General features: G+C 39.1%; 1 protein-coding gene and 1 long non-coding RNA gene across 8 annotated transcripts; one reads left to right on the forward strand and one right to left on the reverse strand.

The window, feature by feature from the left end:
• Window positions 1–11,280: 11,280 nt before the first annotated feature.
• LOC148043549 (uncharacterized) lies at window positions 11,281–79,232 on the reverse strand. 2 transcript variants are annotated; one of them, XR_015697994.1, is made up of 4 exons: window positions 79,114–79,232; window positions 55,132–55,193; window positions 26,507–26,559; window positions 24,294–24,760 (listed from the first exon to the last, which is right to left on the reverse strand). It is a non-coding gene; the product is annotated as an uncharacterized LOC148043549 (long non-coding RNA). The 2 variants fall into 2 exon arrangements; XR_015697993.1 differs by lacking the exons at window positions 24,294–24,760; window positions 26,507–26,559 and adding an exon at window positions 11,281–12,142.
• Window positions 79,233–79,695: 463 nt separating this feature from the next.
• On the forward strand, window positions 79,696–106,061 carry SLITRK3 (SLIT and NTRK like family member 3). Of its 6 annotated transcripts, none has more exons than XM_087725301.1 (3): window positions 79,696–80,132; window positions 84,676–87,468; window positions 104,731–106,061. In XM_087725301.1, the coding sequence occupies exons 2-3, from the start codon at window positions 84,696–84,698 to the stop codon at window positions 104,817–104,819; spliced, it is 2,862 nt and encodes a 953-aa protein (XP_087581427.1). In that variant the 5' UTR covers window positions 79,696–80,132; window positions 84,676–84,695; the 3' UTR covers window positions 104,820–106,061. The 6 variants fall into 6 exon arrangements, with proteins under 6 accessions (XP_087581427.1, XP_013927727.2, XP_013927728.2 ...); XM_014072252.2 differs by having other exon boundaries at window positions 79,697–80,132; window positions 104,726–106,061; XM_014072253.2 differs by lacking the exon at window positions 104,731–106,061 and adding an exon at window positions 89,699–90,136 and having other exon boundaries at window positions 79,697–80,132.
• The last annotated feature ends 38,118 nt before the right edge of the window (window positions 106,062–144,179 follow it).

Consider the following 144,179-nt stretch of genomic DNA (forward strand, 5'->3'; position numbering starts at 1 on the left):
TGTCCCGCGAAAATCGGGACGTCTGGTCACCTTACCCTAATGTCAATCCTGAGCTACAAATATTCTCCTTTATCAGGCCTTTATTCATTTGCTATATTTACTAATGAATTCACAGTGTTTAGTTCCTTGCCATATATATTAAGTTTCGCATTGGCACAGTGTTGCTAAGGCAGATTTCCACAAATAACAGTATTTATTGTTGATTTTTTTTTAGAGCTAAAACTAATTTTAAGGCAGGCATACTGATTTAGAAATGTGTTTAGATAACAAGCTGGGATTCCTCCAGTTTTTTTCCAGGCTGGAATCTGAAACTGGGGAGGGGGGATTGTTAAAGGTTTGGCAGTACACAAAATAAATCTGACACATATTTTCAGAGAACCCTCCGGCTGTATAAAAAGTTGATGACAGTGACAGTGGGGAAAAATGCTTATATCTACAATTCTCCATTATTTTCTCATTAACTTGAATTTTAAAGGGAATCCCTTTAGGGCCTCCAGAGAATGAACAGTATAAATAAAAACTACAGATTTAGTCTTGCATTAAAAGAAATGCTATGGTAACAGGTTTGGTTGTCTCTGCTGCAGTTTAAAGTCTTAAAAGATGAATTATCTGGGGTTTCTCACCCTTATAACCTTTTCTATATTGCATTTCACATCTCTAATTCCGTAAGGCTATGCTAATCTAATAATAATTCTTCCATTGTTCCTAGTTACCATGCCACAGCTAAAATCATCTCAGTGCATTTTAACTAAAAAAAGAGAGTTTATTTTATTTGATTGCCAAGAATGCAATGTGCTACTGCATAAGATTTACATCAGCAAAAATGATGGAGATTAATCTGCATTGTTTAAATGTTTTTTCTCAACAACTCATTTAGTCAGAATTATTCTTCCAATCAGTGCTGCAGCATAACAGGTTTTCACTATGAAAAATTATAATGTATTGGTGATCAGTTATCTTCATGACACACACACACACACACACACACACACACACACACACAGAGAGAGAGAGAGAGAGAGAGAGAGAGAGAGAGAGAGAGAGAGAGAGAGAGAGAGAGAGAGAGAGAGAGAGAGATCAGTCTATTGAAGCTATAACCAATGGAATAAATTCTGAAGCAATGATACTAAAGATTTTTAGGTGTTAAGAATTGGTAAAGGCAAACTACACATAAGGACTAAATTATTTAAACCCCTTCCATTATAATTATTGCCACTGTGTCAGAGAATACAGAAGCGAGGCATTTGTGATTTGAAAGTTAATGTGTGTCATTTTACAGTGATTATCGCCAAGTATTACAAAGCATTTCCTGCAATTATGAATGCCCCTACCTGGGAATCAGCTCCACTGAACACAATGGGATTTACAACTGCTCAATAGACATGAGTTTGCTGTCACAGTGTCAGTGCAGTCCTATTAAATCTTATTGAGCTCAGTTGGCTTAACTCCCAGATCTGTAGCTGCAAGAATGTATTTTTGACCACTAATCAGGATGGGTGGTTTTTTTTTTTTAATTCCTAGGCATATGAAAGTAACCTATATATGTACTGACACAGAGAAGGGAGAAGACACAAAAAACAATTCCTCTCCCTCCTCCCTTCTTCCTCCCATTCCCTCTTTTTTCTTTTCTGTTACACTTATGTACCTGAAAAGGCAAGGAAAAGTGATTTTACTGTTTTAAAATATATGAACAAGAATCAAGTTTTGGTTTTGAGCAGTTGCAGGATCACAAAATGAGGTGGTATGGTAGAATAGAAATATATTTTCTTCTTTGCCATTCACTTGTGTTGGGAGAAATGTCCATCTGGGTTCAGTTCCAAGAGGCGAGAAAGACACTGGAAACATGGAGGCTGTTTAGAAAAATGATTTAATGTAGGACAGAGCCACATGGGTATTTTTTGGGTGCTGGGCAAATGAGCACATGGAAGAGAGAGATTTATATTTATGCCCTCTCTGTGGCCCTGCCTTTGAGCTTCCTCTTCCTGTCTAAGGTTTAGGTATCCCATTGGTTGCTGTAGGGGTCATGTGCAAATCCTAAGAGTTTGTTTGAGAGAAGTCTGGTTGGGCTGATGTAATGTCCCTAAGTGATTTTGTAATGCAGCAAGCCCTGTGTCAGGCCTGCTTTTATATTCCTTTTAGAATTTTGGCCTGCCACACTTTCTCTTATTTCATTATGCTGTTTCTTTAGTATAATTAATGGGAGGGGGGAATAGATAGGAGTGAGATTGTGGAATGTATTGTTTTCATTCTTTACTAGAAGCCAAGGTCATCCTTTGTCTCTGCACCAGTATACCTGACTGGAAGAAGCTGGGTATGAATGCCAGCATGGAAGAAGATTGGACCATGTGATGGATTGTGGGTGTGGGGACAAGATCATGAACTTTTAACCGGGTGGAATTCTGATGTCATTTCCAGTATTCCATCCACAGCATGATGCCAACATGTCTGTCTTATTAAATTGGAACTTTAAGGATAGTTTTGCCTTGGTCTCTGATTTAATTCTGCATGATATTTGGAACACTGACACCCTGCTGTAGAGGGCTAATCCTGTCATGTCCTGAGGGCCATGTCTTAATTCCATCATCCTGGAGCTGAAGTGTGGGGCAGAGAGCTGCTTTGTCTTTAAAAACATGTTTCTCCTTTTCTCATCCAGGGAAATATAATATTCTGACTTTTTAATATTTCCTAGAATATTTCATTCTTCTAAGAGGGGTGGGTGCTAACTTTCTTCAACTATGTAGAGCATACTTTCAAATGTGTTATAGCTCCTACCACAATTATAAATAGGGAAATATTTATAAACAGGAAGCAGTTCTTTTTCCACAAAGTTTCTTTAGTCAAAAAGGAATAAAGCAGGATAAAAACCAAATGATCAATTAAATACACACATGCATGCATATCAGAGGTGGTATTCATCAGGTTTTGACCAGTTCTGGAGAACCGGTAGCGGAAATTTTGAGTAGTTTAGAAAACCAGTAAATATTACCTCTGACTGGCTCTGCCCCCATCTATTCCCATGTCCCAGCTGATTGAGAAAGAATGGGGATTTTGCAGTAACCTTCCCCTGGAGTGAGTGCGAATGGAGATTTTATAGTATTCTTCCCCTGCCCACAGAACTGGTAGTAAAAAAAATTGAATCCTGCTTCTAATTCACATCCTCTAAAATCTTCTCTCTCTTCCTATTAGGAATCAGGCCTATTATGTTCAATCACAAAAACTCTCATTTAGCATGTGTCAAATTTCTCATTTTACCCTCCTCCAAACACTGTTCAACATCAGTTTATCAATTCAGTTTGCATTAATATTTATATACATTTTGTATTCATTTTCCATTGCTGACATGTATGTAGAGTGTAGAATTTTTCCCCAGCATGCATACTTTCAGAAAATAATTCTTCTATGGTAAAACATATTTTGTGCATATATTTAATATATTTTACATGAACTTTTCAAAATTGGAAATCATGTAATAGAGTTGTGAAAGATGTATCAGTTAGTATGCATATATATATTTCAGCTTCTCATATATAATTCAACAATCCAAACTTAATGTTTCTTTTAAAATATTCACACCTCAAAATTTCTGTTGGAGACAAAGATCCCATCAAAAACCAAGGTTTCAATATAACGTGGCAGTATAATTATTATAATATTCTTTCCTATATGCTTTTTAATGTAATGCTATTGATATTAGAAAAAAACCACAAGGAATTGGAACAAATAAAGAGTTAAGATGCAGTAAAGCTTTCAACCATCTATAGGGAATAGTTTTAAATTTTATTTTAAAATATTTTGAAGAAGGATGCCAAATTTAAATATTGCCTGCATAAGAATGCATATCAATCAGTGGTGGATTTCAAAAATTTTTAGAACCTATTCTGTAGGTGTGGCCTGCTTTGTGGGAGTGGCTTGCTGGCCATGTGACCATGTAGGAGTGGCTTGGTGGTCATGTGATGGGTGGGCGTGATCAACTTGTAAAATGTGGTGAAACTCACTTAACAACGCTCTTGCTTAGCAACCAAAATGTTGCCTCAGAAACTCTGGCATTTGAAGCACAGAAGTCTTAAAGCTGTGAAGTTACAAGACCCTTGCACCCCTAAACCTTTAGAAAAAAAACCCAGGGTGTTCAAACTTGCCAGCTTTAAGGCTTGTGGACTTCAACTCCCAGAATTCATCCACCAGTCATGTTGGCTCAGGAACTCTGGCATTGAAGCGTGCAAGTCTCAAAGCTGTCAAGTTACAAGACCCTTGCACCCTTACCCTTTAAAAAAAACCAGGGGTGTTCAAACTTGACAGGTTTAAAACTTGTGGACTTCAACTCCAAGAATTCTTCCTCTCGGTCTTCATCTTGATGATGTGCAGATGGGCGGAGGGAGGGAGATGGAACCGGTTCTAAAAAGCACTGTAGATTTGTGGAATCTCTTTTTAGAAGAGGTTAGAACTGGCAGGAACCCACCCCTGATGTCAACTGACATTTAAAAAGATATTTCTTTTTCAGACGTTTGAGACCCAAGAATCATTTGATGGGATGAGTTCTTAGCCGAGCTGCTACCAACACAGAAGTTTGAAAGCATATGCAAATGTAACTAGATAAAAGGTATCATTTTGATGGGAAGGTAACAGCATTCTGTATAAAGCCATACTAGCCACATGACTATGGAAGTGTCTTCAGACAATGTTGGCTCAATTAAGAAACAAGAGGAGCACTACCTCCTAGAACACGTGTCAAACTTGTCATATCACATTGCTATCACATGACATATTGTGATGTCTTTCCCTTTCACAGAGCTGGGGTGGGTATGACCTGTGCATGATGCATTCAGTTCACAGGCTGCCAGTTTGACACCCTGCCTAGAGTGAGACACTGGGTCAGGGAAAACCTTTACCCTTTTTTTTAAAGTAAGATCTAGCACTATGGATCTACCAGTGTGACTGGTGGGGGTGGGGGAAGCTGCAACATGGCTTCTTTTGTTCAGTATTTAAAGCATTTCCATATCTTTCTTTTCCATTTCTGGCACCATTTGCCTGAATCTGTAATTGAAGATGGTTACTTTTTTCCCCACCACAAAAAAACAAAACAAAAAAAGTCTTTCTGAAGTCAATTCCCAGATCACTTCTTCTCTTTTGGAATAGAAACAACAACAACAACAACAACAATCAAACAAATCATTTGATTTGAGATTGGCCTCTCTACTCGTTCCAGTGGAAGGGATATGCTGCAGAGCCCATCTGTCAAGGAATTTTAGCTGATGGGGTCTAGGCAGCAGTGAAATCTGAAATCTGCTACCGGTTCAGTGAGTCTGCTACCAAGTGCATGCTTTACATCTGCATGTACACTTTGCGTGCATGTGCGCCTGAGGCATGCCCAAGCAGTGTTGAAAAGGAACATTTTGAAGCCTTTTGAGTCTGCAAAGGTAAATAGAAGAGCAAGGAGGGTGGAATATGTTGTGTCACCCAATTTAGGTTAGTTAGAAAGTAGGAAATGTGATCATTCTAGCTAATATAAATCGTGCACCACAGTTGATTGTCGGAAATACCAGTTCATCTGAACCGGTAGCATTTTTTACTACCGGTTTGAGTGAACTGGTCCGAACCGGTAGCATTTCACCCCTGGGCCTAAGAGAAGAATCTTTTCTGCCGTAACACCTGCCCTATGGAACAGATTGGTGCTCCACCCTTTTGGATTTCTGGAAGGACCTTAAAACTTAGAGCCGAGGTGGCACAGTGGTTAGGGTGCAGTACTGCAGGCCACTTCAGCTGACTGTTATCTGCAGTTCAGCGGTTCTAATCTCACTGGCTCAAGGTTGACTCAGCCTTCCATCCTTCCGAGGTGGGTGAAATGAGGACCCAGACTGTGGGGGCGATATGCTGACTCTGTAAACCGCTTAGAGAGGGCTGAAAGCCCTATGAAGCAGTATATAAGTCTAACTGCTATTGTTATTGCTAACTTGGCCTTGGAGGTTGGAACTCCAATGATAGTGCTCCATGCTGGGTATGGTTGGTGGTGTGCTACAGAAAATTCCATCGTCATCCATTCATGTTCTCAGTTCGTCGTTTTTTAAAAATCCAATTGTACTTTTTAAACTGATGCTTATTAATTGCAATGTTTTATCTTTATGCTTTTTGTTATAGACTCTCAGGCTACAGTAAAGGGAAGTTGCCCAGGTTGGAATCATTCCATGGGATGAAGTGACGAAGACAAGACTCTTGAAGCTTTTATCTGCCTATTCCCAAGAGAATGTAGTTAATTTTGCAAGATTCTTGAAAATAAAGGAATAACAATCATGAAACTACTTTGGCCTATGCACAGAGTTGTTTTGGTTCCCTGCCCATGACAATTTTATTGTGTTGTAAACCACCCAGAGTCCTTTGGGATAGTAATATTGGATACATATAAATTTAATAAATAATAAATAGGTAAATAAATTTATTTTACCCATAAAATCAAATAGTGTCAAATATCTAATAGTAAAGCTGTTACAGAAACACACATCAGCACAAACACACTCACATGGGTGTATCGTTAAACTCTGATTAGAAGGGAAAAATACCCCTTATTGTGTTTTAAACATCATGAACATGTCCATAGTTTTCTTGGCAACAATATAGAACTGATATCTATTTATCTAAGATTTTCCAGTCTAGTTTACACTCCTGGCTTTTCTGGTAGTCTCCCTTTCAAATAGTAACCTGATCCAATCCTACTTACCTTTTCAAAATGAGCATAGATTACTAGAGTTGGAAGGGATCTAACCCCAAGCATCTAGCACCAAGCACCAAGGTCAATAGATGCTGCCAACAATGATTTCTGAATTCTGTAGGTAGGCTCAGCGCCAGGAAGTTATTCTGGTATTAACATTCGGATGGTAAAAAGAAATCTTATTTATTTGCTCTAATAATGGGCAAGTTGGTAAGATTCTCTAAATCCCTTCTTACTGATATGCCTGTACGTAAGTCCCACAACTCCCATTGTATATTTCTCTACATTAAAGTTCTAAAGAAACTCCTGCCCGGGTTTATTTTTTGCCTTGAGTTGAATATTTCCAGGACATTTATTGACACAAGCAGATATAACTATCCTTATTTCTTTTGGATCTCACTTACTTGATTTGCATGATATTATCCACTCTGTGTCATTGGTTTTAAGTAAAAACTGTATAAAAATTAATTTTTCTTATATAAAGCATTTTCTTAAGCATTTGCAATATGGAGAAAGCTAAAAACACCATCATATTTGTTAATTTTTTTGAGTGGACAGACTTTCTATGTTTCCTGGCTATAAAAAAATGCAGTGTAGATATAAAAGGCTATCCAAGTAGGTAGTAAACAGAGACACAATGCCTTATTACAGGAATACAGCTTTTGCATCATTAAAACAAGTTTCTAAGGAGAAATACTCTGAAAAAGCCTAACTCATTCTGCAGTTTATTTTTATCTGCTTCTTTAGGTCTAAATTGGCTCCACGAACAACTTACCTGTCAGGAACAGCAGCTATTTCCAGGTGACACAAATCCTACCTCTTGAGGCCAATTCCTAGAAGAATCTCTATAATTATCTCCCCAACAGCACAGAATATAGCCATTGTTACTTATGAACTGCAAGGAGCTCAACTGTGGTAGAAATTGGGATTTCCAACTGGTGTAAGCATACAAATGACCATTTTCATATGGAAATGGTAAGTTTTATATGCGTAGAAACATTTGGGACTATTGTAGGGGCATTAATAGGAAGCAGGTAAAACTAAATTTCTCAGGACGTCAGCAAAAGCAACAAAAACATGACTGTTGCCCAGATTTTATTGAGATAGTACTTCAGGGCTACAACATTTGGAATGCAAAAGTCTGGATTATTACTAAGTGTCAACAAAGGGAGGCGTGTGAATTTCTCTTCTGCTATCTAGTGCTGCTAGAAATTTACAGCAGATATAAGAGAAGAAGATATCAAACACAAGAAAAGAATTATGTTACAAATGAAGAGTTATGCTAGTGGAAAGCACAAAAAAGAGGGAACATTGAAATCATAACGCTGAATGAGAAAAAATGAGACCTTGCTGTAAAAAGAATGACAGAAAAATAATGATAATGCATATATAGACAAAAATAATTTCAAAAGTGCAGTCAGAACAAAGAACAGTTAAGATTAAAAAAATGACAGGAAATGTTGGGTGATTTTGAGAGAATTTTGTTTTAATGTTTTGGATATGGATGAGCAAGGTTAAAAAAAGAACCTTGCACAGAGTGTTTGGAATAAAAGTAAATAAATAAATAAATGATGAAATCACTTTGATTAAACTGAAGTAAAGGAATGCACTGAGCAGGGATTAAGACAAATTTGTCTGATGTCACCTCAGATGTTGAATGAATTTATGAATAAAATGTATGAGGAACATTTATGACAGCAGGATGTTGCTTAGGAATGCGAATATATGTATATTCTGTAGGATGATGTCGTTAAAATCATGAGGGTGTAAATCCAAATGATTTGCATCAAATGATTAAATGATAAAATGAGACTACATATCTGAAAAATAATATCAAAGAAGAAAGTTGTGCTTCATGGGGAAATGGAATGGTCTGTAGTGAGTAATGAATCTTTCCCGAAAGAAATAAGTACATATAAGAGGTCCTTCTGACCATTGGAAGAATGAGATGTATTTCAGCTACTGTGCAGATACAATTTTTGTTTGGAACTCAAATGAGACTTTTGAAGATGGTGAAGTCTAAATTTTCAAAGTGCATACTTTCCTCCCATTATGATTTTTTTAAACATGGACTTACAGCAGTGGTGGGATTCAAATAATTTAACAGCTGGTTCTCTGCCCTAATGACTAGCTGGGTAGGTGGGGCTCACTGGTCATGTGACTGGATGGGCGTGGCCGACAATGTCCCTCACATTGATGGGCACTTCGCCTTAGCAGTTACAATGTAATAAGGATTAACTGAAGAGACAGTTTCTTTAAGCAAGGCTATAAAGTTTAGGCTAGAAACAGCACCAGAATGTTTCCTTCCTGCCTTCCTTACAGGATTAGCCCTGTAAAGTGGGGAAAAAACAAAAGGAGATTTCTTCCAACAACTGGTTCTCTGACCTGCTTAGAAAGTTAACAACCGGTTCTCCTGATTAGGTGCGAACTGGCTGAATCCCACCACTGACTTATACTATGATCAAAATTGAAACACATATTTGGATATGCATCTTCCGTTACTGATTAAATGTACACTTTCCACCATGGGTTTGACACAGACAGCTGATTTTTTTTTCTCTAAACACACTAGATATCTAAGCCAAGTAGCAGGTCACAAATTCAAAAGAACCCTCACCTTGGCAATATTTAATGCCCCCATAACAGTTGAGAGAACAAAATATCATTGAACAAAGACTCTGTCTCTGTGGTAAAGGAGTTGAAAGATTAGCCCATGTTTTGTTATGCTGTTTTCATTAAGATGTCCAGCTGCAGCTAATCATACTTCATGTTGTCATATTTCAGGTCACCTACATACATTTTATTTGTAGTTGTTATCCAACCAGTGTGATTTTATTTCTCTAAAATGGCTCACTTTCTTTTACTGTTTGCAAAACACTCTCTACTTTGACCACTCCAATTATAATTATTTGATTTTTCTGTGGTTTTTATGTACTTTCACAATTTTTTTGTCTTCTGTTTCTTGAGCTGGTCACTGACTATAATAAAGTACTACTACTTCTTTCTGGTTTGATTGACTGACACACTCAGTGTTTTCCTAGACTTTTTTACAATATGTTTATCGAGCGATTTCCTCCCCAAGCCTCTTCTATCTTTAGGTTAATAGCATTTCAGAGTAATGTGCCAGCTTATGTGCTAGATCATCTTGGAGAAAAGTCTCTACATGGTTACAAAGACTTGACACCAACTTGATGGCACATAATCAATCAATCCATCAATTGAGTATCAGCTTATCCCTTCTGTAATGTGAATGGTTGGTCGTCCTTGCATTTTGCCTGCTTATGTGCAAAACATAATTGCTTCAATCGTTCAAGCACTAATGCTTTTCCAAGCTAATTTTTCTCCATTGACTGGAAGTGCAAGGGTATTTTCGAGTTTATAATTCTCCATCTCTGGCTATTTTGAATGATGATTACAACTCATAATGAAGCGATAACAATGCATAAATTTTCTGTGTGTGCTTCATTTCTCCGTGAGAATATCCTTTGGAATAAAAAGCATATTCATGTGCATAAAGATACTTAGCATTTTGATGATCTATACTGATTCCCATGGATTATATGCAGCTGAACCTGGAATTTAAAAGCAGAACAACATAATATATATATATATATATATATATATATATATATATATATATATATATATATATATATATATATATATATATATATATATATATATATATATATATATATATATATATATATATATATATATATATATAAACTTTTTGTATACTTGTAAAAAGTATGAAACAGTTCAATAATAAGAATCTCCTTGTCTAAAGCTTCTCTTTTTTAATATGTCACATTAATGTTTGTTCTGATAGTGTGATGCTGTGCTTTCATACTTCATAGTTGATTGCCATGAAGTAGTGCAATAAAATGCTAAAATAATGTGATATGGGGAATTTGTAAAATATTACACAGGAGAAATTGACATAGGATCATTATTTTCCACAGCAGGAGTACAAGAAATCATCTCAAATCAAGTCTGATCCATTAGTAAATCTAGTTTAATATTGCCTACATTAATTGATAGTGGCAGAATTTCAGAGTAGAGTGTTCACCAACCCACACAGGAGACTAAACTTGCATCCTTTAGTGTATAAAACTGTCCTGTTGCCTTGCCTCTGAGAAGATGACAGCACCATCTTCTTGCTAACATGCAATTTCATCATAATAGCGTTCTTAGATCATATTTCTCAATTGGTAGGTCTCTCAATGTGACTGCAAGAAGGACTGGCGCCTTTAGAGGCTTGCTATGACAAATCTGGAAGGCATTCTGTAAATAAAATTGCCTGCCCTAGTTCTGATCTCACTTATGAGGACGGTTCCTGTAGAATTGCCCAGGGAACTGTCTGATCATTTTGTGTGGAATCTTTTCAGATTATGTCATATGAAGGTATAAATAAAATGGTCAGAAGAATTTATCCGATAAGCAAAAAAAAAAAAAAATTTAAAAAAATCATATTCCTAATCTTTTGCTATCTCATCACGTTATGCCCTCTGTGTGTGTGTGTGTGTGTGTGTGTGTGTGTGTGTGTGTGTTTGCATATAAGCAGTAGGTACAATATATTGCTAGGTTAATTTAGGTACTTAACTGCCAGAAGGGCCTTAGTGTAAAAGTTAGTTATGGGGCTTCAAACTGCATTTTGTACACCACCAAAGATTTTACTGTTTGTTATCAGATTGCAATATCTCCGTTTGTGTGAAGACACTCAAGAATGTAATGAACCAGCTTCAGACACTTTGGGATGAAATTGATGATTTTAGACTTGATTTTAGCAAGTGCAGGCCCTTTGTATCTCAGCACTGGATTCATTATTGGTTGTGCATGAATCTTATAACATGATGATAGTAATAGATTTAAGCTCAATTTTCATTATTCAGAGGCCATATTGAAAGTTTTCCGGCATGGAAAAATGATTTTTAAACTGTTGTTGATGCCACTGCATTTCTGAAAAAGTAGAATCAAACATTTAATCTGAAAGAATTATTCATTTATAGCTCCAGTTCAAGGTGACATGTTAAAATTTATCTGTTTTCTTGTAAACATAGTTGGTACAACTTAACAGTCCACCTATGCTGTTTGTTTTTGTTGTCATTTGCTATTATAATGATGGGTTTTAGAGTTATTACAGGTACAATCCAATGCACTTCAGCCAAGGTTGTTCTACACTATGAGGTCTAGAAAGCAAGCATGATGACACTTATGCTCATTAATTTTTATGAGCATATACAAATGATATGAGCCAAGGCTAATACCTAGGAAATGATGTAACTGGGGTCGGAAGAAGAGTTGCATATCAGATACGGTATTTCCAATCCACCATTCAAAAGATTTTTTCCATAGAATCTGCAGTTTGTGTGCATATTTCAATTATTCTTCCTTTTCCCAAGAGGGAAAAATGTATCAGGGTTTCATTCTCCAATTTCACTGTCAAAAAATAATACAAAATATGCTGTTTATCAAATTTATGGAACACCTTTTATTATTTTAGTATTATTATTTTGTACAGCTAACTGTATATGTTCTTCTGCTATTTACATACCTGATTTGCACTACATAAATGTGTTTTACCTTAATTAGAGGCTTCACAAGAAATCAATGACACTTTGTTCAAAACAAGCTGCTTGTATTCTTATCTTATCATTATTGTTTCCGGGAATTATAATATGAATCTTTAATGCAGTAAGATACTGATACATCTTCAAACATGTTGGAGATGTATATCCATTACGATACCTCCTCCCCCCACCACCCCCACCCCCACTGAAATCAATTTGCCTATCTTTCATGAATTAAACAGGAAGGAGGCTTTCCCTAGTGATATTGGAGACACAATTAAATCACTCATAAGGATTGTTTCACAGTTGTTTCTCTGGAGCAAACCAAAAATATGCTTTAAATAATGATGTTCAACTACCAGAACCATAACATAAGGAAAAGCAGGAGGGGGAAAATATGACCCTTAGGATCTTCACAGAACTCCTTGTCATTGCAATGTTATCAAATAATAGATCTGCCCATTGCAGTTCCTGGGAGAAGAGAGGAGAAAGTAGGAGAAGAAGGAGAGGATTCTTGACTTTCAAAAAGTTGTCTAGTTTTGCTATCAGCTGTAGTCTCAGCATGCCTCTGCTTATGAAGTTCATGTTTGGCTGCGTGCTGACATATTGCATGTAAATACCAGCACCAGTTCTGCTCAGTCTGCATGGTTTGTATAGGTATAACAATCCTTAGCACCACATAACGGAATGAGCTCCCATTACTTGTCCCAGCTTCTGCTAACCTAGCAGCTCGAAAGCATGTAAAAATGCAAGTAGAAAAATAGGAAACATCTTTGGTGGGAAGGTAACAGCGTTCCGTGCATCTTTGGCGTTTAGTCATGCCAGCCACATGACCATAGAGACATCTTCAGACAGCACTGTCTCTTCAGCGTTGAAATGGAGATGAGCAACACCCACAAGAGTTGGGAATGACTAGCACATAAGGGGAACCGTTACTCTTTACCTTTAACAATGTAAAAATGTAAAAAGAAAATAGATCTGTAGTATAGTAAAAACAAACACATTTGCTTACACAGGACTTTTTACATTAATGGATTACTTGCCAAAAATTATTCTTGGTTAGTTTGAGAATGGTGACTGCAAACACCATCTCTACCTGTTGGATAGCCAACACTGTCCCTTCTGAAGTGATTTTTTTGAAATCAGAACTCAACCTCTGGATTTTATCAACTTGTGTCTAGTACCAAACACTAGGCTGCACTCTGACAGCAGAACACAAATTTGAATCCCCCCATTTTTTTGGTCATTGGAGTTAATAGGAGAGGTTTATGCTTCTTTTACAGTTGTGTTAGATTCCTTTCAGAGGCATATGCACAACACAGAGTATAAGGTTTCACACACAGTGCTTTCAATGCTTCTGTATCATACCTGGAGACCCACCTCTTCCCTACTGGGCCTAAGAGCCTGCCAGCTGAGGGAATTGGTCTGTTCTATTTTTGCTGAGAAGACAAAGAAAACCTTGCAGGGAAAGAGATTAAAATCATTCCTGTTTCAGCCAGCAATTGACAGTTTAAGTAGGATACCTATCTTTATCTCTTCAAGGAGGGCAAGAGCTGAAGACTTCACAAAGATGGCCCTGTTGCCCTTAGAATTTGCAGCCTGAGGCAATCACCTCATTCTGCGTAATGGAAGCCTGGCTCTCTATGTAAAACAACAACCTCATTCTTTTTCTTTCTTTCTTTCTCTCTCCCACTCTCCCTATTTAATATTTATTCATCTTTGGATTTTTCTTCTTCCTCTCCTCATGACTAGAATTTGTGCCCCCGCCCCATATTCTCTGCCTTATTAGTTTCTCCATGTTGCTCTCAGTCTCTTATTGCACATACGTGGACATAAAAATGACTTCATTTGTATTCTAGCAATTGACAACCCAATTTATTCTGACTTGCCAATTCATGTCAAATCCTTCAATATGAAAGCGTATCAGACAGCCAGTTCTTTTAAAAGAACGCATTTAAATGCAGGCAGGCAAACATTCCATCATATCAGCAGCATTTACAAGTTTCTCAATGATCTTTCAACAAAATCCCCATATTTGCTTTTAGAAATAAAATCCTTGCTTCCCACCCAACTGTCTTAATTAAAGAAAACAATTACAGTTATTTCACTTGGGGAGTGGGGGAAAGAGCAAAATATGACTTTCCATTGTCTGACTATGAGGGTAAAGTAGGGAACATGACCTTGACAGAAATTTGCAAGCACCATTAACTAAGCAAAAGGGGCCGAAACATTTTTTTCCAAGTCCAGAGCAATGAGATAATGTTTGAGAGTGACTCAGGAAGATGACTCCTTAATTCAATGGAGCATAAAAAGCGGGAGTTGATGCACTACAATCAGACTCATATAAGTTTTGTTGTTGTAGCCAATCTTTCTAGTCTCTTTCCTGTGGATTTGACTTCTTAGTGGGGATGTTGTTGTTAGCTTAAAGGTTTGGTTTGGTTTGATTTATTGGATTTATATGCTGCCCTTCTCCCAAGGACTCAGGGCAGCATACAACTTAAAAAAAACCCACATATTACAAAAGTTAAAAAAAAATTAAATAGAATATCCCAAACAAACCCAATTAGGATTAACAATAACATTTTTAAAAAATCGATTAAAATTAACAATGATCAATAATTTGTTTTGTTTTGTTCAGGCCAGGCTGGCTTGCTGGAAAAGTCAACTTTTTAGGGCACGTCGGAAGGACCAGAGGTCGGGGATTATATGAAGCTCTGGGGACAGCTCATTCCAGAGGGAAGGCGCTTCCACAGAGAAGGCTCTCCCCCTGGGGGTTGCTAGCCGACACCGTCTGGCCGACGGCACCCTGAGGAGGCCAACTCTGTGGGATTGCACTGGACGATGGGAGGCTACCAGTGGCAGTAGGTGGTCTTGCAGGTATCCTGGGCCTAAGCCATGGAGCGCTTTAAAGGTCATAATTAGTATCTTAAAGGTGCTTTTTCGAAGGGCAACTGGACTTTTGTTTTTTTCCTTGAGGAAAACATTTCACTTTTTTAACGAAGAAGCTTCATTGGTCCTGGCAGGATGGTGGGGGTGATGGAAGGATTAGTTCTGACAGGATAGTGGGGGCGAGGTTGGAAGAATCATATTTCTTTCCAGTCATCTGATCATTAGCATTCTCCCTGAGAGCTCTTGAGGCCACTTGGGGATTGCTATTGTTACCCTTCGAGACAGTTCAGACGAGAGGCACAACCATGAGTACCAACTGCATGTTTATTGTAAAGATACATTAATGGAATTTTGCAAGATTGTAAATATTTCTCCCTTCCATCCCTTTTGTTCTCTGGAAAATGAGGGAGGGTTTTCTGAAATGCTTCCCATACCTGTTCTCCTTCTGTAGGCTGAAAAATTGTTTACATGCCATTGTCCAGTCTACAGCTTTTCTTCCTATCTCCCATGGTCATTACCACAAGGGCATGTCAAATTTTTCAACTTTCAATTTCCGTATATTAGAGGGTGCTCAAAAATTGTGACATGCCTTGGGGATTGTAAAGCTATTTTGGTTACTTTAATATAATTTAGATGTACTTAGTAAGTAACTGCATAAATATCAGAACTTTTTAACACTTTGTTTCATTATAGTTAGATATAATAGTGTAATTTTAATTGTCCAGGCTTTTTACCCATCTGTGCACCATAATATAGCATATTTGGGACTATTATTCATGAAAATATTGAACCACAGTTCTGTGCTTTTTCTATCCACCACTTAAATCCTTTTCGCTCCAAATAAAAGTCTAAATTGATAAGTGATGCAGATGCATTATATTGCCAGAAACCAAGTAGGACTGAAAGGTGGAAAATTTATGAGAAAGAGCAAGAGTCAATATTATTAGAAAAGCTGCACTTCCCACCATCACATTAATATGATGCAGTAACACTTAGAAAATTTAAGTTAGAAATAAATTGCGCCCATCAAATTTTACTAATGGAAGACATATTGCTTTTGACTTAAATATTTTTTATGCTAATCCTGATGAAGTAGATGAAATGAAGACCACTGGCTATGAGCCCCTGACCTTCCTCCTTGTTCTAAAAAGTTTGAAACATGACACCTAGTTCATTTACATTTATTCCATAGATGCTCCTTTTCAACTTACCTTCCCTCAGCTTTGCAGTGAGTTTCTGGAGCCCTTTTACATGCTGAATTTCCCATGGTGTCATATTATTCAATTATTGATTAATAAATCCTCACTCCACAAAAAGTTTTCCACAGAATGTAAGAGTTTGTGCTTTAGTCTCCTGCTGAAAATGCTCATGAATGTAATATGGCTGCTACAATCAGTTCATTCCAGTTCTGTGTTTAACGTGAGGAAGCCAGCAAGGGACTAAGATTTAGCTATAGTTCTGAGTTGTTATACATGAAATATCTATTATTTTTTTAACCTTCCAAAACTGCCTGGTCTTTGAGCAGGAAGAAAAAAAAATGCTGAAAACAAAGACAACAGACCGTTGAGGAAACAAAAGTTCCTGGGCAACATCTGAAAAGTGTGAAGGGCTAACAGATTTCAATACACACATCACTCATGCTTCTTGAAAAGTGTGGAACTCTATTACTGGGGGGTTTTAGCAGATAAGGGAGGTCAGCTTAGTAACCTGCTGTCAAAAGTAATGAGGAGCAAATTGTTCACATGCAGTCAATGGCCAAAGCTACTGCAAATGTGAACCTCTGCAAAAGAGATAAATGGGATGCTTCTAATATCAATAGACTCTCTCTGACATCTCTGTTCTTATCCATCTGATGGATTTTTCTCTTGTCAAGAAAGAATATCAACAAGATCTACAATGACTTTTTATAAGTCTATATTTTTTGTGTCATTTCTACACAAAACTTCTATTTGCACATTCCAGGAGAATTCTTGGTTTGGGAATAGAGTAGCTACAATCCATTATTGTTACTCAATGAACCTAAAAGGGGATACCAAACATAAATGCCAGTGCAATTCTCAACCAAGTCAGGTTCTGGAAACAGATTCTGGAAATAAAGTATACTTTGGTTTTCAGAAAAAGATATCCCTATGCATACATAGGATCAGAGGTGGGTTTTTGCCTGTTCGGCCCGGACCAGTAGAACTGGTAGATGCAGGTTCCGCCCACTCACCCAGACACTTCTACGTATGCACAGAAGCATTGCGCATGTGCGCACACAAACAAGCGAACTGGTAGTAAATAAATTGAAACCCACCACTGAATAGGATGCAACATTGTTGATCCCTTCCCCACTCATGAATATTCAACAGTGTTGCTTTTGTTCACAATAATATTTTTACTAACTGAGCTTAGTTATTTTCTTGCACACTTTTCATTAACCAATTAGGTACCATGCTAGTAAAACATGATAAACAGAGATTAACACCAGGACTAATAACAGACCAACCAATAAATGATATCCCAATCAGGGAATTAGCAACTCAGACAATCGAACAGTAAATAACAGCCTAACCAAGAACACTTCCACTCCCTCCCTTATAAACAGAAAGCAAATCCTGCTCCCTCCTAGCACTAATAATGTTGTCTAGTTGGGAGTCCATGAAAACAACCAAGCTCAAAGAGCACTAAGAATTCCAGAGTTCAACCCTGAGCTACAAATATTCACTTTTGTTGGTATCCTTACTAAATATTATATGGTAAATTACAACTGCAAGAACATGCATAGTGACTAATGTATTTCAGAGGAAATTGTAGGTGTTTGATGCAGTTGGAATATTCCTATTTTTTTCAAAGCAATATCTGTATCTATGTCATTTGTCCATCCGTCCGTCCATCCATCCATCCATCCATCCATCCATCTGTTGTGGCCCAGCACGTTGGAGCTGCCACCAGACTCTGACAGCGAGGGGCCCTCTGAGTCGGCTCTGGAGGATGTGGAGGACCCTGGACAGGGTTCCGACTCCAAGCAGGGCGCAGAGAGGCTGGTTTGTCACCAGGAGGCACCTGAGCCTGGGACAGTGGGAAGGAAACAAGGGAAAGTGAGCCGAGGCCAGTAGTGAGTTGTTCCTGGATGCACGCCATCGAAGAGCTACAAGGTGTCAGGAAAAATTACGCAATTACAGGAGGTGATTGTACTCAGCTGGTGGTCATTAGGCTCCTCTCCAGACTATAAAAAGCTACTTGTGCACACGGCCCTCTTTGCAGAAGTCAACACAGGATGGAATGTTGGATGACAGTACTGAGAGCTTGGCAGGCTGGATTGCTGCCAAGCCTTATTTGTGTTTCTTGCTGCCTGAGTTTGTCTGAGTTGCTGCCAAGGTCCTTATCTGTTTGTTCTGCTTGGCTTTCAGCCACTGAGGTTTTGGCGTCGTGCTATTAAAGGACATTCCAGTTAAGCTTGTCTCAGCATTTGTTACTGGACGGAGGAGGGGGTCAGAACACCATTCATCCATCCATCCTATCTATCATCCATCCATCCATCCATCCATCCATCCATCCATCCATCCATCTATCCATCCATCTATCTATCTATCTATCTATCATCTATCATCAGAATAAATTCAGAATGATTTCTCCCTATATACCATACAATATATTCCTGTCTAGAATAACCAAAGGAAGAAAACATTGAAAATGATTTGAACCTCACCTGCTTTACACTAAGTGCAGATGCTGTCTTGGAATGCAAGGCCGGCATAGATACATCTGTGGAATTTCAAAAGAAATAAGTTGTGTGAAATCTATCAAAAGCATCTGAAGGGACTTCCAATCATTCTTAATTAGTCTGATTTCTTCTAGGTTTGGAACTGCTTTGGTTTTTTCCTCCAGTAAGGAAGATAAAAACAGCTGTGAAGAATCTGTAATAAGATTTCCAATTTTTAAACAGAAAATTTCTTCTAGATGTCACATCGTAACAAACCAGACTAAAGGCATGAATAATTTAAGCAAGTTTCTTGCATAAAATCAGTAATTGTTCATCAAGTTCTGTTCCCTGATTGTTTATCAATACTATATAAAAACTAAAATCCAGACAAATAATTCACTTATCTATTGTTTTTGTACCTTCTTGTTTCTACTGCCTATTTTATTACAACATAGTTCTGTCCCACTAATTCTGTCATAAATGGATACATTTCTTAATGAGCATTAATGTTTCCCTTTATCTTTATAATTCAAGCTTTGCTCCATTCAGTTGCTTTCCCCACACAAACAAAATAACAATGCAGCTTTTAAAATTTAATCCCTATATTACACTGGTGAGTCTTTATTAATATGTAGCAAATTTCCAGCAGCAGTAATTTCAGTTTTGAATTGATTTCTTCCTATTCATTTGCTTAGTGGACCTTAGTGGTAAGCTAGGAGCAGTGGTGGATTACAACTGTACCAGTGCCTGCTGGGAGCACCAGGTATTCTTCTGGTACGGTGCTCTGGAGGGCCTGCCCGCCCGCTCTTTTTGCCTCTATTTGAGGCAACCGGGCTATTTGCGCACGCTCATGTTCTGCTGAACAGTTGGAGCATCGCGGGTGGTAGGTACACATGCGCGCACTACACGCATGCACGTGGCGGATACCCGGCTCTGTTGCAGCAAACAGAAGCTGGGACCCATCACTGGCTAGGAGATAGATAGAGCAGATATGATCACTTGGTTCTTCTCCTTGTTCCAGGTGTAGGTCAAAAACTGTGTTGTAGATTGGAGAGTCCTTTCCACAGTTCCAGAAAGGCTCCATACGAAGGCTCAATTTGCACCAGTCAGGATAAACCTCCAGGTGACCTTAATAACATGGTAAAAGAATGCAGATGACCAGCTGTCTGCAAAGAGTATACATCCTTATATTCCCCACCATCCAGTCAGAGCTGAAGAAGCTTCTTGGATAAGAACCAAAACATCTTCAACGGAAAACCAGAAAGTCCAGGTGCTTCTTGAAAAAAAAAGCACCTTTGATACAACCATGACCTGGATGACTGAGAATCTCCATAGCCTTACAGGAGCATTTTTGAGGTATTTTACAAGGTATAGGTCATTAGCTATACAGGTAAACATCTAATTCCCACAGCACCATCTTATACCTAAGGATGTTTACCCATGTAGTAGGACTGTATATGCTGATATCCTTCATTTCGTTCCCATTACTTTCTCCTGTTGGTATCTTATGATTTATCACTGTGTTGTTTGTATCTTGTGATTTATGATTGTAACTTATGATTTATTACTTTGTTGTGTGTGTGCAGACTATATGTTTATATGTACACTGAGAGCTTATGCACCAGAGGCAAATTCCCTGTGTGTCCAATCACACTTGGCCAATAAAGAATTCTATTCTATTCTATTCTATTCTATTCTATTCTATTCTATTCTACTCTACTCTACTCTACTGCACTCCACTGCACTCCATTCCATTCCATTCATGAGCCGTAGTGGTGCAGTGTTAGAGTGCAGTACTGCAGGTTACTTCTGCTGATTGCTGGTTGCCTGCAATTTGGCAGTTCAAATCTCACCAAGCTTAAAGTTGACTCACAGCCTTCCACCCTTCTGAGGTTGGTAAAATGAGGACCCAGATTGTTGGGGGCAATAGGCTGACTCTGTAAACCACTTAGAGAGGGATGTAAAGCACTGTGAAGAGGTATATAAGTCTAAGTGCTATTACTGCTATTGCTATTCCATCCCATCCCATCCTCAATTGAAAGGCAAGTGTCCTGTTTAATGCTCAGTAATAATTTGTTACCCCATTTATGATAGGTTAACAGTAATTACTCATTAATCATCATTAATAAGATAGTTGTTTGCCATCTTCAAACCAAGAGACAAAATATTAACTTTATTATATGTCTATTTGGGAGATAGGAAGAGAAACAACACTATAGACAGTCATTTAGTGATGGCCTCATTCAGTGACCATTCACAGTAGAAAGATGAAAAAGTAACCAGTTTGTAAAGCAAAGAAAAACTGAAGTAAGATGGTAAACACAGCCAGCTACATTTAGTGACTCATTTGCTTATGACTGAATTGCCATTTCTAATTGTGGACGCTACATGAGGATTGCCTGCATCCATATTCAGTTTAATTAACATTTCAAATAAGTCAAATTTTATTTTATTTATAAATATTCCATGTATTCCAAAATTGCTACTCCATCATAATTTTGCAACTTTCTTCTTCCTACAATTGAGTTCATTCAAGTGCTAACAATAATTGATATATCAGGGGGTAGTCTAGACTCTAGACCATGTCTGCAGATTGCACTGCTGAAATTAGGTGGCAAAATGACCACTTTGGGGTGATATAATTTCAAAGGAATCCAACATTACCTTTGTGTGCACTCTACATATTTTTCGTTAGGAAGGAGGGAACAGTATAAAGGAATGAATTCTTTATGCTTCTTTGCTAATCACCTAATTAATTTCCTGCTTTAGGTAATCCCTTTTTTAACAGCTTTACTCTTTAAACACAACTGTAAGGATCATTTTCTTATCAGTTTGCAAATATTATAATTGTTTAATAGGTGCCTTGTGAGCTTTGTCTCTCTCTGTGTAATAAACTCTGAGATGCCACTACATAAATTAACATAGATCATATTAAATTAACTCTAAAGTTGTTGTTACCTCATTGTTGTTACCACAACTTTGGAAACTGCTCTGAAATTTATTCTTGTGGAGAATACCTTTCCAGTTTTGACAGATTTTTTAAACATTGTCTTTTCAATACAATTGTGGTCGTGTTGATCATAAAAACAAAACAGAGGCAAAACAGAAAGATAGATAAATACTGGAGGATAGGTAGAAAATCCTTAAAAGAATGAGTTCCACTATCAAGTTCCACAGTAATTATATTTATTGGAAAGTTTGCTTGTTTAAATGAAAAACAGCTTGACTAAAAGGGGAGGGGGAAATAAAACAAGAAAAAACAAAATCTATACTAAAACGTTATTTTCATTGAGCCAACTTATGATAGCTAGTATGTGATCCCTTAAAATCTCTTCACCACAAAACAACTGTGAACAAATGGCTAAAAGTCCAGCCAATTCCATATTTAGTTATACACTATTCCAGAAACCTTCAATTTTGCAATTTTTTAATCACCATATAAAATGCTGGAAAACTATATTCGTTAGATAAAGTAAGTTCTGTGTGGTTCTGGTGCAAAAATTAGCTAGTTTTCTTCTGTTTTTCCTTTCCCAGCTCCTTTTTAAACACGATAGGCCATATTATTGTTCAGATTTAACAGATTAACAGAGTTGGAGGGACCTTATAGGTCATCTAGACCAACTCCCCCCTGCTCAAACAGGAGACCCTACACCATTTCTGACAAATAGCAGTCCAATCTCAACTCTCAAATGATGAAGCTCCCACAACGTCTGAAAGGCAAACTTTCCCATTGGTTGATTGTTCTCATTGTCAGAAAGTTCCTGCTTATTTCTAGGTTAAATCTCTCCTTGGTCAATTTCCATCCATTATTCCTTGTCTGGCCTTCAGGTGCCTTGGAAAATAGCTTGACCCCTTCCTCTCTGTGGCAGCCCCTCAAATATTGGAAGACTGCTATCATGTCTCCCCTGGTCCTTCTCTTCTCCAAACTAGCCATGTCTAGTTCCTGTAACCCTTTTTCATATGTTTTAGTCTCCAGTTATCCCTAATCATTCATAGGAAGGAAGGGACATCTTGGGCAGCCAATTTTGCATATCATAAAACAGACAGCAAATTATTCATTTAATTTATGGTCTTTGCATAGTTCTTTTTTCCCTGAGATGCCTCCAAAATTTCCCCAGCTAGGTATCAACCATATGGAATCTTGCATCTAGAAAAATCTATACAAATCTGTAACTCTTAAAGGAATAGGTTATGGGATGAGAACACTATAATTTTTTGTGCAGAAATTTTTTGTTTCCTTTCTTTTTCAGCATTTACCTGCTAAATTTCCTTCCCCCTATTGTTCACTATTGGAAAGGGCAAGGATACTTGGATGTTGACATTGACACTATGAAAGAGATTAACAGACTTTATTCATATAGAGAGATTAGTGGCTTAAAGAATAAAGGAGCTACACATCTAAGCAGATTGACACATATCCATAGAAGGAATAAAGTTATTCTGTTTTGTAGCATATCTGTAACAGCACAGTGAGGACTGGATTTGAATATTTATCTGAGTGTGCTGTCACTCAGATAGAGGTCAAATATGGAAGTGATGAAATATACAGCATAATTTCACAACACTTCTGTGCTTGCATCAAGCTGTGAATACATTGCGAGTCTGCATGATGACATCATCATCTGGATGTTGTCATTTTGAAACTCACTTGATTGGCTGCAGATGGCTATATTTTCTACAAGGCTTTCTTTCCTATGAAGAAAAAAAAACACTGTACACATTTCTCAGAAGCAACCATAATTAGTTGTGTATTATTAAACGCCTTGGAAAAGAAAATGAAGATTTCAATTTCATATTTTGGTCATTAATGTAATTGCTAATTTTAATAGTTACAGCATTTAATATGCATCTGGTCTGAGATCACTTTGAAGTAATAGATACTTATAGCAATGAAAAGCAAATTGAAGATAAAATGGAGGATGTAAATAATGGAGGAAAGCACAGAAACTTTCTGAATGGCAAAGATTTCTGCAGACACCAAACTCTGAAACTGATGATTTCCAGAGGTTTCACTTTATTGCTTTTCTGTACACGGCTTTATGCAGTTTAACTTTCAACCTGAACATAGTAATTATAGCTTAAAAATTAGTTTTCATTAACACTTGATTTGTGATACAATGTCACTCATGACAACAACGTTTCTGTATTTCCAAAACTCATGTTTTCCCCTCAAACTGGAGTCTGGATCACAAGATATTTGAGATCTTATCAGATATATGAGCTGTTCAACCAGATACAGCAAACATTATATAAAGATATGGAATTGACTAGATACACACAATTATGAAAAAAAAACCTATGCATTTTCAAAGATAGAGGCGCAGTCTTCCTATAGATTAACTGAACCCCATTTAGGCATTAAGAAACTCTCAGGATCAAGGCATCACTACCAGTTAACATACATCAACAGGATGGATGGATGGATGGATGGATGGATGGACGGAGACAGATGGACAGACAGACAGACAGATGATAGAATGTTATGGTGGTTCTTCTTCCTTTCTTTGAAGCTGATTCCAGTTGGTGTTGAGCAGGAACATCATTCCTTAGGCCCCTCCAATGTGGGGTGCATCAAATTTTATTCCCTTCCAAACTCCTTTTCAATGTCTACATAAAATTCTTGGTGAGGGCATCTGCTGGTTTGAGATTCAGTAATCTCAGTATGCTGATGATACCCAATTATATCTTTAGACCCCCTAGCTAGCCAAGTGAGAACACCAAGGGTCTATCCCAATAGCAGGAAGCTGAGTGGATTTGGATGAGAAGTAACCAACTCTGAGTCAATTCTACAAGACCAAGTAGCTGTGGATGTGGATATTCTGTCTTTGATCTTGGATGGGGCGGGGGACACTCCTCTCTTCAAGGTTGGATGACAGGGAATTCAAAATGCACACTATCGATCACTCATAAAGGCTAGCCAAAACATAGAAGATATGTCAAGTCCCACATAAATATTTATATTTTAAAGAAATGCCAACCTGAATGAAAGCATATTGCATCTATTTTCTTCTATTATGCTTTTAAGGATTTCCTGCAATACATTTATTAAAAGGAAGTATGTAAGGTTGAGTATGTGTCAGCAAGTCAGAAAGGCAATGAGCATGACCAACAAAATAGCATTATAAGTAGTTGACATATGAATCTTGCACTGTTTTGTATTTGAACAAATTACAAATATTGTAATCCAGGCTTGAGAAAAGGCTAGAAAAAGTAGTGAATCATTCAAAACGTATTAAGGAAGATCAACAATGAAAAAAGAAATAAGGCAGTAATCTTATGGTAGACAACACACATACACATACACACACATTGTCCTGAAGTTTTGTGCATCCTGCTGGACTGTTTATCCATATTTATTTCTATCTATCTACACTATCTCTATTTCTCTCTCCCCCCCCTCTCTCTCCCTCCCTCCCTCTCTCTCTCTCATCCATCCATTTATCCATCCGTCCCTCCCAGCAGGATTCAGACAGATGTGGAAAACTTCAGGGGGATATAGGGAAGGTTTGCAAATGCCCCTTCATGTTTTAACTCTCATGTTTAGGCTAAATAGCTGCCAATTTGCCAAGTACTAACAAGTGATTTGCAGATAATTCTTTAGACACTAAAAGATTATTCCACAATGTCCCGATTAGATTGCTAGGGAGCCAGAATTTCCAAAAGTTAGAATTCATGGGCAGGCTATTGTTTGCTTTAATACTTTAGGAGTCACTACATAGTCCTGGAATTGAATGAAATAATGACATGAGCCAATGGTTTATGCCTGGAAGTTATTTCATATCAATAAGTATTGTGTTTATATTGGATATGCATATCTACTTAACAGGAGGAAATATGAGTTCTGTTTGACCTTCATATTCACTTAAAGCCTGAAATATTAATTGAAACACACTCTATCAGATATTAACAGTAGGTGGGAGCCCAAAGAGGCAATGGACATTTTAAGATTGATACATCAGATTAGCATAGGATTATCTACTAACATATTATACCACCAAAGAAATTGACCACGCTGGTTGGAAGATGACAGGAACTCCTGTCAACCACTCTTTAGACAGCAGGGTAAAAAAAGAAGGGGCAATTTAAAATCTCTTCCATTCTGCAAAGTTAAGAAAATTCCAAGTTTGCTCTTATTAGCTTCTTGCTTTTTTCCTCTTTTACACTGTATCTTCCATCCACATGACTAACAGCTAATCTTCTAGAAGTGGAAAGCATTATTATTTGCTTGATGGTGACACAGCAGTTAGAATGCAGTATTACAGGCTGATTTTGCTCACTACCAGGAGTTCAATCCTGAATGGCTCAGGGTTGACTTATCCGTCCATCATTCAGAGGTCTGTAAAATAAGGACCCTAATTTGTTGGGAGCAATATGCTGACTCTGTAAACTGCTGAGAGAGGACTGTAAAGAACTATGAAGCAGTAAGTCTAAATGCTATTGCTATTGCTATTTAAATCCAGGAAAGAGTAGGGAAGAAGTAGGGAAAACAAATAACCAAGTAAAGTTTTTTATCTTCAAATTATTGCTTTGGCTGTCTACCCCCCCCCCCCTTTTTTAAAGGAATATTATGCAACTAACTCTGAGAATCCATTAATTCAGTGCCACCTCTTCGATCTGAAACCTCTGTTGTCTATAGATTTATTCTGGTTTCCCACTCACCTCTATACTGGGAGAATAGCACCTGCAAGTCCATCTGGGGCTACTGAAGGCATCTGTAAAACAGCAAAGCAAACTACTGCCAGATATAAGAACCGGATGTGAGCATTCATCAGCATTTTCAGTGGGTGGCGAATCTGACTTGTCAGTTTAAATTACAATCAGCTATGCAAAATATATGCATCCACAACCAATATACGTGCTTTTATACATTCTGTCCATTTTTTTTCTGAAGGTCCCAGGAAAGATTTTGAATTGAATAAAGATTGGGAAATAAAAAGATTTATGGAGCTTCCCCACCCCCCACCCCGCCGGTATGCATTTCTATCAGTGCTGCAGTGAATATTTCTTCTTCATTGTTTCCAATTATTCTGATTCTCCTTGACAGAAAACAAATTGCTTTCAAATGGCTAGCTAGGCTATAGTTAAATGCCTCCTATGAAATATGTATATACATGTTCCAGGCATTAGAAGAGCATCTGGAAAAAAAAACACCAATTGAATTCAGCGGATTAAGAATCAGAAAACAGATTGATTCTAAAATGAAAAAGCTCAATAGCAGTTGCATCTATGTGTGGGTATATGTGTGTGTGTGTAGACACACACAGGCACATGCACAAAACATTCAGACAGCCCAATAGAGCAAAAGGTGACATGCTGGGGTAGCTTTGAGAAGAACACATGGTATGTACAACCCATTATACCAGACTAACATGCTTTACCCTTCCTCATCTCTGCTTAGTTGCTAAGCAATGTGAATAAAAGCAGACAGGTTTAATTAGGTCTATATCCTGAATGACCTAGCTATTATAAATGTATAACACACACAAAAATTAACACTTAATTTGTATTTTCTTCCAGAGTTTCAGCTACATTTTAAAGCATAGTTACATAATCAATATCCCTGGGGCTGCCTGAAGCTCACCAATATGGCTCAATTGTTCTCCAAATTCTTAGAAAGCTCCCTTGTATACATATACCCCATACATACTCTTTCTTGCCTTCTCCATGTCTGCTGTACATATAGGTAGTCCTCAACCTAAGACTGTAATGGAGCCTGCCATTATGGTCACATGTTTTGAGAGCCATTAAACGAGACAGCCTCACTTAATGGCCCCGACTTCCTGTTCCTGCTGACCTGGTGGCTAAATATTGCACAGACTGCTTTGGGAAAGCAGAGTAGACTGTTTTATTGCTGGGCTGCTTGGTGCAATACATTTTCATTTTCTGAGCAACCACAATTCAATGCAGCTGCTTGGACCAGGACCAGCAAAAAGTAATCCATCTCTAACCCAAGTGCTGTAGATCTTTGAAAGGTAATTGAGGAAGGTGAGGGACCTGGAGTGGGAAGCAGGTCTGCATGGATCTGGTGTGGAGGAATTGGGGGAGATTGGCTGGGTGTACTGCTACAATCAGCTGGAAGGTTGAACAGCCAGGGAGATGCTGCAGCAGCCATAACTTTAAGACCAGGTCCTAAGTAGCTTTGATGTGGAAGAGAATTCCACCATAATTTTGAATGGCTGCTACCAGTCATAAGTTGAAGACTACCTGTATGCCACTGATGGATCAGAGAAGGTGGGACTGCACGAGGTTTTGCAGAAACTTGCTGCTTTCTATAGGGATAGATTTTGCATCACAATATGACAAAGCCACTCTCATTATTCTGTCTTCCTTTGCACCCTCACCCTAAACCAGGAAACATGTGACAGAGAACAATTCTGGAGAAAGGATCAGATAAACACCTACAGTTTATGGATCAAGCAAGCTAAGATAAGCAGGAACTTTACAGAGTTTCCAGAAGCTACTTGGCATTCTGCTGGGGCACACCAAGATTATGACCTTGGTGTTGGGTGGCTAATGATAGGCAGGCAGGCAGGCAGGCAGGCAGGCAGGCAGGCAGGCAGACAGACAGACAGACAGACAGACAGACAGACAGACAGATAGAGAGTAGTGATAGCTAACCTTTTCAGGACCAAGTACTCAAAGCACACATGTGCCCAAACCCCCAAAATGCAAAGTGTGTGCAGCCACCACCCTTGTGCCCTGCCCATTCGCATGTAGCTCCCCATGTACCCCGCTCCGAGCACACAGGCCACACATGCCCTGCTCCTCACATGCGCTCCTTGTACACACACACACAGACCTGTAGATGTGGCAGAGACCTGAAGACCAGATGGCCGGTGGGAGGCACGTGCGCATGCAAGGCGGCGCTGAACTGGGCTGATGACTCGCGTGCCCGCAGAGAGGGCGGTGCATGCCACCTCTGGCATGCGTGCCATAGGTTTGTCATCACAGCTATAGAGGCTGCAGGACACAAGGCACAGCAAATGCATGAGAATTTTTTTTGTTGTTGCAGGATTATGTTCCTGCAAAGTCTCAGGCAAGTAGCAAGTCTTGGGAACAGAAACATCTCTTACTGCTTTATCGAATACGGTTCTGTAGCACATTGGATTTAAAAGTATAAAAGATGTAGTAGGAAAGGGAGGCATATGTGAGATTTAAAGCAGCTGCATCTTTTTCTGGGTACAAGCAGCTCTTCTTTCATGTTTGGTTGGAGAAGCTGCAGAGGGGTCCTATGTTGTGCTGATAGGATCTACATTTTTGCTCTGAGGTGCTCTAAAGAGGATTTTGCCTTAAAGCCTAAAACGCTGCAGAATCCTAGCATTTGTGCTTGAGCCTGGCAGTCTTTGCCAGCAGCTGTCAGCTAATCCTATGCAGCTCATAAGCATTCCAGGCCACGACTTTGTGAGCCTCTGCCTGGCTCCTGTAGTTCTGGATTACCCCGTGGGTTTTTTCAGTGCCAATTCAGCAAAATGGATGTAGATACTTTTCTGCCTACTGATTCTATTGTAGTTGTATATTTGTTATCTCTTTTCTCCATCCTGGTGTTGCCAAACTAAGACATTAATATGAAAGGTTTTAATGTCTATATACTTTGGATGTGTGTTTGTGTGTGTGTGTGTTCATAAACAAATATTTATGGAAGATATGTTTGTTCTTTTGATTCACAGAGATCTTGCAAATGTCTGGAAGATTTTTTTTTCTTTTGATTCATAGAGATCTGTGTGTATCTCCCTGTGCATTAAAACTGAGCGGCTATATCCTGTTTCCTTGAAAATAAGACCTCTCTGGATAATAAGCCCAATCAGGCTTTTGAGCACATGCACTAAAATAAGCCCTTTCCCAAAAATAAGTCCTTCCTGAAAATATTGCAACACAGCAGCAGCCATGAAGTGACTATGGTCGCCGCCTCCTGCACTTCAAAAATAATAAGACCTCCCCAAAAGGCAAGTGCTTATTTTGGGGGTCAAAAGAAAATAAGACCCTGTCTTATTTTGGAGAAAACATGGTATCATTATATTGAATACAAAGATTAATATTAATACAGAGAAGGCTGTGAGAGCGAAACAATGCTTAGGAAAAATGAGGCTGCTCACATAAGCCGTCTAGAACTCTTTAAAGCAGCTACATCTTGGACCACATGGTTGGTTTAAGGAACTGTCGATAGTGTCTCTAAAGTATGTTTTTGCCTCTGGTTACAACATGTAATAGGACATTTAATTAATTTAATTAATACAGCAAAAATTGTGCATTTTCATCCTCTCGCATTTTAAAGCACTTTGAATTGTTTCTCTTTTGCCATGCAGTCCTAACGTAGTTGAAAAACTGGCTTGACTTTCAACTTGATAAATTTTGTGCATCCTTCACCTAAGGCAGTTTGGTTTAATCAAGGCAACCAGGATAAAAGATCCAGAATAAAAGGTGAGAGAGGATATCCTTTGCATATCTTTTTGATGTCCAAAGAAAATTCTTAATGTTTGTTTTTCTTCCAATTGCCCTGGGCATTATCTTAATCCTGAGTTTAATATGAATTTTAGACATTCTATTCATCCGAATGAACCTTTGGCAAAACTGGAAGGCAGCTGCTGCTTTTAGTGCAATATTTTTTGGTTGTTATTTATTTATTTATTTATTTAGTTAGTTACTCTGTCATTCATGTACAAGATAACAGGAATAACAATAAACATGAATAAGAACACAGAAAATGGGTACAAATAAATGGGGACAGTAGGACAGGGATGTTAGGCACGCTGATGCACTTATGCATGCCTCTACTAACCTGTTAGGAATGGGGTGAGATCAATGTTAGACAGTTTAAGATTAAAGTTATGGGGGTTTGAGGATGCAACAACAGAGTCAGGTTGTGCATTCCAGGCATTGATCACTCTGTTGTTGAAATCATATTTTCTGAAATCGAGTTTGGTGTGGTTTACCATGAGTTTGTACCTATTGTGTGTATTGTTGTGTATTGTTGTGGTTGAAGCGGAAGTAGTCATTGATAGGTAGGATGTTGTAGCAGATAATTTTGTGTACTACACTTAGGTCAGACCGTAGGCGGCACAGTTCCAGATTGTTCAAACCTAGATTTCAAGCCTGGTGACATAAGGTATTCTGTTGCTAACAGAAAAGTGGAGTACCCTTCTTGTGAAATACCTCTGGACTCGCTCAATCGGAATCTTGGAACTCCTTAGCTTTTAGATGGAATTGGGGAACAAAACGTTTTATCAAGACCTTAACCTTTACATGACTGCAGTTCCATCATTCCCAATCAACTTAGCATGTTCAAGATGCTTGAAATCTGAGCAAGTCTGTTTCAATTAAGTTTGCTATGATATGATTGGTGCTTTCTCTATTTCAATGAAAAATCCCATGGATTAATGTGCCCTCAAATCTCTGTAAGCTGCTTTTCCTAAAACATGCTTTATAGGGATAATTCATAAAATTGCATGAGATACAACATTAATAATTGCTGAAAAGATGAACTGCATTGTACTGATGCAGATCTTTATGCAAGCAATCTGTGTAAAACTAAAAAAAAAATCAAAATATTGTAGGCCCGTTTTAAACTACAAATGAAAGTCATGGGGCGGGGGATCATTTGCTGCTTTTATCAAGGATATTCCAGAAAGGTTTCATCCTGCACTGCTTTCCATCTTGCTTAAACATGTAAAAAATGGAGATTTCAGTTTGAATCAACATTTTCAATATTATTTACCAAAAAAAGGTACTACAGATTTCAAAATGGTTTGTTAGTCTATTACAGAGGACTATTTCTGCATGTTGTAATGTAATTGCATTAAACATGAAAGTCTGGACTTTGCCCTCATTTTTATATGATAATGTATACATACTAATACAAAATGCATATATGAATTTGTCAAATTAGGAGTACTTTTCCTATTTGCTATACAGGATGAATCTCTACATTGTTGTCATCATTAATTTATACACATATAAAACTTTCTGATTAGTTGCTCAAAGATAATGCCATACCTCTCACCATGGGCAAGTGTGAGTTTAAACTGTAGGGATGCGGTGGCTCAGTGGCTAGGACGCTGACCTTGTTGATCAGAAAGGTCGGCAGTTCCATGGTTTGAATCCCTAGTCCCTAGCGTAGTGGAGTGAGCTCCCATTACTTATCCCAGCTTCTGCTAACCTAGCAGTACAAAAGCATGTAAAATGCAAGTAGAAAAATAGCGACCATCTTGGTGGAAAGATAACAGCATTCCATGCGCCTTTGGCCTTTAGTCATGCCGGCCACAAGACCAGAGAGATGTCTTCGGACAGCACTGGCTCTTTGGCTTTGAAATGGAAATGAACACCACCCCCTAGAGTCGGGAACGACTAGCACCTATGTACGAGAGGAACATTTACCTTTAGTCAGAGTGCAGCTACAGTAAAATTGTCTTTTGAAATTCTCTCTCAAAGCCATTAGCAGAGAAGCTGGTAAATATGTAAATATATATATATATATATATATATATATATATATATATATATATATATATATATATATGTGTGTGTGTGTGTGTGTGTGTGTGTGTGTGTGTGTGTGTGTGTGTGTGTGTGTGTGTGTGTGTGTGTGTGTGTGTGTGTGTGTGTGTGTGTGTGTGTATATAAATATGTATGTATGTATGTGTGTATATATATATATATATATGTATGTATGTATGTATGTATGTATGTATGTATGTATGTATGTATGTATGTATGTATATATATATATATATATATATATATATATATATATATATATATATATATATATATATATATATATATATATATATATATATATATATATATATATATATATATATATATATATATATATATATATATATATATATATATATATATATGAACTTCTAGGAGAAATTCGCTATTGCTTTAGGGTAAAAAACCCTAACATTACTTCTGAGAAAGACCCACAAACGGAGTTTCCTCATTAAAGCTTCTCTTGGGATTAATTTGGGAAACTAGAGATGATTATAAAATGAAAGAGGAGATTCACATACATCCTTGATTACCTCAACCAAGTTCAAGAATACCACATTTCATCTCTGAAAGTTTCTCTAAAAATAACACTATCTTATCTTTTGAAATAATTTCCATAGCAAATTTTCTTTCATCAAATAAATAGGACCTGACCAGCAACAAAGGTACAAGCAAGGATGCAGAATTGCTCTGCCCAGCATTAATAATAGCTAAAACTTTATGTCACATGTGATCCTTGAAGTTTCAGATGCCTCTTGAGAATTGCCGAAAACTGCTATGAGATTTTAATATTTAATGTGGTAGGACAATGCTATTAAACACATGGAGAATAATCAGGTCATCTATAATTAAGTACATTAAATTAAATTAAATTTAGCTTTTGCCTTATTGCTATCCATTTTTTTTTGTCTTGATCCCTGTGACTTTTTGGAATGCACCCCTGGCATACCATTAAAAACCAAAAATATTCTGAGCCTAAGAAGCATTGTATTGAAGACTGGACTGCTTGAAGAGACGTGGAACAGCTGAGGTAAGTAGAACAGCTTTTATTGTAACGGAACAGCAACTAGAGTAACTATATAGAGTTCAGCACCTCGCCCTGTTTGACAGCTATTTATATGCACTTCAGCCAGCCACGCCTTAGCCAATCAGGTGCGGCTGAGGAGTTGCTGGCTTTCAATCGTAAGTCAAGGACCTGCGGCCGGTTGTAAGTCGAGGACTTAGGACCGATCACAAGTCGAGGACTTAACACTTCTTTCCCCACCAGCGGACACACATGTGCAGTAAGGGTGCATGCGTACTCACTTAGATGGGCAGGGCAGCGCTGGACCCACCCAGAATGATGCAGTTGCAGAGGAGCAGTCGGTGAGGTACGTCGTCCCTGTAGTAGCTCCTCCCCAATGGGAGTGGAGTTCCGGGTGATGTCATCCGGGCCTACCAATGGAGATGGCGAACTTGGAACAGGTAGGTGAACTAGCGGCGACAGAACGGCTTGAGAAGTTGCCTAGGAAGGCTGCCAGGAGGTGGTGGCCAGGCAGGAGAGGCCTGATTGGGAGAAGGCCTTGGTGGGTTGATGCGGAAGCGGTGTCATGGTGGATTGAGGAGGTGCCCGGGCAGGCTGCCAGGAGGTGGTGGCCAGGCAGGAGAGGCCTGATTGGGAGAAGGTGGGTAGGCGGTGCCTTAGTTGATCCATGTGGTGTTGCCACTCGCTGCCATTGGGAAGTCCGACCCTATAAGAACAGGGACCGGTTACTTTGGTAATGTGGCAGGCACTCACCTTGGATCTGTGAAACTCCTGGTGAAAACCAGGTCCCGCTCCCTGAAGAGGCGTGGAGGCACCCCAGGTCACGAGGCTGCATGGTGTTATAAAGAGGGTGCAGCCTGTCTAGAGTGGTTCGCAGGTGGCGGCCCATCAGCAGCTCTGCGGGGCTTTTGTTGGACAGGGGACAATCTCTGCGGTCCATGAGCCCCAATGCTTCTTTGGCTGAGCAGACTGCTCATTCCGCTTGGCCATTGCAAGCAGGATGGTAGGGGGCCATTGGGGCATGGCGGATCCCTTGCCCGGTCAGGGAATCCTAGAAGGCTGCGGCAGTGAATTGGGGCCTGTTGCTGGTCACTACAGTGTCCAGCAACCCATGCGTGGCAAACACCCTCCACAATGCCCGTATGGTGGACTCTGCAGTGGTCGATGCCATGATCAGGAGTTCCACCCAACAGGAGAAGGCGTCCACGACCATCAGGAAATTCTGATCATGAAAGGGGCCCGCAAAATCCAAATGGACCCTTGACCAGGGTCCCCTAGGAACCTCCCAGTCTCTAATGGGAATGGCTGGAGGGCAGGGCGGGAGAGTTGGCAGGATGTGCAATGGCTGACCCAAGTAGCTATCTCCTCATCCAACTTGGGCCACCAGAAATAGGTGCGAGCCAGAGCTTTCATGCGAGCTATGCCTGGGTGGCCCTGGCGGAGACAGTCTAGCACTTGGTGGCGCAAGGAGGGAGGAATAATCACCCCCACACAAATTGTAGTAGATGATTATTATTAGCAATCAGGAAACACTGGAATCACTCGAGGAACCCGGCCCATGATTTGTGTGGTGAGCCAAAAGGCGCGAACTGAGGCAGCGAAGCCATAGCGATAAGCAGTGCAGAGGTAAAAAAAATGTTCACGTGAAGAGAAAAGGAATTAATCATCCTTCTCCTTTACTGTTCTAGCAGGAAACCTTCAACATCCCTTTCTCATCGCTAGTATTGAAGACTGGACTGATTGAAGAGACTTGGAACAGCTGAGGTAAGTAGAACAGCTTTTATTGTAACGGAACAGCAACTAGAGTAACTATATACAGAGTTCAGCACCTTGCCCTGCTTGACAGCTATTTATACGCAAGTTGTCAAGCAGGGCAACCAATGGAAAAGGTGCAAACAGCCCATGTTTCAGCCAGCCGCGCCTTAGCCAATCAGCCATGGTTGAGCAGTTGCCGGCTGTCAATCGCAAGTCAAGGACTTGCGCCCGGTCATAAGTCGAGGACTTAGGACCGATCGCAAGTTGAGGACTTAACATATTGTGGGCTATTTTTCTCTACCTTTCGCTGATTTCAAGCCTTTGCATTTTTCTGCTGAAAGAAGTAATATTTCTGTGTTCAGATCTGCTCAGGGTGCTATTTTATGAAGCAGTAAGTTCCATTTCCAAAGCTTGCCCAAATAGTTTAAATCTTTAAAATATGGCAAAAGTAAAGGTTCCCCTTACATAGATGTGCTACTTGTTCCTAACTCTAGGGGACGGTGCTCATCTCCCTTTCAAAGTCTAAGAGCCAGCACTATCCAAAGATGTCTCCATGGTCATGTGGCTGGCATGACTGAACACCAACGGCGCACAGAATGCTGTTATCTTCCCACCAAAGGTGGTTCCTATTTTTCCTACTTGCATTTTTACATGCTTTCGAACTGCTAGGTTGGCAGAAGCTGGGACAAGTAATGGGAGTTCACTCAGTTATGTGGAGCTCATGATTCAAACTGCCGACCTTTCTGATCGACAAACTCAGCATCTTAACCACTGAACCACCCTAAGAAGATATGGCAAGAACTTGCTAATTACTAGTCACTACTAGTTGATAGTCCCCAATTTATAACAATTTGTTTAGCAATCGTTCAAAGTAACAGTGGTATGGAAAAAAAGTGACTTTCAACCAGACTTGCAACTTATGACCATTGCAGTGTGATCAGGCTTAGGGTGCTTAGCAACCAGCAGTATGCTGTGGTTACGTGATCACCATTTGTGATTTCCCAGCTGGCTTCCAAACAAGTAAAGTCATCAGGGAAAGCAGGATTCACTTAACAACTGTGGAAATAAAGGTTGTAAAATCAGATACGACTCATGTAATGGTCACTTTTTTTCCACTCCCAATTGTGATTATAAGTCAAAGACTACATGCAATATATATCCATTCATGAAAGAGCCAACATATACAAAAGTAAAACTTCCTTTGTTGAGAGTTTGATTGATTTTGTGGCATCACGTCATTTTCGTTTCTTAGTGACCATGTAGAAAGAGGATCAGTTCAGCTGGTCCACAGTTTGCCCTGGCTGCCATGTAATACAAGTTGCTGGCTCTTGCTTATAATGCATTACAATAGCAGAATTAGAAGGGACCTTGGAGGTCTTCTAGTCCAACCCTCTGCCTAGGCAGGAAACCCTATACAATTTCAGACAAATGACTATCCAACATCTTCTTTAAAACTTCCAGTGTTGAGGCATTCACAACTTCTGGAGGGAAGCTGTTCCACTGATTAATTGTTCTAACTATCAGGAAATTTTTCCTAAGTTGCTTCTCTCCTTGATTAGTTTCTACCCATTGCTTCTTGTTCTACCCTCAGGCGCCTTGGATAATACTTTGACTCCCTCTTCTTTGTGGCAACCCCTGAGATATTGGAATACTGCCAACATGTCTCCCCTAGTCCTTCTTTCTATTAAACTAAACTATTATAAATCCCTGTGTGGCAAATGTTAATATTGTTGACATTTAGTATCACCAAATCTGTAGAGTTTCAGGTAGGGATTTTCCCAATGCTCTCTGGAAAGGTTGTGGATTGAACCTGGATCTTTCAGTTTCAAAATAAGTGTTTTCCTACTCAGCTTACATTCACCCTGATCAAACTAACAGACCAAAATTAAGGCAAGTCCCATTAAGTAAGGAGGAACTCCTCAATCTGCAGCTATGCTTAATTTAATAACATTGGCTGCTGATACTGGCTTTTCTAATGTTCTAAAAAAATATATGAGAAGTGTTGATAAAATGGGGGTTCTTTTGTTATAACACAATATGCCACTGTATCTATATATAGACAGGAAGTGATTTTGTAAGTTGTTTAATAGTCTAGTCGTGTAACATAGTTAAGAGATATATTTAGAATGGCTTCAACTTCTTTTATAGGTCATTAATACCAAATAACATGATGTGTTTACTGAAAGACTGGTTAATGAAATTGCTTTGACTGACCTCCATGAAAATACTAATTTTGTGAGGAGATATTTAAAAAGTTTATTTTGGTCCTACTATAGAGATAATAATTGTTAATGGTGAATACACTCAATACCCTAATTGATTACTCAGAGGAAAAAACAATGGAAAGTAAACAAGTCAGGAAAGAATGGGGCATTGGTTCTTACCCGATACGCCCCTTCTCTAGGCAGGTGGAGACAGCGGTCATGCATGGGTTAACTCAGTCAGTAACCAATAAACTGAGTCTACCAAAGTGATGTCATCGCCTCGGGAGAGTGTCCTCCCACTTTTGTGACAAAGGAGATAAGTAGACTGCTGTGCGTTAGTTGACTGCTTTCAATCCTCCGGAAAAAATAAAATAAAATTCCCCCCTTAGCTCCATAATGCCCACTGTCACTAGGCCAGGAACCAAGGGTGGGGATGACCGCTGTCTCCACCTGCCTAGAGAAGCGGCGTATCAGATAAGAACCAATGCCCCATTCTACAACGTTGGTGGAGACAGCGGTCGTCAGGGCCGGATTTTCCTATAGGCTAACTAGGCTTCAGCCTAGGGCCTCAAGATCAAGAGGGGCCTACATTCAAATTGTTAGCAAAATTAAAATTACACTATTCTAAAAACAGTGAACACTAAAATACTGAACCAAAAATAAGGAGAAATTCTACGCGTATGACTAATAAACAAACATAAAAATGCATTGGTTAAGATCGTTCCAGCACCGCGGCAGTTGGGGAGCCCGCCCACGATCCCGGCACCGGCGGTCGGGCGAGAGGCACGGCCGCTCCCAGTAGCCACCCTGTTGACGCGGAGCCCACCAGCGGCCAGGCAGGTGAGGGCAAGGGGGCCGAGCCGGGCAGCTGAACGCAGCAGGGGAGGCGGCTGGCCTCGCTGCCTTTGCCGCAGAGCAGAGCCGCCCTCCGTCGGGAGGCCAGCTATATATATATAGAAATATAGTGATATATATCACAGTAATTATGTATTTTATTGTCTCTCATGCAATTTACAAACTTAAAAATGGGAGGTGAAAGGGCCTCATAAGTGGAATAGCCTAGGGCCTCTTTTCATCTAAATTCGGCCCTGGCGGTCATGCATGGGATGTACCAGAGCTGGGCTTGTCCCGGGGTGGGATTGAGACTGGGCTAGGAGTTTGAAGAAGGGAGAACTTGCTGGAGGACTTGCCATCTGAATGCCGCATCTGCCGATGCGTATGTCCATCTTATAATGGCGGATAAAAGAATTAGGGCTCGCCTAGGTGGCCACCTTGCAGATCTCTTCCACCGAGGCCTGCCTTGTCCACGCTTTAGATGTATCCGTGCTTCTTGTGGAATTCGCCGTAATGTTAGATGAAGGGGAGAGGTGGTTTGCCACATAAGCCCTGGTTATAGCCAATCGGATACAGTGCCCCACCATAGATGGTGAAGCCTTTAGCTCCTTATTTGTGGGATGGAAAGAGATGAAGAGTGCCTCAGTGCGTCTGAAGATGGCCGTCTTGGCAATATAGATCTTAAGAGCCCTTCTGATGTCTAACTTGTGCCATTTGCACTCAAGCCTATGAGAGGGATTAGGGCAAAGGTTTGGTAGGGTGAGGTCCAGGGACTGATGAAAGGCCAAATTGACCTTTGGGACAAAGGTGGGATCAATCCAAAGGACCACACAGTCTGGGTGAAAGATACACAGGTCAGAACGGATGGAAAGAGCCGCCAATTCTGAGATGCATCGTGCCAACGTGATAGCCACCAGGAAGGTTGTCTTCAATGTGAGGTGATGCAGGGAGGCCGATCTGAGAGGCTCAAAGGGTGGTCCAGTGTGGGAGTCAAGGACCCTGGTGAGATCCCACGAGGGGAAGCGGTGGATGACAGGAGGGCAGAGGTTAGACGCGCCCTTAATGAAGCATTGTACATGAGGGTACAAGGAGAGAGGCTCATTTCGGTGAAGAGAGAGAACCGAGGACAGAGCCAAAACCTGCCTCCGCAAGTTGTTAGGCGTAAGCCCTTTGTTTAGTCCCTGTTGCAGGAACTCCAAACCTGGGAAACCGAAGCCTCCAGGGGAGAAACAACTTTAGAGATGCACCACGTGCTGAAAGTCTGCCACGTTGATTCGTAGATTCTATTAGTGGCTGGGCGTTGGGAAGCCTGAATGGTTTGGATTAGTCTCAGAAAGGTTAGCTGCTCTCAAGACCTCCATGTGGTTAGGTAGAGCCAAGATAGGTCGGGGTGTTGGATGGAACCCTGATGAAGAAGGGACAGGGGAAGACGCCACTCTGGCCCCACTGAGAGGTTGATGAGGTCCACGAACCATGGCCGGCGCGGCTAATGGGGAGCGAGCAGAATGAGCTCGGCCTCCTCCTCTATCATTTTCCGAATGACCCACTGTATCAGGGGAAGGGAGGGAAGGTGTACAGGAGACCGCAGGGCCACCTGCACCTCAAGGCGTCCGTCCCTTCTGCGTCTGGTGTTGTGTAGCAAAACAGATACCTGGGCAGCTGTTTGTTGGATGCTGTTGTGAAGAAATCTAGGATCGGGTCGCTGTACCTGGTCAACGCTGTACCTGGTCAACAGGAAGATGCAACAATTGAGGGTCCACTCCGCAGGGTTGATTGTTGTACAACTCAACCAGTCCGCCCTGGAGTTGTTGGAGCCCGAGATGTGTTTGGCGTAGAAAGAGAGAAGGTTGGTTTCCACCCAGATCCCTAAATGAAAGGCAGACTCCATGAGAGAAACAGCTCTCGTCCCCCCCTGGCAGTTGACATATGCCTTGGCTGTCATGTTGTCTGTCCGAATGAAAACATGTGTGTTGTGAACTGAAGATTGGAATTGAAGGAGAGCTAGATGAATGGCCCTCAATTCTAACCAATTCATACTGTGGGAGAGGTTGGAGTTGGACCAGAGACCCTGAGCTATCTGATCCTCCAGATGAGCACCCCAACCCATCAGGCTCATGTCCATCGTGACTATGAGGTGAGGAGGTTCCCTGAAAAGGGACCCCTGAGAGATGGCTGGGGAGATCCACCAATCCAGAGAGAGAAGGACCTCTGGAGTCAACCTAACTGTTGCTGGGGAACAGCTGCTGTTGGTCTTTTGGAATGTCAAAGAAACCATTGGAGGCAATGGCTGTGAAGCTACGCCCAAGGAATGATGGAGAAACAAGAGACCAGCAGTTGAGACAGCTGGAGAAGGGGAGCCTGCTGCTTCCTTTGTACCTATAAGGCTAATTCCCTGAGGCTGAGCTGTCTCTCCTGAGACAGGAAGACTTTCTCCTGGGCGGAGTCAATGACAGCCCCCAAGTGGACTAGGTGAGAGATGGGGGTCAGGTGGCTTTTCTCCTGATTGATGGAGAACCCCACCTCCTGAAGTACCTGCCAGGTGTTTTGTAGATCCCGCAGGGCCTGGGTGCATGACCTGGACAATAGGAGGATGACGTCCAGGTAACAAAAGATCCGAATGGGTCTGGCACGGAGGTGAGCTGCTACGACTGACAGGATCTTTGTAAAGACCCTTGGGGCTGATAATAGCCCGAAGGGCGTGATACTGGAAGTGACGGCCCACATAAATGAATCGGAGAAATCATCTGTGTTGCTTGTGAATGGGTACATGGAGGTAAGCATCCCTGAGGTCTACCGAAGTTAGGAGATCGTGTCTGCACACACTCTCTAGAATTGACAAGAGAGAGTGCATTTTGAACTTCCTGTACCTGATGAACCGATTCAAGAATTTGAGATCAAGGATTGCTCTCCAGCCCCCCGAAGACTTTGGGATGATAAAGAGATGAGAGTAGAACCCCCATCCCACCTGGCCTGGAGACACAGGTTGAATGGCCCATATGAGAAGCAGGTGATGGATGGCCTGCTCCACTAGGAGCCTCTTTTGAGGATGCCTGGAAATGGAGCAAGGGGCAAAAGTGTTCGGAGGGCTGGAGCGCAAATCCAAGAGAAGGCCGAATCTGATTGTGGCTCTGACCCACATGTCGTTGGTGATGTTGTCCCAACGATCTGCAAAGGTCGACAGCTGACCCCCTATGGGGAGATCTTTCATGCAGTCACTTCTGCCTCTTGAAGGATCGGTTGGTATTTTCCCTGAATGACTTTATGGGCTGGAATCTCTGGCTGTTTCTGCCTGACCTGTTTATTAAAGGAGGGGCCCTGTCTGGGAGGAGCCTGACGCTGTGGACGGGAGTTGGAGGAACCCCTCTCCTGACCTCAAAAGGGCTGTCTGCAGTAAAAGGATTGGCTTTGGCCCCCCTGCTTCTTAGTGGCCGGCTGTAAGACCTTCCGCTTATCTTTGGACTCCACCAAAAGGGGGTCCAATGGGGCTCTGAAGAGAAGGGATGAATATGGAGAGGAGGCAAGCCTGAACTTGGCCTGGGCTTCTGCCTGCCACTGCTTTAGCCAAAGCAGACAACAGGTGGAAATGGAGGATGCTATGGCCTTGGACACAAACCTAGCCGCGTCCAAGGAAGCATCTGCCGCTTTTATTTTGTTAATGTCCCTGCGAGCCCTGGAAACCCTGGCTGGGAGCCTAGCCTGGAGTTGCCTCAGTCATAAGAGGGCAGAACGACTAAAGAAGGAGGCAGAGGTACCTGCCCTAATGGTCCAAGCCAAGGCCTGGTGACTCTTGATTAGCATTTGCTCTATTCTCTTGTCCTCGGGGCAAAGAGCCTCCTCAGGAGCTGCTAAGGCAGTGTTGGGGGAAGAAAGGCAAATTATAGGTAAGTCGACAGGAGATACCTCCAAGGCCTTGGTGAATTCTGGTCCCACATTATACAGGAGCTTATCCAAGGTATTGGGGAGAGGACCTGTACCTGGTGATGCCTACTGGTTCTGGACCACGTCTATGAATAATCTGGGTGATGGAATCATCTCCTTTTCAACCTTAGGCTGGATGAAGAGGGGATCAGTAATGTTCGTCTTGTCAATCTCTGTCCCTGCTTTAGGAGAAGGGATGCCAGTGATTCTTCTGGCCTTAAAAAGGAGAGAATGAAAGACAGCAGGTTTGAACAAACCAACAAATGCAGGGGGGTCAGGAGGAAGTCCCTCATCTTCTGAGAGATCTGAATCCCTTGCCGGGCATTCTTCGACAAAAACCGAAGGCTGGTTGGAAGTGCCAGGGAGCTCATGTGACAATGAAGCCGAGAGATCCCCATCCCTGCGCCTGGAACCCGAGGAAGAAGAAGACCTGCGAGGGGTAGAGTGGTTAGAAGATCTGTGTTTAAGGACCACTGCTAAGCCGCGTTTAATGGCCTCAGAAATTATGTCTGTCATACCAGGAGAGTAAGAGCGGCAGCGGCGGCATGGGGGAGGGGAATCCTCCACCGATAGAGGGGATCTTCATCTGGAGTGATGTTCCTGCCCCCCTCAGATTCATCCCCACTGCAGATGAAGTCACCTGGGCCCCTGGCCTCCTCTGGATGAATGATGGAAGCTGCAGGAGAGAGATCATCCTCCAACTCAGAGGACAGGTCAGGTGGAGGATTGGTCTGAGAAGCACTTTGGGGCTGAAAAAGATGGGATTCAGTGTGATTAGCCTTGGCCCTGGCCTTGCAGGGAGGAGCCTGGGTGGCACTATCCCTGACCTGTGGCTTGGTATTACCCTTCTGTGAGTCCCTGAGGGCCTTGGGGGAAGGTTCTGTGGGGGATGTTTCTGGGGCCGGTTTGCATTTGCGGGTCCCAGCAGAAGGGGTCTCGTTGGTGGATAGAGGCAATTGTGGCTCAGGGGCAGGAGAAGAGGCCATGGCCTGTACGACTTGTTGAACTTCAAATTGGCCGCAGGAGATTTTTGTGTCAAAACAAAATGCCCACTGAGGCTACAGAGCCTATGGACCAGCGCCACTAGGTAGCCAAGACCGCAAGGCAAGTGAGGGCGATGAAGGCCCTGCGGGGGGCTGCGGAGCCTGAGAGGAGCAGCGGCGGTGTTCCGATGGGACGGGAGCACTTAGGAATGACAGTGGCGTGCAGTGGTGTTTCTTGGCAGCGACAGCTGCTGCTCCAGGCTGCTGGTGGTCCTTGGCGGCTTTTGGAGGTGGCTGGAATGGCTGCAGTGCGAGGGGGGCACGTAGCCCAGCAGAGGTAGCAGCACAGAGCGGGGCCTCTAACGGCTGTTGCGATGAAGCACTGTTTGCTCGAGAGCTCTCTGCCAGCAATCTCCAGAGGCAAAAGCCTCAAAAATCTCCCCCAATATCCCCAGGCTAGTTGAGAGACTTAGCTTTAAAGAGATATCCTGATTCCTTCCAATTTAGATGAAATTTAGAACAAAATCCAATTAAATACGATTTAAATAACTTTTAAAGTTGAGGAGAAAGCAGTTAGCACAGCCAGTTCGATCAAACTGAGTCTAAAAAAGCAGGAGGACACTCCCCCGAGGTGATGACATCACTTTGGTAGACTCAGTTCTATTGGTTACTGACTGAGTTAACCCATGCATGACCGCTGTCTCCACCAACGTTGGAGAATTTGGGCATTGCTTGATTATTCTGATCAAAGGTCAATCCTTTCTAAAAACAAATTCTTGCTTTAAAGGAATCAACATCTTTGTAAGATCAGAATGAACACATATATACTGATAGATGCCTCTTCTATGCGAAACAAGGAACATCTGAAAACAAATCATTTGGAAAATGACAAGCTGCATTTTTAAGTTCACTTTTAAAATTAGTTACTAGAAGAGACATTAGTTCCAAAACCAAAACATTTCACAGTTCTGTTCAAAGTCATTTCCCCTCCAAATGTGCTGGGTTTCTTACTTTTAGAAAGGACCTTTGGACCAGCTGAGGGCTCCTTCTTCCTAATTAGGACTGGATATAGCGAAGTAGCCTGGGAAAAAGCACCCTGCACCTTCCATCCTCATAACTTCACATATTCTATGTTGCCTTGTTAAGCACTGAGAACAAAGTTCATTGCAGAAATACCTGCTATATCTTCTAGAAGAAAAAAGATGTCTTTTCAAAGATAGCTAGGAATGATGAAGCCAATCATACCTTCTTGCCTTTTTTCCTCCTTATTTGGTTAGATTTGGGGTGCCCAACCCCAGGCAACTACAGGTTGCAGCTCATTCAAAACCAGGCAGCAGGAGAAATGGGTAAGCACGTGTGCGTGAAGCTCCACTCACATGAGCAGAGGGTGCTTGCGCTTGCTTCTGAAGCTCCACGTGTTTGTGAAAATGGAGCTTTGCTGATGAGCGCCCTCCACTGAAATGCACTTTACTTATGCAAGTGCAGCTTTGCGCACTCGTGTAAGTGCCTGTCTCTAATATGAGTGGAGCTTCAGGCACAAGCACAAACACCCTCCGTTCACGCATGAAGCTCCATTTGTACAAGGAAAGGGCACGTGCATGCCATCATACACAAATAGAGCAGTATGTGTATATCTGTGTCCTTGCCACTCACGCACCACCCCTAGGCCACACAGGCCGCCAAGTTGGAAAGGTTGGGGACCACTGGGTTAGATCATGGAATGCTCTATTAAACTACTGACTCAAAGAAACTTTTTGGATGAGAAGTGAAATGTTTTCAAAGAAAATAATAATAGAGGCCAGTTGGCTTTTAGAAAAAAAAACACTTTTGGGACAACGATGAACCTGATTAATTGAGAATCTCCATAGACATTCATTCTATTAAACAGGAACAGATATTCAGTGCATTTATACATGTTTTTTTAAAGATTTTTATTAACAAACATGTAAAATGCACACACACACAAAAATTAGATGTACACCACATTTATACAATACAGTGTGAACAGGAACTTCCTGCTTTTTATATTAGCAATCATCAATCGATACCGCTCACCTTATATTATTTCTCCTTCTATTGTATTTCATTTAGATTTCACCATTCTTAACCCTCTTATTTTACTCATAACTATTATTTTTGAGTGTTGTTATATTCTTTCATTGATTTTTGTTTCTTTCCTCCATCCACCTATACCATTTATCCCATATCTGGTAGAATTCTGATTCTTCCTTTCCCTGTATTTTTTTAGTTAGTTTATCCATTTCGGTACAATCCATAATCTTTCTTATTATTTCATCTTCATTTGGGATTAATTTGTTTTTCCATTTCTGGGCAAAGGCACTATAAGTATATGTAGTATTAAATACTGGATTTCTTTTTTGCATTTCACCGACATAATTCCTAATAAAAAAAACTTCAGGTTTCCATTCTATTTTCACCCCCGTTATTGCCTCCAGCCAATTTTTGATCCTTTTCCAAAAATTTTTTGCCTCCTCACAGGTCTACCATAAATGATAATATGTTCTGTGTATTGATTCGCATTTCCAGCATTTTGGGGAGGTATTTGTTGAAATTTTATCTAACCTTGATGGTGTCAGGTGCCATCTGTAATTTATACATGTTAAATGACTCTATTTCTTTACATTTGATACTCATCAACTTACTCCAGAGTTTGATTATGCACATTTATGATATGGTAAAAAGTTGAATAAAATATATTGTTTATATTATAAGCTGGAAATAAAGCAAAAGGCAACTGATGTCATCATTTTTAGAGATGCAGTCAGTCATCTAGAACTCAGAGATCCCTTTTTTAAAAATTTCCTTTTTTGGGATTTTCTTGCCACTAAGCATGTTCTGTCTTTACATGGCTATTTTCCGAACTGATTTATTGATTTTTTTCCAGCTTCTGCAAATCTGTTTCTCCAAGTCTGTTAATATTCCCTGTTGTGTACAGGTTTGACTACATCAGAAGCAGCATAAAGCAACTTCACTGTTGATATATAGAATTAAATATCAAATAGAAATCTTACTGAATTGAATTGGAATTTATAGGAAGCAAGCACAGAATTAAGTTGTCAAAGAAATGAATTTGGAACCTGACACAAATTCCTACCCTCTGCATTGTACCTTTTTAGTAAACTTTTGGTTTGAGTTCTGCTAGGCAATTATCTTTCACTGTTGATGTGGGAAGATGGATTATTTTCCAATCAGTAATTCAAGTAAAGGAGCAGCCAGCCAGTCAACCTGTACTAACTGGAAAAAGAAATGTGTTATGTGTGTGTTTCCTATAACATCTTTAGCAATACAAAAAAAGTTCATGCCCCCGCCCCCAAGATCTGATGTCTTAAATGACTTTCTTCAGATCATCTTCTTACCCAGCAAAGTGTGAAATCCTCTGTTAATTCCTGCAGAATAGAATTTCTGCTTCACACAGAGACTTGAATGATGGGATGGGAATAGAAACAAGGCAGGAAACTCCCCACCCTTCACCTACTTTGGCAGTTGTGAATATAACAGGATCATTTTTGCTCAAGCCAAGTGAATGCTCTTAATCAATCATAAAGTCATTAAAGGCTGTTAGAAGGAAATAACTGATTTGATTTTGGACAACTCCTACATGTGCCCTTGGATGGGAGCAAAAGGCACATTCATAAGTTAATTAAGGACAAAGCAGCAACCATTTTAACACCCTTTAATGACCACCGTTACAGGATTTATCTGAGTTACAAGTGAAAATGACAGATAAAAGGCTAGACATTCTTTAAAAAGCATTTAACTAAAAAATAAAGTTTATTTTGGTCTTGGGATCAGGAGTTCCAAACCTATGAAAATTGGACTCTTGCCTTTTCCTATTTCCTCTACAACATAATTAGCCTGAATGACTAAAGACCCATTTCGCTGACATCTGTAGTGATGAAGTGCTTTTAGAGACTGGTCCTACACCTCAGGTCCTGTCTTCCACCAAATTTCGACTGACACCAGTTTGCTTATAGAAGCAACAGGTCGACAGGGGATGCCATCACCACAGCTCTACATATTGCACTGAGCCATTTTGCAAAATCTGGGAATTATGTCAGAATGCTTTTTATAGACTATAACTCGGCCTTTAACACCATCTTACCAGGCATTCTCATTGAAAAGCTGACTGACCTGAATTTCCCTCCCTTCACTTGCGAATGGATCAAAGACTTCCTGATGGATCATCCACAAACAATAAGGTTGAGTCCTTTACATCTTCCATGCTGAAGCTCAGCACAGGTTCCCATATTATTTGGGTACCTAAATTTGTTAGGTACCCAAATAATATGTCTAGGCAGTTTTATCATCCCAGCCAAGAGGAAGCGAATGTTTAAAAGCATTGTCTTTTTCCTCAATTGCTTTATTGTAGCTGAAGCAAGGCAAGTTTCCTGCAGATTGAAATAGATTCCCATATAGTTTCCCATATAGAACCATTGTTGTCTCTTTCTCAAAGGGTAAAATCTTGTGGCTTTAGGAGTAAACAATTCACAGCATACTGTAAGTATCCTGTGTCTATAAACCCCTTTCACTTGATTGATGGGAAGTTTCTCAGGGGCAAAGGTGAAACAAAGACAGACTAAAGCAATCAGTTTTCAGTGAGGTAGAGGGATGAAATGTTTGCCAGGCTGACAAAGGCATCCAGTGGCCATAATGGGTGTGACACAAATTATGTATTTTGTGTAGTTGGCATGATTCTATGATACATGTCACTTGTTCACCTTATTCCCATTTTGTGAATATCATTGAGTGCTATTAAGAACAAATTCTGAGGCCTCTTCTTATGGCTTAGGTCCTGGCCAACTACTTCAACTTTAGACTGGTCCAAAGGGACTTTTAGGAAGCAAACATTTTGCACTTTCTGATCCTTCTATATAGAGGATTTCTGCCTCTCCAAATTGGGGTCTCTTCCACTTTTACCAGAATCAGCTTAATGCGTTTTTCTTAGATAACAGAAAAAAAGATTTTCAACCTTTGAAAGCCTCCATGATAAATTATCCATATCTCCAGAAGGCTGTTTTACTCATTAATAGTTTCGTACTCATGAAATTCCTCCTCAGTTTGAATTTTGGAATGACTCTGTAAAGCCTTTTGATTCTTCTAACCTTGAGCACTACAGAGAATAAATCAATACCCTATTCCCTGTGATAATCCTTCAAATATTAGTAGACCTGTATAATGCTCCCTCTATTTTCTTTTCTTTAGACTAAACATATGCAATTCTTTTAACCATTATTCATAGGATGTAGCCGCTAAACCTCTCACCAAATTTTTCTCTTCGCTTACTCTTTCCAATTTCTCAGAATAAAGCATTTTTGTGTTGTGGCAATCCAAAATTACACATAGAGCCCATTGTTTACCTCCCTTCATATAGATAGATATTCATTAAGAACTACACACTTGCTATGATTGTTTAATCATCTATGAATTCAGCTACCCTATTTCCCCGAAAATCTTGCAAATGTCTGTAAGATTTTTTTTTCTTTTGATTCATAGAGATCTGTATGTATCTCCCTCAGATACAAAACTGAGCGGCTATACCCTGTTTCTTTGAAAATAAGACCTCCCTGGATAATAAGCCCAATTGGGATTTTGAGTTCATGCACTAAAATAAGCCCTTCCTGAAAATAAGCCCTCCCTGAAAATATTGCAACACAGCAGCAGCCCTGAGGTGACCACGTTCGCCGCCTCCTGCACCTCAAAAATAATAAGACCTACCCAAAAATAAGGCCAAGTGCTTATTTTGGGGATCAAAAGAAAATAAGACCCTGTCTTATTTTGGGGGCAACACAGTAGTTGTGGGACTAATCATACCACATCATTGCATTTTATCAAACCTTGCTCTTTATTCTTTATGATCCAAGTATACAACAGCAACCAAAAACCTGAAACCAAATAGCCTATTTATGAGCCTCATTAATTTGTATGAATTTTCAAAACATATTCTGAACTGGACTTCAAATTCCTAACATAAAGTTAATAGATCCTTGTTGCATTTTTGCTATTCTACAAATAAATTGCTTAAGTAGTTAGATTTTAGATGCTTTGCGAGTATAAATAAAAATGTTTTTAATAAGATGATCAGTTGTGGAAGTGGTGATTGTGTTTAACTTGCCAAAACAATTTTTGCCATCATTGTTTAACTAATTACTAAATATGTGTTACATACTGTATCTCTGAAGTCTCAACTATGTTCCTGAGCATAACAAGGACAATAAACTTTTGATTGTGGTAAGCACAAGTGCCAAAGGCACATATTGTATCAATAGATATTATATAAATTACTGATTGGTTAGGCATCACTGGTAGAATTGTATTTATTGAGATCCCTGCTTCAGTTTCTATCATCCCCTAATAATTTCCAAAAGTATGTTGATCTATAGAATCATAGAATTGTGGAATTAGAAGGAACCAAAAGGAACATTTAATCTGACCCTCTGTAGTGTGCAGGAAAACTAATTAAACCATTCTTGAGAAACTAATTAAACCATTCTTCTTAAAAGCCTCCAGAGATGGAAAACTCACAGCTTCTGTTAGGTAGGATATTCCATTATTATACAGATCTCACCATCAAGTGTTTTCTTATCTTTAAATGAAATTTAGGTAGCTGAAACTTATAATTGCTGATCCTGTTTTTTGTAGAAATGGAAAATAGCTCTTGACATTCTTCCCCCAACACTAATATGAGGTCTAAGTCTGAATTCTTCTGCACCATGACTAATGATTGCAAGTAGCAAATATATCACTCACTGATCCTAAACAAATATTTCATTCACTGGAATACTTTTTTTCTTTAAATTTGTTTTTCATACTAATATGTTACTTTGGATAGTAAATAGTAGTTTAATGTTTGCACCTTCCAGCAGCTACATGTCAGAAGCTGTTTTTGTGAGATAACTAAGTCTTGACTCTTTATTTAGAGCAGGGGTGGAGAATTATGGCCATTTTGTGACATGGCCTTCAACTCCCAGAATTCCTGAGCCAGCATGGGAATTCTGGAAGTTGAAGTCCATAAATCATAACAGGACCATAGTTCCCCACATCTGGTCTAGAGACTAACTGGTCTGGAGGGGACAAAGTGGCTGAAGGGGAGCTATTCTTTGCTTAATTATGGGTGGAATTGAGGATAATCCTGGCTTCTTGGCTACTAGTAGATTGGCATGTGGAGATCATAACTGGAAAGGTTCTGCAGTTTCAAATGGAACACCAATTGCCACTCACATTGGACTGATATGCACCAGCAATAGTAACTCAGATCATAGTAGAATAATTTAGACTGAATGAACCATACAATGGTTGTGTATATGTCTGTGTTTATGACAGCTTATTTGTTGGTAGATAACAATTACTGTAGGCTTTCATTCATTGTCTGGGTACAATGCAAAATGCTGGGTCTAATCTAAAAGTCTGATATGGTATACTTTTCTACAGCTAATAACAGATGATGGTTGGGATGAGAGTGTAAGAAAATTCACATTTCCTCTGTTCTCCAGATGCATTATTGATTGGCATCTTTGCACTTGGTTGAACCGATAACTAATCTGCTTCTTCCACTCAAAAGTCTTCGCGTTTTGGTGCATTTAGGTTATCTTGGTGTGATCATGGAACACAGGAAGCTTCCTTAATAGTGAATCAGAGTATTGATACAACTATTTCAACATTGCCAACATTAACTGGCAGTGTCTCTGCAGGCTTTCAGCCAGGAGTTTTTCCATCCATTCCTTAAAATGCTGAAAACTGTCCTTGATGTGCTTTATTGCTAGCCATGGCCCTGTGGACTTGGCCTTTTACTTCAGCAATGTACATACATTCTTCTTTTGGATCTAATTTAAGGGCAAATGACGGATCTTTCAAAAACAGTGAGCTAGAAAATATCTCCAGACAAAATATCACAATCACACACAGGGAAAGGTATTCTTCAAGTAAAGGTCAGCTCCTGTGACCATGTACTTTTATTGGTAACAATACAAACATGCTTTGCCATTAAAGATAGTCCTCGGTTTATAACCACAGATGGAACCAGAATTTTCCATCGCTGAGCAAGGTAAGTTCCTCCAATCTTGTGACCTCTTTAGCCATAGTTCTTAAGCAAATCATTGCAGATGTTATATTAATCTCATATTCATTAAATGAATCTGCTTCCTCCCATTGACTTTGCTTGTCAAAAGATGGTTTGGAAGATTGCAAGTAGCAATAATGCGATCCTGAGATACTGCAAATATTGTAAATACAAACCAGTTACCAAGCACCTGAATTTTTAATCACATATCCATGGGTATGCTGGGATGGTCAAAAGTGGGAGGATTCATCAGAAGTCACTTTTTTCAGTGACATTGTAACTTTGAATGATTGCTAAATGAACAGTTGTAAATTAAGGGCTGTTTTTATTTTTTCTGATACATGATTAGGATTTTTTAAAGTGGTTAAAGACACTTAGCTATATATATATATATATATATATATATATATATATATATATATGTAGGTAGGTAGGTAGGTAGGTAGGTAGGTAGGTAGGTAGGTAGGTAGGTAGGTAGGTAGGTAGATAGATAGATAGATAGATAGATAGATAGATAGATTTTTTATTTATTTATCAGCACAAATACAACAAAACAAACAAACAAACAAACAAACAAACATACATACATACATACATACATACATAAATATGTTGTATTTGTGCTGATAAATAAATAAAGGGAGACTAGTATAGATTGATTTCAAGCTATTTAGCTCTCATCAGCTAGCCATACCCTTACTGGGATTTGAACCTGGGCTATATTACATACTAGGCAGCCATCTTAGCCATTAGGCTGCAGGCTCTTATCCGTTATCAGCGAAGCCAGGGTGAAAGGTATCTGTTAGATTTTTACAACCCCCGGTATGCCCAAATATGGGAGGAAGATCACTACTTCCATTCTCTGTCCTTCGGCTCGTCACAAGAGACCATCCAGGCAGAAACCCAACCCTGGATGGTCTCTTGTGACAAGCCGAAGGACAGAGAATGGAAGTAGTGATCTTCCTCCCATATTTGGGCATACTATGGGTTGTAAAAATCTTATATACACATACATACATACATACACACACACACACACACACACACACACACACACACACACACACACAAACACACATACACACACACACACCTGGGGCAAATATGGGAACTTACCCCATTGCTCAGTGCTCATGTCTCAAACCCATATTCCCATATTTGCCCCAGCTCCTGTCCACCTAACAGTTTGAAAGCATGCAGATGTGAGTAGATAAATGGGTACCACTTCAGTGGGATAGTAAGAGTGTTCAGTGTCCCTCAGGGTATAGTCATGTTAGCCACATGGCTGTAGAAGTGTCTTCGGGCAATGCTGATTTCCTTGGTTAAGAAATGAAGATGAGCTTCCCCTAGAGTTAGGGGAAGGAGAGGGGAACTAAAGAAGTTTCTTGGGTGAGACGTGAAACATCTTCAGGGAAAAACAAACTCCAATTGCCTTTTGAAAAAGCACCTTTGGGACAACCATGATCTGAATGACTGAGAATCTCCATCAACCTACAGCAGAGTCATACACAGTGTCTCAAGTCAGCTTTATTTTATATATAACTGTGGCCTTATATCCTATCTATATTAAGTGATGGAAATTAAGATAGTATAAGTGAGATTTCCCATTATCTGATACAGCCAGGCCAGACTTATATAATTTCAACAAGGTTTCAGTGGAGGCTAGAAATTAAAGTACTATAATTTTGGGGCTACGACTTTCTCATCTCTCGTATAGCTTACTTATTTAATCAATTTCCTGTCTCAAAAAATGGCTCACTTATTTGCGTGTTGCCTGAAGCCTATATGCTATTTTTGCTGGATTCTAAATTATATTTTTATTTTTTGTCCAACTGGAACACAATGAGTCAGATTTCACTTGTGGGAAATTTTAGTTGTGGGAGCATTTTGGATAAATTTAAACCCTGTTACATGTGATAAATGAGCTCATGGAGAAAAGGGGGACAAAAACAACAGATTTATGTTTGTAACAGATTTTACCTCAGGGCTGAGACAGTATGTAGAACAGTGTTCAATGGATCCTTTCTAAGCCAATGGTACAGCTGCCTCCAAGTGATAGATGGGACTGGCAGAGCTGTGAGAATTTCATCCAGAAAATAAGAAAGGAGAGAAGAAAGGTGCCAGCCCAAATTAATAACTGCAAAATGATATATGTTTTAAGTTAGGGCCCCAGGCACACCGGTCACTTCATTTGCAAGGGTGAGTCAGATATTCATTTTTTAAAAAGCTAATAATATATGCAGTCATCAAACACTGATTGTTGACATAATCTAAATTCCCAACTGATGCAGTAAAGCCGGGAAAATTCACCCGCATCGCGTTACCCAGTCAGGAGGTTTCCTAAGCTTCTAGATGGAAACCTATGCGAGGCAGCTTATGCAAATGACAACTCCTGTGATAAAGTGCCCCCCTACCTAGGGGACAATAAGGTTGGAGACAGAGAAAGCAGCACTCCTCTATCGTGCAACTGTTTGTAATACTTGGGGAAAATTCGTAGATAAAGTAAGCTCATGCAACTATAATAAAGTAAAGCACAGTTACACAGAACTCAACACATAGCCTTAAGACAACCAACACATCAAAATAGTTGTTATGACATAGAAAGGTAAAGGTTCCCCTTGCACATATGTGCTAGTCGGTCCCGACTCTAGGGGGTGGTCTCATCTCCATTTCAAAGCCAAAGAGCCAGCGCTGTCCAAAGATGTCTCCGTGGTCATGTGGCTGGCATGACTAAACATCGAAGGCACACGGATTGCTGATACCTTCCGACCAAAGGCGGTTCCTATTTTTCTACTTGCATTTTTACATGCTTTCAAACTGCTAGGTTGGCAGAAGTTGGGACAAGTAACGGGAGGTCACTCTGTTACATGGTGCTAGGGATTCAAACCACCAAACTGCTGACCTTCCTGGTCTTAGCCACTGAGCCACCACGTCCCATTTGTCCCCTATGACACATAGGGTCAGGAAATTCCACAATCCCATAGCTAGCATATTTGTTCGTTATCTGGACCAAAGGTTATGACACCCGAATTAAAAGGCAATGCATATGAAAGATACCAAAATGTGAGTGAGTGAAGGGTTACCCATTTCTAATATATACTGTATGTGAAGTTGTGAACTGCAAAACTTTAAACACCTACTAGATGAAAGCAAAAAAATTATCACAATTTTCTGCATGTTTTGCTATCATTTATAGTTCTCTCGACTAAGCCTCTATTTCTTCCTTCCATCTGTTCCTTTCCAGTCTTAACCATCTTTATATACTTTCAGAATAAACAAGTTAAGGTAACTTCCTAATTGATGTTGCTTAGCTTACATTTTGAAAAGCATAGAGTATAATGGCCTAAGGGGAGAAAAATGGGCAATTAAAACTGGCATGAGACATTATCTTATCTTATCATCAGCTAAATCATTAAAATGGAAATATAAGTTCTATTCTTTTTTATTTCAACAACAACAACAAACCCACAAATGTTATTGGTTTGCAATGCGGATGTGTTCAATTGAACACTCCTGTCTATGGTGTGAAAGCATGGTAATAATTCTAGACAATGGAAACACATGATGATAAAGCAGTATCATTCTCAATGTACTGTATATTCAAGTCAACTCTGTTCTCAATGTTGTCCCAAAGGTGCTTTTTCAAGAGGCAACCAGATTCTCAGAGAGAAATGGAGAAGATTCTTGGATGAAAAGTCAAGGAAAAACAACGAAAGTCCAGCTGCCTCTCGAAAAAGCATCATGACCTGGATGACTGAGAATCTCCATAGGCAATGTTGTTGATATCAAAATAATTGCTATTTGGGCATAAGCATGAAAGCATGCTAAAACAGGCAAAATCTCAAAACATTTCATTATGTTTCTGATGTTTTTTTTAAAAAAATGATGACTTTAATGGAAATGGGAGAGTCTATCAATCTAAAATAAAGATTGCTATTTTCTTTTTCAAAGTTAAATGACAGTTTATTATCATTTTTTTTTGGTAGCATACTCACATAGTCATGAGGGTTCTCCATGAAGCACAAAGTGGTATCTCAGAAATAGCCATCCTCACATGCTACAAAATAAAGAATGGATTCAGATTAAAACCTGATCCTGGTTTTCTTATCAATTTGCCTTATTCTAAACAGCAACTGAAAATGCTGACATTTATAGAAGTATGGATTTCAAATGCCAGCATGTTCAACTATTGCCATGCTGACTTGGAATTATGGGAGCTGTATAAATATAATGAAGGCAATTAAGGTAGGTCACAAAACACTCACTAGATGGTGTACATATCACATCATCCAAGAGTCTGGTTGATCACTTTGAATTTCTATCCTAGGAAGTTATTCTACTCTACTGGAATACACACACCTTTTAAACTTCAGTAAGATATATAAATAGGATTTAGGAAATATATAGTTCATTTATTACATGAAATTCTGTGTTTGCACCATTATAATGTAGTTTCTTTGTTGACACTGTAAATAGGGAGTTTCTCTGATAATCCTGAGATGTGACGGATGTCCAAGGAAATTCGTGAAATTGATTCAGCTACTCTACCAGAGAATGTCAGGACAGGCTCTATGCAACAGTGACATATCAGCTTCACTTTTGATTTCCAATGAGGTAAAACAGATTTGTGTGCTAGCCCTAGTTCTATTTAATGTGTTTTCACTTGCATGTTGTTAGGTGCTGTCCAGGGTCTGAAGGAAAGAGTATACATCGGGTAGCAATTGGACAGCTCTTCCTTAGATCTTCCCTGCTTGAATGTAAATGTCTCATTATATAGTTATTAAAAGAAACCTCTTTGCTGATGACTGTGCACTTTTGGTGCACAAAGATAGTAACCTATAGTTGGTGCTTAACAAATTCTCTGTCCACCTAAACAAGACTGAAATCTTTTACAAGCCAAAGTGAAATATTGAGCCCTTAGAACTAAAAATCACTGTTGATGACACCCAGCTGACAAATATAAACAGTTTAAATTATTTAGGAAGCATCATCTTGAGCAATTAGTCTTTGTACAAAGAAATCAACTCCAGGATTAGTAAATCAGGGGCTGGGATGGGTGTGTATTAGAGTGCTCAGTCAACATAACATCTGTATCACTACAAAGCTGAAAGTCTACAAGTTTGTGGCTATTCTTCTCTCTTACGTGGATGTGAATTCTGTACCAAATGCCTGACAAACAACTGCACAAATTTCACATGGGTATTCTCTACTTCATCCTTCATTTTGTTGATGAGACCATTTATCTCACCCAGAGATCCTGCCTTGTACAGAGTTCACCGGCTTTGAGTCCTGATACAGATGTGAATGGTGAGATACATCAGGGGTGGGTTGCTGCTGGTTTTACTACTGGTTTGCAATAGGCAACCAATGCGCAGAACAATTTACAGCGGCCGCCCAGCAATGGTGAGGGAACCAGTTTGGGGGCATGGCAGGCCTGAATTCCATTACCAGTTTGGCTGAACCAGGCCGAACCAGGAGCAACCCACCATTGAGATACATCATAAAATGTACGACTGCTGTATCTCTTGCCAGTTGCTGTATAGTGTTACAAGAATCTGGGAAGAGACCTCAAGATTGATCATGCAAGTGCCATAAAGACACCATGAAAGACATTGTCAGCCAGCCATCCTCAGCAACCAAGAAAGAAACAACTCAACTCCATTTTGCAGAATTAAGAGTACTATTACTGGTTAGGGAGATAGCAGCTAAGCAAAGCAAGATCTGAGGCAAAAGCGCGCGTAATCATAGATATCAATATGTGACCCAACTCCCTCCCCCTGGTAACCCCATCTCATAGTCCAATCTGCACAACCCTCAGGTGTCATGTGGGTTCCATCTTCAAAAAGCATCATCAGGTTGGTATGCTGGACAGTTGGCCTTGGTGGGCAAATCCATTATCTGCAGCATGCGCAGTAGATGGTGAGAACAAAACTCCTTTTTTTTTCAATCACTCCTTTACTTAAACTTTCCCTCCCAAATACCATGCCTCCCCCTCCCCGTTTCAATGACAGCCGAAAGCAAGTAGCGAAACAGAGACTGACAGACACACTAACCCACTGTGATATTTAACCAAGGGAAGTAAAACTGTAGCTGCTGACAGAATACGCTGGCAAATCTGGTTCTATGAAGCCTCCACTGGCTTTGAAGACAGGCACAATCAAAAACTGATAGAAAACACGAGCAGCATCACCAAATAACACTCACTACAGTAAAGGACTTCCAATGACCCTACTGTGCTAGGCACTTCCAGGCTGGGCCAGCACAGCCACCTCCCTTCCACAGATGAACTGCACAACAGTGTATCTTCAAACCTGAAGGACTATTATATATACTTTAGTATGAAGTGCAAACACACATAGTATGATTTATAATTCGTGGCTTACAGACCACAATTTAGCATGATTTGCCAACACAGGAACAAAGTAATAGAATCTAGACATGCTGCCTCTTTCTAGTAAAATGTTGCTGGTAATAAATGAGGTTGGATAAAAAGTAAATCCCCCAATATTAATGGATGTTCCCTTCAATTGAACTTCACTACTAAATGCAGGTTGTACTATCATGATAACTCTGTGGCTGTGGATACTGTGCTTCGCTGGATCAAAAAAAAATGTAAAGATTAACAGAGAAAAGCTGATTTGTATGATTAAGAATCAAGTGGATAACTTGTGATCAATAATTTTCACCTGAAGAATGAATTTTGAAGAATTAAGGAATTTGGCAGATATTTTGGAAGGAAATGGCTATCAATGCTGGCATTTCTCAGGAATGTGTAGGTCAAATTATTGATGATACTCAATGTCGATGGTTTGTATAAGATGGTTTCCTTGTATTTTGAAAGCAGAGATTAATGTTCAGGAATTGAAATTTTCCAGCAATTGTTTTTTACGCTATGACAAAGGAGGTAAGGATTTTTTTTCCCCCACAATATCATGACAATTGAAAAAACACAGACCCAGAACTATAATATCCATGAAGTAGCATCACAAACCTTCACCTGCAGAAAAGAATTGAAAACACCGGCTTTGACAGGAAAGCTCATGTTTAGGGACAGAATGTTTTGGTGTTATTCATAGGGATTTCCTTGAATTTAGCACTACTAGCATCTCAAATTCCTTCATGGATTACTGCCTTGTTGTGGCAAAAGGACTTGCATAGCTCAATGAAGCTATGAGCTCTGCCATGCAGGGCCACCCAAGATGGACAGGTCATGCAGAGGGCTCTGACAAAACGTGATCCACTGGCGAAGGAAATGGCAACCCACTCCAGTATCTTGGCCATGAAAACCCCATGGACAGCATTGCCCATGTGGTCGCGATGGCTCGGACATGACTTCACAAGTAACAATCAACTCAAAGCACTATACTTCAACACTCAAAACTTTGGAAAAAATGAAAAAGCAGAGTTTAGCAGCAGTTTGCTGCAATGTGACACTAGCGCTCACATCTCCCAAGCCACCAAAAAGGCATTTGCAAAGATGGATCTCACCACCATATCCCCTCTACCATACAAGTTATATCTTTTTCCAAAATTGATGGAATTTTTTATTGAAATCTATTTAATTCATTAATATGAAGAGGTAGAAAGGATTGTCAGGATGGATTGAAAAAAAAGAAGTGTGGAGCTTTTTCATGATACCTTTAAAAAAGCTTGTCTACCACTGGCAGAAATGTGCAATGAATAGTGATGATTATGGAGACATAAATACAGACTACAAAATAACTCATTTCAAAGATTATTTTCCTGTTCCATTAATTAAAATATTCTTTTTAAAAATGAAGTTTTGGAGATGAAGACATTTCATTCAGCCTTCATCATTTACTCCTTATTAGCTGAAATTCTCTGGAGATACACTCTGAGGGTGTCATTCTAAATCTAACCCTTATAGTAATCCAATCTCTATTCACATGCCTTAATATGATGTTCTTGATTAACTCCAACTTGCTCCAACTGTGGAGAAGAAGAAATTTGACAATCATTTGTCTCAAATGGTGTAGGGTCTCTTGCTTGAGCAGAAGGTTGGATTAGAAAACCTCCAAGGTCCCTTCCAATGCTGTTATTCTGTTAACTATGTGCCTGAAGAGAGATTTCTCTCAGTTGCATCGTATTGTTAGCCCCTAAATATCTAAAATTTACTTATAAGTTTCTTTGGGGGATTATATCTACTTTCACAGAATTGTTCATACAATGGATAGTGCTACTCTTGTATCCATCTTATAAATTGTCATAATAATGAATCTCCTCAATTTGAGACCTGAGGTACCCAGGTTTGCATTGCCTGTAGAGACTCTCTGTCATCCAGGTCATGGATGTCCCAAAGGTGCTTTTTCAGGAGGCAACTGGACTTTCTTGTTTTTTTCTTTTGAAGAAGAAAAACTAGCAATACAATTTGGGATGAACACCCTTTGAATGGTGTGGGAATAGGAATGGATTTCCCAAGGAAAAGAAATGCAGACTACAGGAACCAGGAGCACTGCTCAGGTGACCCCGAGGACAGAGATAAACCTCCAAATCTTCCAAGTGCTTCAAGACCCTCTAAAAGGATGCAAAGGATCAGCTGTCTTCAAGGAATATAAATCCTTCCATTCCCCACTATCCTATCAGAGCTGAAGAAGCTTCTTGGATGAGAAGCAAAATTTTCAAAAGAAAAAAAATGAGAAATGAAAACACATTTGGGACAGACAGGTTAGCATTGCAACTGATCTCTGCACCATGTTTGTTGAAGATTCATTCTCACAAACAGGAAGCAGGGAACAAAACAGTGCAAAGGCATGCTGATTTGCCAACATTGCAGCTTGAAGGCCGCAAGAGAATTACCTGGATAAGAAGAAATGCCTTCAGGATAATGTCTAGAAGAGCATTTATGGAGCATTAAGGGAAGATCACTTGTCAGGCAAAGTGACTGACCCAGATTGGGTGAAGACTCTGGAAGGGAATTTTAATGAATTCCTGCAGCGTTAAAGCTATGCTGAACAGGAAAGAGCTCTGAGTTATGCATAGTGACACAATAAAGCACACCAGAGGGAAGTCCAAGGCAAAGTTTCAGCGAGATGATGCTTTATGAAAGATTGGAAAGGGCATAATGAGAATAAAGTTGGCAGAAACCATCCCTCATTGTTATGGAGACATTCAAAGCAAACTGGCTGAAGATGGGATACCTCAACTATATTCTTTCAGAGCCATTTTTAACATCTCCACTCTCATTCCTGGGGTGATTAGAAACTGTGACGATAAAGCTAGTGGACATCTTATTATTGAATTATACTTGCTTCTGAAAAACTGCTTCTTAAGGAGGTCAAATGCAGGAGAAAGTTACTAACCCAATAGTTTTGTTGGTAAAAGGAACTGTGATATATTTTCTATATTTTAAACACTTGCTTATCAAATTGTCTCAAAGCAATTTTACATCTTTTTAAAAAAATTAAAACTGTTAATCCGAGAAAATAAAAATGAGAATGTCAGCCTTGTGAGTTAGTTCAGACAAGAAGCACAACTAGAAATGATTGCTTCTTGGTCTTTTGGCTAAGATCAAGTGTAATGTAAATACTAGCTCTATTTTATACTAAAGTTACATTAACAGAACAATAGCAGTTTGACAGCACATTTTTGCCCCATTGTCTTTATAGCCCAAGAACAGTGGTGGGTTCGGGATCCCGTCACAACCGGTACACTGCAACGGGGCTGGACATCCACCACATGCAAGCGTGCAGTGCACACATGCACACCCAATAATCATGACGCTCCAGCTGCTTGGCGGAGCATTAAACAGGTGCCATATGCTCCGTGAGCATGCGCAAATGCCCCGGTTGGCTCAAATAGAGGTAAGGAGAGCAGGCGGGCGGGTAGGCCCTCCGCAGCACCATACCTGAATGGTGCCTGAGGCTCTCAGCAGGCACCGGTACGTACCAGCTGGAACCCATCACTACCTAAGACACTATGTGGAAAATATCTCTTCTGACATTTACCATACCCACATTATTTCTGTGGTCTAAGTTACTGCCTACCTCCTTGCCCATTTCCCAAGGTTATTCCCACGTCACTAAAAATAAGACACACTGGTGAGTAGTTTCTTGACAAGAAGAAGACAACTGACAATCAGCAGAGAGCTGAAATAATGTTGCAGGAGTGCATTACCTGCCTGGTACTCATATCTAACTTGGGACAGACAAGCTGCCAGGAGTCTTCAAACCCACAAATGACTATCCCTTCCTATTGATTCATATGATGATAAACAACTTAGATGTTTATCTAACAAAATGAAATTCAATGGTGAAAAAAGTAAGGAACTACATTTAAAAACAAAATCCACAGGTACAGTATATATGATACCTTGCTCAATAATAGTAACTGTGAGATGGATCTTGGCATCCTAGTGGACATCCATTTAAATATGAGTCAGCAGTGTCCAGCAGCTGCCAAAAAAGCCAACACAGTTCTAGGCTGCATAAGCAGAGGGACAGAATCAAGATCACATGAAGTGTTAATACCACTTTATAAATGCCTTGGTAAGGCCACCCTTGGAATACTGCATCCAATTTTGATTGCCACGATGCAAAAAAGATGCTGAGACTCTAGAAAGAGTGCAGAGAAGAGAAATAAAGATGAATAGGAGACTGGAAGCTAAAACATATGAAGAACAGTTTCAGGAACCGGGTAATTCTAGTTTAATGAAAAGAAGGACAGGACTAGAGGGGACATGATAGCAGTGTTCCAATATCTCAGGGGCTGCCACAAAGAAGAAGGAATCAAGAATAAATGGTATTCAGCAGGTTCTTACCAGTTCTGGCGAACCACTAGTGGAAATTTTGAGTGGTTCAGAGAACTAGTAAATACCATCTCTGACTGGCCCCACTCCCATCTATTCTCTGATTCCCGAGTCCCAGCTGATCCGGAGGAAATGGGGATTTTGCAGTAGCCTTCCCCTGGAGTGGGGAGGAAATGGAGATTTTACAATATCCTTTCTCTACCATGCCCACCAAGCCATGCCCACCAAACCATACCACGTCCACCAAGCCACGCCCACAGAAATAGTAGTAAAAAAACCCACCACTGGAGTCAAGCTACTCTCCAAAGTACCTGAGAGCAGGATAAGAAGCAATGGGTGGAAACTAATCAAGGAGAGAAGCAACCTAGAACTAAGAAGAAATTTCTTGACAGAATAATTAATGAGTGGAACAACTTGTCACCAGAAGTTGTGAATGCTCCAACACTGGAAAATCCCTTCCAACTCTGTTATTCTGTTTTCTGTTTAACACTGCCAGAAAAAAATGACTTGGAATGAGAGGATTTACTGAGGAAGGTGAAGGATCTGGGAATGCAAGAATTTCACCAATCTTTCTAACTGAGGAACATGGCCTAAGACAACAAACTTCTGGAAGTGAAAAACTGATGCTCCCCAGAACTGTTTGAGTTCCATAACTGTCGACTGCACTACCAACATTAGAACTTTTAGAAAAAAGAAACAAGCTACACATCAAGAAGAGTAGAAAGAATGCCCTCAAATCTTATCTGGAGGATATTAAATTACATCAAAAGTAGGAAGACATCAAAAATTCAATTATAATGCCAAGGACAACAGTGCAAGAAACAAATGAGGAAGCATAAAGTGGACAAATATGCTGCCTCAGGCATGGTGGGATAAAACATGGTGGGATGACAAACTCAATTGCAAACATAGTCCTATATGGCTACAATTTATTCAAAAGAAACATATCCAGGCCGAACCAGCAGCAACCCATCTCTGATTCTTTCCCTTTCTTGCTAATAATTTCATTTGTCAGAAGCTGGAAGGAGGAACCATCCTGGATCTAATCTACCATCCCAGACTCAATTCTTTCCAAGAGGGAGGACTGGTTGAAGAAGCAAACATTACTAAAGGTTTGGGAGTCACATATCATCAACCATGCTAATCTTGAAATTATAATATATTGAAGAGTTTAGTATGTGTAAAGGTAAAGGTTCCCCTCACACATATGTGCTAGTTGTTCCCGACTCTAGGGGGTGGTGCTCATCTCCGTTTCAAAACCAAAGAGCCAGTGCTGTCCAAAGGTTATGTGGCCGGCATGACTAAACCCTGAGGGTATGGAACACTGTTACCTTCCTACCAAAGTGGTCCCTATTTTTTTACTTGCATTTTTACAAGTTTTCAAACTGCTAGGTTGGCAGAAGCTGGGAACAATAATAGGAGCTCATTCCATTACGTGGCACTAGGGATTCGAACCGCCAAACTGCTGATCTTTCTGATCAGAGCCACTGTGTACATACATACATACATACATACATACATACATACATACATACACACACACACACACACACACACACACACACACACACACACACACAATATATATATTTAATATATTATTTCAAATAGTTGGATTTCAGTGAAGTGAGAAAGTAGATCACTAGTTAGGTCAGGGGAGACTGGGAAAGAGGAAAATTATTTTCAAAACTGACCAGGCAAGGATAAGATGGAAATTTCAGACTTATCTTTTAGTTTATTCTAGCCATTACAGAGGTTATAGAAACATCAAACAGTTTACAGTAATGTACTTTTATTACTTAATAAAGCTTGGGGTAAGTAAAGTCAACTTACTAGTAGCCAAGAGTCTGCATCTTAACCTCTTTTTCTTGGTGTTAAGTTTACTCAGTGTGATCTGTATGAATCTAGTTTTGGTAATGCAATGATGATATAGGCTTGATATATCTAATGATATGAAATCCTAAAGGAGGAACATATATGGGAAATTCTGCAAAATGCTGAAGGTGCATCTGCCTATTAAAGTAGGAACGGATGAAAGAAAAATGGAAGGCATGGAAGAGACCAATAGGGGTACCTACAGCTTTCTGAAATGCTTGATAGGAAAAAGGAACATATATATAAAAATGGAAGAAAATGTGTATAATCCAAAGCAATTGCCAGGGATTGAAACAAGGTTTTAGCACAGAATGTGCTGAGCCTTATGGCAAATGTTCAAAAGAACACAAGGGGGAGGGGAGTAAACAGAAGTAAAATGAAAGACAAAGAAGCTGTAGTTCTATTATAAAGAAAATGCAATGGACTGGTAGTGAGACGTCATCTCATAGTGTTGATTTGTGTTCTCTCAGAATGAAAACAAAGATCTATCTAACTAATGATGTTATGAGTGAGAGTGATGGAGCTAGAACTCAGGATAATCAAACAAGAGTGTAGAAGAATACATAATGGTCAGTAACTGTCCCATTCTATTCTGCCTTGGTCAATCTGACTTGGAATTCTATGTCCAGCTTTGGGCCCCACAGTCTATGAAAAAGTAAAATCCACAGAAGATGGCTACAAAAATAGCAAGAAGATTGGAAATCAAATTCTACAAGTGAAAACTTTTTTAAAAATAAGCTTAGGCAGCAGAAAAGAAGAATGAAGGAACAGTCTGAGACAGAGAATAACAGAACTGAAAGGGCCCTTGGAGGTCTGCTAGCCCAAACCCTGCTCAAACAGGAGACTATATACTGTATATCCATTTCAGACAAATGATTGTCCAATCTCTTCTTTAAAACGTCTAGTGTTGGAGCACCCACCACTTCTGAAGACAAGCCTAGCAGATTAACTGACACTGATTAATTGTTCTAACTGTAAGGGAAATTCTCCTTATTTCTAGGTTGGTTCTCTCATTGATTAGTTCCCATGCATTGCTTCTTGTTCTGCCTTCAGGTGCTGTGGAGAATAGGTTGACCCATTCTTCTTTGTGGCAGTCCTTGAGATATTGGAATATTGCTCTCATGTCACCCCTTAAATTCCATTAAATTCCTGCAATTGTTCTTCCTGTGGTTTAGCCTAGAGTCCTCTAATCAACTTTGTTGCTTTCTTCTGCGCTCTTTCTAGCAAGTACAGTAAGTACCAGAACCAACAGGTTAAAATTATAGTGAAATAGATTCAACTTACCTTTTAGGAGGAGTTTCCTGACATTAACCAATGGAATAGGTTACTTCATCAAGTATTATGAGGCCTTTACTGGAGGTCCTCAAATAGAGGTTGGAAAGCAGAGGTGGGTTGCTCCCGGTTCGGACCAGTTTAGGTGAACCAGTAGTGGTAATTGGGTCTGAGTCGCTGAATCAATAGTGACGACTGACTGGCCATGCCCCTGATTCCTTCTAGGAAACTTATGGCTTTTCCACATCCTAAATCCTCTGGTGGTCTATTTTTGGGAGTTTTTCCCCTCTCTTCCCTTCCTCCTTCCCTGCTTTGGAATCCCAAAAATTTTCGCCACTGTTTTGGTGGGTGTGGCTTGGTGGGGGGTGTCATGTCACTGAGAGTCACATGCCCTCCCAGCCACACCCACAAAACCAGTAGTGAAAAAATTTAGAACCCACCACTGCTGGAAAGCCAACTACAGTAACTAAATAAGCAGGGGGGTTGGATTAGAGAGAGCTTGCTTCCAAGTTTTTTATTCTCTGATAAGCAGATCTGCTAGGGTTGGAACTAATATTAGAGTGGACTCACTTTGAAAAGTTGTCATTCTAACGCGACACTAATAGTTTTGGTTTTTTTGCTACAGCTATAATATATAGAAGGGAAATAGAAGAACTAAACCAGGTTTAAACAACATATACAATAAAATACCAGAGTTGGAAGGGACCTTGGAGGTCTTCTAGTCCAACCCTCTGCCTAGGTAGGAAACTATACCATTTCAGACAAAGGGCTATCCAACATCTTCTTAAAGACTTTCAGTGTTTGGGCATTCACAACTTCTGGAGGCAAGTTGTTCCACTGATTAATTGTTCTGACTGTCAGGAAATTTCTCCTCAATTCTAAGTTGCTTCTCTCCTTGATTAGTTTCCACCCATTGCTTCTTGTTCTACCCTCAGACGCCTTGGAGAATAGTTTGACTCCCTCTTCTTTGTGGCAACCCCTGAGATATTGGAACACTGCTATCATGTTTCCCCTTGTCCTTCTTTTCATTAAACTAGACATACACAGTTCTTGCAACCATTCTTCATACGTTTTAGTCTCCAGTCCCCTAATCCTCTTTGTTGCTCTTCTCTGCACTCTTTCTAGAGTCTCCACATCTTTTCTACATTCGTGGCAACCAAAACTGAATGCAGTATTCCAAGTGTGGCCTTACCAAGGCATTATAAAGTGGTATTAACACTTCACGTGATCTTGATTCTATCCCTCTGTTTATGTAGCCTAGAAATGTGTTGGCTTTTTTGGCAGTTGCTGCACACTGCTGGCTCATATTTAAATGGTTGTCCACTAGGACTCCAAGATCCCTGTCACAGTTACTACTATTAAGCAAGGTACCACCTATACTGTACCTGTGCATTTTGTTTTTCTTGCCTAAATGTAGAACCTTACTCTTTTCACCATTGAATTTCATTTTGTTAGATAGTGAACAATGTTCAAGTTTATCAAGATCCTTCTGTATCTTAAGTCTGTCTTCTGGAGTGTTGGCTATTCTTGCCAGCTTGGTGTCATCTGCAAATTTGGTGAGTTTGGTGAATATGCATTTTTTAATTTAAAAAAGTCCAATTATTTAAACAAAATGTGATATACACATATTACAATAAATTCAGAAAAGTATTGGAATAAAGCTTGCCTAAACAGTTTCCTATGAATCTTTACTGTATTGAGGGAGGGTCAGTTCAAAGGCTGAGAGTAAGGTGTGATTTTTGGTCAATCCAAGTTCTGGTGGGAAAAAAGGAAATAATTTATACTGTAGAAAGAAATAAGTATGAATAACAAAATAACAGAGTTGGAAAGGACCTTGGAAGTCTTCTAGTCCAAATCCCTCTTCAAGCAGGACACCCTATACCATTTCAATGGCTGTCTAATTTTTTCTTAAAAACCTCCAGTGATGTTAGGTAAATTGTTGCACTGATTAATTGTTCTAATGTTCAGGAAATGTCTGCTTAGTTCTAAGCTGGTTCTTTCCTTTATTAGTTTCCATCCATTGCTTCTTGTCCAGCCTTCAGGTGCTTTGGAGAATAGGTTGACCCCCATCTTTTTTTGTGGCAACCTTAGATATTGGAACACTGCTCTTGTATCACCCCAGTCCTTCTTTTAGTTAAATTACGCATACCCAGTTCCTGCAACCATTCTTTGTATGATTTAGTTTCCAATCTCCTAATGAAAAGAAAACAGGTAGGACACAATCTCAATATTTTACAGAAAAGTTGAGATTCAGAACTCTAGTGTAGTCTGCATGGTGCTGGGAGTTGTAGTTCAGCAATCTGAATGGCCTTAGTTTCTCCATTAGATTTCCTACTTTCTATACTCTTTGTGTACAATTGTTTTTTTTTCTTACTACAGCTCACCATGCTTCCATATTGTCCTGTCAGATATTTTTAGAGCTTTCTCTCGAAGAGTGTAGCAGATTGAATTTCTGCCACTCTGGATTCACTGCCTACAGTAGGTCACGTTCTGACCTCTTGAACGTGCTACTTCTCTGAAGTGAAAAAGTGTTGCTTACTTCTCATCCAGCTTGCCGGGAAAATGTACAAATTAAGCTGAGTTGCAAATTAAAAATTAAATTAATTAAAATTAAATTAAATGATAAAATGCACGCTACATCTCAGTAACATCATGTGAACTTTCACCTCTGATATTTCCTTTCCAAATATTCTGGAGAACAGCAAGTTTCCCAAAACAAAGCCTACCCTATTTGTTGGAACTATCATGCCCAGGAACTTTAGATCAAGCCATCTGGCAATTCTGCAAATTGCATTCTGAACCCATCTGTAGGGTACCAGAAGGTGGGAAAGCTGCTGTAGGAGGTGGCTTCTTTTACAGTCATATGAAGTTGGCAAGTACATCAGTGTAGATGTTATGGGTGAGTTAACTTGCCGTGCTTGCAAAATGAATTGCCCACCAGAGATCTTTTTGGCACATTCCATACAACATCAGCACTGATGCTATCCCCAGCCCCAGATGACTGTGGACCCAGAAACCTGGAAAAGGATTGTCATCTTTCTACTATATAGTTTGTTCTCCTAGTTCACTCTACACTGAATAGGCCTATTGAGTATATTTAATCCAAGACTGGCTTCCCAGGATGGCAGTAGTGTTCCATCTTGGGAATGTAAAAATCTGTCTTATATCAGGAGCAACTGTCCTCTGTTTCGGGGTGATGCTTTTCCAGCCCTACTGGGACATCTCAGGAATGAAGTTTGGGACCTTCTTCCTGAAAACTATGTATCCTATGGGCCTCTTTCCAGAGAGGACTGTTCCTCCAGCTTATTGCCTAACATTCATTAGAGATGTTGGGGAATTGAGCTTAGCAAAGATTGTATTCTCTCACTGAATAATGGGCCACTTCTCTGGGGAACGAGTTGGATGCCATTGCTAAGAAAAGGATGGCATTTGCTTCCATGTCTGATTGCTATTTATCCAGATGCTATTTATATTGAATTACCTTTTCCAAGCATGCTGTCATTTCTGAGCTGATCTGGGAGAATTGGGACACAGATGGGTTCTTTGCCAATAGGTGACCTTATGATCCTTAGAAGTCACCGCTAGCAGAATAATAAACTCATGCCTTGCCTGAAGAAAGAGGAAGAATGACAAACTGATTAAAAAAACAATGTTCAAAGAAAATTCGCCAAAGCGGTGGCGGGGGGGGGGGAATGAAAAAGTATATTCCATAGACAATATGAACTTAAGTCTTCTGCCTCTTACTTTATAGATACATATACAGTCATTAAGAACTTACAAAATGGGGGGATAGTCAGAGTAGGAGAGAAGGTAGGAAGGGGAAGAAGAAAAGAGAAAGGAGAGGAGGAAAGAAGAAGGTAGAGAAGGGATTTTGGGAAGACGGAAGAAGTAGTAGGGTTATTATAAAATAAGATAGATGTATGGGGTGGCAGGAAAGTGACTTTTTACATGAATTGTGACAAATGTTAAAGGATAACATATAAATATCAATAGTACTTATGAGAATGTTTGTGAATGTATATATGAGAAAGAAAAATAAAACTTTTTTTTAAAAAAAAGAACTTCCAACACGATGAATATGATCGAAACCTATGAATACTACAGAATGTTTTTGTCTAGAGACTGCCTTGCTCCTATTTAATGACTATGAATTAACCATTATGTTGTACTACATTTGAGTTATGCCCTTCATTTAGCATCTGCTTCCTACTACACAGAGAACTATATTTAAAGCCAGTTCCCCAAACTTGTATTGTCTTTCTGTAAAACTCAACTATTAGTTTCATTCTTCCCTCTGGCAAAATCTTACTCTGGTTATACAAAATTTAACTATTTGGATGCAAAGCCGAACATTTTGCCATTTTTTTTTCCACATTTAAGAACACATATCTGAGTTTTCTCCCCTGGCTTATTGCAAAACCTAAAAAAGAATTGTTCAAAAATTGATTATAATAGATTATAAATAAATGATATTTTTCATATATCCCACCTTAGTTTAATGGGCTGGGCAAAACGCTGCTCTGATTTTACAGCAGGAGTTGCTGTAGATAACTTTGGAATATAACACTTCCATAATTTGTAGGAACATAATTACATGTGCACCCTTGATCACCATAGTTGTGGTAGACTGTGGTCTGAAAACTAGAGGGGAAAATAGACTGGAAATGTATTTGAAAAAAAAGCTGTGATTTACCTTAAGAGGTTGGGGAAACTGCCAGGCAGGTGGGAAGGAGTCAAGCGAGGGTCTAGCTTGCAGTCCTTGCCCAGTCACCAATGACATAAACTTGATCACCGCCCCCACTCCCCAAGATCCATGAAGCCTTATCTGGTCCAGGGAAAGGCAAGCACTCTGGTGAGACATAGGTGTTACTAACCTTCATTATTTACAAGAGGCTCTGGTTGCTTTCCTCTGACATAAAATATTTTAAGAATTTTTCCCAATACATAGAACTGTAAATCATACAATAGCACTGCCTTGCACGAAGAGCAGCAAAATTCATTACGTACTCTACAGATGGAGGTTTACAAGCCTTGCTATTAATGATGAAAGCAGAAACCTGGTGTTTTCTGTTACCTTTATATGAATGCAAGTAAATCAATTGCCTTGAACTACAAGAAGTATTACAGATCTGCCACTGAGGTGATTAGCCATAAAGCTCCATTCTCTGTTTATGCAATGAGCTTGTCTTTGTTTGTGTACTTTAGCTTAAAAAAGAAGTACAGGAAAAATGCATATTATATAGTCTTCCTCATTACTAAAATTACAGGTTAGCCTTTTCCTGAAATATCATTACAGCAAAAAACTTGTACTGCCAATTATTTAGAAGTACTATAATGGTAAGATTTGAGCGAGTTTTAGCACCAACATTGAATTTCTCAATTTAAAGGAAAACACTTATAGAGATGTTATTGTAAGATTGGAGTAGGTCAGGAAACTGTTTATGTTTTTACGCCGGTTTTCTAAATAAACAAACATGAGTTAATAGCCTACCATACTTTAACAGCCTGCTGGGAATGGGGGAAAAATAGAAACGACATTTCTTTGCTAGGCCTTATGTTGCAGCCTATTTGGTTTGTGTACTAAGCATGGAAAAAGGATAAAATACTTCATATTTCTTCTATAATTTCTTTTGTTTGGCTACAAAACAAAATTCACCATGCAGTAAGCAACCCTTATGATGATCAGCCTAAAGGTTGTCTTAAGTTGTAGCCCAACTAAGACTGGATCAAGTTATCAACGTCAGTAAGATATGAAGCTCTAATTATGCTAATACCATGTATTATTTTATTATGGAAAGGACTGACTTTTAAAGCTATGTTTCTCCCCAACTATCCTAAAACTCAGTATGACATGAGTATAATCCCTACCTGTTTTCTTTTCCAGATGCTTGTCCAGATCAAATTAGCTTTAATATGATTGCTGTATCACTTCCCATCATCTGCTGCCCAATCTTTTTGTTAAACTGGTCATCGTAGGGATTCTCTATTTCCAAGCCATCTTAATACAGGTAGTTCTCCCAGAATGTATGTTACTAAGCTAGGCAGTTGTTAAGTGAGTTGTACCTTTTGTGTCACACTTATTTAAGTAAATTGCTGCAGTTGTTAATGTGAATCATGCGGTTGTTAAGGGAAGCCAGGTTCCCCCATTGTCTTTGCTCCCAACTTGGAAGATCACAAATGGTGATCACATGACCCCAGGACTCTGCAACCATCATGAATAAATGCTGGTTGCCAAATGCCCAAATTTTGATCATGTGACCGTGGAGATGGTAATGCAGCAATGGTCATAAATATGAAGATCAGCTGTCAATCATGTTTTTCAATGCCATTGTCACTGAACAAATGGTTGAAAACCAAGGACTTTCAATCCTTTCTCTTTGGACTATTTCCTGCATTTTAGTAATCCCCCAATTTCTTAATAATATATAATACTGATTATAATTCATATGTCATTTCTACACATCACCTAGCAAAATATGCAACCTAAGGAGCCTGTACAGGTCAGTTGTAGTGCTAATTCATCTTATATAGCTGTTTAGACATGCAGTGGAACAATTATGTAAACAGATGCAAAATTCACAGAGAAGCCAACATGAATAAGTTCCTTTTTGGAAGAGGAGGAGGAGGAGGAGGAGGAGGAGGAGGAGGAGGAGGAGGAGGAGGAGGAGGAGGAGGAGGAGGAGGAAAGGATAATTAAAACTATTTTTGAAAGTTCCTACTTACTGACCTTTCTTATGTATCCAATTTCTATTTCTCTCTAACTGATTCTCAAGGTATTTGAGATTTTTTCTTTTAAGAAAAAAATCTTGGTGCTTTTTGATTGAAAGTGATGATGGAGAAGATACAATTGTTATTTTTTGTTCCACACAACATTCCATCACTCTGAAAACTCTCTGATTGATGTGTAATGAAAGATAAGACATTTTCACACATATTTCTTGGTTGCCATACAACTGTATCTGTACAAGACCACTATATTCACACCACAAGAATTTCTACAATGTTGGCCCTGGAAGGAAAATTGAAACAAAATGCTCCTTCATCGATGTAGTGATAACATGTAGGAAGGAGAAAAAAATAGATCAGACTTATTTTTCTGGATCTTATTTGTGTAAACTGATTGTGAAATTGATGTGCTAGATATTTTCTCTGGATAATTACATATGTATATTAAAGAAAAGAGCTTATATTATATCCACTTCAAATCAGCATACAGCTAGTCAGCAGAGAACTCAAATTTTCAAAAAGAGATTGCCTTTGTCATTTCCCCTAAATGCTTTTTACTTCACCAAATGAATCAGCTTCACGATTTCCCTGCCTGTATTTCACCCTCCTACTTGGAATTGCCACATGTTCTCTTCTTCTGATGAATCCTGTCTCATCCCTACACTGAACCCACTCTGTTCTTTCTGCAGAAAACGTGTTTGCGAAGCTACATATTCATACTTGTACTGTGGATATTATTAGACATGCAAATAGAGACTAAAATAATGCACTGAGAGTGTAAATCCTGATTCTTCCCAAGTTCTTGCTCCTTTTTGAGCAAAGGTTTTGGCTGGATAAAGTGATGCCACAACACAATCAATCCTCAATATGCCCTTTTTCAGGTTTTGTTTGGAGCTGAACTATGAGCTGTGAACTAGAACCTGTCAAAAATACTTCTGCAGTGAAACTAGAGAACCACTGGCCATATGCAGAATATCTGAATTCACCAAGGAATAACTGCTAACTACTTCTCTGTTGTTGTTGTTATTATTAGTTGCAAAGTCATGTCCAACCCATTGTGATCCCATGGACAACGTTCCTCCAGGCCTTCCTGTCCTCTACCATCCTCTGGAGTCCATTGAAAATCATGCCTACTGCTTCGGTGACTCCATCCAGCCACCTCATTCTCTGTTGTCCCTTTCTTCTTTTGCCCTCAGTCTTTCCTAGCATTAGGCTCTTCTCCAATGAGTCCGTCCTTCTCTATACTACTTCTCTATAGAGATGAAATAGAGGAATTTTCAAGGAGGAGGCTGCATGCTAGTGAAGATGCCCTTGTTACTAAAAATGGGAACACATCTAACAAAATGTGTGTTAGATGTTCCTAATGTTTTACTACATGACCCATGGTCCATTGTCATGAGTCATATTGCCTAAGCCCTTTGGGAACTAAAATCCAAAATATTTAAAAGGCATCAAGTTGGTCCATACAGCTGATTTCATTCCTTACTGCCATGATATTCCACAGAATGCCATAGCATTCTACCTAATGTTCTAACTATTTTTCTCATATGTAGCTTAACTAGGAGAGAGCTCATATCCAGTTCCATCATTTCAGTAAGTGATTGCTGTTGACTTGGGGAAGTTGCTTTTTCTTTTTTGGTTGGGAAGATTTTGCCAACTCAGAGCCTTTTCAGAAAGAGATCAAAATTAAGAAAATTCACAATCCCAAACTGATTGGAGGAAGAGAGAAGAGGTTCAGGATAGCTACCTCCTAGAATCTCTCCAGATATATCTAGTAGGTAAGACCATTATAGCTTTAATTTGGCAAGATTCTGTCCATTAGGTGTAAGCTAATAAAGGATTGAACTTGATTGGATCTCACTGTCTTGTCTCTGGGCTTGTGTTTGACAGTCTTCTATCTCTTTAATATTCCCACCTCTTTAGCCTCAAGTTGCTATAAATCTAAATATTTAAAAAAATGCAAGGAGAATAGAAAAATCCAAAGACATTACATTACATACATTGTCTCAATTAATCATACTGGCCAATCCTTCCTTGACTGCAATGATAGAAATTACTCACTGTTAGAATCAAGAGGTTGTAAACCCTTGAGCAAGTAATCTTTCATAATATCCCTTAGCCTGAAAGATATATCTAAATGCTTTGGTTGCTCTTAAATCCCCAGTTGTATCTCAAAAAGCTGAAGGCACTGCAGAACAGATACATAATTTCTAAAAAAGGAAAGAAAAGCTGAAGTATTTGGGGTAGAACTGATTTTTTTTTAAAATCATGCATATTATGAAGATTTTTATTTTGCTAGTAGCGCAAGCTCTCCTTCTTCTTACCTAGCTCTCATAATCAGTAAATTTGAAACTATATGAAATATGCCTTTAAAGAATATGTAAATCAGATTGTAAGTACCTTTTTGAGTGTCCATCATAACTTCAAATGTTCTCTAAGTAACCATTTGTTAAGTCATTTGGCATTTGTTAATGCCTAATGAAATTTGTTCAATCATGGCTAGTTTATAAAAAATAACTGTATTATTGAATGCTGAATCTGTCTTCAGAAGTGCAGCAGTTTGATGCAAGCACCAACTTGTCATGTCCACTGTCTGCAGTGCTTGTAAAAAGGAGTTAAGATACATGAATGAAGATAGCACTCATTTATTACGAGCAGGGTCAGAATACCAATATTCTACATACCCACACCACTTATTGGGCTTTGGGATGATGGATTTGTTTAATGCCATTCACGGGCTTGAAGATGGAAATGTGCTAGACCACAGGCTTATAGGGAAGAAATTGTGAATTGAAGGCAGTTTACTAAAAATGGAACAGACAACGTGGTTGAATGAAGAGCCAGCAAGTAGACCAACTCTTCATAATTCCTTTCTGGACTTCAGATGAGTCTCAAATACCCCTGACTGTTGGTCCTCATGAGGACACTGTAAGACAGGGGTCCGCAGTTAGTTTAGACCTCTGGAAAATAAGGGCATAGAAGTCTTTTGGCTCAAACCATGTTCAGTGCTCTCAAAAGGACATGGGGTTTGCGTACTTTTTTTCCCTAATCACTTTTGGAAATTGCTCGTTAACTGCTTTCCAGCTATTAGCAACTTTTGGATCGACAAGTTTTATAGCACCAAGTGAGTTTTCTTTAAATACAAGTTTAAGGACTTAATTATTTTCTTTTGCAATAAACAGCAAAAGAGTGATTAGAACTTGATTTTGGAAAGCTATAAATGGACTTAGGATCCAGATGGAATTGAAATAATATTTTGGAATTAATTATAAGAATCCTTTTGTGTGAAAACGCTTTTGTTTTGAATTCTCTCTTTAAAAAAAAGATGATAGGATTAGACTTTGCAGGTTAGACAGTAGAGTGCACCAGGAGGAACTAAAGATCACCATTAAAGAAGTTAGATTTGACTTACTAATACAGAATGAAACAAAATATTTTAACTTTGGACATATTGAAAGATAGTTTTGAACAATGGACCTATGAGTTAATTATTAAAAGGTCTGCCTCTATATACACACTGTGTGTGTGTGTGTGTGTATGTGTGTGTGTGTGTATATATATATATATATATATATATATATATATATATATATATATATATATATATATATATACACACACACACATACATACATACATACATACATACATACATACATACATACATACATACATACATACATACATACATATATATATATATATATATATATATATATATATATATATATATTACACATACATACATACATGCATGCATGCATACTACGTTCCAAAGACGTTATGAAAGAGAAACAAGTTTTACCTGACCAGATGGAATTTATCTGAAAGTGGATTTTAAAATGATAAGATTACAAGAATCCTATAGGAAATGTTACCCTGGACAATTACAAGGCATATACAAGTAACCATAACAAAAAAAATTAAAAAGTAATCTGAATAAAGTAATCTGAATAATTTTGCTGTATTAGGTTTCAATAGGCTTGTTAAAGTTTTGAAGAATTTTGTGGAAAAGGTCAAAAAAATTTTTTAATCAAATTCTGCCATTGTTTCAACGGACTAAAGAACAATATTGTTAAAAGTAAAAGAAAGGAATATAATGTTGGTTTACTTGACCAAGGTTAAAACAGACACGCTGTTATCTTTGGTAAACCTTAATGGACTTTGCTGATCAGGACTGAACAATAAGCTTTAAGGATTTGTATATAGGTAAAAGCATAGATATGGTGAGAAGATATCACTTGCAGTATTTTAAGAAAAAGTGCTAAATTACAAAAAATGATTGTGATAAAGTGGATGTGATTTCTTTATATATTTCTTTTCTTTTTCTTTATTCTTATTCTTTCTATTTTCACTTCTTCACTCTCTTTTTTATTTTTAGTTTCTATTAATTTTTACCTGTTTAATTGTGACTTTGAATTAAAAAAAACAAATGCTATGCCACATGGACCATTTTGGATTATTGAAACAAGGCAGGCAACATGGCAATTATCCCACATTACTGCTGGACTTCTAGAAGCCTCTGTTCTAATGGTGGTTGCACTGTTGCAATCATGGGCTCTTTGCCAATCTCCAGGCTTCAGCAAAAGCTTTGCCACTCGCTAGATGCCAGCCCTACAGTGACTCTTTCTCTTCATTAGTTGCATTATTTTTCTCAGTGCTGTGGCTGTAGCTTCTTCAATCCAATCTTTCTCCCCCTGGTTCCATTTTGCAAAGGACTATAGGGGGAAGATTTCATCCACCATTTTAAGATGGAAGGTTGAAAATGACTGCACTCCAGAGAGGTGTGGTAAGCCTAATGGGAAGCCTCTGTAGAAATGTAATGCCCAAATAAGATTCCCCAAAAGGGACACTTCCTTATCAGTAACCCTGCCCTCATTTATGTTCAAGATTGGGCAGTGGCTGGGATCATCACAATGGGGAGAGGAGACTTTAAAAAAAAACACAATAGAGGCTTTCCATTTCCAAATAAAATGCTCCATAGGACATAGAATGGTGAATCTGATCCCCTAAACATTTAAATGGTCTTAGCAACAGTATTGTTTTATTTCCTGGAAAAAACAATGCATACATCTAGATTTAAACCTGCAAGGTCCAGAGCTTTTCAAAGCAACAAACAGCAATGCATATAAAAGGAGTAGCTATAAAACAATCAGTAGTTTTAAAGCTCCAGCAACAGAAAATCAGGTGAATAATCTGGACTGTGAAACACATTGCCTTTTTTTTTAAAAAAGGAAAGATTAATATTGAAAAATCCCATTAGACATGGTTACTATATTTCTAATAGTAACTTCAATAAAGAAAGTAGTCTGCAAACTGTTTTAAACATTTTAGGATCCTAAAAGACATGCTTACATTGATGCTATATTTTGTAACTCTTCCCCCCTCCCAAGTCTCTTCCAAGGAGATCCAATTCAGACATTTTACTTTTTTTTTAAAAGGAACTATATGGGAATAATCCTATATAGGACTATTAAGGTAGAAGTAGAGAAGAATATGTGGAGAAATATCTCCTTCATTCCTCACTCATCATCTGGAATGTCCTTGTTGCATAGTCACACAACAGAAAATAGCATTTTATTTGGGATAAGCAGCTAGCTAATTCAGTCCCCAAAGCTTTTCAAAGCACCAGTTTTCAAGCTCAGGATCTTCTCTCAAGGCAACACATGAATTAAAACAGAGATCAGAATCCAGTCCTCAAGAGATCTTAGCTACTTTCAAATGCAAATGAACTAAGCAGCTGCAATGTTCTACTAAGAATTCAGGTGCAGAACCACTGTCCTGAAGAGACACAAGGCTTGGCTGAAAGAGTCTTAGCCATCATACCTGTAATGCACAAAAGTTGCCATAAAATTCTAGTTTCTGACACAACAGAAGAATGGAAAACAATTACAATTCTCTGTATCCTACTTAAAACCACATCTCAATTAAATCAGATGGTATGTTTTCACTCTGTTGGCTCTGCCTATTCCCTTTCTTGTTTCCATGCACTTTTTTGGGGTATAGGTCTTGATACATCCAGTGAAACACCAATAATATCATTGGAATAAAAAAGCTTTTCATTTCCATATTATTCTCATATTGATAATCATTGCTGAAGATAACCTACCGCTGATCTTCTTTTCAAATTCAGCTAAAAAAACCCAGCTTCAATAAACTATATGGGGGCGCGGGATACTGTAAACCAAAACCTTGTATTTTTTTTTTAGTATATTTAGTCTAATCCAGATCTGTCACAGGAACTGTGCTTCTCACTTTCTCTTCAAGCATACCATTGAAATTGATCGTTTTGACACTTGCCTGATGCTTCTAGCAACGGACCATCCCTAATGGGCTACCTGCAAAAGACTGCATATAAACACTTTCACTTTAGTGCGTAAGTACTAGCATATATTCACAGGCGTGACACAAAAGTATGCCTAAGGGGCAAATACTGAGCTTACAACAGAACAATTCCTATTCAGACCTGTAGATACTGTTTTATACTTCTGGTTGGAAGGAATAGCTCCTGGAGAAAATCCTCATGGGATGGACCATGCCAAAGAAGATTAGACCGAACACTGGGCAAGCTGAAAGAAAGCATCCTGTCTAAGTTTGCTTTAGGTCGTAAACAAGACTATCTTGTTCTATCTTCCTGGAATCTCAGTGGCTGTCAACCACTATCTTTCAACCCAACCTGCCTCCTGGGGCTGTTGTGGTGGGGAAAAAAGTGGATAAGAAAGTGCTATCTGGAGCTCCAGGAGGAAAAGCAGATCAGTCTATGGAACAAGGACATCATCCACAACCCTTACACGCTGCATCCAAAGTGTGCTGAAAGTCAGCCATAAAGGTGTGGCACACAGTCATTTCAATCCTTGACATCTCTAGGGAGAGGTGGGGGAATCCCTCTCTGAGCCCACTGATATTTAGTGTAGATATACTGACCTAGGTCTATGTAGAAGACCACTTCCTCTGCTGTTCACTCCTTGGAAGAAACTCAATGCTCCAAGTGCAATGCAGAGAAGGTCCCACTTCGTGTGTGTGTGTGTGTGTGTGTGTGTGTGTGTGTGTGTGTGTGTGTGTGTGTGTGTGTGTGTGTGTGTCTCTCTCCATGTGGGAGGATCCTTACTGCCTGCCACCATGTGAATGAACCTTCTCAAGCTGTTTTGGTTGCCAGGTGTAAAAGTCATGTCCCCCTCCTCCTCCTCCTCCTGGGGATCCCTTCCCATCTCTCCCCCCCCCCATCCCGGTTGACCTGAACATAACAAGAGTGCCTCCGCTCAACCTCCTTTTTCCCAGGACGCCCCGATTTCCGCCGCCACCTCTCAAATGGATCTTATTTAAGTTAGGCGAGACTTACTCCAAACGAAGCGCAGGTGGGACGGGAACCCGCAACTAGATCCCAGCAGATGGTCCAGCAGCTGAGAAGTTCTCTCTCTCTCTCTCTCTTGGCTTCCTCCGCTTCCCGTCTCCAGCCCAGTTTTTGCAACCGTCGGGAAAAGCTCTCCCTCCCCCCCCCCACAGCCCTGAAAGCCATTTCGCTGCTGCTCGGCTAGAGACCGGGATAAGAAGCTGACCGGATCCAGCATTTGCCTCCCTCTCCCGCTCAGTCCCCATCACCGTGGCACGGCAGACCCTCCCCTCAGTACCATTTTTTTAAATATATATATATATATTTGCATCAGACAGGGAAGAAGGGGGGGGAGGATACAGCTGAGCCGGGGGAGCTGAGATGCCCCCTCCCGCAGATTCCGGAAACCTTCCGGCCGGGTTTCCCCTCCCCGCAAGAGAGAAGTGAAGGCGAGGAGCCTCCCTCGATGCAACGGTCGGGATCGAGCTATTGGCTCGCCTCTTTCGCCTCGGCGGGAGCCACGCGCTCGTCCTTGGAAGCGGGCGGCCACGCGGCGGTGGGAAGGCAGAAAGCGAGGCGCGGCGCGTCCGGCGAGCTGCGTTTTTTTTCCGCCAAGGCGCCATGACCCGCTTGACTGATTTGCATCCAGCGCTCTCTTTCTCCTCCGGGCGATCGTTCCTCTTGCCGCCCAGCGTTTCCTCGCCGCGGCTCCCCGTCTCGCCTCGGGCCAACTTGCGAGGGGGAGTGGAGGGGCGGGAAAAGGAGCTCGCGGGGACGGATTACAAACAGGGACCGGGCGCGCTGGGCTGAGGGCGGGGGTGGGCGTATGAAGACGACGGCGGCGGCGGCGGCGGGCCAGCAGGGCTGAAGTTGGCCACGTTGCGCCTCGGCCCAGAATGGAAGTTGCCAAGCCGATTCCTGAAGAAGAAGAAGAGGAAAACGCGACCGTCCTTCCGTCCGCAAAGCCGCGCCACCGGGGGAGAGACCCACCGATCTCCGGACGGCCCATCCTGCGCGCATCACCTTAGGTATTCGGTGCCCTTCCTTCTTTGGCTCTTTGTTTGTCCGTAGATCTGGCGACCGACTGAAGCTCGATTGCAGCTTTTTTTTTTTTTTTTTTGGCCGCGGGAGATTGTTTGTATCTCTGCATGCCTGGGAAAGAGCGCGCGGGTAAAATGGGATACAGGTACGCCTTTCTTTCTTTCTCTTTTGCTCTGATGCTGATTGCAAAGAAGGATTTCCCCAGACCTGTTCGTGCAGGAAAAGAGCTGCGGTAATGTACTGCCTCGGGCTAATTTCCCTCCATTTCATTTCTTAAGGTCCTTCCCCACCCCCCATCCATCGCCTTTTCCCCAGCTCTCCAAGAAATCGCAGAAATCCCTGCCTTTTAAACCCGCGGTTTCTGTCCATTGCAATAAAGGACCACACTGCTTTTTTTTTTCCCCTTCTCCTCCCGCAACTAAGGAGCACTTCCATGGTGCCAGAGGACATGGTAACAAGGTGGCTGTTGCTGCCACTGCCTATGGAGCTATTTAAAGTGTGAGGGGTGGGACACACTCACAGGGGGGGGGGGAGATCCTTGTGGGGCCTCTTAGGAGAATAGGTATCTCATTCCTTGCAAGCCTGTCTGATTTTGAACCCCTCACTCAACCTACCCTTCAATGATTGTAACAATCCCAGGTCTTTGAATATGGTAAGGAGAGCAGAGATAGAGTTGTGGGGGGGGGGAGGTTTCCCAAGGGATCCAATGACACTGCCACCTGACAACCTCACCGCCCCCCCTCCCTCTACCCCGTTTCTAGGGGCAAGGCAGAAAGCAAACCATCCAAATCCATTTTGTAGGCTGCAACTGGATTTTGCCGACAAGGCCCCTTCCTCCCTGATTGAAACCCATGGATAAACAATGCTATCTCTATTTGCTCTAAACGGTGTCCATTTAGGAGAGAGCCATCGGCGAATATTATAAAGTTTGTGGTTTCCACCTGGGAAGAATTTTAGACAGGGCAGGAAGGTGGGCAGCTTTGGAAGCCACAGAATGGACTAATACAACCTCAGCTTTCAGAGAACTTGACAATGGAACTGATCCTGGGTTTAAAAAAAAAAGACTGAACATCAACTCCATTTGCTGTATTGATCAGAGGATATTCTTATATCAGCAAACCTTCTTTTGGATGCTCTTGAGTAACCACGATTTTCCATCTCCACTGTCCCCTATTTTCTATGCAGGTTGGATGTTCTTTTACCTTCGCGGCTCCTTGTCTTTGTTGTCATCCTCTTGGATCCAGAAATAAATTTTGCTTAGAGTAGAGCTTTCCCTTTGCTTTCCTTCTACCAGGCAGGCTACCCTTGGGGGTAGATTTCAGGGAAGAATCGTAGAAAGGGGGAGGCGAGATACCTTGATGAAAGGATGGGCAGCAGCCCTTAAATTTGTCCATTGTTTCCTTTTGGCCAGAAAGAGAGAAAGAGGTCCCTTGTCACTCAACCCTTGCTTCTAGAGTGGGTTGTTATTTTTTTAACTAGCCTATTGGAAGGGAGAGCAGAGACTTTCTAGTGCAATGGGGGGGGGGGGAGAGGATGAGAAGAATAGGAAAAAGTCAGGCAAGAGAAAAGGTCCTTGTTTAGACACACATATCTAGACACACACCAACAGACACAAAGCTGCTTTTGTATTTTCTTCTCCTGGGAAAGATTTAGGTTTGATGGAGAACTGCAGAGAATCTAAGAATCGTTCCTGCCAGGATGTAAGATAGTTCCATATCTTGCCTTAAGGTCTGCTGCTCTCAAGAATTTGGTGGAATCTGAATGTTTGAGAGCCCTGGGGGCTTCCCTATTCAACACCCCCTCCCCCCAAATAGATTATTTTTCATGGGAAATGAGGGCAGGGACCACCTCCAGCTCAAATCCGTTCTGGCATTTCAGTTCCAGCCTCCCCCATCATCTCAGAATTCCCCCATTTCTGACCTCTTCCTAGCTAGATACCATAGATGATAGATAGATAGATGATAGATAGATAGATAGATAGATAGATAGATAGATAGATAGATAGATAGATAGATAGATAGATAGATAGATAGATCTCTTTACAGAGGAAGGGGGCAAACCCTGTACAGTCAGGCAGGACTTCCCAGATGCGTGCTCCCGATTGGGTGCCAAGTGCGTCTTCCTGAAGCTCCAGTACATGGTAGGGAAAACCGATCCAGAGGCAATAAGGTCCATAGAGGCATCCAGAGCGTAGGGGAGAAGCTCTGCTTCCCTTCCTCGGTTGGTCTCCCACCTCCACCCCAGACCCTTCCTTCTGTTTCTTTCCCCAATGAATGAGCTGGTGCTACCCAGCCCAGGCAGCTTTAGCTACAGCAGAAGCTGGGAAGCCTGCAGCAGCCCCCTTCTCCTCCCTGCTCCATTGACTGTGCCAAGCAGTATCTCTGCATCCTGAAGAAGCTCATTGCATTCCTACCACGTCTCATCTGTGCTTGCTCACCCCCCCACCTCTTCCCTTTTGCTTCAGCTCCCAAGCTAGAGTATAGAATCAGAGCAGAGAGAAAGAGAAACCAGCAAAACCTTTATTTATTTATTTTTGCAACTTAAAGAAAAAAAGAGCTGAGGACGTTCTTTGCCTATATGTAATCCTCCCCCCTTTATTTTGCTAAAGTAAGATTTCCCAGGGTATTTTTTTTCCCTCCTCCCTATTTTTTTCTACTCTCCAAATGTGCTAAAATCTCTCTTCCTTCAAGCCCCGGTAAGTAGAAGCTGCTTTTTTTTTTTCTGGATCTCCCTCTCTCTTCCTTTCTCTCTTCCTCCCCCTCCCCCCATGTGTGCCTGGATCAAACATCTTTTTAAAAAAACATAGAAGAGAAAATAATAATATACACCCATATGCCGCTGTGCTTGCTTGCCTAGGCAAAGAGTAAAATGAAAATGCTGAACTGAGATATTGCTTTCCTCCCCCCTCCCCATCCCTATTCGTATATTCTCTTCCTACCGGGCTCCCCAATTCCCTTCCTTTCCAAATGAATCCTTTGCTTTCTTCCCTAACGCGAATCCCACTAACTCCTCCCCTCCCAGTTTTTCTTCCTAAAGATGACCTTTTACCATGAAGGTTCCCCCCTCCCTTTTTTTTTTAATTTATCGGGAGGAGGGAATTGAAGTGTCTTCTCCTGCATGGAGGGAGCGAGAGAGAATCCATCTCTCCTTTGCCGGAGAGGGCAGCCCAACAAAATGCCAGGACTCTTGGCAAACCTTTGAATGGGCAGTAGATGGAGGGCAGTGAAGCCCCCCTCCCCAACCTTTGTCAGGATGCCTAGTCTTTAACAGTGGTCTATTCTTCTGTTTTGGAATGGAGGGGGTGGGTGAGTGGAAGAAGGAATCCAAGAAACAAAGAAAAGCTGAGAAACCTGTGTAGGTCATTGTGTTCTGGTAAGCCTCTTTTAAGTTGATTCTTGTATGTGTGTGGTGGTGGGGTGGCTTTTACTAGAAAGGGGTGGCTATTTTGCTTGTGGTTGATGGAAAAGTCTTTTATCTCCTCCCAAGTTTCAGTCTTCCTCCAGTTCTTCCTTTCCCCCTTGCTGGATCACTCCTGGGTAGACCTCTGGGTACAAGGCATCATCATTCAAAGTATCACCCCTCCCCCCTTCAATGTACAGCCAGACAATCTCCCTATCAGCCTTTTCATTGCTTAGCCTTCAACTTGGATCTGTAGATGGCACAGCAGGTTCTTTTCCAAAGATTAATCATCTCTAAATGCTTTAATCAGCTGAAATGATTAATATGGAATATGCTTTTTTTAAAAAATAAATAAATCTGGTACTATATCCCAGTTGTGTTAATTTGTTTTTGGGCGCTGGGAAGAGCAGAGGCTTAATTTTTCTTTTTGTTTTGAGTCTGGCATTGCTGCTGTGTACGGTGTTTAGTTTCTAATCCCAGTCGCAAGCATTTCTTTAGGATTCAAAGGTATCGGAAAGTTGTTTGTCCTCATTTTCTTCAGCAATGTCTGTTGTGGTGTCGGGTAAAATTGGATATTCCCCTGGTGGAATCCCATCCCTTGAAAGTTAAGTGTGTGTTTGCTTATTGCTTACAGTGATAACCTGTATCCTTAATTGAGTATCCAGATGAAAAAGGGGGTAAAAAATTAAATCTCTCTTCAGATGCATCTTTTCATTTCTAATTAATGCAAATATGAGTCTGAGCTTGTGCATCTGCTTCCTGAACATTGTCTCGGCTTTTGGGTGAAAATAATGTTTCTAGATCATTTGCAGCACAGGCCTTTATAGCCTTCATTTTCTCCTTCATTATGGTGTTATGTACTAAACAACATTAGATAAAGAGTGGGCAGGCTGGGGGTGGGGGGAGAGAAGGCCACACTGCCTGATTAAATGTTTGGATATCACTTGAGTAGGAAAAGTAAGTAAATATGAATCGTGCTGCTTAGGTGGTGGTTGTTGTTTTCCCTTTTGTGATGAAGACAGGAACACATTCCTTCTCTTCCCTCTTCCCAGGTCCGATTGCTTTAAAATATATTTTTAAAGGAAATGCTGATCGATTGTAATCCCTTTGTGTTGTTGATTCTCCTTACAGTCTCGTAATCCATCCGAACCATGAAGCCTTCAATGGCAGATCCACCCCGTCAGAGAAGGATGCTGTGGATTACCCTTCTAAGCACAATCGCAGTAGCCTGGACTACCCCCATTCCTTTGATTGAGGATTCAGAGGAAATTGAGGAAGCTTGCTTCGATCCTTGTTACTGTGAAGTCAAAGAAAGCCTTTTTCATATACACTGCGACAACAAGGGATTTATAAATATTAGCCAGATAACGGAATCATGGTCAAGACCTTTCAAACTTTACCTGCAGAGAAACTCCATGAGAAGATTATACACAAACAGTTTTCTCCACTTGAACAATGCTGTTTCTATTAACCTTGGCAACAACGCACTGCAAGACATCCAGACGGGGGCCTTTAATGGGCTCAAAATCCTGAAGCGACTGTACCTGCATGAGAATAAACTAGACGTTTTCCGGAATGATACTTTCCTGGGATTAGAGAGCCTGGAATATCTGCAGGCAGATTACAATGTTATTAAGCGAATCGAAAGTGGGGCATTCCGAAACCTGAGTAAACTCCGGGTCCTGATCTTAAACGACAACCTAATTCCCATGCTTCCGACCAATTTGTTTAAGTCGGTGTCTCTGACTCACTTGGACTTGCGTGGGAATAGATTGAAAGTACTTTCCTATCGAGGGATGCTGGACCACATTGGTAGGAGCTTGATGGAGATTCAGTTGGAAGAGAACCCTTGGAACTGTACTTGTGAAATAGTTCAGCTGAAGAGCTGGCTGGAGCGTATTCCATATACTGCCCTTGTGGGAGACATTACATGTGAGACCCCCTTTCACTTCCATGGCAAGGACTTGAGGGAGATCAAAAGAAATAAACTCTGCCCCATGTTGTCTGACTCAGAACTTGTCAGCGTTGGTGTCCCTCAGTTACCCTCAAGCAAGGAAAATGCTTGGCCTACTAAACCTTCTTCCATGTTGTCCTCCTTCCATTTCACTGCTTCCTCTGTTGAATATAAAACCTCCATTAAGCAGCCCAAACCAACAAAACAGCCCAGGGCTCCCAAACCACCACCTACACCTCGAGGCCTGTACCCTGCACCCAACCAGCCTCCGATCGCTGCATACCAGACAAGGCCACCTATACCCATCATATGTCCTACTGGCTGCTCCTGTAGTTTGCACATCAATGATTTGGGCCTAACTGTCAACTGCAAGGAGAGAGGGTTCCACAATATTTCCGAGCTCTTACCCAGGCCCATCAATGCCAAGAAACTCTACCTGAGTGGGAATTTGATACAAAAAATTTACCGTTCAGATTTCTGGAATTTTTCTTCCTTGGATCTTCTGCATCTTGGGAACAATCGGATCTCGTATGTGCAGGACGGGGCTTTTATTAACTTGCCTAATCTGAAAAGCCTATACTTGAATGGCAATGACATTGAGAGATTGACCCCAGGCATGTTCAGAGGCCTGCAGTGCTTGCATTATCTGTACTTTGAGTACAATCAGATCAGGGAGATCCAACCCGCCGCCTTCAGTCTCATGCCTAACCTGAAGCTACTCTTCCTCAATGACAATCTCCTGAGGACCCTGCCTACTGATGCCTTTGCTGGCACATCCCTGGCCAGACTCAACCTGCGGAACAACAAATTCCTGTACCTGCCTGTGGCTGGTGTGTTGGAGCACCTTAATGCCATTGTCCAGATTGACCTGAAACTCAATCCTTGGGATTGCATGTGTGATCTGGTGCCTCTCAAGCAGTGGATCGAGACGATCAGTTCTGTCATTGTGGTGGGGGATGTCCTTTGTGCCAGCCCAGAGAACCTTACTAATAGAGATGTCCGCTCTGTGGAGTTGGAGGTGCTGTGTCCAGAAATGTTACATGTTGCCACTGCCTCGCCAGCTCCACCACCATCAGGTCACCCAAGTCCTACCAGTCCCTCACCCTATGAGCTATCCCCAGCTGGAGGAGGGCCAGTACCACTCTCTGTGCTCATCCTTAGTCTACTTGTGCTGTTTTTCTCTGCAGTATTCATTGCTGCAGGCTTGTTTGCCTTTGTCTTACGCCGACGGCGCAAGAAGCTTCCTTTCCGGAACAAGCAGCGGCAGGAAGCCCTTGACTTAACGGGCATCCAGATGCAATGTCATCACCTCTTTGAGGAGGCAGGCGGTGGAGGAGGTGGTGGAATGAGTGCATCCCCAGAGAAGGCACCGCCTATGGGCCATGTTTATGATTACATCCCTCATCCGGTAACCCAGATGTGCAACAATCCCATCTACAAGCCGCGCGAAGAAGATGAAGTTATAGCAGGGGAATCCGGGCCACCTGGGGACATACTTCTAGGAGGTGGCAATGGAGGTACTACCTGTGTTGGGGAACAGTTTGTTGACCCCACTAAGGAGAGTGGGAACAGTAGCTGCTATAGGACCTTGCTGGAGAAGGAGAAGGAATGGAATCTGGCAGTGTCCAGCTCGCAGCTCAACACCATAGTGACAACCAACCATCACCCACACCCTCAGCCATCTGGAGGAGGAATTGGTGTGGGGATTCCTCTTTTGGGGGAGCTAGCCCTGGTGCCGCCTGTCTTCCACCATGAGAAGAATGGTGGGGTAGTACTCTTCCCCCCTACTGGTGCCGTTCTAGACAATAGGGAGAGGCCCCCATTGGTCCCTCCATGCTCAGTGGGCTTTGTGGACTGCCTATATGGCACAGTGCCCAAATTAAAGGAACTGCACGTGCACCCCCCTGGCATGCAATATCCAGACCTACAACAGGACGCCAGACTGAAAGAAACTCTTCTCTTCTCAGCTGGTAAGGGCTTCCCAGAACATCATCAAACCCCCCAAAGTGAATACCTCGAGTTAAGGGCCAAACTCCAAACCAAGCCGGATTACCTCGAAGTCCTGGAGAAGACCACTTATAGGTTTTGAGAAAAAAAAACATCTAGCTTTTTACAGCCAAATTCCAGCATCTCCCACTCCCTCCCCAGCCCCAGAGCACCCTCCCATCACATCCGCTCCTCTCCCCTTTCCTCCCCTGACCACCGCATGCTGATACTAGAAGATACAGCTCTGTGCTTCCCCCCTGCCAGTTGTTGGTTTGGAGGAAGGGCCTAACTCAGATGATCATTAATCGATAAAAGTGCCTTTGCAGACTTTTGCCAGCAGATGTTAATCAATCATTATTTTTTTATATTGAAAAACAAAAACCTGAGACTTTGACTGTGCCATGTTGTCTAAGATATAAGAATATTATTATTAATTAGCATCATGGGGGAACTTTGTCTTGATCCTGACAAAGTACAATTCTGTGTGTACTATCCTCCCCTCTTTTTCCTCCTCTTCCTCTTCCTCCTCTTCCTCCTCCTCCTTCCTCTCTCTCTCTCTCTCTCTCTCTCTCTCTCTCTCTCTCTCTCTCTCTCTCTCTCTCTCTCTCTCTCTCTCTCTCTCGCACCTGCACTCGTTCTTTTAAGAAGCAAAATACTATAGAAACACAAACCTTTTCATTCTATTTTTTACGTTGAACAATGGGAGGTGAACTCAAAACATCTTCAGCTCCCCTCCCCCCTTTTATCATGGCACAGATTCTGTACATTTATTTAAAAGAATACAAAAGTGGGGTGAATAACAACAAAAATGCACTTAGCTGCATGTCTGGAAACTGCTTTTGGGGAGGGTGGAGTTGTCCTCTGTTAATGTTTTTCACTCTCTTCTCTCCTTTTTACCTACACGCACACACAAGTCCCCAATCTCAGTCTTAACTTTCTACTTCCAACCTCCTTCGACCAGCTTCCTTCGCCATTATTGCAAGGTGCCCACTCTCCCCCCATTTTCCACAATAAATGTTGTGTAAGGGAGATGAGAGACATTGCTGGCCTAAAATTATTATTTTAAGCCAAGCTTTTCAGCTCTCCCTCTCTCTTGTGGCATTCCTGTGGGAAGAAAAGGTCAGTTCCATTATTATTATTATTTTTTAAAAGTTTATTACTTTTCTATTCAATAGCAGCCACACTTCTAATTAAGACTCCAACATAATAAGTGTAAAGGTGCGGGGAAAATAAAACTCACTGGATACCAATCACAGATATTTCTTAGAAGAAACAGTTTTAATGTTCTTTCTTTTTTCTCTTCCTTGCTCTCACACACACTCTCTCACATACAGACACAAATACAAATGTGCATATATTTATTCTGTACTTTCAAGTAAATATCAATTGTAAAGGTAATGTTTAATCATTGTACAGTGATGCGTCTGGTATAGCTTTCCTAATAAAACATTTTGAAAAAAAATAGATATATATTAGAAGATACAAAAGCTTGAATTTAAAAAAAAAACTTGAGCTATACCCTGTTCATACCCTTGCTTCCCGTTAAGTCCATGTTGTTTTTATTAATACCAGTACAATCTATTGTGATGTTAATCGAATATAACAAAAATAACAATCTCTGCAATTTTTCTATCAAAAATGCTATTTTGGATTTTTAAAATCTTATTTCCAAACTCTTTCTCTCTCTTCCCTCTTCCCTTCTGCTCCTTCTGTTTTCCTCCATTTCAATTTGTTATGCTTTTATCGGAATGAGTTTCTTCCTACGTAATAATATGCAATAGATTTATTTCATTCTTTGAAATTATCAGTACCATTATTTACCTTCTGCTGCAAGGAAAAGCCACTTGATTTGATTTGAAACCCTCCCCCCCCAAAGTTTAATTTTTAAAAAGATATTGAATATATTATATATTATTTTTAGAATGGGAGGCATCAATTTCTGCATTTTTTTTAACTGTGGGCATGTTGCTTTTCCTGAAATCATAGATCAATGGGCTGAGATAATGAAGTGGTCTTGTGTTTGCTATGGATATTATTTTTTAATATCTCTTTTCTTTTACTTTAGAATTGCTATATTGCCAAATTAACTTCGTAGAGTCTTTTTCTTTTCCCCCAAACCATTTTGACTAGTATGAAAAGAAGCAAAAAAAAAACCTTTGCTTGTTTCATTTATTTCCTTTCCAAGGTATCTAGCTGGTATCTTGTTTCTTATAGAACTGAGTTGACACTGAAAAAAATCCGAAGGAAAAGATTTCCTTGGTGGAGAAAAAAATATTATCCATCCCGTATGGCCAGTAGATGGCACCCGAGTTCCAGAAATGACACCCGGAGACCAGGAGGCTACTTTTGAATGGTGTGCACACAGCCTATCCATTTGGAGTCCCGAATCGAATCTGCCCTTAATAGAAAATCATCACGTTGAATGTAATTCACCAGACGTCACTAATGCCTTACATGAAGATTTTAAAAAAAAGCAAACTAAAGGGAAACTGTGGAAAGTACCTCCTTTAGTATGTACCCATATGATGGTGGTACCTTGTTTCTGACGATTTCAAGCAATGGTTTTTATATTTATATAACACAGACACACAGACACACACTCATGAAGAGAGGGGAAATGTATTTAAAAAATAAAATAAGTCATAAAAGCAATTTATTTGTCTTACTAAAATGTTATCCAGGGAATTTAAAGTGTCTCTATTGTAAAATGGGGTGGGATGTGGAAAAATCTATCTGCCTCTCACACTCTTAATCCATGATTTGTTTGTTCTAATTTAGTTAAGGAATCAGTGCAAAAATTGCAATCTTGGGTGTAAAACATATGTTCTTTCAAATGGTCGCTAATCACTCGGGATGTGTTCCTTTAAAAAAATAATGCTAAAACAAACTGGAATAGGAAACTCACCGTATCCCCTGTTCTAAAGCCAGGTAAAAATCACAGCTCTGGAAACTAAGCCAGTTGACCTAGCTTGAAGATTTTATTCTTGAATTTTGTCTTTATATTCACCTACCCAGGGATTATATGAAATGTATCCCACTTAAGAATAATAGAAATTAAATTTAGGCTCTTCCAGCCAGACAGTGGGATTGAGAACATTACAATGCTGTATTTATTTACTGAATCTTATTTGCAATGATTGATCTGTGATGTACAATTAGCAAGGCAGTAACAAAAGCCCAGTTTTTGCTTCGTGATATCTTTGTGCTATTAATCATGGGCATATTGAATCGAAGTAAACTTGTGTACAAAGCTCAAGTCATAAAATGTGTAGCTTAGTTTACTATGATTTTGGTTAAGTATACTTTAGGCCCTGGAACATTTATGCCACTGGTCCATCTCTGTTCTGAATTGCAGCAGCTTTCTAGAATTTACTCAGGCTTGTGGTCTTAACTGGAGTGAGCCATTGGCTTCTCCCCTATTTTTTTTTTTTAACTACTGGGAGTTTTCATGTGTAAAGTGGATACAGTCCTCCCTACACTACATGATTATGATTATTACCATATTCCATAGTATAGAAAACAGCTCTATTCCACATAGGAAGAAAGAATCTAGGGAATTTGGTTGTATTAGGCTACTGTTCAAAATCTAGTCATAGGAAGTTAGATTAAGAGGGGAGGTATTCACAGGTAATAGATTTACTCTGGGTAGAACTAACTTTGGATATGATTGTAGTGCAAAAGTATATCAAGTTTCAGCATAATAATTGTTACAATAGTTGTCTTAAGTTTGAGATGTACAAAAAGCTTTTTTTTATGGTCCCTGGTTGTGAATCCAATACATCTGAGTTTTCTAAAGTATTTGCTGCTCATCATTTCTAATGTGGAGTTTCTGAAGTTAGAAAATTTCAAGTGCATTTTTTAGCATAGAGGTGTCCTTGCAGTTTTTGGGTTTACATCATTATCACTTCATGAAGCTCATTTGTTTCTCCTGTTGGGCTGGGTGGTCAACAAGACTATTTTTTGTAATTATCAGAAAGCATGCATATATATAAAATAATTGAAATTTTATTCAATTTTAATAGCCACTCATCTCAGCCAAGATACTTTCTATAGGCAGTTATGACCCCTTTTCTTTTCTTTCTTTCTTTCTTTCTTTCTTTCTTTCTTTCTTTCTTTCTTTCTTTCTTTCTTTCTGCTGCATGCATGGATAAGGTTTGATTTTACAAAACCTTTAAAACATGATGAGCTGCTAATTATGTCTTGGAAATATAACATCACGTGAGCATCTACTAGAGATAAATGGTTATAAATAATATTTTTCTTTTGTTTATATTGTCAATCACAAAGGCTTAAATAGAAAACAGTTTTGAACTGAAATATTGAAATAATATTAAGCAAAAACAAATATATAAGGCTGATTTTTCTATTCAAAGGAATGCTTTTGAAAGACAGAAGAACACGGAGTTTGAATTTTGCTTGTTTCCTTGCATAGATAATTCTCTTGCTTACCAGGTATCCATTAACGTCTGTCATATTCAAAGAGTCTGAAGACAGCTATCTAATGCTGCTGTATATAATATAACTGTTAATTGAGATAATATTACTGGGTTGAGTGGCTAATGGGCAGAACTATAGCTGTTCATTTCTCTAAAGTGGGTCATCCCATCAGTGACTGTTTTCATTTATTAATCTGACTGATGGGTAATTAGTGGAGATGGTTTATCACCATTAGCAGTTTTGTTAGATAGCAGTAGCAATAATATTAATTGAAATAATTGTGAAAAAGAAATTACATTATATGCGTAGGAGGGAAGTGTTATGAAAATATACTTCAGTGAAGTCCTTGGTACAGAATTCTTAGATTTTTTTAAGGGCAATCATCAAGGAAATGGTTGCCACTGTCAATGCTTATACCAAATACTATATTATAGTTTCCTGAAAGACATTTTCCATTCCGACCTCTTAGGGATATATGTAATAAACTTCACCAGTGAGCAGAAGGAGAAGGGGGTGCCTGTGTAATACATGGGGGTGGTAGAGAAATGTCAGCTGCCTAGCAACCCTGGCATATGTATGCATCCTTGTCAGCCGTACAGCTATTAAAATCACAAAAGGCAAGAGACAACCTAGACCCATCTCATTTAAGAATGGAATATTTGAAGGGGCAAGGATGGAAAAAAACTGTTAAGAAGTGTGAGATGGTTATAATGCTAGTACCTGCAAGTATAAAGACCTACTTTATCTTGGATGGAAGATTTTTTTTTCTGTGTTTTTTTTTTTTGAGTCATAAGTATGGATTATTGCCTATACCTGATATTTTATATGTGAACTGTATACTTATGTATTAAATGGTATTGCTAGATTTCAGTTCTTCTGGGGTCAGGGAAGCTGATGGACAGATTCAATTTCTCCCCCCCCCCCCGAAAAAAGTCTCATGCATAGATTTTCATACATGAAATTAAATCTTTTATTATGAAATATATACATGTTTATATACATAAGCTGCAGTGACACAGTGGTTAGAATGAAGTACTAGAAGTACAGATTACGGTAGTTCTGCTGCCTGCCACCTGCCTGCAATTTGGCAGTTTGATTCTCACCAGGCTCAAGGTTGACTCAGCCTTCCATCCTTCCGAGGTTGGTACAATGAGGACCCAGATTGTTGGGGGCAATTGGCTGACTCTGTAAACCACTTAGAGAGGGCTGTAAAGCACTGAAAAGCAGTATATAAGTCTTAAGTGCTATTGCTATAAGGAAATGAATAGTTGTAATTAACTGATTAAGCATGTATATATACCCACGATGAAACACTTTCAATAGGAATCTGATCAAATCCTGAGATTTTCCATGAGTTCACAGCTGAAAGAGATGACACAGGGTTTTCTCCCTCCATCATGGAAGAGTTTCTTATAGAACTTCTCAGTGTTGAAAAATCAGACCTCGGTTTAGCAGTTAATCTGCTAAATAAATGGTATTTTTCAGTGGGTGTGGATTCTCTTCATGCAAGCAATTGGAGTTGAACAAAATCTCCCCCCCCCAAAAGTATTAATATGTCTGCTCTGCAGCTGTAAAACAGGTATTATTAATTAATATTTCCACTGTTCAGGATCATTTTTTGTAATGGAATATTATGGCTTGTGACAGCTGGTTGGATGTCAAACAAAAATGGCTGAATGGTTTGTCTACTAGCTGCAGTGCAATTTGAAGTCAAATGAAATACTAAACAACACCCCAATGGATTTTCTAGAAAAGTATGTTACCTTCAGAATTATAGCCAAGCATAATAAGTGCTAGCTTTTGTTGGGAGTTTTGACACCACAGAACAACATCAAAGCTAAGCACGGATGGTAGAAAGGGTTGGAAGACCCTTTTCCAGGGTTTTTAGGTTGTTCAGAAAAAACAGCCCAGCCCAAGAAGATTTGACTGAATGGTTATTGATCCTGTAAACAATTAAGTGGCTTACTTAAACTTCACTTTTAAACAAAGTGAAGCAGCAGAAGGAGATGCTAAGAAAAATTGGTGCTACAGTATGTAGTCTGGAATTTGCCTCTAAAAGCAGCATGCTGATTTTACCATGATGGTGCAGTGGTTAGAGTCCAATGCTTCAGGCTACTTCTGCTGACTGCCACCTGCCTGCAATTTGGCAGTTTGAATCTCACCAGGCTCAAGGTTGATTCAGCCTTCCATCCTTCCGAGGTGGCTAAAATGACCCAGATTGTTGTTAATATGCTGACACTGTAAACCTCCTGCAGAGAGCTGTAAAGCATTGTGAAATGATATATAAGTCCATCTAAGTGTTACAAATAATGAGAGTGTAGCCCCACCAGACTCCCTCAGTGTGGAAGGAAAATTCAGTGCCTTGTCTAGTAAAACATGATACATGGAATGAAGGGGCAAGTAAAATTTCCTGTTCTACCTTTATCTTCATCAACATTATCCTTGGGGGATGTCCGTGCCTATTCTGAATACAAGCTTGTCTATCCTGTTACTTTCCAAGTGTGCTTCAATTCCAGCTTCTACATTTTGCAAGTTGAGTGACTATTATCTAGGCTGCATAGGTATCAAACTCAATAAATTTTGCAACAGATGGTAATGATTGTATTTTTTTATTTACAAAAAACCACAATATTTTTATACATATGCAGACATGTAAATTATATTTTGAATATGGGATGAAAGTCATGTCTTGGCTAATACAGTACAGGTTGATAAGATAATTCTGAGAAAAAGGACTTGGACATAGTTAGATATGACTGTTGATGGAGAAAAGTGTATGTATCTCTGTGTGTATCTGTGATTGTGTGTTTTCTCTCTGAATTTGCTCATAATGAGTAGGAAAAGGACATATGACTTTCTGATACTTTGCTTGATATTTTTTAAGTACTGTTTAGGGGAAATGATTCAAATTAGCCATCTCTTTTCTAGTCAGTTTAGGATATTCCAAGGAACTGTGTGAATATTAGAAATAAGAATGAGCTGGAGTTGTGAGTTTTATAGACAATCACAATGTATGTAATAAGATTCATATTCATTTTGCTTCTCCTTTCTGTTCCAGAATATAAAGTTACCTATGAGAATGATTAGCTGCACATTGTGATAATTCAATGATTTTGCTACAATGCTATACAAACTGCAAATGAACAAGAGCCATTTGCTGTAGCAGGGAAATAATCAGGTGTACAGGATGAAGTTCATATTGTAGTCAGTTCCACAACTGATGTGTAACAATTGAATGAGTGTTATAACCTCGGATGATCTTTAAAGCATCAAAATTCTGTTGATGTTGAATTTTCTAATGTGGTGAACAAAACTTTTGTTTTTGTTCTTGGTAACTGACAAATTACTGTTTGAGTAATTTTCTCTTATTTTATTTTATATGTTTTATTGAGAGAGGTAATTTTTTTCATTCTCATAAATAGGAGTTCAAACTTGATTTCCTCTCACCTCAGTGGCCTAAACTACTTTTTTTTAAAAAAAAATTAGCTTCTTACATTAAAACATTAGACTAACTATCTTTTCAAGCTGAAAGTGAAATACTTTTACTTTTGCAAAATCTTGTTCTGTAATCCTTGGGACTTGTTCCAGTATTTGTTCAGATTTCATTGTTAGACTTCAGTCAATTATGATTCAAGGAAACCTATCATAAAGAGAACTTCTTTGTAAACTCATATAGGAATGTGAGGTTCCCAAATTTGGGGATATTTTTTATTCAATGGGAATTATATCTTGCAAAAATAAGTAGGAGCCGCGGTGGCACAATGGTTAGAATGCGGTACTGCAGGCTACTTCTACTGGCTGCCGGCTGCCAGCAGTTTGGCACTTCAAACCTCACCGGCTCGAGGTTGACTCAGCCTTTCATCCTTCTGAGGTGGGTAAAATGAGGACCCAGATTGTTGGGGGCAATAGACTGACTCTGTAAACCGCTTAGAGAGGGCTGTAAAATACTGTGAAGTGGTATATAAGTCTAAGTGCTATTGCTAATCACATCTATGCAAATACTTTTTCATGAGTAACAGTGAAACTTAACTGTTAATCCTCCAAAAGATGTACTTTCCATTTCTATTTGAAAAAACTGCAAATGAGATTCACTGACTTAGAGCCAGGACATTTAATTTACATTCACCTGAATCAAACAAAATTTGAAAGGAAATTTTTAGCACAGATAGATGGAACAAAATTTAATCCAATTCTCCTCAGAATTAGCAGAAGTAGTCCTATCTTTGTAGGATATTACCTTGAAACAAACATTTACTGGTCCTCTTCTGCTGGCAGAAGAAATGAAGGCTAAAATTATTTTCTCATCCTGTTGGTTTATCCTTCAGAGTTACTTTTTTTCCCCTGGCCTAGAAATCCAGATGTGTTAACAGATGCTACTGAAACACATTGGGAGATGCTAGGTTGGTGAAAAGCAGGCGAAGGCGTACAACTAATGCATTCTATCATGTATTTTATTTTCTTGCATATTTTTAAGGACAATCACTGACTTGGAATTCAGAGGGTTATTATTGCAGCTTATAGGGCATGCTTCATTAGATGAACTTCTTTACTAGAACTATGGGTGCTTTGCAAATGATTCAGAAATGCTTTGGACCTGGTACAAGCACAGCATTGATCATCTGTTCATTAAAATGTTCTGTTTGGGTTTTTTCCAGGCTTTTGGGTGAGGCTCAAAATTAGATGCTCTATGTCTTTTAAAGTAGAAGCATTCTTTCTTTTTATTTTATTTTTTTACTTTTTCCAGGTTCACGTAGGAGCCTGAAAAAAGTTTAGCTTCTTTAATGAACAAAAAAAGAAGCATTGTAAACATACTCACACAAATCCAAAGCTTTTCATTGCATATCTGTGGTATATACCAGGGGTGGGTTGCTCCCAGCATTACTGCTGGCTTGGTGCACGTGTGCACATTTGCACAAAAATAGGTTCTGCGCATGCGCAAAACATTTAAAAAAGAAAAAAAATTAAATGTGTGCAATTACAATTGTTCTGTGCATGCGCAGAACTGAAAATCAAGATGGTGGCCCTGTAGGAAAACCAGTTTGGGGCATGGCAGGCCTGGGTTGCTGCCGGTTCCAGCGACCCAGGCTGTCAGACCACTACTGGTTTGGCCAAACAGGGCTGAACTGATAGGAAGCCACCACCGATGCTAAGTAAAGCTACCTAATCAGCATGTAGCTCCTCATTTTCAGTGCATTTAAGTTTCTTGTGAGAACAAAACATTTTACTTGATTTAAATAAGTATGTATATGGCTAGAAGTAGCAGAAGAACAGGGCGAAGGAAAGAGAAGGTTTAAAATGCACACATTCCTTTTTCCTTAAGGCAAGCACACATTATTTCCATCATACAATGAGATAGGTTAACACCTATAAAGAATTGCAACTCTGATGTTTATACAGAATCTTCATTGGCAATTCCAAGCATCTATCTATTGTGGCACAAGTGTTTGCCCTTGGCATGTCAAGACTGCATTCTAACAAATCAAGAGAAGCAGGCCAAAAAAATAAATAAAAGTGTTTGGATTAAAATAAAGTTAACTATTGTTGAGATGATTTAAAATATAAATTCTATGGGCAGAAAAAATACTGTTTGGTGATAATTTTTGATTCAGCTTTTGAGCTTCTCAAAATATAGATATATATATATCTGGAGACTATATATAATTACAAGGACCCAGATGGTGCAACCTTGTTTAGATAAGCCTGTTATGATTAAAGATGTTCTTGAGTATAAAAGATACTGGAGGCAAGAGTGGGTTTGTGGCAATTTGTAGATTGTATGTGTTATTTAAAATCTAAATGCAATATCTTTTCAGTCTGGCAACGCTCAAGCTTCAAATTCTTGCTTAACTGTAAAACTGATGCAAGACATAGTTGTAACCTATCCTACATCATAGGGTTCTGAGGTGGTATTCAGCAGGTTCTGACCAGTTCTGGAGAACCGGTAGCAGAAATTTTGAGTAGTTTGGAGAACCGAAAAATACCACTTCTGACTGGCCCAGGTCCCAGCTATTCTCTGCTTCCCAAATCCCAGGAAATGGTAGTAACCTTCCCCTGGAGTGGGGGGGGGGGAATGGAGATTTTATAGTATCCTTCCCCTGCCACATCCATCAAGCCACGCTCACAAAACCAGTAGAATTTTTTTTAAATCCCACCACTGATAGGGTTGCTATGAAAGGACAAAGTATGAAAAAACAGTTTTATTTTTTTCAGAAATCATACATTGAAGCTTCAAATAAAAAGGTGGTGAGAGTAGGCTATTTTTATAGTCTATTAATAAACTATTATTCAGTAAGATTATGTTAAAAGTTCCAAAATATTGTTTTCTGGTGTTCAAAAAGAGATAATGGGGAAGTGAAAATTAATTCAGCCAGTCTTTATTTATAGTAATTTTAATATTGTTGAACTCTTGGTTTCAGATTTAAAGAAATGTATAAATAACTGAGTAACGTATTCGCAGTTGTGGATTTTCTATACTCCACATTCTTATTCTCTGAACTTAGATGAAGCTTATGTTTTTCCTTATCCAGATATTTTTCTTTATATTTTCTTAGATTACATTTTGTAAGCTGAATTGGTATAACTAGTAGGAATGTAACCATGTGCATATGTGGAAATAGAAACCTTTACGAGTTGATGCTTGGGTTGTATGATATTATTACTATTATTAATTATTAATTATAATCGTTATTAATTATTGTTAAGTGCAATTGTTTATTATTATTATTAATGATAAATTAATGATATTATTATTATTATTATTATTATTATTATTATTATTATTATTCAATTGTATCACAGCGGCCAGTTGTTTCGCCGGATTTGGCATTGGTTACTAGTCGGGCCCCACCCATTATTTAATTATTATTATTATTATTATTATTATTATTATTATTATTATTATTATTATTATTATTGAAATGGAGAAAGACACAGTAGTCACTTTAGTAGTTCTTTTTTATAAGCAATTATGCCTACATTAATACTGTATATGTCCATACTGCAGATGGGAGTTAATTACAATACAATACAATAGTAGAGTTGGAAGGGACCTTGGAGGTCTTCTAGTCCAACCTTCTGCCTAGGTAGGAAACCCTATACCGTTTCAGACAAATGGCTATCCAATATCTTCTTAAAGACTTCCAGTGTTTAGACATTCACAACTTCTGGAGGCAAGTTGTTCCACTTATTAATTGTTCTGTCAGGAAATTTCTCCTCAATTCTAAGTTGCTTCTCTCCTTGATTAATTTCCACCCATTGCTTCTTGTTCTACCCTCAGGTGCCTTGGAGAATAGTTTGACTCCCTCTTCTTTGTGGCAACCCCTGAGATATTGGAACATTGCTATCATGTCTCTCCTAGTCCTTCTTTCTACCCAGTTCCTGCAACCATTCTTCGTATGTTTTAGTTTCCAGTCCCCTAATCATCTTTGTTGCTCTTCTCTGGACTCTTTCTAGAGTTTCCACATCTTTTCTACATCGTGGCGACCAAAACTGAATGCAGTATTCCAAGTGTGGCCTTATCAAGGCATTATAAAGTGATATTAACACTTCACGTGATCTTAATTCAATCCCTCTGTTTATGCAGCCTAGAACTGTATTGGCTTTTTTGGCAGCTGCTGCACACTGCTGGCTCATATTTAAATGGTTGTCCACTAGGACACCAAGATTCATCTCACAGTTACTACTATTGAGCAAGGTACCACTTATATTGTACCTGTGCATTTCATTTTATAATTATAATTTGTGTCTGTTTTGAGGCATTATTCACAAGGGTCAGACAAAAATTAGATATGTAAAGAATTTTTCATTTTCACATAATGTGAATTCCTGTTTAATTTTTTTTTGCTTTCAACATAGGACTGGAGAGAGGGATCTCCACTTTAAAACTTTAGACACAATATCCAAAAATTTGAACACCCTGAACCATGAAATTATCTTTTCTCAGCAGTTTCTCAGCAGATTTTAAATAATATGGGGCTTTATTGAGTTCTGAAACACCCTACATTTGAGTTTCCACCAGCTCAAACACTGATTACATATTACCGCAGTCCAGGGGTGAAATGCTACCAGTTGGGACTGGTTCACCCAAACCAGTAGTAAAAAATGCTACTGGTTCATCCGAACCAATAGTAAAAAAAATGCTATGGTTCGGGCGAACCAGTATTTTTGACGATCAGCTGTGATGTGTGATTTATATTATCTAGAAAGCAGGATTGTGGTCACGTGGTACAGTGGATTCCTTCCCCCTCGCTGTTCTACTTACCTTTGCAGGCTACTCAGTAGCAGGCTCCGCCCACCCACTATGTCCATTTTTGAGGCTCTGCGCATGCTCACATTTGCGAATTGGTAGCAAAGTTAAGTAGATTTTACCCCTGCCGCAGTCTGAAATAGTCCAAATGTCATAAAGCATGCCCCAATTCCCAAACATGACAGACAATTTAGAAAGACACCATGGTCAATGATAGCACAAGCTTCTGACGAGTCTATCAGAAGTGATAGTTGTTCATCTAGGTTCTGATACAAGTCATCAACTAGATCGATCAATGCTTTTTTGTAACTGAAAGGTCTCCAGATAAGGTCTCTAAAGCTGGTTCACCACTACCTTCTCCATCATTTGCAAAGGAGGAAAGTTTGGAAATTGGAGGAGAATTATAAGAAATAGCAGGTTCCAGGGAGAGCTTCTTCAGAAAAGACTGTTAACACTGTGTCTTTTAAACTAAGGGGCATTACCCTCTTCCCCAGAAAACCTTCATATTTTCCAAGATGTTTTAAGAAGAGAAGATATCTAGGAAAATGCAATATCAGTTTTCAAGTACCAGAAAATGTGTCATATATATATAATATAACAATAAAAGTCTTTCTAATCTTTCCAGGTTTAAGACAGAAAACATTGTTTTAACTTACAGACAAGCAGATTGAGGTTAAATACCGGTAATCTTTCCAAAGATGGTGGAATATTTAAGCAGGATTTGTGTACCAACTGGATAGCCATTGTTATGGTGTGGATTCCTGGCATTGATCAGGTGGCAAACTTAAGTGGACCTAATATCCCTTCAATTCTATGATTCTAAGAAATCTCCCTTCAGTCTAAGAAATCTCCCCTCAGTCTATGGATATTCTCAATCACCCAGGTCATGTTTGTCCCAAAGGTACTTTTTCAAAAGGCAACTGGACTTTGATGTTCCTTGAAGCTGTTTAGCTTCTCATCCAAGCAGCTTCTTCAGTTCTGAATGAAGCTTCTTGGATGAGAAGCAAAACAGCTTCAAGAAAAAAACAACAAAGTCAGTTGCTTTTTGAAAAACACATTTGGGATCACTTCAGTAACACTGAAATAATGATTATAAAGAAAACTATCTGAGGTCAGAAATCCAAGCAGAAAAGCAGTAAGCATTATTGCAATAAATCATCCTACTCAGTCTGGGAGACTCCCGATTAATTTTGACTTCAGTGCCTTGGGAATGTTTAGAGACATAATTAAATAGTTGCCAGAGTGTAAGTGGGTGATATCTTATAGCCAGGACCCTATCTGTCCCACAACACCAGTCCTTCAGAGATGTCTTTATTTGCTATATTCCTCTTTTGAAAAAGCCACTCAGGTTTCAGTTCTGTATATGAGTTTAAATAATTTCACTAGTATTACTAGCTCTGCTAAAGTATTTGACTTGTGAGACTGAGAAAATAGTATCACAAATAACATGGACAATGTTTCTGATTTGCTGAAGAGGGACAGACAGTAATAATATGTCTCCTACTGTTGAAACCCAAAATGAGGTGTGATATATAGCTTTGCCACCAGTGAATATGATTTCAGTGGTATAGAATTAAGATATCTGCAGTTGACTAAAGCTAGGGCGAATTCAAATAATTTGTCAAGTATTGAGAAAGAACAATTTATTAAAATCAAATCCATAATATAGGATAGAATATTGGATATAAGAAAGTTTGACATAATTTGGGCAATAACTGTACACTGGTACCTTTGTACTCAACTGCTTTGAAATTCATCAAATTTGGTACACAATGCATTTTGACATGAAAATTTTGTCCTGGTACTCATTGTTTGGCACTCAATGCACAAGCTACAACTTGTCAGTACCAGCTGCCTTGTGACTCACTACATTATTCCTTATAGGAAAAAAAAAATGTTTGGTACTCATCATTTTTGGTATTCATTGCACCTCCCAGAACCAATTAATGATGAGAGGTACCACTGAATATTAATGGGTAGTAATGCAAATTATTTTGCTTCATTTCAAGTAGGTTGACAAACCAAAGCAATACTTTCATACTTCCTAGCAGTAATCACAGATAGGAAACATTGACTTGTAATAGTGTAAAAGTTATGGGTTCAAAAGTGGTTAAGAATCTAGGTAGCATCCATCCATCTGCCTAACTAATATATCTTTATGAGCATGTGAATCCATATTTATTTCTGTAAATCTGTCTGTATATGACCTTAGCTCTGTTCATCAAAGCATGGCTTTGTGGCAAGGATCCCGAATTTCTATTTCTAATTCTGGCATTGGTTAGTCAATTACTCCAAGAATGTATGGAGGTTGTAGCCTTTTTCTGTGGCTTATTTGATGTTTCAGATACATACAATAATGAAAGTTCTTTCATTGCACCATCATAAGTACAAATTGAAATTGCATCACTACAAATACAAATGTGGGTGTGATTTGTTTAAAACTCTCATTAAAGGCTCTCTAAAAGTGTAACATTGGGGAAGGTATGTTAATCTAAGCTATTCAAGGATGCCTAATGGCTGTTCTTAAGGACAATGCATAAAATCTATGGAACTAAAGGCGGGTAACTGTTATTGTCCTTGGGAAAATAGTTACATCTATGGGCATATTATCAACACAATATGAAGCAGTGCAATGTTAGTTAGTTACCATGGTATATATTTAAATAGATTTGTTTCTACTTGATAGGAAATCAGGGAAGCAGCTATCAGCTTCCTATCATGTTTTTCCTGACATTTCACATTTTCTTAATTCTTCCAAATGAATTAAAAATGTTGAAAGACCAAATCCCATTTTACTGGAGAGAAAAAAAGCACCGTGCAAGGAAACAACTTTGGCATGCTCATATATCCATCACAGAAAATGTTTTGTCCTGTGCTTTCTTCTTTATGTCACTAAAAATGGCCAATAATCTGTACATTCATCTACAACTCTTGAATGAAGCATTTCAAGGATTTGGTCTTGTAAACTGTGAAGTAAATGGATCCTGGCCACACTTTTCTTGATAAATGAATTGTCCTTTATATATCATCCTTATCCAATTTTTGTATTAAAGATCTCAACAAGAAGAAAAAGAAGCATTAGGATAAAATTCTGTTTAAAATTGCATGCTTTCTAAGAAAGAAGCAAAATTGGGGAAGAACATAATGTATTTAAAGCTGTCATACTGTATATCTGCAATAGTTTGAGTCATCCATCTCTGATTGTTTAATGATGTGATTGTAGATGTGAGAAGAGGGTTAAAACCATTTAAAACATTGAGAAAAAAATATTAAATTTCTGGGGCATTATGGAACCTAAAAAGACTTTTGGGGAGAATGTTTTAGCTGCTAAATCTGGAATGCCGAGCTTTCCCCCCCTTTGTATGATTGTTTGCTTGCTTATTTTTCAATGGGTGTTGAGCTTAAAGGTGATCTAACATGGTGATATAACCAGATCTTTGCAAAACCTTGTGCATAATATTATTCCAAAAGTTAAATAATCCAAGATAAACAATCAAATAGACTGTACATCTGACAATGGCCATTTTATTTCCACATTTTAACAATATGCTCTCCAGACCTCTGGACATAGCTTGTCTATGGGTAGATGGGCAAATCAGATTCGACATAAGGTTACTTCTGATTTTCCTATGCACTTTGAAGATTGCCAAATATAGGAAGATTTTCACAGAAGGGAAAAAAATGAAATATTTATAATTTGAACTTAGAGGTTTTATTTTTCATTTGGTATAAATAGGAGTTAATACTAGTGCAATAAATAACAAAGTACATAAAGTCACGGCATCTCTGTGAATTTCTAAAAAATAATTTAATAAATAAATAAGCATGCAATGACCTTTGTGGAACAGTTTAGAACAGTGTTTCTCAACCTTGGCAACTTGAAGATGTCCGGACTTCTGTTGCCAAGGTTGAGAAACACTGGTTTAGAAGGAAGGAGTCCCTTTCTCTCTTTTTGGAATATCCAAGAAATGTTAAAAAAACCACCTCTTCACATTCATGTCTTTTGTAAGAGCTTTCTAAAATGCACTCTTCAACTGATTATTAATGTGCAGATTTTTCATGTCATTAAAAGAGGCCTCTGCGCAATCCGGATTAGGGATTCAGATTTTGTCCTGAATTAAATATCTGTTGCCATAATCTCATCATGTCATGATAGCTAAATGTTTGGCATCTCTGCTTTTTAATAAGATTTTGTTTTGTCTTATGGAAATGTTATGTTTTTATATCTGTCTTCATTTGCATTTTCCTTTCCCTGGAAAAAAAATCCAATACCCGAAAAACATATATTTATAAAATATCCTCTATTTGTTGAAGAAAAATACTCTTCTCTGTTGAGAAATTGTGATCATAAATCCTTCCTCAAGTCAAGATATATTCCTAATGACTTCATTGGTATTTGCATGTTATTTCCATGCAGCAATCAACAATCCATAAATCTCCCAGGTCTTTTTCTCCCCCCTTTAAATTCCTATTCTATCCTATACTCCTATTATTTCCCCTTGCAATTCCATCTAAGCATTAACCATATCTGAACAAGCTTGTTTTTGCTTTCTTTTAAGATCAGACAGTCTCCTTGGTGCTGCCAGTTGTTATGACAAAGGAAGTGAAGAAAAAGATTGTTTTTCTTACACTTTACAAGTAGGGAAGACATGATGTTGACTATATCATTGGGATGGAATTTATACAGGACTAAAAGACATGCTGTTAAATTAAGCACTTTTCCTTCTGGATTTTCTTTTGCTATGCAAGCAACGATTTCATCCTGGACCTATCAAGCATCTAGACAAATGCTTATCATTTCAAGATCCATGAATACATTTAGGTGGCATACATCTTCCAGAGGAGGACTCTAAAACCATCAACTAAAAGCATCCACTTTTATTCTTCATCCCAACCTGTGATCAATTCTGCTTCATTTTTCTTTTAAATTGGGCTTTTGTAGTTAGGCTGTGGAGCTGCCTTGTAGAAACTGAAAAGCAGGTGCTAAAGCCTCTTTGGTGCTCAAAGAAATGTATAGCCTTCCTAATCTGTGGCTACAAATAATAGAGAATGGTGAAGCCAGTGTTTAGTCATACGCAGTTTAAGTGTGGATACAGAAGGATCTCCTTTAATACAAGCCCACCTGGAGGCTGAAAATTTCATCAGAGACCCATCCTTGTACTTCAAAGTGAAGGAAATGGTGAATAAGAAAAGAATCCTCTTAGTCAAAGCAACCTATCAGCAGATCCTTCTACTGTGATGCTTTGGTGTCCTTTTAACATTAATCCTTTATATTCTCCAAGAATTTTCATAATGCTGATTTCATTGATACTATTTTTCTGACCTGAATTATGAGTCTGGTATTATTATTATTTTCGATTTATTAATGGATATTATGCTGAATTTCCTGACAAGAGTTCTTCAAAAGTTATGTTCTATGTGAAATGCTCATATTCTCCAATGCGAGTTGTAGTGAAATCGTTTATGGTTTGCTTTGACCTGGCTGAATCATTCTGCCCAAACCACCTCTCCAGTTTTTGCAGGAGCAGTACACTGGACCATTGTTAACAATGTAGTAAAACAATATGGTGTTTTTGTCTCTTTTTAAGGCATAGGAGTGCTATTTTCATTGCTATTTGCTGGACAAATGTGAAGCAAAACCAAGTCTCTGATAATTCACAAGGTCAAATTTGTATCCCATTCATGGTTTGTGCAAATTAATGGCAAGTTTAAAGCCAGAATCCAAACTTGAAGAAGGTTAAAAGATTCACTAAGCCAAAAGGATCTGCAACGAATTGGTAAGACCTCTTCTGCCAAAAAATGATTTTTCTACTTGCATACACAGCTGTCTTCTCTTTCTTGCATTAATGTGAACTTTTGCAGACATGTTCAAGAAAAATAAAGGTCATTTCCTTGTAGATGTTATTCTTTTTATAGGCTGAAAATGTGCTGAAAATAGGTAATATGTGCAAAGCCAAATAAATATTTTTCAATGCTTTGAAACTGAAACTTTTAAGAGCCACATTGAAAAAATTACATTTAAGAACACATGCAGTGGTTTACTAAATGTCAATAAATTAACATGCCCTTTGCACAGGGACCCATGCTCTGGTCAGTTCCCATTTGCACTATTGTAATGCCTCTGAATGTTTTCCACAGCCATTATTATTTCATCAAACTTTTTTTAAAAAAAGTTTCAACTAGGAATTGCAAGTTACCAAATGGTATTTTGTCAGATGTTTACACATTTCCTTGTCTGTAATCTGATACATTGTTGCTCTATGTAATAGATAAGAGAATTCTTCAAAGCACAATAAGAAACTAGACAGAGGAGCAGGGAAGATATTTCTGAATATTTTGATCCAACATTATTTCCAGTCCTGAGTGAATGTCTGGATTGATGTTGTTCCATAAATGTTGTGAGAAATGAACCAGGTTTTGAATATTTATATTCAACATACATATTTGCATTTTGTTTCCCATGTAGTAATTATTTAAACTTTATCAGTGCCTTTAACTAAAACTATACCTCCTTCGCAGTCCTTTTTACAGAGTTGTTTCTATGCTCATATTCTTGAAATTCACCCATCAACACTGTCTTACTTCTATAGAAATTTATGATCCTTTAAATAAGACATTGATGGTTTCCATATTTAGAGTTTCATGGTGCATCCAGAATTCCCTGGTTCTATGAAATAAATAGCCTGAAGACAAATGATTTTAATGTTAAATATTCAGAAAGATACATATCTGAAATATATCTGTCCATTTTCCTAAGTTAAAGTTGGCAGTAATACAGAATTTATTTGACACTGTCTTCCATATTTTTTTTAAAATTGGCTTCTTAATCTAAAGTACAGCTGTAAAATTACTTGGTGGGTTCACCTTCAAGTATTAACCACATCCAACTTTTAGCTTTTTGACCTGAGCCAAGATCACATGAAGTTTGCCTGTTGTGGGTTGCTAACCTACTACCGGTTCACTCGTGCTTGTGCATGCATGCAACACTTCTGTGCATGCACAGAAGCATTTGGGCAAGTGGGTGGAGCCTCCCAAAACCATTACTACCAATTTGGCCAAACTGGGTCAAACCAGCAGCAACCCACCTCTCAAGTCTGACATTTATGAGCCGCTGTGGCACAATGGTTAGAATGCACTACTGCAGCTATTTCTGTTGACTACCAGCTGCCTGCAATTTGGCAGATCGAATCTCATCAGGCTCAAGGTTGACTCAGCCTTCCATCCTTCTCCTGTGGGTAAAATGAGGGCCCAGATTGTTGGGGACAATATGCTGACTCTGTAAACTGCTTAGAGAGGTCTGTAAAGCACTGTGAAGTGGTATATAAGTCTAAGTGCTATTGCTATTGCTATGTAAGCAACAATGAGCAAAGAGGGGGGGATGGGAATGGTCCATTTTACCTTCTGATTCTCGGATGTTGCAAATTGCATGCTGATGAATAGGTAACTGTCTCGAAATTTTACCATGGTATCTTCAAACTGACTTGCATTGGAAATCATAAACCACATTGCATAATCTATAGTTTTATTAAAACAAGAAAGAAAACTCACACCTTTCCTAATTGGTAAATGCTTTCCTTAAAGACACTCTCACAATTCCACAAATTGGTATTTCACTTTTCTGTAATGTGGCCTTCAAATCAGTCAGTGCAACTGACTGCCATCAGTTTGATTGATTGATCTAACTATTGATGCAACTTATTTTAAAAGACTTGCTTAAAATACAATATTGATCATACTGCTGCATGTTTAATTAGTGAGGCTTATTTTTTTTACTAGCAAACATTAGGGAATATGAACTTCATTCTATCTATTAAAAATGGAGAATATTCAATGTCACTAAAAAGAAAGTGAAATTAATAACTACTTCCCAATCAATGCAAAGGCACTTGACCAAGACTCCAAATAGAATTTTTAAAAAATGTTCAAGGAATCACCAAGCTTCACAATTTTAATATTTTAGACACATACACACATGAACCCACAGACCTACAGAATGAAATTGTTGATGGAATAGTTTCATCGGTAAACAATAATAAAGATGTACATTGTACAATGTACATAAATAATAATAAAATGTACGTACATTGAAAAGTAGTGCTATTAGATGCAGCCTGGGCAACACAACTGGTTGTCCATAAATACAAATTATTCTTATGAAGAGCAACTGCATCAATAATACACTAAAATAAATATAAGATCTGGAACCATAGAAGTTGTCTAAATTGGGCAACAATTGATTACTCTTTGGCTTTTACTCTCCAAGTAGATTGTGTATTGGAAATAATTTTCTGAGTCTTCACAGACCCAGTGAGGAGGGGAGATGGTGGGGTAGAGTAGAGTAGAGTAGAGTAGAATAGTTTATTTATATGCCGCCCTTTTCCCTGGGGGGACTCAGGGCAGCTTACAATTCGAAAGGAGGGGAAAACAAACAAATTAACACATAAGACAGTACATCATTAAAAGCATTAAAAGTCATTAAAAGTCTTTAACCCCAGGCCTGACGGGATAGCCAGGTTTTGAGGGCTGTGCGGAAGGTCTGGAGGGTGGTGAGGGTACGAATCTCCACAGGGAGATCGTTCCATAGGGTCGGAGCTGCCACCGAGAAGGCTCTCCTCCGCGTGGTTGCCAGTCGACATTGACCGGCAGATGGAACTCGGAGAAGGCCTAATCTATGGGATCTAATTAGTCGAGTGAGAGAAAAGACTCTGAGGGGCAAGAAGTCAAACATGGAGTGTCTTTATGTGGAGGAATCTTGGGAAGCCCAGGGGAGGTGGGCCTTGGCACAATAACTGCAACAACTGTCACAATAAACTCCATTACTCTCATAGATCGAGGACTACCTGCATAGAAATGTATTAGCATAACTAGTAGCAATTGCCTAAAATCATCAAAAGAATTCTGATGGGTCAGAATGAAGGTAGTATCCAAATGTTCCTGAGTTATACTTACAAATAATCACATCCATCAGGGTAAGTATAAATGGATACTGGAAATTGTACTGGAGGATCACACGTTCCTCAACCATGTGTCTATCAGAAGCCCCTTCCAAATATGCTTTCTAATATCTGAGAAGAACCAAACCGTTTCTGTTTCCACTAGTCTGTTTTTAGAAATGTCTCTATTGCCCATTTATTCCTTCATTCATTATGTCTTTAACCTGCCATCAGAAACAGATTTCATCCTGCGGTGATCTGCAATTTCAGGAAGGGACTTTTAGCCATGACAGAGCTCAAAGTAAAAAAATAATAATTGGCGGGGCATTCAGGTCCCACTCTCTCTATTTTTGAAAAAGTTGGATAAGTGCCCACAGTAAATGACTGCTGGGTAGTGCAGGCAAACACAGCATTTAGAAGAGAAATAAAACATTAGTTTTTAAGGCAAACCAACTAGGTTAAAACATGCATAGAATCCAAGGAGTCAGGTAAGGCAATTGTTCTAATCAAATAGCTTTTCACTTGCTTTTCTGCTTTCATTCTCAAAAGGTATATTTCTCAAAATTGGAAGATCATCCCAAACCACCCTTACAAACTAACACAAAACTGTCACAATCCTCCTAAGTTACTAGCCCTCATAGAAATCCAGATGGATCCCAAATGTTACTCCCCTTAAAAACACCTCTACTCTAGAACATTCCTAAATTTATTTTTTAATAGATTTGAACTATTGATCTTCACCAGTTTATTTAATCTGACTCATTAACATTGGTAGCCAACTGTCCATTTTTCTAGCAGAAAAAAAAATCTGATGGGAGGAAAGCTAGTTTGGTCTGGTGGTTAAGGTGCCAGGTGACTGTGAATTGTAGTCCCAACTTAAACATGAAAACTAAAGGTATAACTTTAGGCCAATCACTCTCTTCCACTTCACAGAGTTGTTATAGCAAGAGAAAGAGCACTTAGACTTATGTAACGATTCATAGTGCTTTTACAGCCCTCTCTAAGCGTCAGCATATTGTCCCCAACAATCTGGGTCTTCATTTTACCCTCCTCAGAAGGATGGCAGGCTGAGTCAACCTTGAGCCGGTGGGAATTGAACTGCTGAACTGCAGCTAGCAGTCAGCTGAAGTAGCCTGCAGTACTTGCACTCTAACCACTGCACCACCTTGTGGGAAAAATAGAGGTAAGAAAGGGCATTAGATATGTTTGTTATATAAAAAATGATTAAGGTGGATATAAATAAATAAAATATTCTCACTACCGTTTTTCCTACCACAGTTTTGTGTTTTGGACTTCAAATCCCATAATCCTCTACTAAGCACCTTATTAACTTATCTAGAAATCCCCAGCTTGAAAAAAACTATATCTCAGCATTTTAAAGCGTACATTTCCACATACTGTAGCATCTCAAGATTCATTTAGGCAAAGGAAAGACTAAACAGTATACAAATTGCCTGCATTAAGCACTATTTGGATGTTTTCCTGTGAATCATTCAACATAAATAAGACAAAAATAGTTCTAAATAATTAGTTGAAAAAGGGACTAGACTGATATCTCCAGCAAATAGCCAAAACATATCCTGAAGTAAGGCGATATTTCTTTCTTTCTATTTTTTTCTGTAAGATTTGTGGCCTAAATGGCAACATAATTACAGTAAAAATGCACAAGTCACTTAAATTAACAAAGTAATTAAAGTAGACTAATGCACTACTATTACTTTTGTGCAAGATAAACATTTTCCCCTCCACGATTCTTTCTGTTCTGCCTTATTTTAAAATGTTGTGTTCTTGCATACAGGTTCCAAATATACAATATATTTCAGCTTCCACACAAATATAGCTCTCTACAAACAAACATATTTTCATGGCGCCTCACTATTTTCTGAAATATACATGCTATTATCATAATACAATGCGTTTATTCCAAATAAGCCAGGAATCTTCCTCCATCCCTCTCTTTCACCCACCCACCCATCCAAAGGTGCTTCTTCAAAAGCCAACTGGACTTTGTTTTTCCTTGAAGATGTTTCACTTCTCAGGTTTTTCTGTTCTGGCCAACCACCCAACCATCATCCAATAGCACATCATAACCTTTTGAATTAATAAGTTGGCATCCCTTCTTTTCCTAGCTCGGCATGCTGATTGTCAATGAGACTATTAACCTGAGGTCACATCCTTTTGCCTTTGTCCCCACATATGCATGCACAGATCATATGCTCTCTAGCTGTTGTGGCCCGCCAGCAGACAGTGGAGCTGGCAGCAGATTCAGATGGTGAGGAGGCTTAGGAGGAACATGGGCCAGTCCTGGACTTTGGGGAAGGCTCTGATGAGAGCTACGTGTCGGAGGCAGAGTGGGGGCCAGAGCCATATGCCAGTTATCAGCTGCCTTCAGAGTCAGACATCAGTGAGGCAGATAAACACCTGGCATCTGTTCCCAGTGTGTGCATGCACAGAGTTGCCAGATGACGGGAACAGCTAAAGAACAGGGGTTGACTTGGGAGCAAGGCCACAGATGGATGATGAATGCCCCCCCCCCCGAGAAAATAAAAGAGGAGCGAAAGGAGAGTGGAGTTTGCAGGAGACAATTAGTTCGCATAATTGGTTCCTGACTCTCTTAGACTCCTTGCTAAGTTTTGCAGATATTAGCCTGTCAGCTCTCCAAGCCAGACAAGGTCCATGACTGTAAATCCCCTCAAGTCTTTGCTGGTTGTGAATGAGCAGAATTTACAGGAAATTAATAAAAGGGCTTTTTGCTGGGACAAAGAGTTTGCTTCATGCTCTTGAGAAGCCTCGGTCAGAACACTAGCTGTCTTCTTGGACAGATGTAGATATAGAACCAGTGATCAATTAGATGGTAGGGATATAGGCCCAGTGATCAAATAAATGTGTAGAATATACAAAAAGGAGAGAAAAATTGTGAGTCATCTGAGCAGGTGAAAGAAGAATTTGAAGAAGTATATCAGTTTCAGAAAATGAGTCAGGAACATATCAGCCAATAGAGATAGTAGAAGAAACAAAACCTAACTCTGGTCATTTAAGATACTCCAAAAGCACCCACAAAGGAGTTGTATCATGATGAAAGACTATTTTACATTTCCAAGAGAGAGAACAAATAAAATAAATCCATACTTGAAAAGATATGGAAAGGATGTCAGATATTGAAGGAGACAAACAGGAAGTGTAACAAAAAGGAGATTGAAATATTCTATAAAAATGACACTTAGAAACCTGTCAGACTACCAGGAAAGAAACCTCTGCTAGTTGAGAACAGTGTTCTCAAGTTGAAATGTAGAAATGTAGATTTATAGTCCAGAATCTAGTCAGAGACCAAACTCATTGGTAGCCTCACCTTGTAATCAACAAGGAGACACGTTCGATTTTGCAGCTACTAAGATTGTTAGCCAAGCAGGTTGTTGTTAGCCAGGGAAATATTGAAGCCCCTTGTCAGTCAACTGGAGGGCTGATTTACCACCAGCTTATCAAATACTGAGGACTTAGCAGCACAAGAAAGCAATAGCCAATGACTGTTGTCAGATTGCTGATGTTAGGAATGCTCATATGTACTCAAAGAAACCATACATATGTGTGTGTGTGTGTGTGTGTGTATGTGAGCACACACATATATATGTACTGTATATAGAAAAACAGTCTGGTGGTTAAGCAGGCTAGAAATCAAAAGATTGTGTATTCTAGAGCTGCTTTATTTACAAAGCCAGATGGAATACCTAGAAGATGTATGTGTCATGGAATGGGCTTTTACTCCTTATAGCTTTGGTAATCTGAGATGGGAATCTATCATAGTGTTTCTATTACTTACTACATGAGATCACAGCCATATCACTAAAAATTAAATGATTTGTTGTGCTTCACAAGTAATTTCCAGATTCAGTTGAAGATGCCTTCAATGTTATTTGAAAGATTCTTGTTCTCTTATGGACTTATTTGGATGCTGAGGTCTACAGAATTTTATGAAGATGTTAGCAATAGCAATAGCAATAGCAATAGAAGTTAGACTTATATACGGCTTCATATGGCTTTCAGCCCTCTCTAAGCGGTTTACAGAGTCAGCATATTGCCCCCACAGTCTGGGTCCTCATTTCACCCACCTCGGAAGGATGGAAGGCTGAGTCAACCTTGAGCCGGTGAGATTTGAACCGCCGAACTGCAGATAGCACTCAGCTGAAGTGGCCTGCAGTACTGCACTCTAACCACTGCGCCACCTCATCTCATGTTCCAGCTGTTCTAGTCCATGTATTATTTTAAGCATACTTTTGGTCATTTAATCTTCTATTGTGCATGTGCATATTCTTGTGCTGAGCACACATCAAGCATAATGCTTGAGTGCAAGGCAGAAATCAAATAAATAACTAAATAAATATTGATCTTGCCTCGAGAAACTCAGCTTGGATGTTTTATGAAATGAAAGTAGGTAATTTTGAAAAATGAACTTATCACTTATATATGGGGGTGGGGAATCTATACAGACAGCTGATTCTAGTGTAGCTCTTTATATAATGTAGAATTGAACTACGGAGGATAATATATAAAAATATTCAACTATTTTACCTTTCTCTTTTTCTCATTTATATTCCAGGGTGGCAACATCCCATTAAAAAGGTATCTGCAGATCTGAATTTTTAGGGCTAATATAATGGTTAATGTGCCCGAAATGAGTTCCTTAAAAAATGTGTTTGATATTTTAGCCATTATCAGACTTTTTCTAAATTATGGTTTAGAAATAGAACTTACTCTTACAACCATTAAAAGTCTGTTCAGAAATTGTAATGTAGATCTTTAGTCACTTTTTGGGACAGATGTTAATACTTGAAAAGTTACTAATTAGAAACAACAGAAATATTTTCACCTATTCTCAGCATCATAGAAAATATTACCCACAGTGCTAAATAAGAGGATTGTGAATACTTCAACAATGAGTTGGAAGGAGTGGTTCACATCCTATAAGGCCATGATGGCGAACCTATGACACACATGCCAGAGGTGGCACAAAGAGCCCTCTCTGCTGGCACATGCGTGGCACGCCCCAGGTCAAATCTCCTTGGTGTTTCTTTCGTGAGCTTCTGTTTTGCTGCAAATGATGAAACAGAAGCTCATGAAAGAAAAAGGACTTACCTTTTGCTGCTCTGCCAATGTTGGGATGCCCTGCCTCCCGCCAGCCAGCTGAACTTCAGGTTTCTGCTATGCATGCTCACGTTTGCACATATATGTGCATGTCACCGCATGTATGTGTTTGCAGACATGCACATCTTTCAGTTTGGCCATTCGATCTCTAAAAGGTTTGCCAGCACTGTTATAAGAACAGAACATTTATTTATTTATTTATTACAGCACCATATTTTAGGTAGTTGTAGCTGCTTTAAGGAGTCAGCCCTTTAACTTTAATGTAACTTTGACTCAAGCATAGCTTTTCTAAATAACTGGCTATTGGCAATATTCAATTCATACTTCTTTGGAAGTTGACAACTGCTGACATGATCAGCAGTTCTGTCAGTGCTTTGATTGACAGTAAAACCCTGGAATGATATCAGTATAAAAGTTCTCTGCTTCTGGCCATTTTAATATTTATCTCAATTTGTTAATGCTAAACTTGCCAAAGGCTTTGAGGTTATTGCAATTTAAGCGTGTGTGAAAATGCTGTTCTGTTTTCTCACTATATTAGAAAAGAAACAGTCTAAATATATTATCATGGCATTAGATTTTATCTAAAATAAGACATAACTCAATAACTCTTTTGTCATAAATCTGATTTGGAGCTGAACAAAGAAATGGCTAAGTGAAGTCTTTGCTTAATTTCTCTATACAAATGGCATCCTTCCTTTAGTTCTATGCAAAAGATTTGAGCTCCAAAGAGCTGGTTTGATCTTTCTAAAAGTATTCTGACATTGTTCCAGCTATTGAGAACCCTAATGTGAGCTTTAAACCCCTGTTTGAATTTCACAAAGGGTCATTCTGGTTCTGAAACATTTTCAAAAAGCAATAGAACACTTCTGCCAAGGTCAAAAACAGTTTTCAAATTCATAATATTTTGCATACTTCTACTTAGTTTAAGGGATAATTCATCAATCAAAGTCTGTTGTCCCTATACTACTTTCAAGCTTACACAACATAAATAAGCACACAAAACTCATTATACCCTGCTTCCCCTTAATTATAAGTTCAAAAGTCCTTATAAATTAGTAGAAGATATATATCTCTCTGTGTTTGTGTGTTTGTGTGTGTGTGTGTGTGTATGTATGTATGTATGTATGTATGTATGTATGTATATGTTTCCCCAAAAATAAGACAGGGTCTTAGTTTCTTTTGATCTGTGAAATAAGCACTTGGCCTTACTTTTGGGGAGGTCTTATTATTTTTGAGGTGCAGGAGATGGCGAGCGTGGTCATGTCATGGCTGCTGCTGTGTTGCAAGATTTTTGTGGAGGGCTTATTTTTGGGGAGGGCTTATTTTAGTGCATACACTCAAAAGCCTGATTCATCTTATTATCCAGGGAGGTCTTATTTTGGGGAAAACAGGGTATGTATGTATGTATATGTATATATGTATATAGGTGTATGTACATGCATGTGTGTCTGTCTGTCTGTCTGTATTATAAATAAATGTATTGGTCACCTATCTTACTATAGGGTAACTCTGGGCATCTTACAGTTACATTTACAATTAAAACATAAAAAGTAAAAATCAGACATTAAAATCAAGGACACATGAGGAGGGCAAGGGCAGAATGATGAAGTGGGGGAGATGGAATTTGGTATATTAGCCACCTCCATTGCACTGTTCCCCCCTCTGGGACCACAAACCAACTGGTGGAGTCAGGTTTTTAATCCCTTCTGAAAGGATAGGAGGCTTAGGGCCAACCTCACAATGGGGGTGGGGGGAGATGTTTCAGTGGGCAGGAGCAACAGCAGAGAAGGCCCTTATCCTAGACCCCACCAGCCTGAATAATTGGGTTGACTGGACTGACAGCATGCCTCCTCTGCGAGTGGTATGGGCCAATCCCTGTGGGGTGAGATGGTCCCTTATGCAACCTGGATCCATGCCTTGAAGGTCTTTAAAGGCAATCACCAACATTGGAATTGCACCTGGAAGTAGGCTAGTAACTTACACAGATCTGAGTGTAAGCTGAGCTGTAGCATTACAGGGGCCATTCTTGTGGGGTCCCAAAGCTACCCACACTGCCACACTCTGTACCAATTGTAGCTTCCGAATGCTGTTCAAGGGTAGCCCCATGTAGAGTGTGTTACAGTAATCTAGCCGAGAGATGACTAGGGAGTGAACAACTGAGGGAATCCTGATCCAGGAAAGGCCACAACTGGTGCACAACACAAAGTTGTGCAAAGGACCTCCTAGCCGCGACTGCCACCTATTCCTCGAGCAGGAGTTGCAAGCCCCGGAATACCCCCAAATCAATAATCCTAATATGCCAAAAAAGTTTTGGTTTTTTGGAATTTAGGAAAAAGTTTAAGATCTGTGGGAAGAAATATCCACCTGGTTCAGCCCCAATCTGAACATGGAGGCTAATTGGAAACATGGTTTATTGATGAAATAGAATGACATGGGTTTGTGGTTCTGGATAGCTGACAAAATGGAATTAAGAGCAGGTGTCTTTTACACATTCTTTTGGGCTTTGCATTTGAGCTTCCTGTTCCTGTGCAAGAACATGTCCTTTAACATTCTATTGGCTGTTGTCAGATTCCTATGGGGCCATATAGGGGACATAGTCTTCTTCCCCACTTGGAACTGAACCCAGAAGGACATTTCTTTAAACATTATAAAACTCAGTAATGTAACGTACCTACCAAATTCAACATGGCTGATCTTTTCAAAGATGGAAAGGAAAACTGATTATCACAAACTAATGAAGTCTTAGAAGCGAATGTCTATTTTTATAGGAATCATTCTGCTGAAAAAACTTGGATGGCACTAAATCCTACCTTATAAATTTAACCTTTGAAGATAATAAATTCCTTACTCTCATAAAGTAGGTATGACAAAAAAGATGATTCAAATGCATTTAGTCCAACAGATAAGGAAACAGGGTCATTATTCTCACATCAGAAGAAAGACAATCAGAATGTGCATTACTCACTGAAGATCATCATCAGGACCATAATCTAACTTGTAAGCTCAAATGAGCATTTAATTATTCCTAGTTACAAGATAAGGCTTCCTTTTTCAAGTGGAAGACAATGAATGTATTCTAGCCATATTTATAGAGGAATCTAAATGGCTAGATGGCAATTTCCAATTCCTATTTAGCTCTGCTTTGTCAGCTCTTCAATTCACTGAAAACTCCACTTAACAACAGTCAGAAGTAGATAAGAACTCTTCCCAAAATGCAGTAGCCACTTTACAGCTCCTGCATTTAACCATTAAGCAAAATAAGCATGTACTTAAAGCATCAAGGAGGATTCTCCCCCCCCCAGCTATTATGCCTTTAACACGTTCACCGCCACACTATAATTTTTGCCCTTATTGCTGTATTTGCCCAATGGTTCTGCACTGTTAAAACACCACACACACAAAACTTTTCTTTGGCAAGGTGAATAATTAAAGTTTAAAAGTGTGGGCCTAAAGATGTCAACAGATGTTTCCATCTCTTGGCATGAGATTTTAGCATCTGTTGAGGGGTACCAGTTCTGCACTATAGCTGGGGGATCAGCTGGCCTTAATCCAGTGCTGAGCTAATCTCAATTTCTTTCTATCCTTTTGCCTTTCACTCCAGGAGTAGCGCATAGGGACATATACCTCATCCATGAAAACTATTTCTATTCTAGTAAAGCTTCAGGGTGGGTTCCTTCCAGTTCTAACCTCTTCTATAGAAGAGGTTCCAGAAATCTACAGTGCCATTTAGAACCGGTTCTAACTCCCTCCCCCGCCCATCCACACATCATCAAGATGAAGAGTGAGAGGAGGAATTCTGGGATTTGAAGTTTACAAGTCTTAAAGCTGTCAGGTTTGAACAGCCCTGGGGTTTTTTTTTCTAAAGGGTTAGGGGTACAAGGGTCTTGTAACTTGACAGCTTTAAGATTTGCACACTTCAATGCCAGAGTTCCTGAACCAACATGACTGGAGGAGGAATTCTGGGAGTTGAAGTCCACAAGTCTTAAAGCTGTCAAGTTTGAACACCCCTGGGGTTTTCCCCCCTAAAGGGTTAGGGTTCAAGGGTCTTGTAACTTGACAGCTTTAAGACTTGCGTGCTTTCAAATGCCAGAGTTTCTGAGCCAACATTTTACTTGCTAAGCAAGAGCGTTGTTAAGTGAGTTTCACCACATTTTACAAGTTGGCCACACCCACCCAGTCACATGAATGTCAAGCCACTCCCACTCAGTCACATGGCTGGCAAGCCACCCGGGCACATGGCCGGCAAGCCACTCCCACAAAGCAGGCCACACCTACAGAAGAGGTTCTAAAAAAATTGAAACCCACCACTGAGCTTCTATATGGGTATCTCTCGACTTACAACAGTCCATTTAGTGATGTTGCAGAAAATTAAGGGACTCAGACTTCAGAACCAAAAGAAGTAGTCTTTATTCGCACAAAGGTTCAGAGCAAAATAGCCAAAGCAGACATCTAAACATCTGAACATCTTAGTTATGGAAAAGCATGTACTTATATGTTCTTCAAAAGCAGCAAAACACGGAAATTAGCTTTGGTTGGTTACATGAGTTATAGCCCCTGTTACTAAGCTAATGAAGCTAAATATCTTGCCCTCCTTTCATAGATCGAAGTCACAGGTGACTTTCAACGAAGCATCTAAGTTACAGGCAGTACGTTTGTGGTTAGCTCTACACTTAACCCATATGTGTGAACTTTAGCTGAACTTGAGGCAGGTGTGAATTTGAGGTTTGACATTTAAATTTCCTGTTCTTCTACAAGTCTTAAAAGTTATTCCTTCTTTCTGTCTTGCCTCATTTCATTTCATGTCTAGTATCACTCTTATGTCCTGCTTTACTTTATGTCCTGCCTCACAACAGCACTGGAAAAAATGACAGAATCATTTTTCACACTTATGACTGTTAGAGCATCCCCATGGTACTGTGCTTTACATTCAGATGTTTGACAACATATTTATGACGGTTGCAATGTCCTGGGATCATGTGAATGAATGATGATGAATGAATGTTGTGCTCTATTTTTAATATTATGTATTGTCTTATGTTTTTTGTCTTTTTACCCCCTTCCCCGTGTTTTGTAAGCCGCCCTGAGTCCCCTCAGGGAAAAGGGCGGCCTATAAATTATAATAAACATTCCAAACATTCCAAACATCCCCTTTTGTGACCTTCTGACAAGAAAAGTCAATGGGGAAGCCAGATTCACTTAACAACGGCGTTACTAATTTAACAATTGCAGTGATTCACTTAACAGATGTGGCAATAAAGTTATAAAATTGGGCAAAACTCACTTAATAAGTTTCTCACTTAGCAGCATGAATTCTGGGCTTAATTGTGGTTAGAAGTCAAGGACTACCTGTATAGTCTTTTTGTTGCAAAAGCATCACTCATTGTTTTGTAGTTCATTCAGAATTGCATATCAGCATAAAACCTCAAATTACTAGAATTGCTATATTAAAACGCTGCTTTTAAAACAGATAATTAAAAAAAGCAAGAAACAAAAATCTTATTTCCTATGTCAGCTTGCTATTTATATTTCAAAAATTATAAGCGTAGAAATTGTGCATATTATACATATACTGCTTAACATATGCATATTTATACAATGAACAGATTTTCAAATATGTCTTTTTTTCCAAGTGCTTTTCTATAATATAATGCACACTCTCTATTTTCATATGTCCAGGTCCTTGTTAACTTTCCTCATTATCTCTCTTGGTTTCCCTCTTGCAAAGCTGTAGCATAAAATGTGGGACAGTGCAAATTCAAAGGATAACTGAAGGTCTGTTCATACATTTGTTCAAGGATACAGAATGAAATAAGTTCACTGTATATGCATTTTTTCCCCAGAATGAAAGAAAATAAACCTCGTTTTGATTAAGGTATTGTCAAAATCCCATTACCACTACTGCTACCCCTATCCTCCATTTTGCATAAAAGAAATCATTATCAAAAGAATGTATCAAATTAATTTTTGCATGGATTGGTTAACTGTTTTACCCAAGTCATTTATAAAAAAAAGATTGAACAGTGTAGGGCCCTGCACAGATCCCCGTGGCACTTCACACAATACTCTATTCCAACATGAACCATCAGAATCATTGAATCTATCTAGCAGTGGTACCTTTGAGTCCCTATTACATCATGCTATTAAGAAGAATATCATGAGGCAGTCTGTTCTGCTGAGGCCCAGGTACACTGTATCTATAGCATGCCTTGAAATAATGATCAAAGATGAGTTTGAGATGATTGGTTTGTGACAAGCTCCTGCCGATTCCTATTATCCTGTTTCCCTGAAAATAAGGCCTCCCCAGATAATAAGCCCAATTGTGTTTTTGAGTGCATGGGCTAAAATAACCCTTCCCCTGAAAATAAGCCCTCCCTAAAATAAGCCCTCCCTAAAATAAGCCCTCCCTAAAATAAGCCCTCCCTGAAAATATTGCAACACAACAGTAGCCATGAGGTGACCACATCCACTGCCTGCTGCACCTCAAAAATAATAAGATGTTCCCGAAAATAGTGCTTATTTCAGGAGTCAAAAGAAAATAAGGCCCTTTCTTATTTTCAGGGAAACACGGTAACATTACAAATATGCTGTTTGATTATCTATTACAGATCTTTCCTTTAGAACTATCAAACTGCCAGGACAATTCTTTTTCTGGTCTTCTTTCTTCCATTCTTTTTTAGATGGGAACAGCATCAGGGGTGGGCTGCCCGGGGATCTGCAGGGGTTCAGGAGAACCTCTAGCTATGATTCTGTGCAGTTCAGAGAACCCCCAAATCCCACTCCTGGCTGGCACCGCACAATCCTCCCCTCCCAGGAGTCTCCATGGGCCCGTTTTGGATGCAGGTAAGTGCAGGGCACTCGTGGACGCTCACGGAAGGTGAAAACTGGCCTACTGGAAGTTTGGGAAGGCAGGAAATGGGCCCTTTTCTGGGGTCCACAGGGCGTCCGGAGCCTAGGAAGGCCATTTTCATTCTCCCAGAGGTTTGAGGAAAGCCACTGGACCTCAGCGAGGGCAAACCTCCCCCCACCCCATGGTGCAGGAGGCTGACTAGGCCACATTCACCATGGCCACATCCACCCAGCAACCAGACAGAGAACCCCTTGCTAAGATTTTTGAAGCCCACATGGCATGTGTTCTCCTTCAGTTTTCGGGCACCTTGACTGTCCTTCAGGAGTTAGTAAAGTTAACCAAGATCTGTGACAATCTCTGATTAGTGTTGTAGTACACCTAGCTATAATCCTTCTAGCAATGAAAATTTTCCTTGAAAAAAAAATGTGAAGAAGCTTCTTAGATGAGAAGCAAAACATTTTCAAGGAAAAAAATCAAGAAAGTCCAGTTGCCTTTTTGAAAAGCAAACATTGGGAATGGTTGTCATCCCCAATTTGTGTCTGAGCCTGCTGCTGAGGCTAATAAAGGACGCCAACCCCCATGTATAGGTTTTCTGATTGCTTTTTATTGGGGTATCCCAAGGAAATGGGCTCCTGGTCTAAATGCCAAGAACCAAGAACAAAGGATTAAGAAAGCTTTATACATTTTCACTAAAGGAGAAGGTGAGATAAAAGAAATGTCATCTAATAAACATTTTAGTAATACTTCTTCAATTTGTTCTATTGGTCTCTAGTTGTCCCTATTCCTAAGCCTGGTTAATGAATGTCCTGGGGGTGGGAGGGGTGTTATCTAATACACATTTCATTTGTTGCAGGCCATCTCTATTCCTAACTTTTACCTGTGGTCTGCAAGTTGCCTAACTTCGTGTTACTTTTATCAGCTTTCTTACTACCCAGAATTGTTAGCAAGCTTTACACATGCATATTTCCTGAGGATAAGCATTCTTTGTTCTTGCCAGACAGATTCCACAATTACAGTCTTCCTGATTTACTTTCAAGTGTGTGCCATGACCTTGCTTTAGCAGACAGTCCATCATAACCATGACCTGGATTATTGAGAATCTCCATTGACATTCAGGAGAAAGTAATAGATTCTAATAGGTATTTTCAAAAAGACAAAAATCTTTTAGTATAAACAATATCTTAAACCATAAACTAACAGAACAAGCTGGATTTGCCCAACCTTCATACCTAAGCCTGAAGTTAGTATAACATATAATGTTGTACAAATATATGTAGTAGATCTTTAACAGAGCCAGTTAAGAACATGGTGTGAAAGCTCTCAGGTGCTTTAATTTACCATCCGTAGGGACATAAGGGATAACATGTTTCCCGTAAAGCAGTCTGTTTCTACACAGTTTTACTTTTTCCATTTCCCTGTTTATATTGGTAAATGGAAAAACTTAAATTCTCCCCAGCTGTGCAGTTTTACACATGTAGAGTCTGAATAAGAACCATTTGCTACATGTTGTATAATTCATTTCCCTTCTTCTATTGCTATGGCAACCTCCAGTGTGGCTATATTTTGGGTAATTTTCATTCTAATATCTATAAAAAATAAAATAGATTGATGGAAAATAAATGTCCAGAAGCCATAAATAAATAAATAAACCTCAGAGACCTTCCCAGACGTTAGTATTACACAGAAAATTGGTTTTCCATTAAATTCACCCTCCTTTAATTGTATCAGGAAAATACCTTCTCACTTTCTGATGAGACTGACTTTTTAGTAAAGGCAGCTGTTCTTTGGAATAAATAAATTCTCCCAGGTATGAGAAAATTTCACACCTGCTCCCATTTTCATCCTTTATGGAGGACATCTTTTCCATTAGGCTCCCACTGAGGATAACTCATTTTGAAATAACATCACTGATTTTGATGGGTTGCTATTTGATGTAGAAAACTGTATCCAAAAGATTAATTCGCCATGACCAGAGGAACAATATCATTATAATAATATTCAAGTTAAAGACCAGATACATTCTCAAAAAGAAATTAAATATTTCACTGTGTATGTTTGTGTGCATTTTCCTTCTTAGCATTATTACATAGGGCTTTCCTTCACTGTCATAGAAAAGATATTCCAATCAAACATCCTTGGTTACCTGTCATTCAAAAGTTACTGTGAATTTTTCAAATCAAGCACAATCCATTAATTAATCTCATGGTGATTGGACCAAATTTACAAGTTGGTTAGGATGATTTGGGACAACATAGAAATAGAATAACAGAATTGGAAACGACCTTGTAGATCTTCAAGTTCAACCCCCTACTTAGGCGGAAAATCCTACACCACTTCAGACAAATTGTTGTCTAATCTCAAGAACATATATTCAAGAACATGATAGCTTATTAGATCTAGCCATCATTGAAGGATATGGATTGTTTAGATCATTTATTTTGGCACTTAATATACTTTTATCAACTTGTGGGAGAACTTTATCAGGAATAGCATAGAGGAATATAATCCTTTCCATGCTTCAGGACTTTCAAGAAGATTTCAGTATTGTCAACTAGGATATTCTGGAGAATTATCTAGTCAGGCATCCGTGGCATAGTACTGTACTTATTCTCACAAATAAAGGGAAATACATGTAGCCCAGCATAATATTAAAGGATCCAACCTGGGCTGGTTACCAGGACCAGAGGTTTAGTCTTCTGAGCTTTCAGATTCATGCTGGAACCCATTCTCAGGGAACTTCTTTCTAGCAGAATGTGGTAGCATATTTTACTGCACATTCTGGTGGAGAGAAGATCCCTGAAGATAGGATCCAGTATGAGTCCAAAAGTTTGGAAAACTAAAGACTATTGTCCTAGTGCCCGACCCAGATTGGATCCTGTACTAATTCTATTCACACGGGGTTAGACAACTCAAGAAAACAATGCTAGGGCATTTTTGTTCTAGGATTAAACTGAAGGATGTGAATGCTGCTTAACACATACATAAAGCATAGTTAATTCATCCAACGATCCAAGGGAAGTGCCAGATGAGACAGTAGAAATATTTCCAAGTTAGGTAAGAGATTTGAAGGTTTAAAAACAACAATAAAGTAGTAGAATTACACAAGACACACAGGGGTTTGACTCCAGCACAAGCAGATTCTCAATTCATAGAAATGCCAAGCAGCTATCCATGTATGGAGTGGATTTATATCGTGCTAAGGATTCTGAAGGTGTGAACATCATGTTGGGGGTTTGTGCCAATGGGCTACTCATTTACAAAGACAGACTTCGAATAAACATGTTTCTGGATGGACTATTTATCCATGCAGGGAGACAACTTGAAGCAAATATTTTATGTTAACACAAGAACAGAAGCATTTCTTATTAGGATATAGGAAAAAAAAAGATTTAAGAAATGACTTAGAACAGCGTTTCTCAACCTTGTCAACTTGAAGATGTCTGGACTTCAACTCCCAGAATGCTGGCTGGAGAATTCTGGGAGTTGAAGTCCAGACATCTTCAAGTTGACAAGGTTGAGAAACACTGACTTAGAATGTCCCTCCTCCCAACTCACTACAGTATTAAAAAGAAGGAAAAGAACTCCCATCAGATTTATAAGATAATACAGCCTTCCTCAATGAAATATAGTTCTGATCATCTTGTGGAATATGCTTTTTGACCTGATCTACCTTATGGTGCTGACAATCCAGGAAAATGATGTTGAATCAATTTTTAATTTTTGCCTCCATTTCTTAGACTGATTTCTGCTTTTTTTAAAAAAAAAATATTCCTTTCTCAAAAATGTGCACTGCATAAAGAACAGGCAGAACCTTGACCTTACTGTGATATGACCATACTTAATTTTTCTGACCATATCTTGTTGCCCCTTCTGTAGAAAGGACTAAATATGGGACTTCATGATGTGAGCCACACGCAAATGAATCTAGATCACCTTTCCACATTAACATTATTCATGGCCCGAGTGAAGAAAACATCTACCTCAACTTCATCTGCTTAGTTAGGGAAATGTTTACATGCTTTTAGCCAAAGTGTTTTCTCTTGTTTAGAAGCATAAATTTGCATACATATAGCAAGGTGATACAATTATCAGCATCCCCAGCAGAATACAAGGGGTCACACATGAAAATGGAAGGTCAATATTGATGACAAGCAGAAAATGAATTTTGCATAGTTTTTAATCAGCAGCTTATGTTTGACATATTCAACTTTACACCATAAATTCTCCATAGATTCCTGTTTAACAAATCATTGTGGTAAAAAACAACAACAACAACAATAGAAGTCTGCGTAAAGATTGAAACAAAGCCAAAACAGTTTTATATAAGAGAATGAGTTGGAAAATAGTAGCCTAAAAAAATGTTTTTATTGAAGAGTCACAACAACTGGAAAATTTCCATTGTTTTGTTCATGTGTGTTTGTGTGTGTGTGTGTGTGTGTGTGTGTGTATGTATATATATATATATACACACACACACACATATTTGATCATAGTCTAGAAACTATGCATAGTGGACCATATTGTCATATTGAAATGCTCAATTTAGATAATTCATAAAACTTACATAGTTTTAAATGATTTTGTTAAATTGCAAGGGTTTACTATTTCACAATGCTATTGGAAAAAGCAGATACCAAAAGGTTTGCTAAAATATATACTTTTAGCAGCAATATAATTATTTAGCAATGGAAAATAATGCTGTACTATAAATCCTTTGGGTACTTTAGAAACTTTTGAAACATGAGTGTATTCTAATAAAATGGTTGTCATGGCTGACATTTTAATCACAAGATACAGGTAGAACTCAACTTAACAGACATTTTAGTGACCATTCAAAGTTACAAAGACACTGAACAAAGTGACTTAAGGCCATTTTGCCTTATACTTAGGACCATTGCAGTATCCTCCTCGTCATATGATGGCTTGGCAACTGACTCACATTTATGATGGTTACAATGGCCCAGGATCATATAATCAACTTTTGTAACCTTCTGACAAGCAAAGTCAATGGGGAAGCCAGATTCACTGAACAACCAGGCTGCTAATTTAATGACTGCAATGATTCACTTAGCAATTGTGGCAAGAAAAGTTGTAAAAGGGGGCAAAACTCACTTAACAAATAACTCACTTAGCAAGATAAATTTTGGGCTCAATTATGGGTATAAGTCATTTCTTGCAAAACACAAAAGTCATTGTAGTCATTTCTTGCAAAACACAAAAGTCATTATAGTCATTTCTTGCAAAATACACATCTCTTCTTTCTCCAGAATTTCCTTCTTAGGAACTTATCTTTCCATTGCTTTCTCTTCTTTTCTTCGTGAAATATGTATATTTCTAAGTAAAAGACTACAGCAAAGATGCCATGATTTTAATTTTCCAAAAATTCCAATAAAGCCCTGAAGCTTGGAAATAAAGATTGCTGGAACCTGATATTTTATTTTGAAATATGCCAGGTTTCCATTTAATCTTGCTTAAAGTTAAATTGTAAACTTAAAATTCTAAAAAAAGTGTAAGAGATAGAGGGCTCTGCAGACAACAAACTATATACTGTAAGCGTGGCTACATGGAATGGAGAAGCCTCACATTAGAGACTTATCCCACTGATAATGTCAACAGTCAAATTTAATTAGCGCATGTAGTGACTAAACACTGTTTGATCGGGATTTATTTTTTTTGCAACAATGCAAAAATCTGCTAATCAGTTACTAAAGGCAAAAGTGGCAGTATACAGCATAATTTGCAATTCTTTCAATCCAGGGATGGGTTGCGCATGCCAGATGCACTGCGCATGCATGCACTGTTCAGTGTAAATTGTTTTCGTGAATGCACAGAATAATTTACAATGAACTGCGCAGACGCAATCACTAAAAAACAAATGTTGGTGGCCAAGTGGCGGCGAGGGAACCAGTTCAGGGGCATGGCAAGCCTGGGTCACTGCCGTTTCTGCACACCAGACCTGAATTCCACTACCAGTTTGATTGAACCGGGCCGAACTGGGAGCAACCTACCTCTGCTTCAATCTGGTGAAATGTTTTTAAAACCCTAGAATAGTTCACTATACAATAAAACCCTCAGAATATTGTATGAAAATAACATGAGTGTGTCTATTGAGAAAACTGAAAAGACTGCCTTGCTAGAAAATATCTCTCCTATAATCACCGGTAATGAATTCCTTCTGTGAATCAAACTATGGTACATTTGAAATCAGGGCTGCTGTTTGTATATATTCCTGATTAGAGTGTATAATTTCTTTTCTAGTTTTGTTAGCTACACAAAGCAGGTATTCACACTTGCCTCTAGTGTTTGAGCATTAGCACTTTGAAATTTCTAGGGCTATAGTTTATTGTGTGGTTTTTCTTTCTTTCTCAGTAATGATCAGTCATAGAAAAACTAGCACCAATGCTAGAATGGATTTTTGATTAATCTTTTTTTTTGTTCATCATTTTAAGGCTTTCCTGAAAAAGGAATAACTGAATAACTATCACCTTCCTTCTAATGTAAAAATGATTATCGAAGGCAGGAGGTTCTATCTAGTTCTTCACTTTTCAGGCTATTGTTTTATTGTACAAATGAACATACAGGACTGACTCAGCTAATGCTGAGATTCCAACTGGTTACAAGATCTGCTGTTAGGTCATCCTATTTCCCTCAGAATCTAATTTGCAATATTTGTCATTGAGAACCTGAGGCAGTTATGCAGTATAATATATGGGCTGACAAAATGCCAGTAGCAGAGTTAGTAAAAAACTACTTTTAAAAAATCCTTGTGCCATGTAGATAATTTTCTTTCATTTTTCTTAATGGAAACCCACCAAACTATGCACGATAAGCAGAACTCTATTGAGAATGAGGACAAACTATTCAGTTGAGTGAGGGACCAAAGAAGCCATTCCATTTCAAGGTAGTGCATTTTGGACACGGCTAACATCAGATGCACTGGCCATCAGAAGGCATCACATGATAGATTTTATCCTATGGAGAATCATCAAATGTGGGTATCCAAATGTATTCTTTGGAGTTTACACCATCCAATGGGAATTTTGCTCATGGACCTTTGCACTGTACAAACATATAACGTATACGCTACATTGATTATATACAACTTAAATAAATGTTTTTCAATGTAACTGAAAAAATACACTGTGTAAAAATGGATCTACTATGACATTTGCAAGCTTAAGAGAAGGTGGTTTCTATATATCATTCTAATAGACAGCAACATTATGGATAGCTGATGTCAATCTTTCCCATGTGCTGTGATAACATGTTTACATTGGGTGGTACATTCAACACTCCACTACATTTGGAAAATGTCATATTGAGTTACCTGAATCATTGAGGGATACCAGATTACTGTATCTTTTGTTATAAAAATAATAAACTAATGACATGTGGGATTGTGCTTTTCCCCACATCGCTTAGAGTTCAATTCTTTTTTTCTTGTACCTAAGAATACGAGCTAGAATGAAATAGGGAATGGCGGACTTAGTTTATTGTGTCTATTGTTCTCCTTTTATTACAATTTTCTTTTGTTCTCTTGAAAATGCATTGGGACCTTGCAATGTCTTTATTCTAAAGCTTAGTCCCGAACAGCTTGCAAGTGACCTGAGCCTTATATTCTAAATTAGATTCTGCCAATCTCTGAAAGAGTCTAACATTCTCATGTAACTTTTAGTTTTACACTCTGTTATCTACAAAAGTGAGACAATTAAAACAAGGTTAACAGGGACCCCCAAATTAACATACATTGTCTCTCATCATGATGCATTTTAGAATCAATAGTATACATGCTACATCCTTAATGAATTTAATTAATTGTGTTAGACTGCCGTAGTGTTAAACTCTTTTCATTAGCTTACCCTCTACAGTTGTAGTTAATGAATCCATGCAAATGTCTTGATTTGCTGAATGTTCTTCAAACACATTCATTAAAAACAATTTTTATCAATTCAAGCTTATTATCAGAAATGAAAAGAAATCACTGGGTGCATTTTGACCATTTTCCCCCTTAAAATTATCAGATCTTTTAATTTAACTCACGTAAAATTGGATTTTGCTCCTAATCTTTATTACAATCAACTTTTCTATCCAATTCAAGATGGATCAGATGAAATCAATAAATTGCTGCTTTTATTCACGTGGTCATAATTTGCTTTCTCTTCCAGATTCAGTCACGTTTTATACACCTTCCTTACTCTTTCCCTGCTGAGCTGATTTACCATGTGATGAAGACTGATGGAATTACTGATGTTTTGAAATCCTCATGCTCAGTCTATAACTTTACAATGCTTCTGAGCCTCAGTTTTAGTTCCCTGTTTATTTATTTCTTTAAAAAAAAACACCTTGTCATTATTAGGAAGAAATTTAAAGAAATTTATTTCTTTAAAAATGTCCTTGTCATTAATAGGAAGAAATGCCCATTTCTTTCAAATTTTCATTGTTCCAGTCCTAATTTCTTTATGTCTGTGCTTGGGTGCTGAAGTCAAGAATGTAATTTGGTGCTGAAGAGTCTTGTGAATAAGATACAGCAGGAGTCCATTTTACCATTTTAAACAGAGGGCCAATTCATGGTCCCTCAGACTATTTGGGTTGGACTGGCTGGCTGGCTGTGGCTAGGTGGTCATGTGACTGTGTGGGTGTAACTAGGTGGTCATGTGATTGGGTGGGTGTGGCTAATCGGTCATGTTATCGGACACACAGATTAAACTTTAATTTGTTATACAGATGGAAAGTAGGGCTAATAAAGGGATGCAGCTGCTTTGGTGTGTTTACGTCTCTCTCTCTCTCCCTCCCTTCCTCTGGAGGCTGAGGAGGCAAAAAGTGGGCTCATTTTTAGCCTCTTCGGCCTCCAGAACCACTCTGCCACCCAAAACAGGCCTGTTTTTGGCCTCCTGAGGCAAAAACATGTCTTGTTTTGCCTCCCCGGCCTCCAGAAGGTGGGAGGGGGCCGATAGGTAGGTGGAATGATGTGGGTGGGGCAGCCTTGTGGTCCCTTGCAGGCCAGATTAATTGTTTTGGCAGGCCATATTTGGCCCCAGACCGTAGTTTGAGGATCCCTGAGCTACGGTTTTGTTTTGGATGACAAAGTGGATTGGAAAATACTAACTGGATAAGTAGCACTAAAATTCAAATAAAATTGGCATGCATCCTTCAGATTAGAATTCTTTCTTGTACTTTCTTGTACATACTGTGCGACTTTACCTCCATGCCCATGTAGTTTTCTTAGAAAGTGCAGAAATATGGGTTTTGAAGATAGTTTTAAATATCCAGGCTACATTAAAAGCTTCAGTCCAAATGCCAACCAATATGATGGTGCTTAACTTTCAAAACCAACCAAGGCCAGCAATTATTATTACCTGCTCAGTTTTCCAAAATTACATTTCCCATTTTTTTCTCAAAGAAAGCCATTTAGTTTTCTAGTGACCTTGGAATAATGACTGATAGAAAAAACAATTCTCAATTATTTATACAATGATACTGTGCTGACGTTTCTTGAATTTTTATTTCATTTTTTTTGCCAACATGGTTTCTGATATCATATAGTATTGTAGCAGAAAATGAGACAAGACCAGCTCTTTGTCAGAGGGAGAGGTTTATTTGCGCAAAGGTTCAGGAGCGATTTGTCAAGCAAAATCTGAACCCCGAAGGGCAGTTGTTTACAGTCTTTTATACTTTTAGCCAACATATCGATCATCCCAAAGTACCTGGCTTTCCTGTGTCATGTAGACCCCCTTCCTGTGTCATGTAAACCTCCTACACAATCTCCCAAAACACAGACATAACATTCATTACTCATTTACCTCCCCACAGGGGGTATTGGTACCAATATCCTGTTTCATTTGTTTTAGTTAGGTGAAGCAAACAGAACAACTAATCTTAAGGGTAATTATTCCTTTTTCCCATTCCACATGGTAAAGAAACTTTAATACCCAAATAATCTGTCTAGTTGTCAAATTCTCTTTTAGTATCTCAGTGCATTTTTTTATTTTTAAAAAAAATATTTTAATGATATCTTTGACTTTAGTCAAGGATGTAAGATGCATGCTGTTGGTACTGACTGACATGACTATAAACAAAGATATATGAGCATCACAAGCCTATCTTACTTTTTTCCTTTCTACCCAGGGAGTATACTTTATAAAGGCCATAGTTTTTTTCTCTTTTCCTTTTCTGCTTCCTTTTGTTACTTTTTTCTGACTTTTCCTCCTGCTAGCTGAATAGCAGTTGTTTGAATAATTAGTATATCCTTCTGTGTTATGAATAGCAATGAATGGACAGAGACACATTTAAATTGGATTTGCAGTATATGTTGGGGTTATAAGTTGGATTTAACTGATTTCTATTTTGCTTCATTACCATGCAAGCAACAATCTAATTTATACTGCAATATGATCATTAATATTACTCATAGATCTATATACTGGAAAAGGAAGAATGTTGCTTAAGTCATTCTCCTTTTCATTATACTGATATTTTTTGCACTATTTCTCTATAATATATTACAATAATTTTAACAATATTTCATCTGCATTTGTAAGCTAGTAAATACATCACAGCAAGACAGAGTTAGAAGAATAAATCCAGATAAAATTGTGGTATCTTTCTAAAACTCTAAAGATGCAGTTAGGTTAGCAATGATCTCGATTTTTTAAAAGAAGGAATAAGAGAGGCAAATGTTATTCTTCTTAATTTCCCCACAACCTGTACTTAATCATTCCAGAATGCTGCATTAACTTTTCTGTAAATTCTAATTTCCTTGGATTCTTTTGAAAAGGTATTGACTTTTTGTTTGGTTAGATTTCTATTCTACTTTTCCCAGGAGCTTAAGGCAGCATATGCATGAAAATAGCTTTACTTTATACCTACAATAATGACTCTTTTAGTTATTTGGGCTGAGAATATATCTTTCCCACTACACTAAAATGAAAGAAAAAATCAGGATATTTTGGGGGATGAAGAGAGCTTTATACTTGAACTCCCATATACTAGCCAAAGCCTTAAGCTCTGCATCTCACTGGTAAACTACAGGCATGTGGCATTAATTATGCCAGTAGCTGGGTAGGTTCTCCTCTTTATTAAATGAAAATGAAATGATGATATAGTTAAGGAAGTTCTGATTTAAGCTAAAAGATCAATAGACTCTGCAATAATGTAAATATGTCTGTTGATCTTCAAGTCACATGAATCAAACATTTTGGCATGTTGTATGCAAAAGGAGCAGGGGAAATTAAACAAAAGTATTTATATGAATGTGTTAATCACTGCTTTTGTGTTTTTATAAAATTACAATGTTGCATTTTCAACTGCAACATCAGACCCTTTCTTTTTATAATCTGAAATTAAGTGATTACATCTAATTTAGCCCCGAATCCTTTCTCCAACTATGGGTTTGAAAGAAAACATCAGGAAATCCATATAGTTTCAAATCATCTTTAAAATGGTGCCATATTGAATGTGTATTATAATCCACACAATTAGAGAGATTATGGGGGTTTACAGACCACTGCAAATAAAGGCTGGTTTTTACCAATAGTTTGTTGAGTTCATTGAAAGCTCATGGCCTTTCTCGTATGAAAATTGATTGGTAAAAGGGCAGGTTCTGAGATATGAAATTTTCTCCACTTGCGTTTAGTTATCTTCCAACTTTCCTCATTGTCCTCAGTTGGGATATGTGCTAAGGAACTACATGGATTCTGCAGAATGTGGGAGGCAACCGAGGCATGCTTGTACCATTGCCCAAGGTTTTGTTTAAGACAGGGGTGGGATCTTACCAGTTTAACAAGTGGTTTGCTGAGCGTGCATAGTCCGCAGGAAAACAACTGAGGTGTGACAATCCACTCTGCCATCCCTATCAACTGAGCTAAAAAACAAGGAAATATAGGTGATTATAGGTATGAGCAGGCAGGCCCATCTGAAGGTCGGAGAGAACTAGTTCACTCACAGCTGATCTTCGGAGCTACCAGTTCGTCTGAACCAGGCCGAACCGGTAGAATTCCACCTTGATTTAAGATCAACTTCAACAGAAGATCCAGTATGCTAGCTGGAAAATTCTCCAGGCCTTTTGGAAATTGCGTGAGCCATTAACTTGCAGGAGAAGACCATCCTATTAGTTCCTCCATCCCTGCAAAGAGAAATATCATTAGTAGTCTAAATCTTAAAGGAGGAAATAGTGTGATCATAACAATGAATGGATAGGAGATCAACCTCCTTCAGAGCAGGAAGGCAATTTTGCAAGCTTGTGACATATTTAAGTAAGTTTGGCTAGTTGGGTGAGGCTATGATGTTATTGTTTGGGATACATGTCCCTACATGCCAAGTGCATGCTGTAAAAAAGAAGGACTTCCTGCAAGAGATAAATCAGTGGTAGGCTGATTAACTGGAAGGTGGAATAAAATTCCTCTGTTCAACTATTTAGTCCCAGACAAATGTTTTGGAAGAAGAGGTAGTTGGAAGATTACAAGCAAAGCAAATATTTCAGGAGGAGAACAAGGAAAGTGAAGCTCTCAGGAAAGAAGAAAATGGCCTATCTCCAATGACTAAACTTCAAGGTGAGTTTCCCAACTTTGGGGTTATCTGCACTGCTGGATTTCCCCCCTTTCAGGACATGTGAGAAGCCTGGACGCTATAAAAAATTTAAAAGGTTTTATTTAGAAACTAGAATAAGCAACATCACCCTGCATTTGATCGGCGGCTGCAGTTTCCTGCCCTGCTTTCAAAGTATATTTTCTTGCTTTTGTTAACTCGAGTGCTGCTGTTCTTTACTTTCTTCAAGATTAAACTTTGCACTTTGATTTGCTACTTGAAAGAGACCAGAACACACACACACACACACACGGGAAGACTTTATTTTTCCAGCAATAGGTTCATCTGCAGATTAACACAGAAATACTGCTCAAAACCCAGTAAGAATGTTTTATACATTTCTGTGCATATAATGTAGAGTATGTGAGGTTTTATTTTGTCTGAATCACCGTGTGTGGATTCTTTTCCTTTCCTTTCCCTTCCTACAGAAATATAAAGCTGGTTGTTTTGCCTTTGTATTTTTGTTGCACTTTGAGGCTTTAATGTTATAAAATGTTATTATGTCATTCTGTATTGTATTGTATTGCATTGCATTGTATTTTATTATTTGTATGCCGCCCTTCTCCGGGAGGACTCAGGGTGGCGAACAATTCAAGGGGGAAAAAGGGGAACATAAAAAGACAAAATACAAATAATAAAAGTAAACAACAGTCGCACAACCATACATGTCGAGAGGGGAGGGAACTCATCACCCCCAGGCCTGCCGGCAAAGCCAGGTTTTGACGGCTTTTCGGAAGGCCTGGAGAGAGGTGAGGGTCCGAATCCCTGCGGGGAGTTCATTCCAGAGGGCCGGAGCTGCAACAGAGAAGGCCCTCCCCCGGGTAATAGCCAGGTGGCATTGGCTGGTAGATGGCACCCGGAGGAGGCCAACCCTGTGAGATCTAATGGGTCTGTGGGAGGTAATTGGCAGCAGGCGGTCTCTCAAGTACCCAGATCCAATACCATGAAGGGCTTTATAACTTACGACTAGCACCTTGAAGCATATCCGGAGACTGATCGGTAACCAGTGCAGCTCGCGGAGGATAGGTGTAACGTGGGTGTACCGAGGTGCACCCACAATCGCTCGCGCGGCTGCGTTCTGGATGAGTTGAAGTCTCCGAATACTCTTCAAGGGCTGCCCCATGTAGAGCGCATTCTATTTTATATAAATGCATTTTACATACATAAAATTTTCCAGTAACACTCATCCTCAAAAAGCAAAGTCAGTGGCAATTTCTTTTCTGGCATGGAAAGTTGGAAAGCACAGCAGCACAGGAATTGTCAAGTGGGAGGGTGTGGTAGCCTTCAGTCTGAGCAAAATATCTTACAAACTGTTGCTAAAATGTCTTAGTTCACACATAATTTTAGTAAAGTGGCTGTTTAATGTTCTGTGATCTGAACATAGAATAGGAACAGCTTAAGGGTATACTACTGATATACCTTATGTGAGGAAGTCAGTGTTCCCAACTATATATGTATAAAATATAGCTATCTTATAAATTTAAACAGTTCTTGAAGGTATCTGAACTCACTCATAATAACTAATACAAATGTAAAAAATCAGCAGGAGAGAAGCTGCTTTCCAGTTTTTTTGTGCACAGAACATCAAATGTATAAGCTGGCAAAAATTGTAGATTTGTGCTTGGTACAATGATTTCCTGGCTCTCAAAGAAAAAAAAATCCCTTGAAAGTCAAGTAGCTAATCTATTTTATTACTTACCGTATTTTTAGAGCCCAAGGTGGCGCAGTGGTTAAATGCAGCACTGCAGGCTACTGCTAGATCAGCAGTTCAGTGGTTCAAATCCCACCGGCTCAGGGTTGACTCAGCCTTCCATCCTTCCGAGGTGGGTAAAATGAGGACCCAGATTGTTGGGGGCAATATGCTGACTCTCTGTAAACCGCTTAGAGAGGCCTGAAAGGCCTATGAAGCGGTATATAAGTCTACTGCTATTGCTATTGCTATTTTTCAGAGTATAAGATGCTCCAAAGTATAAGACACACCTAGTTTTTGTGGAGGAAAACAAGGGGTAAAAATCTGCTTCTGCCTCCCAGCAATTTGCCTCCTTGCAACAAAAAGCAAACAGTACAGATGATATATACTGTAGTGTTACATTTCAGACTATACTTGTACAGAATGCTGTTAAAATTGATGTGCTTTCTGGAAGTATAGTTATTCTCTGCTATTTAAAAGAAGATACAATAGCACTGGGCCTCTTCAGATCAAGCACTTATTTTTAAAAACTTCTTCATTTTGTTAAGCTCTCAAGAACAATAACAAAGCAGTCTTTAAAAATAAGTCTAATAATTTGAACATTCTACAGGCATTTATAGTTATTGACTTACCTTCTTGCAGCAAAAGCAAATATCCTGATTAGCCCAAGGAAAAAAAATCTGCTTCTGCCTCCCAACAATTTGCCTCCCAGAGCAAACAGTTAAGTTTCACTTTCAGTTTAAGAGGGCCTCCCGATCATCAGTTGTTTCAGGCTGCAGAGATTGCTATAGCCTATTGAAGCTTCCGCAAGCCCCAATTCCCCGTTTTCTGCAAGGAGGTAAATTGCTGGGAGGCAGAGGCCAAAGGGTTGTGGCCAGTAGGTGAGTGAGGCTACATTCAGTATATGACACATCCAAATTTTCACCCTTTTAGCGTGGAAAAGGTCTGTCTTATACTCCAAAAATACAGTACTTACTTACTTACTTGTTTGTTTGTTTATTCCACACATGTCCCTTACAAGGTGACCCTGGGCAGTATCTAGAGATACTTAGTGATTTGGAAAAAAATGAATTTATCTTTTAGGGTGTTATAATTTTGCCCAATTGTATGGTACTAACTATGGTACTAAGATGCTGAGCTTGTGATCAGAAGATCGGCATTTCAGCGGTTCGAATCCTAGTGCTGTGTAAGGGAGTGAGTTCCCATTACTTCTTCCAGCTTCTGCCAACCTACTAGTTCAAAAGCATGTAAAAATGCAAGTAGAAAAATAGGAACCGCTTTGGTGGGAAAGTAACAGTGCTCCGTGCCTCTTCAACATTTAGTCATGCTGGCCACATGACCAAAGAGAATGTCTTCATACAGCACTGCTTCTTCGGCTTTGAAAAAGAGCTGAGCACCACCCCCTAGAGTCGGGAATGACAAGCACATATGTGAGAGAGGAACCTTGTCCTTTTATCTTATGGTGGTAACTGCCTTGTTGTCAAATGAAATTGGATCTTACAGTAATCATTTTGAAAAGGAAAATGTTCTCATAAGAAGAACCAATTCTTACTCAACTGATGAACATGCATCCTTTCATGCTAAGGATATTCTTCTGGGATGGAATGATTGTGGATGATAATTACAGAGTTAATAAAATGAAATTATGGTAAACAAGTTGGTCATGTGATACCTCTTCTGCCAGATCCCAAGAGTTTAGTAATTCTACAATATTTACATAAGTTTCTTGATTGAAAGAAAATAGTGGTTGTAGTTTATACTGGCAGAAATAAAAAAAATTCATTGGTCAATTCTAAATTAAATAAAGACTGCGGTTCCACCACAAAACTGCGTTCGACTAAAGCGCACTCGACGAAACCGCATAGCTGACGTCATCACAGCGCGACAACAGCACGGAGAAAAAAACACGCTGTGAACGCTAAAGCTAAAATTAACCCCTAAACCTAAACCTAACCCCCCTAAACCTAACCCTAAACCTAACCCTAAACCTAACCCTTAACCTAACCCTAACCCTAACCCTAACCCTAACCCTAACCCTAACCCTTAACCTAACCCTAAACCTAACCCTCACCCTTAACCTAACCCTAAACCTAACCCTAACCCTTAACCTAACCCTAAACCTAACCCTAAACCTAACCCTTACCTTAACTTGAATCGGCTTGCTTTTAAAGCGCTATTTAAAGAGCCCTTTTTTCTCCACGGTCGCTGTTGTCGCCCTGCTGATGACATCAGCGACGCGGTTTAATCGGGCGTGCTTTAGTGGAGCGCGGTTTTGTCGTACCACGATAGACTGCCAAGTAAATAATGAATTGAATCCGGCTTCCCTATTGACCTTTTTGCTGGGATGCTGCAACCATTATAAATGCATGCTAATTGCCGAGTGCCCAAATTTTGATCATATGACCACATGTGAAAATGGTCAAACATTACTTTTTTCAGTGCCTTTATAACTAAATGGTCACTAAATGAATGATTGTAAGTTGAGTATTTACATGTATATGAGTCAAAAAAATAATAATGCCACAATATGATTATTGGATCCCATCTGTTTTTAACTGACTGGAAAATAAATACTGCCTCAATTTCAGGGGATGTTAAGCAATTTATAAATAATTAGCCTCAATGTTATTTCTAGACTTGAAGAAATATCCCTAGAAATACCAGGGGAACAGTAGGGGAAAGATTTTTCCCCCAAATTTCTTTCTATCCATTTTGAGAAGGTGCTGAATTATGATAGTCTTTAGCCTGATTCAGCAGGGTTACTTTTAAGCTCTTATTGGATCGCAATTGTCACATGAATTGAGCCAATAGTATGCAGGAACAGATCCAAGGATATCATGGTTGCCATGAAGTTCTGAATTTCTTCAAAGGTTGGAATATATTTGGGAAGGGTGAGTAATACACTGTCTTTGGATTGTTTGTTCATATTTCTAGGGCAATGTTTTATTATATTTCATTTTGGTATAAGCTGCCAAGAGCCAGGGGGATTCACAACATATGTACAAATATGATAAATCAGTTATAAATGTTGTGCAGACTTTTAAAAGCGCTTTACTCATCTTTTCACTTTCAATCTAGATTTATATTCTTTTTCTTTCCCCTGAACATGTTCTACCACATGTGTTTATTTTCTTCAGCAAACTATACTTCAGCTTACAAGTTTTTATTACTGTAAATAGTGCTATAGTAAAGCAATGATAAATATTCACATTGCAGATTTCAGTTGTTCAGAATGCTTCAGGTACCCCATAAGCTTCATTTCCTTCTGTTGAAAAGATTGTCACTTTCTCTTTCCAATACTAATTGCAAAATATATAAGTTGGGGGGTGGACAGTGTGGACTGTTGCTACCCACAGTTATTTGATCATTTATTTATTACATTTAAAATTCAATGACTCAGTCACAAAATTACAATAGTCAAGGACTAGAATCCTAACTTTTAAAAAAAGTCTCTCTCTCCATGCTTATATTTTTAATGGATTGCCTAGGTGCCATCAAATTGTTTTCAACTGCTAATGACCACATGCCCACTTTCTCCAAGACAATTTGTTCTTGACCTGTTGTTTCATGTCTCCCAAAGGTGCTTTCATTCTAATTGAGTCCATCCACCTTGCAACTGATTGTCCTATTCCTCTCTCTTCTTTTAGTTTTCCCAGCAATAAAGTGTTTTCCATAAAGTTAGGTCTTTGCATAATGTGTCCAGAGTAGGATAATTTGAGCCTGGTGAGTTGTGCCTTGAGTAAGAACTCTGACTAGATTTATTCAATGATCCATTAATTTGTTTTCTGGCCTGTTCATGATATTCTCAGGAGTCTTCTCTAACACCAAAGTTCAAAAGTGTCAATGATCTTCCTATCCTGCTTCTTTCAAGTCCAAGTTTTGGTTCTGTCAAATATCACAAGGATGACTATCGCTAGCCTCCATTGTATTTTTTTGAAGTGTTAATACCACCTTATAATGCCTTGGTAAGATCACATTTGAAATATTGTGTCTAGTTTTCATCAGCTCGATATAAAAAAGATGTTGACACTCTAGAAAGAGAAAAGCAATAAAGATGATTAGGGGCCTGGAAGCTAAAACATATAAAGAGCAGTTCCTGGAATTTGGTATGTCTACTAGTTTAATGAAAAGGAGAACTAAGGATGATCTGATAGCAGTGTTCCAATGTCTAAGTGGCTGACACAAAGAAGAGAGGGTTAACCTATTTCCCATAGCACCTGCAGGCACTACATAAAGCAATGGATGGAAACTAATCAAGGAGATGGCCAACCTAGAACTAATTTCCTGAAAAAACAATCAGTGGAACGACTTGCCTGCAGAAGTTGTGGGTGCTCCAACACTTGAGTTTTTTATGATGAGATTGAACAATCATTTGTCTAAAATTATATATGGTTTCCTGCTTGAGTAGGGGGTAGAACTTAAAGACCTCCAAGATCCTTTCCAATTTTGTTAGTCTGTATTTTGATCCTTTAGTGTTAATGGTTGATAATGCAGAAGCTATCCACCACTTTGATATCTTCCTTATGAATTCTAGCGCTAGTTGTCATTCATTTGGTTTATGTTATATTTTATCCCTTTTTTCATTGTGTTGCTTGAATTTAATACTAGGGCTTGCAGATCCTTTGCATTTTGGCTACTGGGGTAGCCTGAGCCATATACTGCAGGTTATTGATGTTTTTTTCCTCCAATTTTAAAACCACACTCCTCATCTTCCAATCCAGCTTCCCTTAATATATTCTGCATATAAATTGAATAAATATGGGGGACAGTGTGCAGCTTTGTCACACTCCTTTGCCAACCTGGATCCAGTCTATTTCACTATGTTCTGTGTGACTTTGGCTTTCTGACCTGTGTATAAATTGATCATGGGGACAATGAGATGTTGTGGGATTTCTATTTTCTGAGCACAGTTCCACAACTTCACCTGATCAGCTCTATCAAAGGCTTTTCTATAATTGATGAAGCACATACTGACTTCTTTTCATGTTTTTTTTTATTTTTTCAATTATCCAGATAATATTGGCTATAATGACTCATGTTTTTAAGCTTTTTCTAAAACCAGATAGAACATCAAGCACATATTTTTCCATGCAGAACTCTAATGGTGTTGGATGACTTAAAGCATTAATTTGCTAGCACTTGTAATTAAGGTTATTGTACAATTTTGTGTGTGTGTACATGTGTGTGCATGTGTGTGTGTGTGCTTAATTAAGTCTCTTTTTTTGATATTACAATCTAGATAGACCTCTTCCATTACATCATTTTCAACATTTGTTGACATAGCTTGGTTAAAATCTTGACTGATTTTTTTGTCTGTGTTGCTTGCCAATTTTCAGTGAATATTTTATCAGTTGCTGTAGTCTTCCTATTGCATAATGATCAGAGTGCTGATCTAACTTCATCTTCTAATACTAGAGGTTCTTCTAAGTTGGGCATACAATATCTTCTAAGTTATCTTGGATGTTGATATTTCTACTGGATAGTGTTTCAATATACTTCTTCCATCTTCCTTTGATCTTCTTTGAATTGGTGTCTATATGCCCATTGGCATCCTTTAGCATATCAATTTGAAGTTGGAACCACAATTTGAGTTCAGAGATCTTTGAAAGACCTTCCCTAGTTTTCCATCTCTGTTGCCATCTTCAGTGTCTTTATAAATGTTGTTGTAATGTTTCATGTCTCTTTTAACAGCTCAGAAACTGTTAATTCCTTTATGAGATATTTGGCGTCAACTTCTCTTCTTGGCAATTTTCACAGCTCATTCTGATATTCAGCTGGCTTGCTTTTATTTCTTCATTTTTGGCAGTGTATTTTTACATACATTCTTAATAACTTAAAGTTCGTTCCATAATTCATCTGCTTTTCTATCAATGAGTTTTAGGACTTCAAAGCAATTTCTGATATTCTCTTTGAAAATGATGGAGATATATTCAAGATAATATTATGAAAACTTCTTCTATCACTTCTCCTTTCTCTTCTTCTCCTTCCTCTTTCCCTTCCCTCCTCCTCCCTCTCCTCTTCCTATTCTTCCCCCTCCTCCCCATTTCCATTCACTCTTTTCCTTCTTTTCCTGTAGTTTATGATCTAATATACTTATTTTTAGGTGGAAAGAAAAAAAGGTTCAAATTGAACTCATCTCCTTGTCATTGCTTTTTGTAAAATTAAACAGAACTGAGACTTCCTATGTTGTGGAATTCACTACTACAACATAAAGTCCACCAATTCAAGTGGTAATGGTATCAGTGACTGTTAATCACAATGACTATCTAATCTTTAATATCCAAGCACATGGAGTCCTTGCTTAGTGACCTGCATGATCTTTGCTTAAGGATAGCGCCCAGGACAATGCCAGAACTGCCATTGCTAAGAGGCATGCTCATGTGTTTATTCAGCTTATGATCATATTGTTTAGCAACAGTTTCCATTACCAATTGTTTAAGTGAAGACTACTGTTATCTGATACTGCACGTATCAGAACCAGAGGTGGGTTCCTACCAGTTTGGCTGAGTAAGTAGTAACTTGACCTGCCATGCCCCTGAACTGGTTGTCTCGGCGGCACCATAGGGACCGCCATCTTGTTTTTATTTCTGCACATGCACAGAAGCATTTTTTAAAATACTGTGCATGCACTGCGTGGCCTTGAGCTAACTGGCAATAGCAGCAGGCGAAACCCACCCCTGATCAGAACTAACTTGGAGCTATGATTATAAAATAATGGTTTGTTGGGGAAAAAAGCACTGGCCTTAGCTCAGTGAAAGTAATGGATTTATGTACTATTGGAAGGGTCAGTACAAGTTCAAACAAAATATAGACTACAATTACTAGAAGAATGAATAACATAATCAAGGATATTTCCATTTAATATTTTCACTTATCTGGACTGCATCTACAATGTTAAGAAAATTAAGAATTCTGGAAAGCTGTAATCTAAATATCTAGCAGACATTTCTTTAAGAAAAGCAAATTGATTGAAATACACTTTATGAGCTACTGAAATAGATTTTAATGGTTTTTTTCCCCATAGCAAATTGTAATAAGACTATTGGTAGAACTAAGTGGAGAATATGAAATCTTGTTTGAGGGAGTTTAAAAAAAACCCCTCACTGATGATATAAGATATATACTATGCAGATGGAAAAAATTTTTACCCATTGAAGCAAAACATTACCAATATTGACTTTTTCCTATTTTGACATTCCCAGTCTGTATCCTCATTAGGTTCCTAAAATAACTCCGGCCTCGTTAGTGATATTTATTTGTATCAAGAAATCAGTAGGATTCTTGATGAAAATACAATGTAAGTTCTGATTTCTTAGTTTGGGATTTGTGAGAAATAAATATACCAGCTGCTCATCTTGGCTGAAATCCGCAGGGAAGCAGAATGCTTAGTAAAGTTAGGAACGCTGCCCATCTTTGACAAACACTGTCTGTTGAAGTGTTAGGGCTCCATAGCCAACTGCTCAGTTTTGTGTGAATGACAACATGGTAGCATGAACATTTAACTGCAACTAGCAACAGACAGCACTGAAAGAAATCTTCAGCATTCACACCAATAAATAAGCAGCGGGATTATACTCACTTGTATAGGGTGACTGCAAATAATTGTGTAGCTGTGAAACAATAAAAATTGCTTTGGAATATGCATTTTTTACTGATCAAAGATCTGTATTAATTACTTGAAACCATTAGAGCTCTCAAACAATCAGTTACAAGATAAAAATAAATAGAAATAATTTTAATCCTGTTGTTCAGCTCCCACTATTGTTCTTTGAGCATTTTAATTTCTAGCAATATTTTTGCTTGCATACTAGCACCTACATACAAAACCATGAACTGAAAATTTTAACCATACTTCCTTTCTGATCCCATGAAATCACTAGCTACACTTCATGCAGGTTTTAAGGTTGTAACATCTGACATGGCTTACCACTGGAAGGCAGCAAAGAGATGCAGGGGGAAAAACATTTGCTGTGATAAACTGGTTGTTGGAAAAACAGGTTTGAACCCAGATATGGCATTTAAAAAAAATGCAGCCGGGGTGGGTTCCGGTTGGTTCACTCAGGGACACGTGTACGTGCTTGATGCACACTGCGCATGCATGTGCAGTGCAACAAAAATTGCTCTGCACATGTGCAGAAGAAGAAACAAGATGGTGGTGCCTCTGATGCAGCCGAGAAATCCGGTCCGGGGCATGGTAAGCCTGGGTCGCTACCGGCTCCAACGACCTAGGCTGCCAAGTTACTATCGGTTCGGCCGAACCTGTCCAAACTGGTAGGAACCCATCTCTGAATGCATTATTTCAAGATATATGTATATATTCATTTCTGTAGCAGAATAAATTTGAGGTTGCTGGAAACATCACACCAATATCCCAATTCTTTTTGACATGGTGCAGAATAGAGATGAAATCAGACGACTTCTTTTTGTTTTATTACATTACATCCACATTACTTACCCAAAGTATTGTTTTCAGATGTGAAAACAATGGGAAATTTGTGCCAATAGATAGATAGATAGATAGATAGATAGATAGATAGATAGATGGATGGATGGATGGATGGATGGATGGATGGATGGATGGATGGATGGACAGGCAGACAGAAAATAAACATTATTTTAAATCTAACTTTTATCACTTGACTGTTTCTCTTTCCCTAGCTCAGCTGAGTGGTTTGTGAGCTTCCTATGATTGAATGGAATAATGATTGGAGAAACTGGTTTTCCAAAGAGATAATCTTAACCTTTTTCAGGAAAAATATTGGGAAAAGTCCAAGTTAAATCACACTGTGAATTTAAGTAAAAGTATAAATAGGCAGTAGGGC

This window comes from Thamnophis sirtalis, unplaced genomic scaffold (genome assembly GCF_051295495.1).
Source record: "Thamnophis sirtalis isolate CommonGarterSnake01/CBP01778 unplaced genomic scaffold, rThaSir2_p1.2 scaffold_11, whole genome shotgun sequence".
In the NCBI taxonomy this organism is placed as follows: Eukaryota; Metazoa; Chordata; class Lepidosauria; order Squamata; family Natricidae; genus Thamnophis; species Thamnophis sirtalis.

Excerpts from the sequence above, each read along its gene's own strand:
- SLITRK3 (XM_014072247.2), top strand. The coding sequence starts at position 84,696 with ATGAAGCCTTCAATGGCAGATCCACCCCGTCAGAGAAGGATGCTGTGG.